The sequence below is a fragment of the Pongo abelii genome, chromosome 16 (genome assembly GCF_028885655.2).
Source record: "Pongo abelii isolate AG06213 chromosome 16, NHGRI_mPonAbe1-v2.0_pri, whole genome shotgun sequence".
NCBI lineage: Eukaryota > Metazoa > Chordata > Mammalia > Primates > Hominidae > Pongo > Pongo abelii.
Window position 1 is genome coordinate 77,057,960 of NC_072001.2, and position 141,214 is coordinate 77,199,173.

The window sequence follows — 141,214 nt, forward strand, 5'->3', positions numbered from 1 at the left end:
AGGACCACTCATGGAACGCTAAGTGAAGAGTCAAAATATTGGACAGTGGTTCCATGCTAAATCATGACATGGAAAGTCACAGAAGGTAGAGCTCAGGTTCCTAGTGGGCCTAAGTGGTCATGGAAGGCTTCCTGCAGGAGAGGCATTCTGAAAGGCAGGCTCTGGGGCTACAGATCTTTGACAGTCTTCAGTGCCATGCTGGGGACATTTTATACTTTTTTTTCTATTCTTTTTTTTTTTTTTTGAGAAGGAGCCACACTCTGTTGCCAGGCTGGAGTGCAGTGACATGATCTCAGCTCACTGCAACTTCTGCCTCCCTGGTTCAAGCGATTCTCCTGCCTCAGCCTCCCAAGTAGTTGGGACTACAGACATGTGCCACCATGCCCGGCTAATTTTTGTATTTTTAGCAGAGACAGGGTTTCACTATGTTTGCCAAGATGGTCCTGATCTCTTGACCTCATGATCCACCCGCCTCAGCCTCCCAAAGTCCTGGGATTACAGGTGTGAGCCACTGCGCCCAGCCTTTTTATACTTTTATAGTTTACTCCATAGGCAGCAAAGAATCATGGAAGAGTAGTGAGCTGGGGAGGGGTATGATCAAATATGGATTTTACAAAAATTACTTTGGGCATAATATAGAGAATGGGGGAGGGAGATGGGGAATGCAAGATAGGATATAGGGGAACAACTTGGGGGTTTTGTCATAGAACTACTGAAAGATTATGACAGCCTCAGCCTCATCCTTCAATTGAGATAACCTGGCTTCCAGTAATAGGGAGGTCATTCCAAACAGATTCTTTCCCTTGGCTCATGGCCAGGTTAAGGTTTCTTGGGGGTTCCAGTCCATTCAACAAATATTTATTGCACTAGGCAGGAATGGAGCTAGACACTGAGGATAGAACTGTGAACAAAACAACAGTGCCTGTCTTCAAGGAACTTCCATTCTAATAGTCATCTCTATGGCTGCAGGTAGCTCCCAGGGAGAGAGGAAAGCTGGTTCAAAGTTGCTTTTCAGGACGGCACAACTGGGAGATACTCTTAGCAGTCAGTCCACACATCTCCCCACCTACAGCCCCATGGCTAATAAGCCATGTGTTTCTTCCATTTTATCCCATTTAATCCCGATCCCCAGCAGAGCCTAATGAGGCAGATGTTGGTGCCCATTATGCAATGATAATGAGTGGGCAAGGACTCCCTGGGATACCACTGACAATGACTTCCCTTAGAGGGTACTGAGGCAGCTGTGGGAAGATGCTTTTGAGGATCAGGTGGCCTAGGCAGGGAGGCCTAGTCTCAGGAAGACAGGGCACTTCCTCAGTGCCTGCGTTGGTCCCTAGGACTCCTGGGGAGGACTGCACCACTCACCAAAGCAACACTGAGAGCCACAGAATGCTAATCAGACTCAGACATCAGGATCTGAGACAATAACTGCGATACTGAAAATACACAAAATAACCAGGCAGCCTTTGTAATTAACTTCCGCTCCTTTCCAGCAGTCATTTGGATTTAATGATTTCTTAACTCAGTGCTCATTTGGTGACTTTAATTTCCAATTAATTTTGCCGATTTTCCTTCGAGGTGCTCATGGTGTGATAGAATTCCTGTATGGTGAAGTCCCCACCACAGGGACCTGGAGTGGGTGGGGAAGGAAGGGGCTGGGGTCAAGCTTCCACCAGAAGACCAGACTCCTGCCTAAGTGTCAGGAATCAGCATCTCCTGGGTTCAAGAGGTCCTTGGGGAGTTCAGGGGTCCATGAGAGACTCCTCCCCTAAGAGGGGGCTGGTGAGAGCTGACGAGGTGGTGCAGGGGTTGAAGGTACCCCTGAATTTTTCTAGCTCTGGAGAGTTTTGAGTCATAGTGGATGGGGCAGGAGAGGAAGCCCAGCTCTCCTGGAAGCACCAGGGAAGGGGTCAGAACCAAGGACAGTGTCCTCCCTTCCATCAAGCAGAGGCATTTAAGAGGTCTTGGTCCAGATCCCCTTTGCTGGGTCAATGCCCTCATTGCCCAGCTGATGCAGGTGTCAGCTGCTTTCAGCTCACAGCCTCCTCCTTCTCTAGAGTTGCCTTTGGCCAATGGGATTCACCTCTTCTGGAAAGTTACATTACCCGTGGCTCGGGACATCCTGTACAAAAGGACTGAGTGGTATAGACAGAAGGCTGCATCCCTTCTCCTCAATCCCCCTCCCTTTTACCTTAAGGCAAGTCTACCACTGTGATGAGCTGGTGTTCCAGAGTGGTGCAGCCAGACCCAGATGAGGCCACATCCTTGCTTAAGTCCTTCCCTCCCTTTCTCCTGCCAGGACTCCCTCAGTAAATCCCATTCACCTGAATCTCTGTCTTGGGCTCAGCTTCTGGGAAACCCAAATGACAACAATAGTTTATATATTAAACTCTTGTCCTCCTCTTGCAGTGTGCCAGATGCTGTTCTAAGCCCTTTACTCAAAGAAATCCATGTCTTCCTCATAGCAACCCTACAAGCTAAGTATTGTTAGTGTCCCTATTTTGAAATAAGAAAACAGACAGCAAAAGATTAAGGAAACTTCCCAGAGGCAGCATAGGCTGCAAGTGCAGAACAGGAACTTGAACCCGGGGACTCTAGTTCCAGACTCTGTGCCCTTAACCATTATGCTGCCCAAGATGGAACCACTGACCTCCAGCAACTTCCCTAAAGGCATAGATGATGTAATTCAAGAGCCTGAGCCACTAAAGTGTGAGGGAGAGCTTTTCTCCAGGTCCTTTTTCAGAAGGATTGAGGAACAGGGGGGTCTGGAATCCTGGAGTTCTGGCCCCATGATGACAGAGCACTCTTTTTTTGAGACAGAGTCTCACTCTGTCGCCCAGGCTGGAATGAAGTGGTGCGATCTCAGCTCACTGCAACCTCCGCCCCCAGGGTTCAAGCAATCCTGCCTCAGCCTCCTGAGTAGTTGGGATTGTAGACGCCTGCCACCATGGCCAGCTAATTTTTGTATTTTTCTTTTTTTAGTAGAGAGGGGGTTTTGCCATGTTGGCCAGGCTGGTCTCAAACTCCTGACTTCAGGTGATCCACTTGCCTCAGCCTCTCACAGTGCTATGATTACAGGCATGAGCCACTGCGCCCGACCTATAGCACTCTTTTAGGCAAACTTTCCCCTCTGGGGATGCTCCTGAAGATCAATAGCATCGTGCAACAGGACAAATGCTGGGGAGTGAAAGTCAGACATCAGATTCTAGTGCTCACTGTGTCTCTGACTCTCTTTGTGACTTGGGATGAGTCATTTTCCACCTGTGGGCCCTCGCTTCTCCAGCTCTACTATGTGAATGAGAGTTAGTGACAAAGTCTTGAAGAGCCCCAGCTATAATGTTTTGGCTTTATGAAGTGGAGACACTTTATGAAGTGGTCCTTCCTAGGGGAACTCCCATTAGAGGATGAGAACAGATGTCCATGGAAGGCAGAGGAGCTACTTTCCATGACCTGTGGGCATCAATGGCTCTGACCCCAAGGGATTGCGGAGGGGATCCACAGGGCTACAGAACAACGTAGGTCGCAGTGACTGCTCAATGACCACATATGGAACATTTATTCATCAGCAAGAACTCATAGGGTGCCTACCTCATGCCAGGGACTCTGCACATGTAACTCATGTCTCCCCAACCTAGGGCACAATGAGGCACAATCACAGCAATTGCCATTAATTCATTGACCCTTTCCCTACTTGCCATTGAAGGACCAACCCCATGTAAAGACACCCCACTTCCACACACACAGTGATTTTTGGAATTTCCATGAGTATCTCCATTGTACTCAGGGGTAAATGTTTTCTGTTATTAAATGGGGGGTGTGCTGTGTCCTTGCTCTCCCTTCCTGAGACCCTCACAGTAATGCTCACTGTCTGTGAAGTCATAGGAGGGGACCCCGCTGCTGAAGCCTTTTATGAGAAAGCCACGTTCCCTCTGCTCCCAAAGCTGTCAGTCCACAAGTGCCATGAATTGTGATGGTTTCTCGGACCTTCATTGCTCCTCAAAGGAAGAGGAGAACCCTGTCAGTCTCCTGAAGCAGGGCTAGGCCAGGGGGATGGCAGTGAGGGAGGGTGAACAGGACTGGTATAAATAATGCGTCTTTTCTTCTCCCCCATCCTGACTTCCTCCTTCTCCAAACCTTACGGATACCATGTCCAGGGGCAGCTTCCTCCCACAGACCAGGGAGGCAGGGAGGTGCAGGGCAGCATTCCATCTGCCTTCTTCCCCTCTGTGAGTCCCACCCACCTCACCTGCCCCCAAATCCCAATCCTCAGAAGTGTCCACAGCACAGCTGCTGTCAGATCAAAACCTCTGCTGGACAGCTCCGCTGAGGCCCTTGTTGGGGAACTGGAGCTGTCATGGCTATGTCTGGCACAGGTCCCAATCCACAGTTGGTAGGAGCTGTGAAGTCCAGCCAGCCAGGACTGGTTTTTTATTTTTCTAATGAAAAATAAAAACAGACACCTTTGCAGGGAAGGAGACCAACCTTAATCTTAGAGCCAGGGCATTATGCCACAAAGTGGCCTTGTGCAACCCCAGCCCTGACGGAAGCTTCCTTGCTACGCTTTCAGCTTACCTCCACTCTTCATCTCACCCAAGCACAGCTATGACCATGCCCCTCTCCTGGTCAAAAGCCTTCAGAGGCCTTCAAACACCTGCTGGGTGAAATCTGAATGGGCTTTTTGGCATCAAAGGGCTGCCATACTCTGGTTCTAAGCCATCTTCACTCCTATCACAGATTATAGCCACACCTAGAAACCCACTCTTTCCCATACTTGCCCCTTGCTGCCAATCCTCAGGACCTTTGCACGACTTTTGTTCTGTGTAGAGCACTCCACACTTCCCCATCTCCACCTGTAGAAACTCATGCTTTCCCTGGGGGACCTGGGATTCAAGGAGGACCATGGCCATGGGGGTCTGACACCGCATCTGCCAATGCTCTCCTCTCTAATTTTCTCTCTCCTCTCTCCCTGTGCCCTCATTCCCTCCACAACTCCTTTGGCTTCATCTTCCTGGATTCCATTAACACAATCGAATTATAGTCGTCAGGTTGGAAGGGACGCGAGAGCTCCATATTCTCTCACTTCCACCTAGATCAGTGATTCTCAAACTTTGGGAGAAATCAAATCAGCTGGATAGCTTGTTGAAACATAGATTGCTGGACCCCACCCTCAGAATTTCTGATTTAAGCGGCCTAGAGTGGAGTCCAAGAATGTGTATTTCTAACAAGCTATCAGGTAATGCCAATGCTGTTGGTCCAAAGACCACACTCTAGGAACTGCTGACCTGGATTTGGGCTCAGAAATTAACCTTGTATCTCTGTTTCCCCCGAAACAAAGGGTCCAATGCCAGCACACTTACTCTCTTGGTTTGGTACCCACTGATGGTTGTTGTGGCTCTTTTATCTATCTGTTTATTTATTTTTTTGACAGAGTCTTGCTTTTCGCCCAGCCTGGAGTGCAGTGGTGCAATCTTGGCTCACTGCAACCTCCGCCTTCTGGGCTCAATTGATCCTCCCATCTCAGCCTGCCTTGTAGCTGGAACCACAGGCTGTGTGCCACCATGCCCGCCTAATTTTTGTATTTTTTGTAGAGACGGGGTTTCTCCATGTTGTCCAGTCTGGTCTCAAACTCCTGACCTCAAGTGATCTGCCCGCCTTGGCCTCCCAAAGTGCTGGGATTACAGGCATGAACCACTGCTCCTGGGTGGATGTGGTTCTTGATAGGAAGGTAGGGCTTCCAGGCACCTGCCACTCAGAGCCCTGGGGAAGGTCTTGGGTTTCATTATTACAATAAATTCACTGACAAGAACACAAAATTCTTTGCGGGGAAAATGATCATAGTGATTCATAAAGAAACATACTGTAACAACATCAAGAGTGGTAATAATAGTAATAACATGATTGTAATATAATGTCGTCTTCCCTAATGTGCTAAATCCAGATTGGTCTGAGCAATATAAAAGAATTACTGACATACACAAATGCTCAGAAAGTCTAGCTTAGACGTATTTGGGGCTATTTAGGTGATGGCAATGGTGATGATGACTGTAATAACAAACCACATTTGTACACAGCTTTAGCGTTTCTAAAGCACTTTTTACCAGTTTTATTTTAGCAGCAACTCTGGAAAGTAAGCAAGGTGGGTAAAGCTTCTTTGGTTGATAGATGAGGCTCCCATTTGTTCCTCCTTTCGGGCCTCGTTCAACAAACACGTGTTGTATGCAGGTTAGGCACAGGACAGAGTCTGGGATAGGATTGTAGACAAAATGCAAAGTAAATATAAATTCAGGGCTGGGTGCAGTCACTCATGCCTATAATCCCAGCATTTTGGGAGGCCAAGCTGGGAGGAGGGTTGGAGTTCAAGATCAGCCTGGGCAACATAGCAAGACCCCCATCTCTATGAAGAGAAATTTTATTTTCATTGATTTTTATTTTTTTCTGGCACTTAGTTCTGCTTCACACAAAGAAATTTTAAAAAACAAATAAACTTAATGCAGATTAAAATATAAATTAAAATGAAATTTGAATTTCAGAGAAACAACAAATCATTTTGTAGTATAACTATGTCACAAATATTGCATGGGACATACTTAAACTAAAATTTTTTGTTGTTTATCTGAAATTCACATTTAAGTGGGTGTGCTGTTTTTATTTGCTAAGCGTGTGGTACCCTACTGGTGAAGGTAGGAGGGGATAAAAAGAATAAGAAAAGTTTCTTGCCCTCAGAACAATCTCACAGTCTGGTTGGACATCACAGAGCTCAAATTATTCCAACCCATGTAGTCAGTGGTCTGGTGGTAGCGTTTCTCAACATGATGTGCACAGTTGGCACCTGGGGATCTTGTGAAACCACATACTCTGATTCTGCAGGTCTGGGGTGGAGCTTGAGAGTCTGAATTTCCTACAAGCACCCAGGTGGGGTTAACGATGCCAGTCCTTGACCACACTCTGAATAGGGGGGATGTAGCAAGGAGCAAAGAGATGTGGGGGCTTAGAGGAGGTGCTCAGCCCACCTTTGGGGGTCAGGGAAAAGCTTCTTGGAGAAGGTGGTAGGTAACTTGTGGGTCTTGGCTGGTAAACACTTGGGGAGGGAGGTGGAGAAGGTGTCCCAGGAGGAGGAAGCACGATTTTTGGAGTCTCAGAGGCATGAGAAACTACTGCAAATCTGGGAAGGGTGGGGGTGAGTGTGGATGGAGGCTAGATTTGGGGTTGCAAGCAGTGCTGGAGTCCGGGCATCAGAAATTCATCAGACAGATGGGGTTCTTGTCATCACAGACCCCAGCAAGCCCATCAAGTGGCAGAGCCAGGGCCATGGATAGACCAGCACCATCCAGTGTGGCCGGGGATGAATTGGAACCAATCACTGGAGTGGGGGATCCCAGCCATGTACTCTGCCTGGGAGTTGGAGAAGGTGTCCTCCTGCACAACAGGGTATTTGGGGACAGGGTCTTGGAGGTGAAGGGGACTTTTTTTTTTCAAGGGCTGAGAGGAAGAGAGGTGAATGTCTCACAAGAGGGGCCAAAATGGAGATGCAAAAAGCTTGCTATGTTTGGGAAGAGTGGCTTCCTTGAGGACAGTAACCATGTCTGAGTCCTTCTTCTCTGGATTCCCGGTGCTCAGCACAGGGCCTTGTCAGTGTGGGGCAGAAGGCTAAACCAGCTGGCAAGGTAGCCCAGAGCCTCTACTCCAAGCCCTCGTTCATTTTGCTTTATCTCTCCACACCATGGTCAGAACATCAGTGGCGGAGGAATTTGTCATACTGGGAGACTTGGATTCATGGCTGGGGTTCTGGAATCTGTAGTAGTTAAATGGTCTTGGAGTACTTCAGGTTAGCAGAGCTGGGGTAGTCACTCTCACAAGGCTTGTTCTCATCTTCTTAGGGTTTATCACAGCACCCAGGACAGATTGCTAGTGTTCTTCTGTGTCCGTTCTCTCCCTCTTCCTTGGATAAATAGATCGCCTGAATTATAGCTGGGTACGTGTCGTCTCAGAACAAAATCTACCTTTCCTAGCTTCCTTCGATGTGGTCGTGGAACCAGGTTCCGGCCAGTAGGGTGTGGTAGATGTCACTAGAGAATCAGTCTGGGTATAGCACAGGAAGCAAATACTATTCTAGGTATTCCAGACAGAAAGGGATTTAATAGAGGGATCTGGTTGCTTACAAATTCCTTGGCAGGGCTGGAAGCATGAAGGTTGTGGGATGTTGTTAAGGTTTCCAGTCACATCACAGGAGCTACAAACGAGAGGTCAGGAAGCTCCGGGAAACTGCTGCCAATGTCATAGCCACCCCCAGCTGCAATGAGGCCAGACAGTGGACTGGAGGATCCCAGGGGCCAGAGGCTGCAGGCCAGGTGCTTCTGCCGCCTAAGACAGAACAGCTTCAGCCTTCTTTCTCCCTTGCAAATAGCATGTGAGTAAAGCTCATTGGCTGGAACTAGTGACATCCAGAATCCTGGTGGCAGGAGTCTGACAAACACAGTACTGAGGCTTCTAGGCTCTGTAATACAGTGAAAGCATAGCAGGCAGGGAGGGGGAGCAGGCTGAATGCTTCCTGGTGATATTCACTATCACTCCTTCCTGCCAGCTGGGATAGGATGCGGTAGCAAGGACAACTTCCTAGGATGGCAGAGAATCATGGTAGCAGTCACAGAAATGCCACCCAGGCTGGACCTCTGCATAGATGAGAAATAAACTTCTACCTTGTTGAAGTCACTGAGGAGCCGAGCCCATGTCCTGACACACCTCTATTAAGTGTAAAATGAGGTCTGAGAAGTGTCACTACTCCAGCATGCGTCGTGTTGATGTTACTGTAGTTTCAATTGAACCTGCCCATCAGGAGCGCAGCAATAAAAACTCATTAGCAGACAAAGCAATATTCAGGGCTGTGCGTGGCTGTTGCCAAATGAGAGCCATTGAGTCTATGCTGAGGGAAGCTGGAGAGAGCTCAGAGGATATAGGGGTGTTGGAAGCCTTCTTGGAGGAGGCATCGCTGGAGATGGAGAGGAGAAAAGCTCTCCAGTGGAGGCCATTTTTCTCTTCCCTCTCCAGAGCTGTATCAGCCAGGGAGCTGCCCCATCCTGCCTCCAACTTTGGCCTCTGCTGGTCAAGGCTGTGAAAGACCAGGAGGAGGGAGGCAGGGTGTCTGCAGTTAACCCCGGGAGCAGACTCCTAAGCTGGGACAGGATAGAGAGCAGAAGGATGGCCTGGGAAATGGGGAGGAAAGGAGGGGTTCAGCATTGCTCCAGAGGGAGAGGCCCGTGACTCTGAGACAGTTCTCAGTTGTATCTACAAGACTCTGAGGACAAAGATGGGGACAGACACATTCAAGGAATGGCCTCAAGGTCATGAAGTGGTGCCTGATTCTGCCTTGTCCCCTCTCTCCTCTGCCTTGCAGCTCCTCCCCAGGAAGAAACACTATTCGCCCTTCACACAGGGAGTCTCCAGTAGGTCTGTGACCTGGGGAACAAGGGCCGTCCTATGAACCCATGACAGGCACAGGGCTTGGGACACATCCAACCAGCTATTCTCTCTTCACCCATTTCTGTGATAAGTATGTGATTAGGATGTGGGGATAGACCCAAACTGGCCAGGGTCAGGGCTGAGTTTCAGTTTATGACCAAGGTTTAGACTGTTCAGGATGAGAGAGTGGTCCAGGGAAGGATCAGAGATAAGACAGCCACAAGGACCAACCTGTGGCCACAGCTTCATCTGTGCCAGAACCATGGCTCAGTTTAGTACTGGAGTCTGTTTTTTTTTTTTTTTTTTTTTTTTTTTGAGACAGTGTTTCACTTTGTCACCCAGGCTGGAGTGCAATAGCATGATCATGACTCACTGCAGCCTCCACTTCCCAAGGTCCAAGCAATCCTCCCTCCTCAGCCTCCTGAGTAGCTGGGATCACAGGCATGTGCTGCCATGCCCAGCTAATTTTTAAAAATTTTTTGTAGTGATGGGTCTCACTATGTGGCCCAGGCTGAAGGATTCACTTTTCATGGGGAAAGAGTGTTTAACACAGTGGATGAATTCAATTTCATTAGTTCCTTTGGTAATAAACCAAAATGAAAGGCTATTATAAGTGTGATTTATTCCCTTATATAATAGTTAACCTTTATTTTACTTCCGGGGGCCCTCTTTACTCTTCCCTGAAACTTGTGGTTTAGACCCTCTGACGCTTTGGTAGAAGAGAATATACAGACACAGAGGAGGAAAACGAGCTGCCTGAATTCTCATGCAACTTCAGAAAGGGCTAGAGCCAGGCGAGAAGCCAGTTGAGCAGGTGCCCAGCACAGGGCAGCCTGGTGGACTCACAGCTTCCTGCAGTGTTTTGGAGACAAGCCCCAGGTCACCCTGAAACCCATGGGCAGGCAGTAGGCAGGCGGGCTGACAGCCGGCTGGAGGAGTTGGCAGCAGGGAAGTCCCGGATCAGAGCCTTGGGCCACAGCCAACGCTGTCTAGTTGGGACAGAGGATGGGGGTGGCGATTTATTCAGCCTGCTCTACAGACAGCCCCAGGGCAGGTGCCAGCAATTTTCCAGTCCTGAGTGATGGAGCTGGGAACCGCTGAGTGGCCTGGAAGGGCAGGGACCCCCCCCCCGCCACCAGGTCCTCGTGGGCATGCTCAGCCACTGAAGGAAATATGAAGTGATGGTAAGTGACAAAATTGAAAATGTAATTAAGACAGATGGAACTAACTGGCGGGGATGATAAAAGCCAGCCCCAGGCTCTGGGATTTAAAGTGAGGTCACAGGATAACCCTGTCCTGGCCACACATCTGGCAAAGAGGAGGCGAGGGAATGAGCTTGAGGACAGGAGCCAAGCTCTGTGGAGGACAGTGAGCAAACTGGGCTTTTGCCGCACTGAAAGAGTTAGGTCAGATACAGGATGAACTTCCTCGAGAGGAGGGTGGTTAAACATTGGCATAAGTGAGACATCTTCTCCTTTTCCCAAGGACATATGTATCCCTCTTGCGCAGACTTGGACACAGGAACCTGGGCAACCTGACCTTGCCAAGATCTGTGGGAATGTGAAATAGCTCCATTACCAAATGAGAAGGCTGCACAGGTGGAGGTGGGTGGCATTTGGGAAGAGAACAAAGGGAAGCGGGCTCAATGTGTAGCAAGCCCCAGACAGCTTCCTGCTGGCCAGAGCTGGGAGAGTAGGAGTCAGCCAGGCACCATGCAGGTGGGTGTCACAGAGGCAGCAGCACTGAAGGAGAAGAAAGGGTCCCTCTGAGACCTCCTCACGAAGAGTTGCACCAGGAGTGAGGGGGCATGGTGGCCACTCCCTGAATCCACAGAAGCAGCGGCCAGGCAGCCTGACCCCAGGTTCTGCAAGGCGCTAATGGAGGGAAACCAAGGGCCCACAGGAGAGCCTGTATAGACCCTCACAGTGGGTAGGATGGCTGGGATCTGTGGCAAGATTCATGCAAGAATCAGGGAGCTCAGCACCGACATCCGGGGCAGCCTTGCTTTGCCAACCACAACGGAGAGAGCCAGTTTAGCTTCACCATGATGGATTGCATTGGCCAGCTTTATCAGCCCCCATTCTTTCAATATCCTGTGCCAGTTCCCCATGACAGGCAATGGGTGGGCCAAGAAAGTGGCCTCTTTATGTTCAGCGAGCTCCCAGATTGGCGGGAAAGAAGAGACGCAGGCTCCCATTCAAGGTGGTCATTTACTCCCCGTTTGTTAAGCACCTGCTCTGTGCTAGGCAATAGCAGGGCAGAGGCTCACTGTGATGCTTAAAGCAATACTTTAAGAAGTTTACAGTTTTTGTGTGAATTAAAATATACGAAGCAGTCAGATATGAAGGAAATACTTAGGTATTCATTCAAGATGATGTATGGCTCACATGGTAAGGGCATAGGAGCTGGGGGAAGGAAGAATTTGGTGCAGGCTGGAGAAGTCAGTGCAGGATTCTTAGAGGAGGCAGGGCTTGAGCCTAGCCTTTGCAGGATGAAGAAGAGTAGCTTAAAAGATTAAAGAGGAGCATGCATCTTGGGTGGGTTTAATGCATAAGTAAATATGTAGAGGTGAGAAAGAGTATTCAGGAAGAATTTTCTGAACTTTAGGATAGAACTAAGGTTGGGGTGGAAAATAGATCCTTGGGTGATCCCAGCAGATCCAAGGCCACTCTGGGATCAAACATTTCTCTGTGAGAAGAGCTTGTGCCCAGGGATGACTTACTGTCCCCAAGTGGACAGAACCATCAGCAGGAGGTCAGTCCCAGATCTGAATGGCCAAGGGCTCAGGGTTCCCCCTGACTCTTGGGTCTGTGGAACAGCTGTCCCAAGCCCCACCTCCCCAAGCCACAGAAAATGAAGCCAGATTGGAATAAAGGATGCCCCTCTGCTATGCTGATGGTGAAGGATCAATGTCATTCTGCACCCTTCCCCCACCATGGCCAAGAGGTGGCAAGACGCGTGCAATGGGCGAGGAGATCTATGCCCCATGTACTGTCCTTCCACCAGGAGCTGGACCATGGGCTCCTCTGGCTCTGAGGCTGATCATGTGGTCCTTCCTTGCCATAGAAAATGCAATGGAGACAGCTTGGTCTTGCCATCTCCAGACCATCTTTCATTACAGGACATGTCCTTGTTATGGATCCTGAGCATAGAACAGGCCAGCATTATCTGAGAGATTGGAGAGATGCTCCATCACTTCAAGCACACTATCCATCCATCCGTCATGGGCCCAGCATTTATGCCTGCAGCCAGGACACTGGAATAGCACATCAGGATTTATGGGGGGCATTAAGTCATAATTTATGTCACTTTCTCTCCCTTTTCAAGACAGTCTTTCTGAAACATCTCTGTCTCCCTGGCTCACCATTCCTAATGACCTAAGACGTGTGTTTCTGCCCGCCTACCTGCAGCCTGCTTTTGGGGGTGCTTTCTCTGTTACCTCATCCAATCCCATGGGTCAGCCTCTTGCCCTGAGGAAGCCCTTGCCCCTGACCTGGGAGAAAGGATCTCCAGAAGTGTAAACTATCTGATAAGGAGGAGACAGGCCCCTATCCTGATTTGCTGCTGGATCCCCTGAGGATATGGGAGTTCCAGAGGAACCCCAAATCCCTCATCCGTGATGGCTGTAGGGGAGCAAACAGCTATTCCAAGTCCCAGCTGTGTAGGCATGGAGAAATCACTTTCTTCACTTGGGTCTTTCACCTTCTCCTCCATAAACAAAAGGGCTCACAGATGACCTCTACAACTTCTCCCCCCTCTAAAATGGAGGAACCACATGTCCTAGACACCTTCGCTCATTCAGAGCTAAGCCTGGCAAAGGGCAGGCATTCTACTGTTCCAGAGAGAAGTCAGAGCCAACTACGGAGGCTGGGCTGTGAAGTGAATGCTCCTAGTCACCCTCACGCTGGAGGGATCCCAGTGGGAGCTGTTCCTTTGCAGGGGGTGCTGGGGTGCCACTGCTGGCTTTACCTCCCACCTGTTCCTTGGCTCTCTTATTTCATTCCTTTCCCTTCCTTCCTCCTTTCCTCATCCTCTCTTTCCCATCTCTCTTCTTTCTCATCTGACTTATGTCTGCCTGGAACTTTGCCACCCTGCTTTACCACCAACTGCTTACTTCAAACCACATTTTGCCGGACCAGAAATAGTGCCAGCATTGACCCCGACCTGAGCCAAGATTTGAATCGAAAGCCCCAGTCCTTGAACTCTGACTGTTATGGGCTGATTTGTGTCCCCTCAAATTCACATGTGAAGCCCTAACCCCCGCTACCTCGAATGTGACTGTATTCGGAGATAGGATCTTTAAAGAGGTCATTAACATGGACTGAGGCTATTAGGGTCGGCCTTAGTCCAGTCTGACTGGTGTCCTTATAAGAGGAAGTTTGGACTCTCAGAGACACAACAGGGCTGAGCACCCACAGAGAAAAGGCCCTGAAAAGAGGCAGCAAGAGGGCAGCCATCTGTGAGCCAAGGAGAGAGACAGAGGAAACCACCCCTGCCATCGCTCTGATCTCAGATTCCAGCCTCCATTTCAGTTGTTTGAGGCCCCAGTGTGTGGTACTTTGTTATGGCAGCCCAGGCAAACTCATCCATTGACATTGAATGACCCTGGAATCTGTCTCAATAAGATATCCCTTTGGGCAGACAGCAATGGTGGAGAAACATTCTTGATCCGGAGCATTGAACATTGAATGTTCTCAGAAACTGAAGCACTTTCACTCCGATTTCCTCAGTCTGCTTGGCACTATTCTGAGATTGTAGCTGGTTCTGTCCGAAGCCATGAGCTGCAGCGGCCCTTTCAGAGGCAGTGGTCCTGTGATAAAATTGTGTGAGGTATGTCTCGACATAGGAAAAAATTGTGTGGCTCCAAACACTGGTGTTAATAAAGCAGTTTACATGGTTGTGACCAAGTAGAGACTCTTTTGATCAGATATATACATCATATATATATATTATATATATCATATATATATACACATATTAGAATTTTTAAAAATCTGAAATATGTTCACATGGTTCAAAAGTAAAAAGTATAAAAGGTATATAGTGAAAAGTTTTCTTTCACTCCTGGCTAAGATTCACCCAGTTCCCACCACCCTCTGACAGAAACTGCTATTAATCTCTTGTGAAGCCTTCTAGAGATTTTTTAAAAATTTATTCTTGAGACAGGGACTCACTCCATTGTCCAGGCTGGAGTGCAGTGACACCATCATGGCTCATTGCAGCCTCGACCTCCCTGGGCTCAAGTGACCCTCTCAACTCAGCCTCCTGAGTAGCTGGGACTACAGGCATGTGCCACCATGCCTGGCTAGTTTTTACTTTTTTAAAGAGATGGGGCTGGGCGCGGTGGCTCATGCCTGTAATCCCAGCACTTTGGGAGGCTGAGGCGGGTGGATCACCTGAGGTCAGGTGTCTGAGACCAGCCTGACCAACATGGTGAAACTCCATCTCTACTAAAAATACAAAATTAGCTGGGCATGGTGGTGCATGCCTGTAATCCCAGCTACTTGGGAGGCTGAGGCAGGAGAATCACTTGAACCTGCGAGGCAGAGGTTCCAGTGAGCTGAGATCACATCATTGCACTCCAGCCTGGGCAACAAGAGTGAGACTCTGTCTCAAAAAAAAAAAAAAAGTAAAGAAAAAAGAGAGATAGGGTCTTGCTATGATGCCCAGGCTGGTCTCAAGCTCCTAGGCTCATGCAATCCTACTGCCTCTACGTCTCAATGTGCTGGGATTATAGGTGTGAGCTACCACATCTGGCCTAGAGTTTCTGTATAACTATATAAGCAAAGCCAAATATTTCTTCATATCTCCCCCTATTTTTCACAAAAGTTAGTATCCTATACACACTATTTTGCTCCTTTCTTTTTTCACCTAATGAAATATCCTGAAGACTTGTTTATTTCTTAATAAGCTCCCTCATTCATTATTCACAGCTGCATAGTATTCCATTGGAGGATTTACCTACAATTCAAAATCCTCCTACCTCCTGTTGCAGAAATGCATAACATAGGAAGTTAGACTCACTCAAGTACCATTGTCCAGAGGAAGCCACTGGTAACAAGATGATGCATTTTTATCTGACTTTTTAGGAATAGTAATTATGGTTTTTTACAGAAAATTTAAAGTAACAGTTTCTAATTCTTTGTAACTTTTTAATGATGGGGTTTAAAAAATGTTCTTATTTAAGGCTCAGGATGTATTTTAAATTTATAATTTATTTCTATATTTAATCCTATCATCAATCATTTATTCTTATAATGGTTTTCAAGTACTATGTGTAGAGGTTTAATATTATCACTTCTATATTTATTTTAACACATATAATTAAACATATAATTAAATGTATATTATATGTAAAAAAAATCTTCCTGCATCCAAATACATTTTGAGGTTAAGGAGAGCACATCTTCACTAGAGGATGTCTGAGATAAATGATCACTATGACTCATTGCAGGGGATCTCAGACTTCGGCTTGCATAAGAATTGACTAGGGATGCATAAGACACCCCCCAGCCCCACCACAGGATTCTGAGCTCAGTAGGTCTGAGATCAGACCAGTCAGCTGCATTGGAGCAAGTTGATTCTGTTGCAGGCATCTACAGCCCTCTCTTTGAGGAACCCTGGTCAATGGGAAAGGAAGCTAAAACTACATCCTGCACTGAAAATATTAAGGTTGTTGCAATTAATCATTAAACTTAGCTCTGAGGTTTCTGGCAGCTCAGACCAAAGTAGAACCAAAAGGATATAGTGTTCTTCTCCCTGCCAGAACAAAAGGCCAGTTCTTCAGGAGACATAAATATTTTCCTGGCATTAAATTCTAAGCAGCATTTATCATGGGGATCATTATTTGAGATACCCTGAGCTACACAATGGGCAGCATCTTCCTCAACAGCCTCTGCAGAAGTCATGGCCCATCCCCAAACCCAGCTCAGGACAAAATTCTGCAGGAAGCTCAGCCAATGTGAGCCAGAGGCGTTGAGAAGACTCGGGCTACCTCAGAGTAAAAGTACAGGCGTCTTGTGACACCATCAAGAAATCTGAATGGGGATGCTCAATGTGACTGAGAGAACACGAAGGCACACCCCATACCTATGGCTTCTGAACTCAAGGGAAGACAGGGTCTCTGTCCCTGACCATGCCCAGTGTGAAGAAGGAGACCTCTCACCTTATCTTAAGAAGCTCCTGGAACAATGTGGCAGGAGGGAAAGGAGGATAGACAGCTGTTTCCCCATTTTCCCACCTAAAGCTTTGAGTATTTGTTGAAACTTCAGCAACTGGGGCCACTTTCTCATTAAGCATACAGTTCAGGGATTGGAACATGGTAAACACTCATGAAGGGAGAGGGGCAGTAACCAGTGTGTTCCCCATCCTGCTGTTCCTAGGATATCTTGAAAACGTCTAGTGTTCTATGGATTCCAAGGGACAGGTGGAAGCACATATGCCTAATATCCTAAACAAGGTCCTCAACCCCAGCCGCTGTGTGCTTAAACTTAGGCAAGCCAAGACATTGTAAATCCCCTTCCTCCACTCTCTCTTTGGCTCTCCCTCATTCCAAACTGGAGACTGACCTTGGACTCCTGATTGCCAACAGGATGTTCAGGAAACTATGTCACTGAGGCTAGAGCTAAGTTGGGATAGATGACTGCATGCCTCCGGGGTGCATTCAGCTGATCAAAAGAGGCCTGTGAGCCAGGACAGATGCAATAAATTATTGTTCCTCTAAGATGGATGAGACCTTGGCAATGATGGTGGAGATTGCTGGTTATACACCACAATCCATCCTCCCCTTCTTCCATAATGATAGAGTTGTAGCTAGCCACGTGGCTGCTCAGCTAGGGACTATGCTTCCCAGCCCCCCTTGCAAATAAGTATGGTCATGGGACCAGGTTCTCTACAATAGAGTGAACACGTTATATGCCATTTCCAGGCCTGGCTCACAAAACCTTGGGAATGTGTTCCACTGTGCTCGCTTCCCATGAGTCCAAACTCAGATAGGCCTGGGCCCCAGCTGCAACCAAGCAGATAAGTGCAATGCCCTAGAGCAGTGGTTCTTCATCTTTAATGTGCATCAGAATCACCTGCAGAAATTCCTAGCTCATGGATGACTGGGCCCCAGCCCAAGAATCTCTGATTCAATATCTCTGTGGGTGAGAGCTAAGAATTTCCATTTCTAGTGTGCTCCAAGGTGATGCTGATGCTGTTGGTCCAGGGACCACACTTTGAGTAGCAAGTCCCTGAGTTACAACAGAGGGATGAGATGAAAATCACCTCCATCCCTGAATGACCACATAGAACACTGCCTTTGTACACCCAGAATGTTCATCTTGGATTGATGTGTCGGACTGTCTTTTTTAAAGCAACTGAATTCTTGCTGGGTCTCTATGGTTCAGAGCTCAACTTTACACTAATGAATACAGCAGTCATCTAGCCCACTTGTTTAAATACAGAAGGGGATGCTGGGGCCCAGGAGGAAAAGGACCTGCCCAAGGGGACAAATGAAAATGAGAACACCAAGCTCCAGCTCCCAGACGGGAGCCTGAGCCCCATGTGTAGATGTGGGAGCACTACAGTCCCTTTTACTCTGTGTGAGAGGTAGAATAATACCCCCCATTCCCTGGCCAAATGTCCGTATTCTAACCCCTGAATCCTGTGAATAGGTTAAATGATGTGGCACGGAGAAAATGAGATTGCAGACTGAATTTAGGTTGCCCATCAGCCAACTTTTTAAAATAGAGAGGTTATAAAGGTTGGCCCAATGTAATCATAAGGGTCCCTAAAGGTGGGAGAAGGAGGCAGAAGAACAGTCCATGTCAGAGTGACACAATGTTAGAAAGACTCAGTTGGCCACTGGAGGCTTTGCCAAGGAATGCAGCAGCCTCTAGAAGCCAGAGGTGTCAAGGAAACAGGTTCTTCCCTGGAGCCTCCTGCAGGGAACACAGTCCCACCAGCACCTTGATTTCAGCTCTGTGAGCCCTCACCAGACTTCTGATGTCAGAACTGTAAGAATATTAATTTGTGTTGTCTTAAACCACCAAATTTGTGGTAATTTGTTATGGCAGCTATAGAAAACTCCTGTGTGAGGAAACTGTTCCCTGTGTGAGGCAGGTCTGACCCTTAGGCTGGAGGCCTTTGCCTCCTCCACCTCCCCCACAGCAACTGGCTCAGGGCTGGGTCCCGAGGGATGGGGGAGAGAGAGGACACACAATAAAGCATGTGAATAGGGACATAGGTCCTTTTCCCCAAAACCAAAGAGAAGGAATGTGCTTGTATCACTCTTTGGGATGCACCCTGATATGATCTGGCTCTGTGTCCCCACCCAAATCTCATCTTGAATTGTAATCTGAATTGTAATCCCCACGTGTTGGGGGAAGGACTTCATGGGAGGTGATTAGATCATGGGGGCAGTCTCCCCATTTTGTTCTCATGATAGTAAGTGAGTTCTTATGAGATCTGATGGTTTTATAAGAGGCTTTTCCCCGCTTTGCTCTGCACTTCTCTGTCCTGCGGCAATGTGAAGAAGGACATGTTTGCGATCCCCTTCTGCCATGATTGTAAGTTTCCTGAGGCCTCTCCAGCCCTGCAGAACTATGAGTTGATTAAACCTCTTTCTTTTATAAATTATCCAGCCTCAGGTATGTCCTTATAGCAGTGTGAGAATGGACCAATACACACCTTAACTCTTATAACTAAAACCTCACTCTGTCCAAGATTGAATCTAATTTAGGGCTCAGCCTGAGCCTTCACTCCACTAAACATTTTGGAAAAATATGTTGACCCCTCAGGGGGAAGCTTAGGGTGTGGGTGGCACAAATTAGCCCTGCTCCCATAGTCCAGCTCATCAGGTCTTATCAAGGCCACTGGGGACTTGGGGAGAGGCAGAGGCTGCTGGTGACAGGACAGGCTCCCAGGCAAGGGGGGAAGTGCGGAATGAGGGTCCTGCGAGAAAGAGGGGAAAGGGTGAGGATGGGATCCAGGCTCCCACTGGAGGCCTCACTCTTTGGAAATCTTCAGAAATGGCAGGCTGTGGGGGCAGCTTGTAGGCCCAGAAAGGGCATTTGGCCTCTGGGATGGAAGCATCATTTGTGACCAGGTCCTCTGTAGGTCTGGAGGACCTAAGAGGTGGTCTGAGGACACTGCTGAGTGAGGGGTTGTGCAGTTGAAGAAGCAAATGTCTACCAGTGTGAGGGACTGATTCGAAATCTTCCCTGGGCCTCCCAGGTCCCCCATCTCTCAAAAGGAGCCCATCACCTCACTGGCACTCCTCTCACAGAGCTGCCCTGATCCCACAGTGAGCTGAGAGCCCTCCCCAGGTGCTTTTACCCAGGAAGGCCTCCCTGACTCCCAGCCTGCCTTGATCTCCATGCTCTGACCCCTTCAGCCCTGCCTTGCTGCATCTCCCTGCTCCCTGGGCCACACTCCTGTCTGTCCACCCTAACAGGAGCATCCTGAGAACAAAGCCCTGTTTCTTTCTGAAAATAGGCACTTACATTCAAGCTGGAAGACCTGGAGGTAAAGGACAGTGGCTGAGGATGCTGCTGCAGGTGGCCATTTGCTGGTAAACTATAAAGGCAAGTTAGGGGCTCGGGAACCCAGAGCCAAGTGCAGGAGCAGAAATTAGGAATCCTGGGGTGTAGACTCAGCCTTGACTCTGACTCCCTGTGTGACCTTCGGCAAGTCTTTTTACCTCACCTGCAGAGCCTTACTTTTCTCATCTATAAAATAAGAATATTCATTCATACAAGTTTAACCATGGGGATGACTTCTGGGGTAGGGCCTTAAAAATGTAAGGAATTCTGATTCAGCTTTCAAATTAGGAATAGACAGAGGGAGCGAAGCCTGCACACCTGGTTGGATTTCCCATCCATTCTGGGCTAGAATGAGGGAAATTATGCCAAATAAGGGAAATGTGAATTAAACCCAATAATCCTACACTAAAGTAAAGTTCTGAGGCTTAAAGAGGCTGGAATGTTGTGGTCAAGAGGAGAGAACATTAGAAATGTGTGACCTATCCATCTGGCCAAACAGCTCTGGAGGGAAGAACTGCATGGAATGGCTCCTGAGAGCAGGCCAGGCATTGTTCAGATCAGAAAGAACCTAGCCTGTCAATCATTTGCAATTTGGTGTGAATTCTGTGGCTGGTTTATCCCTCCCCAAAGACTTACCTACTAGCTGGAACCCTCCAGGCAAATGCAAGATTCCGTCTCCTAGTAAAAGACTCTTGAAACTACCACCTTAACTATGAAACTACCACCTTAACTGCTGTTTCAGCTTGACTCAAACACCTCTGGATTCCAGGATGCTGGAATAGTCCATCATGCCCTTCCAAGCAGAGAATGCCCCCATGCTGGTGAGGCAGTGAGTTCCCCACCCCCTGGGGAGTTCAAGCCTAGGAATAGCCTTCTGGAGCTTGCACTGACAACATGCAGGCTCCCTCACATTTCTGAAAAGCTCAGATTCTAAGATTCTGTGTGAGGGACAAACAGGCAGGGACTGTAAAGCTCTATTCCCCTTTCCCCAAAGATGGGTGTCCCACAGGCCCCCCTGGACTCCCTGACCCCTTTGTATGAGGTGACTTTGTGGGAGAGCACCAGGCTATAGGCCCAGCCCCTGGAGCTTACTCTCCAGGCCCTCTGGAAAAGGAACCCCTGAGCAGCCCCCACCCAGGTTGCTGCTCTACACAGCCCTGCCCCAGCCCTTCCCCAGCCCTGCCCAGCCACAAGCCTGAGAATGAGTTCAGGTGCAGAAGAAGCCTCAGCCTGGGTATGCCTCTGCCCCATGCCAACTCTCAAACTGCTGGTGGCACATTTTTCTTCCTTTGGAACCAGAAGGAACTGGCAGCTTCTCTACCGTTCTGGCACTGTTTGGATGAGGATTCATGCCAGAAAGGGCTGGGGTAGAAGGAAGAAGATGAGAAGGGCAGGAAACTAGGAAGGAATTAACATTTAGAGAGCTCCTCTGTGCTCAGAACTGTGGGGGCAATTTGCAAGCATTTGTTCATTCTTTCAATTACAAATTCATTCACAGATTACTTCTACAGACACATAGTGAACATCCACATGTTAGGCCTGGTCCTTTGAGGACCTGCCTTTGAGGAATCCACAGGATAACAAATGCTATGAAGTTTACTTCATTTACTTATTTTTACAAAATCCGGGAGAGATGTATTATTTTTCCCACATTACAGATGAAGAAAGGGAAGAGCTGAGAGGTTAAGCAACTGACCTAAAGTTACACCATTTTATGTGGCAAAGGTGAGAAGCAGAATTTGGTTTTCAATTCTGTTACTACCATCCCTTCCTACTGAGTGTCTGTCTTTATCTTTAAAATGGGAGTGCAGCTCCTTCTTTGCAAGATGTTGATGAAGATTAGATATAGCGCATTTTAACCGCTGCATGACACGGGTACTCAATAAGTGGTTCATGATGCAGTGTCTCTTGTGGCTCCAATCCCTCTATTTTCTCACTTCCTCACGTGGTTTTTGGAGACATGTTGCTATAGAGTTGGACTTAGGAGTTGGGGAAGGAAGGAAGCAATTAAGGGCTTGAGAAAGCCTGGGTCCTGTGGGAGGCAGTATATTTATCATTCTGCCATCAAGTAATAATTGAGCACCAGCTGTGTATCCTTGGGATCAGAGAATGAGATGGAAGACCCAGAAGATACAACCCCTACCTTGTGGGAATTCTCAGCATGGTAGGGGAGGCAAGATTGACAAATAAAAACAACATAGGAGAGAGGCCCGGCTGTGTGCTCACAGTATAAGTGCTATAGGGACCCAAAGTGGGCATGGACTCTCAGGAAGCTTCCTGGAAAAGGGCAAATTTGAGCTGGGCCTCCACATGTTCTGAATATGTGAAGAACAGGCAGCTGATAAGAGGCTCACAAGCAGGCCACTGGGTTCCCCGTTTTTAATTTTTTTTTAAATTTTGAAATAACTGTAGACTTCAAGAAGTTGCACAAATAGTACAAAGAGTCCTCAAGTACCCATCACCAATCTTCCCCTAGTGACATGTGGGAATGTGGGGATAGCTGCAGCACAATATTAAAACCAGGAAATTGACTTCGCATAATACGATTAACTAATCTATAGATCTTACTTTGCTATTACCAGTTTTTTGCAGGCACTCTTTTTTGTATGTGTATATGCATAGTTCTAGAAGTTTATCACATGTATAAATCCATATTGCCACCACTACAGTCAAGGCAAAGAATGACTGATCACCACATAGGAGTTCCCTCAAGAGCACACTTTTTTGTTTGCTTGTTTTTTGAAACAGGGTCTTGCTCTGCTGCCCAGGCTGGAGTGCAGTAGCACAGTCACAACTTGCTTCAGCCTCAACCTTCCAGGCTCAAGCGATCCTCCCACCTCAGCCTCCCAAGTAGCTGGGACTAGAGACTACCACCATGCCCAGTTAATGTTTGTATTTTTTGTAGAGACAGAGTTTTGCCATATTTCCCAGGCTGGTCTCGAACTCCTGGGCTCAAGCAATCCACCTGCCTCGGCCTCTCAAAGTGCTGGAATTACAGGTATGAGCCACCACCCCACATTAAATTTAAATTGCCCACATTATGCCCTGCACAGGCACTAAGGATGCGTGTCTGCTCATCACTCTAGGAAAGCCTACCTATCCCATCTTGCTCTGTGCAAAGAGGCCTTTCCAGGGAAAGCAAGTTGGGGACTGAGTGTCCATGGAGAGATCTTCTGGAGTTGCCTGAAGCCCCCCGCACAAACCCTCCGTGAAGAGGCTCACCTTATCACGTTCCTGCAGAAGAAGAAACTGAAACCCTGAAGACCTGGTCCTCCCAAGGTGAGTCTTGAACAAGCTCCTTGAGGTTCAGCACCACGGACAGATCCAGGGCACACGTGAAGACAGAGGGTTCATAAAGACAAGAGAGAGGGCTGGGTGCTTCTCTGGGTCACCTCGTAGTCTGGAGATAGAGAAACCCTAAGTGAGTATACGACCCACTGCCCCCCTTCCCCAACAAACAAGGGTGCAGGGCAAGGAAGAGGGGTGCATTTCAGGAGGGAGATCCCTGCTTGCCTGACTCTTCCCCATTATTCAAAGCTTATCCTCAATCTCCTCTGTTCTGAGAACCTCTCTTTGACTTTCTCACCTTGCTGGCTCCCTTCTCTGAATTAATTTACCCCAAAAGCTGGCAGCACCATCCAAGACAGCCGGGAGCACATCATGTGCTTTTCTCTGCCTGCTCCCACATATGAAGCTGCACCCCCAGCCAGAATGTGAATGCCTGGAGGAAAGACCAACTTGTCCTTCACTTGTCTCTTCCATTTTCTCCCTTTTTTCCTCCCACCCAATGTAGTTCCACACAGGGTTAGGAACTCAGGGTCTTTCTGGGGGACGTGTTAGCCAAGGGATGGCTCTGTCCTTATTTGATTCGCCTTCCAGAATCCCTCCTTGGACATCTTTTCTGCCTGGCACTATTGGGGCAGGGAGCAGAGGGAGCATATTCAAACCTCAGTTTGCCTTCCAGAACTTCTCAGCCAAGCTTCCTTCCCCTTTTCCCATAAACTGTAAGACCCTTGCCCCTTGGGAATCCTCATTCATGGTATTTTCCCTGGAATTATCTGTGCATCCTGGAGTTAGCCTCACCAAGCCTGGAGAACACCATCCCTAGCCACCTCCCCACCGGCAGCACTGTCATGGGTGCTGTGCTGCACCATCTGTATGGCCCCTGCAGAATCAAAGAGCTTACTCTCCCAGCTGCCAGGAAGACGATTTTTTGACACTTCTCATTTCTCAGCCCCTCTGGGAATTGTCTCAGCTGAAGAAAGCATCCATGCCTAAGATAACACCCCCTTCCCAGGGAAGTCCACATCCAATGACAGGGTATTAGGGCCCAGCTCCCTCACCCCACTCTGAAGGGTCCTCCCAACCTCAGAGCTCCTATGGAATCATTGGAGGCTCTCATGGGAACTGCATTGCTGCCCAACTTCTCCCTCTGCCCAATCCTGCTTCCTCCCTTCCCCTACAGGCATTGGTCCTGAGACCACTTCCTGATGCTTTCCACATACTAGTTTTCTCAGCGTATGCTTCCAGAGGAATCCAACCTGTGACATCTCTAAAGTCTTGGCCCTGTGGGATGAGGGTTCTACTAGCCACCAGGCTGGCTACTCAGATGAGGCCCAAGAAGGTGGAGTGGAGCTGCCCTATTTATTAATTTCCCACAACTCCTCAGAAAAACTCTGTTCACTCCACATTCTATGACAGTCCTCAGCCTTGCTCTTAGAAGCAGCCCCGCCACCCCGAGTTCCTCTGGGTCTTCTGGCATAGTGAAACAAACTCTGAAGGCAGGCAGATCTAGCCTCCAGTGCCTCCAGGTACTAGGGAGGTGCCCTTGGGCAAGTACCCTAATCTCCCCAAGCCACTGTTCCCAGATCTGGAAGCAGAAATGATAATGAAGACATCATAGAAGTCATACAACACAAGTAAAAATGTTTACAAAGCACAGTTCCTGACGTATAAATATGTGCTCAACAAATATAAATTCCCTTTCCTTCTTTTGAGTCTGAGGGCATTTTGTAACAAATTACCAATTAATATTTTTAATATTGAAATATGATATTTTAATAGTATTGAGTATCACAAGCACAAGTGTAATATAAATCTATAGAAAATGTTGCAAATTTTTCATATGATGGATCAGGGAGGCGGGAAGGTGGTCATTCAACTGAATTCTCCCTGTATACTGGTCTTCTTCTTCACATCATTGGAAAATTCTTGGCATCTAAAGAAGATTCCTCATAGTGTAAAGACTATCAGGTGTTTTCTTTGTATCCTAAAGGGAAATGGAGCGCAAGCAGGCCACCTCTATACCTGGCTGGAGCAGAGAATGTGTCCCCATAAGAAAGCAGAATCAGCCCTTCTTCCTAAGCAATAGGTAAATGGATTGGAGAGGAGGTGGTACCTTAAATTATGGCTGCTTTGGCCACACAACTGGGTGCTAGCATCTGGAAGAGAGGATGTGAGAAGACAATCAGCCTGTTAAGGGAGTTTTATGAAAGTATAAGTTGTCCCTAAAATAACAACGCTAAGTATCCAACTCTGACAATGATCTCTTCCCAAAATGCAATGATCATCCACTCCCTCAAGCATCTTCCCGCTCCCTCAGACTTCCTTCCCCTCTCCCCGGGCAAGCTGGAGAAGCCCTGACCTCCCCAGAACAGGTGCTGCTCCCTCACTGTGGCATCTGTGGCCTGGGTGTGTAGGGTGGGAGCTGGAGGGGGCTTGGGGAGCCCAGGGAGGGAAGCCACACCCCGGGCACACATTTTACTCCAGCTGGGCCTTTTCTGACAACCTTGGACCAGCACACAGCTACACCCACACACAAGCTCTGGGCTCAGAGAGTGCTGAATTCAGCCCCAATTAAAGGGCCATCTCAGGGCAGGCTGCTGGCACCAGCAGCTGCTATTTTGGGACTCGGTGAAGGCAGTATCTTCTCTGTTGCTCTCTCCTCCATCTCGGTTTTATTTTTCTCCTCTCTCTCCCTTCTCCATTTCTGTTATCTCTCTCGGATTTTCTACCTGAGTATGCATTTCTTTTCGTCTCTCAGCTCCTCTGTCTCTCCAGCTGCCCCCAACTCTGTGGCTGGATCTCACTCTAGATCTCTCTTATCAAATCAACTTGACAAATACTTATTCCCCACTCCACTGTACCAGGCCCTGGCTGGGCTCTGGAGAAGAAGCGATCTGCAGGTCCCTGACTTTGAAGAGCCCTGAAGTGTGGTCTACCTTTCTCTGCTTCTCTCTGCCCATTTCTGCATCTTGACCTGCCCCGCTCACCCTGCCCAGGAACCCAAGGATTGCTTCTAAAGGCCAAAGAGAGGATTCACGTTCCAGCCGTCCTATCTGCTGGTCCACTTGCAGTTTCTGTACCCCCAGGTTCTGTGCCCCAGGTTCCCAGTCCTGGCTTTAGAGGCTGGGAACTTCTCCTCTCCTCCTCCAGGCTTCCAGTTTCAGCAGGAAAAGAAGGGCTGGCATTTCCAGGGTGAATCTGTGGCAGCAAAGGCTCTAGAATGCCCCAGAGGCCCACGGCCAGGCCTCCCCTCCAGCCTGGCCCCAAGGAGACCTGGCCCTGTGCCTGCAGCGTAGAACCACTTGGTCTCCCTTGTATGGTCATTTTCACTGTAATTTGGTCTCCAGGTCTGTCTCTTGAGATTGGCCATAAGCCAAGATAGCTACTCTCCAGGAGAGCCCTGATGGGGGGAAAGTTAGGTTTGGGTGTGTGAGACACAAAGAAGAAGTGAAATTAAAATGCAGAAGGACAAGAAATTTATTACTCTCAGGTCCCACATAGGTTAGGGGTGTCAATAGTGTGCAAAAGAAGTCCAAAGGTGACAGGGAGTTCAACTTGGGGCAGGGGGAAGAGAGAGAAAGAGGGGACCTGTGGGACTTTGCCTTTATTAAAGCCTGTAGCGTTATCCTTTGGGCTTTCCCACAGGGGTTGTTGATTGACTGGTTCAGAGAAAAGATACACAAAGGGGGGACTCATTTACATGACTCTGGTGTTGACCATTAGGTTTCATCATGGTCAGAAGCTGTGGGACCAGTGGTATTGGATCAGTGGGATGAGGAACAAGCAGGCTATATTGCAAACGACTACATGAGGAAGGGAAGTGTTTTGGGCTTTAAATAATTTATATTAAGCCTTAAAATGGATGCTGAGACACCAACTACATTAAAACAAATTTATGACACTGGGTCAGACCAGCAGGCCGTGCTCCTTGTCAATCGAGAGATTCAGGATTCATAGACGAAAGCCTCTTCTCTGTCTTCTCCTTCTCATTCCAGAGGAGCCCACTCCACTATCTCCTGCTCCAGCCCCTGCAGCCCTGGTACACTATCCTGTACTCATGGGACCAAGCTCTCCCACCATGGTACCTGCTGGCTGGATTTAACCTGACTATGCTCTTTGACACTAAGTGTGGAGTAGGGGCTGATAATAGGACCTGCCTGCAGACTCTCCGAGGTCCTTCCCCTCAATGGATTCCCTTCTTGGGCTTCCCCATGTACTGGAAATAGGGGGTACATGGTAACTTCTTATGGGTATTATTGAATTAATAAATTTAAAAACTTAGCCAGACACATGAGTATTTTCAGATGTATTATCTTATTCAATTCATAGACCAGTCTTATTAATCTCATTTTAGAGTTGCAAGAACAGAAGCCCAAAGAGGTTACCCAAAGTCAAATCACCAGGGCTAGGGTAGGAAGCCAGGCCCCCTGCTTCCCCAGTCAGAGCTTGCTCCGAAACACAGCTCTTGCCTGTAAATAAAAGAAGGGGAAAAAAACACTTCTACACAGCACAGTTCTTCCTCAGAGAGTTCTTCATCTGAGATCCCAGGGCCTCAATGTCCTTAGCAGCTGCTTGAGAGATAGAACCAGCTCTTCAGGAGAGACAGTACAAGGCACCCACACACTGAGCCAGACTCAACCTGGCTGGGACCTTGGCAAAGCAGAGAAGCCCTGGCTCTGGGCCAGGTGGGCACAGCTGGTGACAAGTTCTCAGTCAATGGGAGCCCAGGGGCGAGAGGAAGCTTTAGGGAGGAAGGAATGTTCTTTGAGCTGGTGTCAGCCAGAGGCTCAGAGGTGAAAACATCAAAAACTCCCAGGTGGCTGGCAGGACTGAGACCCCATCTCCCAGCGGGAAACAGGAGGCTGGCTTGGTGGGGCCACCTTTGAAGCTCCCCAGGGGACGGACATGCCACTCAGGGCCTCCCTGGTGAACAATCGTGCCCCTCAGGCCTATGGCACAAGTGGCCTCTGAAGCTGGCTTTGGGGCTGGGGAAAGTGCAGTTGGGAAGGTGCTTTGATACTGCCTGTCTTTGGTGGCTTTTTCAAGCTCGCCCTGCTCTTTTTCAGTAGTACCACATCAGGGTGTGCCAGATGGAGAGGAAGCAGGTGGTGGAGCCCGGGTGTGCCAGGCTGCCCTGGCCCAGAGCTGCTGTGCAGAGTCAAGGACCCCAAGCCTGTTGGGACCTTGACCTCTAGGGACCCCTGGCTCCGGGCTGGCCTGCCCCACGTCTCCCTGACTTCTAACCAGCAGACTCCCAGAGCCAGCCCTTAGACTCCAGGGGACCCCCAAACCCCGAACCCTGGGCCTTGAGTGCCACATCCTGCAGGTCACCAAGGCCTGAAGAGTTGGAATCCCTTCTCGAATCCACTCTCTCTTCTTCGTTTCCAGCACCACTGCTGGGTTCTGGCCATCCTCATCTCCCCCTGGACTGTTGTTGCCCACGATCTTCTGGCTTCTGTTCTGCCCTAGCCACCCAGAGCCAGCTCTGACATGCAGGTCAGGTCCTGCAGTCTCACATTCTTGCTCTGCTCATCCTTCACCTGACACCCAGGGCTCCATGACTTGGCTCCTGTCAACCTCTCCAGCTTCCTCCCCACCTCTGCCTCCCAGGTGCCCTCCTGAGCTCAGCTGCAGGCAGCCACGGTCGTTCCTCAGACATGTCCACCTGTTCTCACCATTGTACCTGTGCCATGCTGTCCCCAGCTACGACAGAATCCTCCCATTCTTGCCTACAGGCACTGGTCTATCTTAACCTTCTACTCAACTTCTAGACTTCATTCCAGCTTCAACTTCTCAGCAAGCCTTTCCTGGAGGCTGGGCTGGGCCTGTGCCTCCCTTGGGCTGTCTCTGTGCCCCATGTGCCTGATCTCACTATTCGCCATGCTGGACTGTCACTGCTGGCAGGTGTGTCTCCTACAGAAAACTGGGCTTCACAGAGGGCAGGGGTCATTTCCAAGTCACCCATGTGGCTCCACAGCCCAGCATGTAGGGTGATAAATAGGCAACCCTGCACCAGTTCCCACCATCTGGTTGAGGCAGACATACACACACATGCACACACACACACACACACACAAACTACTGAGCTCTCACAGGACTGGGTAGTGTAAGCTAAATTGAGGGCAGAGTCAGCAAGGAGGGTTCCCTTGAGAAGGCAGGATTTGAGCTGGGTTCCTTTGAGCTGGGTTCCAGAGGCATGCTCTGCACCTATCTGGGGATGTGAGTGCAGACAACCGAGCCAAGGCTGGGTGGCCAACGACTGGTGGATTGCATTGCATTGATAGCCCAGTGCTTCCTGCTCCCTGTGTCCTTGCCTTCTGCCGTGTGCCTTTGTATTGTCCTCCCACTATTAACAGAGGTTATGTCACTACCTCATCCCTTGAGTTGACCCAGCCATGTGACCTCCCTTGGCCAATGGGATACTAGCAGATATGCTGCAAATGGAAATTTGAAATGGGCTTTCACATTGGAGCCTGCCTTCTTGTGTCTGTGCTTGTGGCTAGCTTAGGTCAGCCAATAGCCAGCTGACCTCCAGAGTGAGTGACCCCATCTGAGAACTGAAGAATCACCCAGCAGAACCCAGACTAAATTTCTGACCCACAGGATAATAAGTTAAATATATATTATGTTAAGCCACTGAATTTTGGGGACTTTGTTATACAACAACAGTGATTGAGGCCAAGGTGACCAGCCTCTTGAAGGGCAGGCTCATCCACAATGGTGCCTACGATGGGCTGGCCATCTGAACAGGACCATCACTCCTTCAGCATTGCCACTGCCCCCTCTGCCTCAGCCACCTTGGGCTCTACGAGACCTCACACATGTCCTGTGTCTTTGCACAAGCTGTTCCTTCCTCCTGGAAGACCCATCCTCATCTTGTCCTCTGAATCCTGTTCACCCTTTAAGACCAGCTCATACCCTAAAACCTTTGTAGGTTCACAGCCTCTCTACCACCATCAATCTTTTGGGAATGAAGTAAGGTATAAGTGAGTAAAATCCCTCCCCTTCTGTCTCCTGTCTTCCTGTATCCCGCTTTGCTCTGCCGGTAGCTTTATTGCAGCACATCCCCTTTCATAGTTACCAACCCATGCCGTGGCTCCTGAACACTAAGTAGGGAGGAAGGCCCCACTGAGGGAGTGGCTGTCACGTAATCCTGGGTCTCCCCAAGCCTCAGCACTAGCCTGGGTAGCCAAAAGTATCCTGGGAGGGGGCAATGAATAAAGATGTACAAGCTTTCCATCTACTGATTTCAGAACAATGAGACGTGGTACTATGTAAAAAACCCACATTGAAATTCAAAGACCTGTTTTCAGTCCCTACCTTGCCCTGCAACATTTGCCAGGGGCTTGCCCCCCTCCGAGCCTCAGTTTCCCATCTGTATAATGAGGGGCTGTGCTGACTCATTTCCCACCCCTCCAGCCTCCCCTCCGCCCCCACCACTCCCCGCCACCCGGTCAGGGCTGAGCATCTATGGAGTTTGCTCAGGTATCCGGTCCTCTGGCTGCTAGCTCTGGCCTGGTTCCTTACTGGCCTGAGTTGTATGACAAAGCTTCCCACCTGCCAGCAGCCTGGCCAGTCCTTTGGATAGTGGGGACTAATGAGCTGGCCTGGGTTCTTTTGACTGCCAGCATCTTCCAATTTCTGAACCTGCCAGTGGGATAAGGAGGCCTTGGTGTTGGGAGACATCTCTTCTGAAAGCTCTGCTGGTCAAGGCTGGGTCCCTGCCTGTCTGATCGGGGAGGCCTGGCCAGTCTTTGGGAAATTTACACACCCACACACCATCCAAGGCTCTCTCCTGGAAACTTCTGATGGGCCCCTAGGAAGGAATGCTGACTGGCTGTGTCTTCCTCCCTTGGCATCCCCTAGAGTCAGGTAAGAAGAGGAGAGAGAAAGGGAAAATGGGCCAGTGCAAAATTAACCACACAGAGAAAGACTTTTCCACTCCAGCTCACTGAAAACCAGGACGAAAGATCTCAGAAGCCGGAATCCAGCCAGGTTCACACCTAGGGAGCAAAGCTTCCCGGGGTACAGTGCAGAAGGGAGGCTAGATCTGAACTAGAGCTTCTCCTCCAGCCAGTATTATCACTGCTCACTCAAGGAGGTGGGAAAGCTCCAAAGATGCTCACCTCATGCATCTCCCTGGCATACCAGGAAGAAGCCTGGGGCAGAAGTTCATGGGGTCGCTGTGGCCCTAGGGTAGGGCTCTATTGCAGACCTAGGGTAGAGGGCTAGGCCACTGGGGCTTCCAGATTGCACCCATCACAGACAGTGAAGGGCTGAGGCGATGCAGCCTCTCTGGCTCTGCCTCCTCCCTTGTCCACCCCTCTTTCCAGCAGATAAGCTTGAAGGAAGCAGGGAGAGGCTGTTTGTGGATGCAGAGGGGCTGCTCACTCACTGCTCTGTTCTCATGCCATCTCCTTGAACCTCACCACCCCTGTGAATGCTAGAGGCAAAGACTAAGAGGCTGAAAGTCCGGAGCCTCGGGTTCTAGTCTGGGTGTTTTCCCTTGATATCTTTGTGACCTTGGAAGGTACAATCCTTCTTTTGGACCCCTGGATATTTCTTCTGCAGGTAGGAGGTAATAACTCCCACTGTCAAATGGCCGCAGGATGGAAAACTTCTGAAACCATCAAGCTCTTTACACAGATGTTTTTGTTATTGAGTCCAGAGAGGTGGTCCCCAATGTGCTTGAGGCCTCACTGTCCCCTCTTTGCTGGCCTCTTTGCAGCCCAGGCTTTGAAAACATGGCCAGGACCTGGTCTCTGCTCCCCACCTCATGTTCCCCAGCCAGCTGCCCCAGCGGTCCCTGCACAGGTTCAGCACCTGCTCTGAGCCCATCCTGGGGCAGGGCTGTCAGGGACATAGAGAGGGACCTTCCCTCCAGCTCTCTCCCTGGGTACAGAACCACCCAGAGAGGAGTGACACGCTGGAGCAGGACAGAGTGTGAGCAGGAGCTGTTGTGTGGAGTGTAGACGCTCAGAGAAGGGAGAGGGTGGCGTGGGCTGGAGGAAGGGAGGGGCTTGAGCTGGGCCGTAAAGGACTTGATCGCTGTGTGGTGATCATGGGCCTGGCAAATTAAGGTCACACAATTCTAGAGGCAGGAGAACCTTGTTCCAAGGCACATTCTTGCCTGCTCATCCCAGTTCTAAGGAGCAGACCCCATGCATAGAAGTTCACAGTCTGGAAGCCAGCAATAGCTGGGGGCCAGAGGACATTGAGGCAGACATGGGGGTGGTACTAATGGCCCAGGGTCTCCCCTTCTGTTTCTGTCACAGCAGCTTTTGCTCTGAAAGAAGAAATGCCGGACTGATGAATGGGTGGCTAAGAACACAAGCCTGTGAGCTGCTGTCTGCTTCTGCCAGAATGGAGGCAGATTATCTGGACAAGGCGTCCAACTTCCTGTCAGGAAAGAGGACACCAGAGAATCTGGCTCTGTCCACACATCTCCTGGGTCTGTCAGTTACTTACTGTCATCTCCTGGGTCTGTCAGTTACTCTCCACACATCTCCTGGGTCTGTCAGTGACTACTTACTTCCCCCCGGAACTAAGCCCTCCACATCCACACACTGTCTGGTCATGTGAGGCTTGGAGGGGCAGAATGGGAATTGTCACATCAACCTAGGGAGGAGAAACTGAGTCTCAGGAAAGAGAAGGAGCTTGACCTCAGTTCAAGGCCCAGGACTAGAAGCTGGGCCTCCTACTCCTCAGTTAAGTCAGTGTAGCCACGCTACCCGAATAACCTAGGTCAGTGCAGACGAGTTAACTAGGTAAACTGGGGACAAGAGATCCATTTTGGAATTAAACTGTGGAGATGCAAGATGACCACTGTGTATACAAGCCCACCATGTGCTAGGCATGGTGCTGGAGACTTTGCACAGTGTCTCATTCAGTACTCAAATCCAACCTCAGAGTGAGGTATCTTCAAGCTACAGAGGCCTGGAGAATCTGGGCAACTTTTCTAAACCAGCCATGAAGAAGTGGCAGAGCTGGGTCTGAACACCAGTCTCTCTGAGGCCTGAGCTCTGCATCTTTCAGCCACTACCTGGCCACACCAGACAACTGTCTGCATTGTCAAGAATGGCTGGGCCACGGAGGAAGCAGCCATGCAGGCAGGACAGGAGGGAGGGTCCTATTGGTGGGCCCTCGCTTCAGCCTGGCTTTCTCACAGCCTCCTCCAGGGTGAGGATGAGCACCTGGCACCTCTGGGAATTGGCTCAGAGAATAACACCACAAGCAACAGCGATAATTTTTATTTTTTTCTTTTTCTTTTTTTTTTGAGACAGGGTCTCGCTCTGTCACCCAAGCTGGGGTGCAGTGGCTCAATCATGGCTCACTGCATTCTTGACCTCCCGGGCTCAAGCAATCCTTCTCACCTCAGCCTCCACAGTAGCTGAGACTACAGGCACATGCCTCCACACCTGGCTAATTTTTTTAATTTTTTTGTAGAGACAGAGTTTCGCCACGTTCCCCAGCCTGGTCTCAAACTCTTGGGCTCAAGCTATCGGCCTGCCTCATAATAACTTCTTTTACTGGTGCCTACGTCTTTTTTTTTTTTTTTTTTTTTTGAGACGAAGTCTTGCTCTTGTCGCCCAGACTGGAGTGCAATGGCACGATCTCAGCTCACTGCAACCTCTGCCTCCCAGGTTCAAGCAATTCTCCTGCCTCAGCCTCCCGAGTAGCTGGGATTACAGGCGCCCACTACAACGCCCAGCTAATTTTTTTATTTTTAGTAGAGATGGGGTTTCACCACGTTGGCCAGGCTGGTCTTGAACTCCTGACCTTGTGATCCACCCGCCTCGGTCTCCAAAAGTGCTGGGATTACAGGCGTGAGCCACTGTGCCCGGCCTAACTGGTGCCTACTTCTACAGCTTTCTCTGTTAAGCCCTTTATGTACACATACACTTTATGCACACTCCCTCACTTAATCTTCAAAACAAATCTTTGAGACAGGTCCTTTTTATTGCATTTTATAGATAAGGAAACTGAGGCACAGATGAGTAAAGTTCCTCTCCAATCTGTCTCCAAATGCTTCTATCTTCTACAGTCTACACTACCCATGGATTTCAGGTGGAGAGAAAGACATCTTTCTGACAGTGAGAGTTACCTGGGAGTGGTGGAAGGAAGCGCCCTGTCGATGAGGCTTTTTTGCTGAGTGTGTGGGGGCTTGTGCACACAGAAATACTATTTATAGCTACCTTTTAAAATTTAATATGCAATTTATTAAGGATACACATATAAAAACATAGCTTTTTAGAAGGATTAAGCTCCACTTACCAATCTTATTGTTCTATGCATCAATGCAATAAAATAAGAACAAGACCTTCACTTTTTCTTCAATTAAAGTTTGATTAACTCAGGTTGAAAAAACTACTCCTTTAAACGATCAGTGCCATTTACAACTTAATTAAATTTGCTTAAACAATTTCAGCTACATTTGAACATTTAATATATTTGACTTTCCTATGTAACTTAAATATCTAATGGAATAAGCAAAATCTTTTTATCATGTACTTGAAAATCCATTGTAAATATAATAAATTAAATTTATAAAAATACTGCCTGGGTGTGGTGGTTCACGCCTGTAATCCCAGCATTTTGGAGGCCAAGGTGGGCGGATCACTTGAGGTAAGGAGTTCGAGAACAACCTGGTCAACATGGTGAAACCCCGTCTCTACTAAAAATACAAAAATTAGCCAGGTGTGGTGGCATGTGCCTGTAATCCCAGCTACTCGGGAGGCTGAGGCAGGAGAATCACTTGAACCCAGGAGGCAGAGGCTGCAGTGAACTGAGATCATACCATTGCACTCTTGCCTAGGCAACAGAGTGAGACTCCATCTCAAAAAAAATAATAAAAAATAAAATTAAATAAATAAATAAATAAATTTATAAATAGAATAACTTTTACATTCTTTTAAATATTGCAATACTGTTTGCAAAACTTGTTACATTCTCCCATGCCTTTCAACTTAAAATTACATGTCTACAGGCTTCTGATTACAGCCAAGATGGAGTAAGCAAACTTCATCCTCTCTCTCCCACTGCTTACAAATAAAATCCCTGGAATGAATGCATACAACACTGTTTAAGAACTCTGAAAAAAAAATATTAGCAGGCGGATTTGCGGGAAATAAATGCTCAAAGAATGATCAATATGACCGTGAGTTTTCTGGTATTTTCCCTCCAATATCTCCTGACTTGGATGCTAGAGGGCCCAAATGCCGCTGCACAGTGGGCCCAAACAAAAAAAGCTCCGAGGGGAACTTTTGCTTCTAGCCAGAGGACTGGGAACAGGGACCCTGCAGGTCAGAGAGTGACCCCAATTGTTCTCTCTTTTACTCTCCTGGGTATGTCCCAAGGAAAGCCCCAATCATGTAACTATACTCCTGTAATGTTGGTAGTGCAGAATCTAAAACCATGAGGAAAATCCTTCTCTCTGGTCAGAGGAATTGGGAAAGGGAGCCCCTACAAAGGTGTGGGGGAAATCCTGTTGATTTTTCTTTCTTTCTTTGTCTTTTTGCTTCACCCAGGAGGTGGACCCCAGGCAGGGGAAATATGCAACAATTTGGGGAGGGTAAAACTCCAGCGTTGCAGCACAAAGACCAGGAAAAGGGCCTCTAGGCACCTGAGAGTGTAAGGGAAATCACGGAGTGCTAAAGAAAAGACTTCCTTAAATCTGTGGGTGAAGTCCTGGACTCATCCTTGAGCAGGGCATGTGTAGAACTGATCCAAAGCAGGTCAGCACTTGTGGTCTGAACCAGATAGGGTTGATCACATAATATTCAAAATGCCCCAAATTATTCCATACACAAAGAACCAGGAAAATCTCAATTACTTTCAAAGGAAAAGATAATTAACTGATGCTGGCCCTGAGATATTCCAGATGATGGAGTTATCACACAAAAACTTTAAAGCAGATATTATCACTATAGTTCATAAAGTAAGAAAAAATGATCTTGAAATGAATGGAAGGATAGAAGCTGTCAAAAAAGAACCTGAAAACCATTTTAAAAAGAGCAAAATGGACATTTTGTTGCTAGAAAATACAACAACTGAAATTTTAAAAATCACCCCATGGTCTCAATTGCAAAACAAAGACCACAGCAAAAAGAATCAATAAACTTGAAAATAAATCAATAGAAATTATCTAATCTGAACAACAGAGAAAAAAGATTGAAAAGAAAGAATAGAGTTTCAGGGACTTGTGGGACAATATCAAAATGTCTAATATTCATGTCATTGGAGTTCAATAGAAAGAGAAGAAAAGGCTTGCTTGGTGCAGAAAAAAAAACTTGAAGAAATCACGGCTGAAAACATCCCAAATTTGGTAAAAAGACATAAATGTATTGGTTCATGGATCTCAGTATATTCAGAAACCCCCAAAACAATAAATTCAAAGAAAACCTCACCCAAAGACATCTTAAACAGCTGAAAACCAAGGATAAAGAAAAAAATTAAAAGCAGCCAGAGGAAAGCAATACAATACATATAGAGGAAGAACAATTAAATTGACTACAGATTTGTCATCAGAAACCATCAAAGCCAGAAGACAATGGAAAAAATTCTGTAAAATGCTGGAAGAAAAGAGCTGTCAACCCAGAATTCCATATCCAGTTAAAAAACAAAACAAAACAAACAAACAAAACCCAAAACCTTTTTTAAAGGCAAAGTAAAGATATTTTTATATGAAGAAAAACTAAGAAAATTTATTGCTGGCATGCCAGCTACAAAAGAAATGCTACAGGAAAATTTTCAGGAGAAAGAGAAATGATACCAGTATTTGGGAGATTTTTCCAGATGTCTTTCTCATATTCATTTTGAGTTGCTCCTGTAGCCACTGCTGCTGCTACTCCCTTGGAGAAGGCGACACTCCCACTCAAAACTTGGAACTTTAGGAGTAAAGGAAGATGATAAAATTATAAAGCTAGGTAAATATAATAAATTATTTTCTCCTTAAGTACTTTAAAATATGTGTGACAGCTGAAAGCAAAAGTTATAACATTGTATAATGAGGTTTTCAATGTCTATAGATGTATATAATGACCACAGCATGAAGGAGGGAAACGGACCTATATGGCTGCAAGGTTTTTATATTTCACTTGAAGTGGTAAAATATTAACTCTAGATAGACCATGAAGAATTAGATATTTGTATTATAATCCCTAGAATAACCACTTAAAAAATACAAAAAGATATAGTAAAAAAGGCAACAGAGAAAGAAAAATGGAATACTAAAACAATATTCAAATAATCCAAAAGAAGACAGAAAAGGAGAAACAAAGAAATAAAAGATTTGGGACAAACCAAAACCAAACAATAAAATGGTAGACCTAAATCCAACCATATCACCGAATGTATTAAGTGTCAATGGTTTAAACATATCAATTAAAAGACAGAGATTGTCAGATTAGATTTTTTTAAAATAAGACCAACTCTATGCTACATATAAGAAACTCACATTAAATATGATATAGATAGGTCAAAAATTAAATGATTTTTTAAAATACCATGAAACATTTTTTAGAAAGCTGGAATGGCTGAGCCAGGCACAGTGGCTCACACCTGTAATCCCAGCACTTTGGGAGGCCGAGGCGGGCGGATCACAGGTCAAGAGTTCGAGACCATCCTGCCGAACACGGTGAAACCCTGTCTCTACTAAAAATACAAAAAAATTAGCCGGGCATGGTGCTGGGCGCCTGTAGTCCCAGCTAAATGGGAGGCTGAAGCAGGAAAATGGCGTGAACCCAGGAGGTGGAGCTTGCAATGAGCCGAGATCGCACCACTGCACTCCAACCTGGGCGACAGAGCAAGACTCCGTCTCCAAAAAAAAACACAGAAAGCTGGAATGGCTATATTAATTTAAAGCAAACTAGACTTCTAAAGAAGGAAATTTATCAGAGATTAAGAGGAATATTACACAATGAAAAAAGGATTAATTCATCTAAAAGTTGTCACAATCCTCAATGTATATGTATCCGACAATAGAGCTTCAAAATACATGAAGCAAAAAATTGAGAGAAGTAAAAGAAGAAATAAACAAACCCAGTTATACTTGGAGACTTTAACAAAACTCATCTTTCACTAACTGATGGAAAAGTAGACAGAAAATCAGTGAGGACATAGAAGACCTGAACAACACTACCAGTGAACTTGATCTAATTGATATTTGTAGAACACTTCACCACCAATGGCAGAATACACATTCTTTTCAAGTTGCCCCAATATAGACCATATTCCAGGTCATAAAACAAACCTTACCAAACTTAGAAGAATTGAAATCTACAAAGTATGTTCTCTGACTGTAATGAAGTCAAACAAAATGAATAAAAGAGAGATATCTGGAAAATCTCTCAAATACTGGAAATTAAGCAACACATAAAAAATTCATGGGCTAAAGAATGGTGAGGTTGAGGAGCTGGGATGCTGGCCCAGGAAGTTTGCCCATGCTCTTAACCAGTAGGCCACATGGCCTCTCAAGGTTTTTCAGAGCCTTGAATGCCTGGCTAAGGACTTTGAAATTTGCACTTACTCAGTGGATAAGCATTTAAGGATTTTCACATATAAGACAAAGCACTATTTGCAAACAGATGGAGTTGGGTATAGTTTGTGAAGGGGCAGGAGAAGGGGCAAGACAAATCTGTTCTGCCCCACCAGGGAGGCAAAGTGAAATTAAAGATTTGGATTTTTCAAGATTTTTTAAATAAGACATTTTTGAAACACAGCCCATCCCTCCTTTTTCACAGAGGTTATTTCCATAGTCTTTTTGGATTGTACGTATGTTACATGAGCTGGCAGCTCTAGAGGGAGGAGCCTGTCTCTACCATCAGACAGGGGCTTTCAGACAAAGGCCATATAACCCTGCAATAATGGGGATTTCCCAAGAGATAATTAGCTTGTGCTTCTAGATAAGTTACTTAACCTCTCTATGCCTCAGTTTCTCATCTGTACGATGGGGATGATATCAGTTCCCGCTGACTGGGCCCTGGCCTTGGGCTAAGCTGCCTGGAAAAAAGGCTAGAAAGGAATTTGAACTCCTGGCTTCTGGTAGCTGCAGTGGTACCCTAGCTGGAAGGTAGGTGGGAAGGTGTCTCTAGTTTGCAGTAAGGCTTGGAGGAAGGTCTCAGCATGACACCTCCAGGGACCCAGAGTGGGAGCAGGGTAGGGCATTTTAAATATTCTCTGCAGAGACTTTGATCAACAGCCATGACAAGGAGGGTTTCTGTTCTCTTTGAAGCAGCAAAAAGATCAATCCTCCTTCTTATCTCAGCCTCTTTGCACAGTGGCATCACGTGCTCCTGCAGTCACTGAGGTTGCTACTCTCTCAGAGAAGACCGGAACAGAGGAGGCAAAGCCCAACCCAGCCCTGTCTCCTCCCTGCCGTCTCCCTGCCTCCCTGTACCCCTCCATCCCAGGGATGAACAGAATCTGCCACTTTCTGGCCTTCATTTGGCCCAGTCTCAGAAGGAAAGAGGAGGAAAAAAAAAGAATACCTATGCACCAGGAAATAAGACCTTCCAGGGCTCCTTCATCAGACTTTAGCTAACCTGGGCACTCCTCTTTTCCTCAAAGTCTGGCTTTTAAAACATCGCCTTTTGCTGCGATCTAAAGATAACTGGGATAGGAGGCAGGAGACTAGATTCTAGTTACAGGTATGCCTTTGATTTGCTGTGTGACTTTAAGTAAGCTGCTGCCCCTCTCTGGAGCTTAATTTCTCACCTACGAAGCAGAGTTGCTGCAAATGTTTTTCAGGACTCAATTTAAAACTCTGTAGTCAAGACCAGGCTGTGGCCAGGGCCAGATTTCCATGTGTGTTCAGGTTGTAGAATTGTTTTTCTCAGATCCTCTCACAAAGGAATTGCCCCCATAACCTTGACCTCACTGACTCCTTCCTATCTTGGCCAAATGTTTTTCTACACAATCTATTAGTGGAAAGAGCTGCTTGGCTAGTGGAGCAGCATCCTGAGTCTGCAAGCTCTGCCCATGAGGGGCAGGAACGATTCCCATCAGTGCTGCCTCCAGCTTGTTCAAGGACTGAAGACAGCAGAGGAGAGGGTTTGCAGGGTCACTCTGCCTTTGAAAGGCTGGGAGAAGAGAATATGGCACGGGGCAGGATAGGGAGGAGTTGAGGTGGGAATAAGGGGTTGTGGGAGAAATGCCCTGGACCTCCTGCCTCTGGGTGTTGTGTGTTTATGACCATACCAGCCTGGTGAGTTTGGGTAGGGGTCAGGGGTTTACCCCATGCGGGTGTAGCCCCTCCCCATTTCATTGGGTGAATGAAAGTTTCAGACACAGAGGAAGTAAGATCCTCCACCTGTCTCCTGCCCCCTAGAGGAGGTCCCAAAGACAAAGGGCAAAGGCCGCAGGAGTCCTGCTCCTCCAAGCCAACCCAGTGAGCTGATGCTGCTTCCGGGCATCAGGCTTTGGAGAGCTCAGTAATAAGCTTCCTGTATCTGGTCTTCAGGATACTGACAGGTCTACTGTCTGGCCAGATCCAGGACCCAGTCAGAGTCTCCCAGGGTGCAGAGGATGGAATAGCTCCAGAAAAGGAAAAAAATGAGGAATGAAGTGAGAAAGAAGTAATTCCAGTCTCCCTGCTTCTGCCCGACACTGGAACGCACCAGGCCAGATCTGAACCTCTTCTCTGCCTCTAGGACTGAAGGTGTCAGTGTAGATCTCCATCCTCCTGCTTTTCCTCCCCCAGCCCCAGCTTCGTGTGTCCCTTCCATCACTCCAGGCCCCTGGGGTCTCCTGCTTTGCCCTCATGAATCCTGATCCCTAATAAGTCCCCAGGGTCAGCCCTTTGCCCACTGCCCAGCCCCCTTGGTGGCCCCCAGCTTGGGATCTCTCCAGGGAAGGGAATCATCTGTGAATTGCTGCCATGACTGGCAAGGCCCAGGGGTGCCATTCCTGGCATCCTGCCCAGGCATTTGGACCTACAGGGTGGGTGTATTTGTGTGTGTGCACAAATGTTCACACTTCAGAGAGCAAGTTTTGCATAGAAGTGAGGTGCCCAGATTGATTTCATGCTGTTTTGGGGGAAACATGTAAGTGTGGGCACGTTGCAGCATGATATATATGTGTTTGTATGCACATTACATGGGGCTATTTGTGTTTCTGTGGATCTGAGTATGTTGGAGAGTGAATACTGAAGCATGTGGTCCTGCATTTTATGGGGGCTTGTGTACTCCTGAATTTCAGGGGTTTCGTGTATAGTTTGCAGAGTGATATGTGTGCCCATGGGCAATGTGTGCTAGGTACCTGTGAGCTCTTGAGTATCTTTGCCACTTTCCCTTTGCCTGGAGAAACTTCTTGCTGGTTCCTGCCTCCCTGCCTCCTCTACATTGGAGGGAGAGCTGAACCCTTGGCCAAATAGCCTATCTGAGGTCAAGGGTCAGCAGCAAATTTAGTGCCCCTGTGGTCCTTGCTCTCTGACCCATGTAGCAACAGCAGGCAAGTGGGGGTGGGGGATGCTGATTGCAGCTGGAGAATCCCAGGAGCAAGCATCTTGAGGAGTTCAAGGTTAGCCTTCTTGTGCTCTGAAACAAATGATAACACAAACAACTGCTGTTTACTGAATGCTTGAGTATACTAGATACTAGATACTGTGCAAAGCACTCTGCAGACATTATTTAAACCACACAATAATTTTACAAACACTCCCTTTTACAGATAAGGAAAATGAGTCTGGGAAATTAAATGACTTAACCTGGGTCAAATAACAAGTAAGTTATAAGACTAGGATCTGAACCCAAGTCTGTTTGACTCTAAAATTCATGATTCTCTCTCCCTATTCTGGTCTACAGATTATGCTAGAAAGAGGGGAGAGTGGAGGAGCTCCTCTTCTCCAAAACCCACACTGACCAAACAGATCTGTTTTTCCTTGTTAGAGGTGAGCCTTCATTTCACAGAAGGACCTCAACTTTATACCCATAGATTTAAGATCTGGAACTCCCTGATGGAGAGAAGGGAAAGGAGAGGTAGGCGGAGGAAAATAACCAGAGAAGGCCTCCTGGAGCTGTTGGAGAGAAACATCACAAGCTTTGGTGGGGGAGGGAATTGGATTTACAGACCTTGGTCTGCCCCTGGTGTCCTGGAGCCCAGTTGCTTGGTGTGTGAGGTTCCCATGGCTCGCTCCTGTGGCTTCCCTGGGAAGACTGCTGTGTGGTCACCCTCAGGATGAAGACACTGGGGAAGCAACTCATCAAGGTGAGATGGTCAGAGGCACCCCTGCACATGCACAGCTACTCTAGTGCCCACTGGGAGACTCTGCTCATCCCCTTCACTCCCAGATTTAAGTTGCAGGGAAAATGCATTATTTTTTCATTAAAAATTTATTTTGGAATGGATAGCCTTCAGAGATGTAATTAGCCACGTTATTTCTCTCCATTAGCAGTCCCTGGCATTTGCTGGAGTTTCTTGTCCTTTTTCCTCTCCATTTCACTCTTTCCATCATCTTTATAATCTAGGTTGCAATACTTCCCCACCCCCACCTCCAACCAGCACCACATAGTCTGTTTTTAGACTGAATAACTATTTTAAAATCTGGAGAGGGAGTTATAGCAAACTCCCCCCCCCCCACTGGGCTGTAGGATTACAGTCCCCTGAGCCAGCTAGGAGCTCCACGATGCCCACCACTGCCAACAGGACGGGGGAGGCAGCTCCACGTGACTCTGTGACGGCCTGGCTAGTGGCAAAGCTAGGCAGAGCTAGGAAGGTTGTTGGCTCCCCATGTTCTGGCTGGATGATCCCAGGTAAGTTACTTAACCTTTCTGAGCTTCTGTTGGCTTCATAGTGTTCAAGACTGGCACTCACTTAGGTAAAGCACTTCACTGGAGGTATATAGCAAATGCCCAGTAAAAGGCAGCTGTGGTGGGAGGTCCACAGGCAAGAGGGAGACTTGGGGACTAAATGAACAGGAGACACGGGTAGCAGGAAAGGCATAGCCTGGGCTTGGTGGGTCAGAGCTACCAGCTTTGGTGGTGACCCAGGAGCCTGGGCTGGGGGACAGGTGACAGGTAGAACCATGAGGAAGACCCCTTACGGAGCAGGACTGGGTGGAAAGAGTGGTCAGGAGCTCCACCTCAGCTGCCCACGGCTGAGTGTCCCTCTTTTGTCCAGAGTTGTTCCTATGGGTTAGTTCTGGAATGCAAGAGAGCTACCTAGGAGGTTGGCTCCCCAAGACCTTAGAGATGGCCCAAAGTGCAGTAACTCCTTAGCCCTCCAAGTAGGTTAGGGGATTTCTAGGGTGGCTGGGCTGGTTATTGCTCTGGGGAATCCAACTACCTTGGTGCTCAGAAGGGAGCTGTCTCTACCACTCCCCCCTCCCTGCTATCCTCACGCTAGTGACACAGGACGTGCAGCCATCTCCAGCATTGTCAGAAATGCCATGCTCCATGGAATTGAGGGCAGAAAGTCCGAAGCCAAAAATCTAAACTTACCCTGGTCCCCCACAAAGAGAGGTAAAGAGAAAAGTACAGCTTTAGCATGGAAGATCTTTGGCAATTTGCAATGAAATAACACCAGAATGCATGTGATTTATATCAAGATCTAGAGTGCCGCAGACTTAGTCATGGGTAGGTATCCTTTGAAGGGGTTGATACTTGTTAACAGGGATACAGTTGCATGGCGTTTCACAGAGTTGTGTCTTGTTGCATTGGCGTGAAGGGAACTGGAGTGAACCTGCTTTTTAATACTGGCCTTACCTGCTTTTACAGTAATCCTGGTCCCCTAGGTTCCCAGAGACATGTAGAGAAGTGGAAATTGGCTCAGAGGGTCTTTGAACTTGTACATGGATGTCACTACAAGCCTCATGGAAGCAGGCAGCATTTTGACATGAGTCTAGTTCACAGAAGTAAATTTTCATAGTGATTTTTGTGGACAAGTCCTAGGCATTAGTAATAATACTGGTGATGCTAAAGATAATAATAACTACCACGCATTGGGTGCCTCCTGTGCTCCAGGGCCATGCTTCAATTACCCTTCAGTTCTGTAAAGCATTACCATCCTCATGGCACATGTGGAGATGCTGAGACTCGGGCAGGGTAGAGAAGAGTCGCACTGTGTGGAGGACGGCAAACAGCACAACAATGCCTGCCACCAGGAGCAGCAGAACCAGGATGTCAGCCCACTCCATGGTTTATAGGTGTCGCCACGAAAGACACGACTCACACAGGCACTAGATGGAACAACACTTTACTCACACAGAGAAGAGACAGAGTAAGATCAGCTGCAATCATGGGTTCAGTCCCGCATGGCCAGGGGTCTCCTGCTACAGCAGACACAAGGTGATGGTCTGCACGCACCCCTCTTGTGCAGCAGCGGGTGGACCCTGTTTCCTCCCCACCTGGAACAGATAAAACAGTGAGGTTGGCCAGGTGCCTGCCACATGACGCACAAGCTTAAGCAGAACAAAGAGTACACACTGAGTCTGAAACAGGAAAAAGATATTCCCACATAAGGTGATAAGCCCAGCACAAGCTATGAGAGCTCCTTATCTGTTGGTAAGGAAGTGTTTTTGGCTCAAGGCCACTTGTATGGGGCTGAGCAGAGGTTAAAAGACCACACGCATGAGACTGCCTTTCTCAACCAAGGTCATATCATTGGTGTGCATCAGAGCCAGGATTTGAACCGGGTCTTTCTGGCACCAAAGCCTATGAGCTTTGTCACTGATGAGAGGTCTTCCCCAGGCCCCTCCAAGTCTCTTCTCCCTCCCACACCAGCCACATCAGCTAATGGACAGCCACATTCAGCAGAGAAAAATGGACTGAGTGGGTTTCTCCCTCCTTGGACTTCTTTAATGCAAACATCTAAAATAATATTTTCCCTGAAGAATCCTCATGTATAGAAGTTTGAAGCAGAAAGCTGGATTCCCATCAGAGATGAGGAAATGCATAACAGAAAAGCAATATATGGGAATCTAAGGCACTTGGGCAATTATGTAAATAAATGGACGTGGTAAGGATCATTCAGCCCTGGAAAAAAATGGACACATGTAATTACCTTTCAGAATCTGAAAAAAGAAGAAAGAAAGATGGAATAAAAGCCCTTTTTGCTTCAGTTACAGAGTCCTGCAGTTCTGTTTGAATATTAAGCCTCCATGTGGTTGCTATGGGGCTTTTGTAACATGACTAAACCATATTGGCTCATTTGGGAAGGGTTATCACCTACAATTCACAGACAGGATGCCAGAGGTTAAAAGAAGTTCAGTAGTTGATCTATGTTGACCATGTTCATTTTAGAAGCCAGGTTGAATTTAGCCCTCAGATGTTTCCAATTCCCGACCTGATCCTCATCTTCTCAAGGAACAATTGCAGTGAATCCTCAGTTGCCTACGTGGTTAATGTGGAAGAACAGACACATGGATAATCCTAAATGATGTCTGTGTCTCTTGCTCTAAACATTTGCTTTGGAAACTTCTTGCAGGCCTTAGAATGAAGCCACCCTAATGTGCAAGGGGCCCCATCCTTACTCCACACCTTCCCTACTCAACGTTGCCCACCTCCCACTCCATGAAGACCTAGGGGCAGTAGATGAAAGGGTAGAGGCTCTTAACTCTCTCCTAGGTTGGGCTAGGGTAGTGGGTAGTGGAGAGAGGCAGATAATAAGGCATTTTGATTTAAAAGGCCTTCTGCAGTGCCGCAGGCAAGCAGAACAGAAACAGTAAATGAGACAATGAATTGTGTCCATGGAAGACTCCATATGGACGGTGATTCATTATGTTAATAAGGAGGTGAAAGCCAGAGGTTGACTGTATTCTGATTTCATGTCTGGGGAATCTGTAGCTCAGAAGCGGGGAGCATCCAAATTTGAGGTCAGAGTCCATATTCCAACCCCCAGCTCCTGATTCCAATTTGGTTGGTCTAATTACTGTCATCTCCTAATGACTAAGGATGCTTTAGAGCCAGATGGGACCTGAGTAGAAGTGCAAGCAATGCTTAAGGTGGAGAACGGTGATGCTGGAGCCAAGCAGAGCCAACTCCTTGGGTCCATACAACAAATATTGAGCACCTACCAAGTGCCAAGTGATGGCAGAACTGGCATCGGGAGAGGGAACCACAGAGGAATCTGATGTTGACCCTGGCCTAAAGGAACTCAAGGTAGGAGGTGATATGGGGCATGCACAAATCTCTGTCATACATACAGAGAGGGAAGTGAGATGAGGTCTGAGACAGCTTCATTTATTCTCCCATTTAATTAAATCATCAACTCAGCTACTCAGGCACGATCCTAAGTGTTCTGGATAAAAAGCTAAATAAAACTGATCTCCACCCCAGAAGCTACCATTCCAATGCTGAAGCTGAGTCACCCCAGGAGGCATATCAAAACATTCCCCAGCCCCCCAGGCCCCAGCCCTGACATACTGATTCTGAATCTTTGTAACTGGTACCCAAGACATCTGAAGCCTGGTTTCTAGTTATTCTCCAACTTTGGGCACTGGTCTGGTGGAATAGGGAGGGAGTCCAGCTAAGAGAGTCCAGAGGAAGAGTCAGAGATAGAGAGCAAGGCTTCATGGCCCACCTCTCCCTGGAAGCCCTCCTTGACCAGCACAGCCCACACTGATCCGCATGTCCTCTGAATCCAACCTCCACTGCGTGTACTGCAGTTTTGCATTTTTCTGTTTGTTGTTGGTTTTTGTTTTTCTTTTTTTCTTTCTTTCTTTTCTTTTCTTTTCTTTTCATAACTAGCAGGTTTAATCCCTCCTCTCCTGCTTGTGTCTCATCTCTAAAGGTGGGTGCTCCCGTGTTCCGGGTCATTGTGATGAGGGTTCCAGGGGCCTTGTGACACACCGCTGGCCGGCTCTGCTCAAGTGTGGGAGGTCAGGAGCAGCCAGTTCCTTCTGGGAATGCAACCCATCTCCGAAAAGGAAGATCACATTCCTCTGCTGATTAAGCATCACTAGGGCTCCAAGTGAGTTCTGATCAGAGGCTGTCTGGAAGACAGCAGGGAGCATGACCACCCTCTCTCCTGAAAACAGCCTCTCTGCTAGACAGTCAGCCTCCTTCATCCTGGTGCGTGTTCTTCGTCAGATCTGAGTGCCTCCCTCCCCAGCCTCTGGTTGGCACTGGGACCATTTTCCCCTGCTGGGTGGGAAAAGCTAGAACCCTGAGCTAACATAGAAGGTGGAGCAAGGGTGGTTGTACCTTACTCTTACCATCAGCCCAAGGACAGGACTGAGACATCCAAGCCCCGTTTCACCTTCTTTCCAAGCCAGCAAAACCTTCTCCCCATATGTGCTATTCTAACTTTATTGAGTTGTAGGTTTGCCGGTGCGTCCCTGAAGAATGCTGATAGATTTTCATCGGCGCTTTTTGCCAACAATTTTGTTATAGTGCCACCAGGTGGCAGTAATGCTTTTGTTAGTAGATAGTTCTAAACCCAGTTTACAAGATACAGCTATTTGTTACAAGTCGGCTCCAGTTCATTTTCCACACAGTATTTTTTCAAAATCATAACTAATTACAATAACTTTAGCCAATCTCAAGTCTCATTAATCATAGTGATTAAGAGAGTGATACATAAAAATGCAAAATGGACACCCCTCTCCCTGAGTTTTAAATGTTATTACTTTATGGCAAATTATCACCAGGCCTTGCTTTAAATTTTCTTTATATCTTTCTCCTTTCTCTGAGCTTAGAGAAGGCTAATAAAGTAAACTGTCACATAGCATTTATTATGTACGATGAATGTTCTAAATGCTTTATTTATAGTCACTCATTCTCATCACAACTCTATGAAGTGAATAATGCTGTTGTCTTCCTTTTATAAATGAGAACATGGAGCCACAGAGACTTTGTCACTTGCCTACAGTCACACAGCTTGTAAGTGGCAGAAGTTGTATTTAGACCCAGACAGGTGGGATGCAAAAATCAGTATTCTCAAAGTGTGGCATCCAAACCTGCAGCATTAGCACCAACTGGGAACTTGTAAGAATGCAGACTCTTGGGCCCCAGATCTTCTGAACAAGACACTGGAGATGAAGCCCAGAGATCTGTGTTTTTTGTGACTCATCCCTCCAGGGCACTGTGATGCACAATTAGCTTTGTGAACCACTGTTTTAAACCATTTTCTTCATCACGGTGCTGTACTGATGATATACCCTCCACACCTGCGTTTGTAATAATTGCTGAAGTGGGGACCCCCTGTTACGGTTGGGAGTGTATCTTGCCCTCAGGTGAACTGGAGTAGAAAAGAGAACCTTGTCTGGGTGCAGTGGCTCACGCCTCTAATCCCAGCACTTTGGGAGGCCGAAGCGGGCGGATCACCTGAGGACGTGAGTTCAAGACCAGCCTGGCCAATGTGGTGAAACCCTGTCTCTACTAAAAAATACAAAAAATTAGCCAGATGTGGTAGTAAGCCCCTGTAATCCCAGCTACTTAAGAGACTGAGGCAGGAGAATTGCTTGAACCAGGGAGGTGGAGGTTGCAGTGAGCCGAGATTGCGCCACTGCACTCCAGTCTGGGTGACAGAGCGAGACTCCATCAAAAAAAAAAAAAAGAAGAAGAAAGAAGGAAGGAAGGAGGGAAGGAGGGAAGAAGGGAAGGAAGGAAGGAAGGAAGGAAGGAAGGAAGGGAGGGAGGGAGGGAGGGAGGGAGGGAGGGAGGGAGGGAGGGAACTTTAAGCAAAGTCAACGACCTTCCCTGGGCTTTATTGGAGGTTCTGTGTATTCACATTTATAAAAGGAGGCTATGAGTATTCAGAGAAACTTGGCATTAAAACCCTCATAAAAAGTTTTTCTTGTCCTCCAAAGGCTGTCTTATTTTACTGAAAATACGGGAGAAAACCCCTAACCCAGTGATGCAGTGGGGAGAGGAGATTTATGCCTGAAGCCGAGGCCTCTAGCAGTAGGAAACTTTTAGAGGGACTGAGCCACTTAGGGCTCCCACTTCTGGTCCCCTTCCCCAGGGGAAGAATGGCCAAGGCTTCCTCAGGTTTGCTGATGTAGAACTTTAACCTGCCTAGATACACCCTGAAGGTGGGAGATTTCCACAGCTGCTCTATCTAGCAGTACACTTCCCAGGACACTAGGAAAGGCACTGTTGCAGAGCTGGAGGGTATCCAGCCCCTCGCAAACTGCATACTTCCCCTCCCGGATTACCAGGTCATTATACCCAGTGTATGGAAAAGGGTGTTATTAGGTTGGTTGAGCAAAGAACAGAGGAATATGGGAAGATGAAGGTTGATTTGAGAAGCCACTGTGTGTTGACAATCTCTGTCATGTTAAAGGAGCCCAGATACACATTCTCTGATTTCTAGCATAGACAGGTAGGTGGTGTGCATGTAGACAGGGGGCTTCTAAGCGACATTTCCCCCTTCGCCTTCTGCGGGTCAACAGCCTTCTTGTTCTGGTCCTTGGCTTGCTAGCAAGTGTCTGAGATAGTCTTGTGGGTGGCCTATAGTTTGCTGAAGTTTGGAGAGATACAGGGAACTGGTGGGTGTAGAGAAATGGAGTTTCCTAGAAGGAAGAAGCAGCGACATTTTTTGTGTGTTTTTTTTTTTTTTTTTTTTTTTTTTTGAGACAGAGTTTTGCTCTGTCACCCAGGCTGGAGTGCAGTGGCACGATCTCAGCTCACTGCAAGCTCCGCCTCCCAGGTTCATGCCATTCTCCTGCCTCAGCCTCCCGAATAGCTGGGACTACAGGCGCCCGCTACAACACCCGGCTAATTTTTTGTATTTTTTTAGTAGAGAAGGGGTTTCACCATGTTGGCCAGGATGGTCTCGATTTCTTGACCTCGTGATCCACCCACCTTGGCCTCCCAAAGTGCTGGGACTACAGGTGTAAGCCATCGCACCTGGCTGAAGCAGTGACTTTTTATAAACAAATTCAACCATGGCAAAGTAGGCAGATGGCCAATTGTTGCAATTGTTGCAGGTAGAGGTTTAGAAATGCAAATTCTCTGAATACTCAACAGATGTCTTCTTGTGATGTTTCTAATTATTTCTGCCTTATTGCATTGATGCTGTATCTTTTGTTACAGTGTGTGGTACATATTACTTTAATTTCAATATTACCTCTCCATTGTGTTTGACTTTTCTTCATATCTTTGTTCGTCGTTTATTTTTTAATCATTGTAGGGCATTTGATTTTAAGGTATTTCTTTTGTTCACAGCTTGTGTAAGATACATATTTTTTATTTGAGTGGAAAATCCTTGCCTTTTGATTCCTTCCCACTGCCCCTCCCACCCCCAGCATGGCATTAGGGTTAAGCCTCTGACTCTTGCATCAAACAGCTTTGGGTTCAAACTTCAGCTCTGATACTTTCTGTGTGATCTCAGATATGCTAATTAACCCTCCTATGGTTTCAGTTCCCTGATCTGTAAAACAGTACAAGAACTATACCACTTCATAGATACTTGTGAAGATTAAATGGGTTGATATATATAAAGTGCTTAGAACAGTGTCTGGCACATCATCAATTGCTTTTTAATGTTTACAGCTAATAAGAGAATGAAATGCATTTATTTTCATAATTAATTTCTTTGGGTTTCTATCATTTTTATGCTTTATACTTTTATTAACTCCTTGTTGTTTCCTGTATTGCTTGCTTTTATTTTTTAAAGTGATTTGGAAGATGTCCTGTTCCTATAAATTCCTAATTTTTAAAGTCAAAAATAAAGCAATTTCTTTTGACTCCATCCTAATATTTAATAAAGAAATAGAATCTGCAGTTAAAAACTTTCCCACAAAGAAAATTTAGCCCAGATGGCTTCACTGGTTCTACCAAATATTTTAAAAAGAAATAATATCAATTCTATACAAACACTTCCAGAAAACTAAAAAAAAAAAAAAAAAAAAAAAAGAAAGAAACACATCCCTACTCATTCTATGAGGCCAACATTGCCCTGATACCAAAATTAGAGATATTACAAGAAAAGAAACTCACAGGCAAATGATTCTTGCGAACATGGATGCAAAAATTCTAAATAAAATTTTAGCAAATAGAAGCCAACAATGTATAAAAAGCATAGTACATCATCACCAAGTGGGGCTTATCCCAGGAATGTGAGGCTTATTTACCATTCGAAAGTACTCAATATAATTTACCATACTAACAAACTCAAAAAAAGAAAAGCCATATGACCATTTCAACAGATGCAGAACATTATTTGACAAAATCCAATATCCATTCCTAATTAAAAACTCTCGGCATGCTAGAACTGGAAGGGACTGTCTTCAACCTGATAAAAGGCATCTGTAGAAAGCCTAGAGTTCACATCATACTGAACTGTGAAAGCCTGAATGCTGCTCCTCTAAGATGAGGAACAAAGCAAGAATGTCTTCTCTCACCATGTTTATTCAACATTGCACTTGAGTTCTAGCCAGTGCAGTAAAACAAGAAAAAATAAATAAAAGGTATCCATACTTGAAAGGAAGAAGTTAAACTGCCTTTACTCACAGATGAACATGCTCATCTATGTGAGAGTTGGCAAATTTTTTCTGCAAAAGTTACAATAGAATTTTTGACTTTGCGTCCACGCAGTCTCTGTTGCAACTACTCAACTCTGCCATCATAGCATGAAAGCAGCCACAGACAAAAATGAATGAGTGGGTGTGGCTGTATCCTAATAAAACTTTATTTAGAAAAACAGATTGGAGGCCACATTTGACCCATAGATCCCCTGGTCTATGTCAAAAATCCCATGGAATCCACAAGAAAGCCACTAGGACTAATAAGTGAGTTTTACTAGGTTGCAAGAATACAAGATTGATATATAAAAGTACATTGTATTTCTATTAGAAATTTAAATTTTAAAATGATACTTTTTACAGTAGCATCTGAAATATGAAATACTTACAGATAAACTTTACAAAATATATGAATGACCTAGACGCTGAAAACTACAAGATACTGCTGAAAGAAATTTTAAAAGACCTACACAAACGGAGAAATATATTGTGCTCATGGGTCAGAAGACTCGATAGTGTCATCAATTCTCCCAAACCGGCTTACAGATTCAATGCAGTCTCCACCAAAATCACAGCTGCCTTTATTATAGAAATGGACAAATTGACTAAAATCCTTATGGAAATGCATTTCTAAAGTTAAAGCATTTCCTTTTATAGTTAAGGATCCCGGGACACAGCCCAGCTTTGCCTGTTCCCTTCTGCTTCCTGCCACATTGCATGCTGAGTGTTGCAGTTTCTGAATGAGTGTAGGTTGGGAGAACATGATGACAGTCAGAGGGGCAGAAAGCTTGCTCTGATGAGTGGCAGTGTCTATGCAGGTGGGGAACACATCAGGGCAGACCCTGCTTCCCAGGGTTAGGCCCACACCGAGATTTGTATCTTCTTGGCCCATATGTCCTATTTTGGTTCAGATGACAGGGCATGCATGAGTTATTAAAAATGTGTTTCTCAATCCATTTCCATCAAATATACAGTTAGTGGAAATTATCCCAATTTGGAGCCTGTAGGCTCTTATTTTTAGTTAACAATGCTGCTTTGCCTTCATTTATTTATTTATCTATTTATTTGAGAAGGAGCCTTGCTCTGTCACGCAGGCGGGAGTGCAGTGCCATGATCTTGGCTCACTGCAACCTCTGCCTCCCAGGTTCAAGCGATTCTTCTGCTTCAGCCTCCTGAGTAGCTGGGATTACAGGCACCCCGCCACCACACCCGGCTAATTTTTGTATTTTTTTTTTTAGTAGATATGGGGTTTTATCATGTTGGCCAGGCTGGTCTCGAACTCCTGACCTCAAGTGATCTGCCCGCTTGGGCCTTCCAAAATGCTGGGATTACAGGCGTGAGCCACCATGCCTGGCCTGTTTTGCTTTCTAATACTTGACTACTCATGTGGTTTGTGGACTAGCAGCATCACCTGTTACTCAGGAGCTTGTTAGAAATGCATCATCTTGGGCCCCACCCCAAACCCTCTGAATCAAATCTGCACCTGCAGAAGATCCTTAAGTGATTTATATGCAAATTTAATTTTGAGTCACATATTCAGATGTACACTAATGGGAAGTTGGGAGTGTGTATATTTACATGTCTACTCAGCTCTGTCCATCAGCACATCTTTATGTCTGCAATGTGGCATTTCAAGATATTCTTCTCTCCAGTAGAAGAGAATACCCCAGGAAGAAAGGAATCTTCTCTTATTCCAACAGGAACACTCACTCCTAGTTGTTGTTGTTGTTGTATTAGAGACATTATTATTATTATGTGCTCTGTTGCCCAGGCTGGAGTGCAGTGGTGTGATCTCAGCTCACTGCAACCTCTGCCTACCGGGTTCACGTAATTCTCCGGCCTCAGCCTCCCGAGTAGCTGGGATTACAGGCATGCGCCACCATGCCTGGCTAATTTTTGTATTTTTAGTAGACACAGGGTTTCACCATGTTGCCCCAGGCTGGTTTCCAACTGACCTCAAGTGATCCACCTGCCTTGGCCTCCCAAAGTGCTGGAATTACAAGCATGAGCCACTTCGCCTGACCCTAGTTATTATTTTATAAGCATTTTGAATTACTTTGCATGCAGTGCACTCACCTCTCTCCAACACATACACACACACACGTCCACGTACACATAGCACACAGATATATACCATACACACACACACACACCCCCTTATCAAAAGCAGAAACTATCTCTCATAATGAACCATTTTACATTTCCAGGAAAGGAAAAGTGGAGCTCATAACTATGTCTAATTAATGCTTATTTTATATTTTCCTGTGATCAAAGCAGTGTACATTATTATAGAAAATTTTAAAAATACAAGAAAGGCCAGATGCGGTGACTAACACCTGTAGTCCCAGCACTTTGGGAGGGTGAGACAGGTGGATCACCAGAGGCCAAGAGATCAAGACCATCCTGGCCGACATGGTGAAACCCCCTCTCTACTAAAAATACAAAAATTAGTTGGGTGTGGTGGCGCGTGCCTGTAGTCCCAGCTACTTAGGAAGCTGAGGCAGGAGAATCACTTGAACCCGGGAGGTGGAGGTTGCAGTGAGCCGATATCCACCACTGCACTCCAGCCTGGCGACAGAGTGAGACTCTGTCTCAAAAAATAAAAAATACAAGAAAAAGGATAAAAAGTACTTATTTCCTATCACTCAAAGATAATCACTGCTGTTTTTAGTGGGAGGGAGGAACATGTTTGTATTTTCTCAGTCTTTTTCTAAAAACTTTATAGTAGTCAATGCATTATATATTAGAGTTTATGTGGGGTATTATTATAATATATAACGGACACAATACATAGAGAGGTATTACTACGAGTGCCATAGTTGTACTATAGAGTATACATAGAGAAAATACTAGATATACAATTCTGTATTCTGCTTTTTTCTGTTAACATTTGTATTTTTTTCAGATTATTATTCATTCCTTGTAAACAACATTTATATGCTTCAAAATATTCCATTGAGCACATAAACCACAGTTTACTTAACTATCCCCTTATTGCAGAACATTTAGAGTGCTTGCATTTTTCATGTTGGTGAGTAATGTGCATGAAAATTATTATGCATACAGGATTTTTTCTATATATTTTCAGTAATGTCCTCAAGATAGATTTCCAGAAGTAAGTCAGGCTGTGCACTTTGATTCATATTGCAAAGTCCAGAACATATTATTTAAAATCACACTTAAAAGCTGAAGGCTTCTAACATAAGACGGAACTGGTTGCTGCTTTTGCCAGGTGAAGAGAAAACCACCCATTGACAAGACAGAATGGGACAGCTTCTTTGATGAGAATGGCCACTTGGCCAAGTCACGGGACTTCATTTGTGTTAACATCCTGGAAAGGGTGGGTCCCCAAGCTACCCTTGGCCTTGCCTGGGAACGGGAGCATGGATGGGCAGGGGGCAGGTGTGGCGTTGGATGAAGCCCTTTTGGTAGGCATCCATAGAGCCCATGACTCCCACCTCCCACCCCTACCCCAGGGTCTGCACCCCTTCGTGAGGACTGAAGCCTGGAAATTCCTCACGGGCTACTTCTCATGGCAGAGTTCCCAGGATGAGCGGCTCACGGTGGACAGCATGAGGAGGTAGAACACTCCAGACCCTGTTGGGATGGGAGGGGGGCCTGAAGGTGGCAGGTGCCGCCTCCCCAGTCTGCAGACTATCTTCTGCCCCCATGCAACTTCTCATTCCGAGAGGAACCCCATGCCTCCTGACCCAGGCACAGCACACAGGAGGTGCGGCCAGTTTGTGCCAGTGCCTTCTCTCCCCGAGCTCCATTTACCAGCCCATCAACTGCCAGGCATGGGCTTGGTCCCAGCCACTCCTCTTACCCCTGGGCCCCAAGTCCCATCCTTCCCTAGGGCCTATGCATTCTCCCTCTGAGGCAGCCGTTGAACAGAGTCTGCCACCCTCTTCCCTGGGTGCCACCCCAACTCCACCTCCTCCCTGCCCCCCATGGCTGAGCTGCCTCCTGGGTCTAGTCTCCCCACTCCCTGCCTGTGCCCAGTGTTTCCTCCCAGTACTCAGGGGGAAGGTAGAAAACCCAGTATGGGCTGCCTGTGTCCTTAGATGAAACACTCCCAGTGGTGTAACTAGTAACGTTTCAAATAGCATATCTTCTCTTCCAAAAACTTCCTGATCCTAGCTCCACATTGCCCACTATCCCAGAGCCTGACATTCCAGCCACACTGACAGCCTCACTGACTCCTCATTCGCCCACTCCTGCCCCAGCACAGACCACATTTGCACTCCCCTCTGTCCTTGGGTCACCCTTTCTCCTCCCTCCACAATGGCTTTCTATCATCTGCCTATCAGTAGCCCATCCTTCCTTCAAGGCCCAGATTGCACAGTATACCTCCTCCAAGCAGCCCTCCCAGATCTCCCAAGGAAGCCAGGGATGGGGCACTTTGTTTCAGTAGATAACACACCATCTTCGAACTTGGACCGTCTTGGATTTGGAAACCGGGTTCAAATTTCAGACTCTGATTTACAACCTGGGTGAACTTGCCCGTGAACTTCAGTGCTGAAGTCTCAGTCTCCTCTTCTATAAAATGCGGGTAACAATCTGTTTCACAGAGTGGTTGTGGGGGCTGAATCAGATAATACAGGTAAGGCACCTTGCACAGGGGAGGAATCAGTAGCTTTTATGATTTTGGTGGGAATCCTCCCTCCCTGAAGCCGGAGTCCCTTGACTTGCACTTCCATGACCCTGGGCACTTGGTCCCACAGTAGTGAGACTGGAGCCTGTGTCTTCCCTCCCAGGTTGAATGCAAACAAGGGCAGAGGCTGCAGCCAGTTTGCCTTTGTCTTGGGCCCTCTCCTGACCTTGCCTGTCCATGGGAGGGCTCCGTATACACTGGCTGAGTCAGACTGACTCCACTGCTGAATATCTTCCCATCAGAGGAACGGACTCCTTTGGATTGTGGCTGCATGACTGTGTAGCCTGGGCTGGACCCACCTGTCTGGGAGCCTGAAGCAGGGCTCCCAAGGGAGCATCCAGACAGAAAGTGGAAAAGATTCACATGCCAGGGCCAGCCAGAGTGACCCAGGGTGGGACGGGGGTGTGAGGGCTGGGCTAGGGAGCTCAGAGAGGCTCGGGAGCTCTGACAAGAGCTCACCTGTGTTCATTTCCTGAGGCTGCCTTAGCAAGTACCACAAACTGGGTGGCTTCCGACAACAGAAACCTGTCCTCCTGCAGTTCTGGAGCTGGAAGCCCAAAATCAAGGTGTTGGCTCCTTCCAAAGGCTCTAGGGTACAACCCTTCCTTACCTCCAAGCTTCTGGTGGCTCCTGGTGTTCCTCGGCTGGTGGCTGCCTCACTCCGTTGTCCCCATGGTCGTGAGACCTTCTGCTCTCTGTGTGTTATAAGAACACATGTCATTGGATTTGGGGTCCACCTGGAAAGTCTTATGTTAAGGATCTCATCTGGAGATCCTTAACTTAATCACATCTACAAAGACCCTTTTCCCCCATATGGTTACATTCATAGGTCCTAGGGGTTAGGACATGGATATCTCTTTTTGGAGGCCACCAGGCAGCCAGCAATACCAACTAATCATATTCTAATAATGAGGACAAAACACCGCCTCACTCAGCACTTCCAATTCCAAGGCACAGGTGCCAGTATTATGCCCATTCTACAGATGGGGAAACTGAGGCTTAGAGATGGAAAATGATGTCCCCAAGACTTGCTCCCAGTGGCAGACACCCTGTTATTAAGGTGTAGAGCCAGGATTCAGGTGCAGCGTTTGGAGTACAGAGCCCAGGAAGTTAAACTGTCTCTGTTCTGCACTCCAGGTGCATGTTGGAGGACACTTAGGGTGGCACAGGTTGAGATGAGGGAGAGCATCACAGGTAGGGTGCATGCCTGGGTGAGGGTGCTGCCCTGGATCTGCCTGGGGCCTGGTAGCTGCAGCTGCTTGTTCTCCACTTATCAGAAGGGGAAAGCCACTTTGTTCAGCCTCAGTTCTGTTCTCACAGGAAGAACTATAAGGCCTTATGCCAAATGTATGAGAAAATTCAGCCCCTTCTGGAAAACCTGCATCGGAACTTCATAGAGACTCGCAATAACATCGGTGAGCAAAGCAGGGTGGAGAGGGCTGGGCAGAGGGAGGGCTTGAAGCCAACCCTGCCCCCTTCTCAGCCACTTCCAGGGAGGGATGGCTCCAGGATCCTGGGGGTTGCTTTGACTTGTGCCTGGAGTTTCGCCAGCTGAACCTTGTTAATCCACCCCACCAGTCTCTCCTGAGTGGCCCTAGATGCCCCATACCATGTTTCCCCGGGCGCATGATGTTCCTGCTGCCTGGTCTTCCTCTCTCCTTTCTTTGGCTTTGAACGAGGTTGGATTTGAACTGGACAGAGAGGAAGGGTGGGGGAGGACATTCCTGGCCGAGGGTATGGCCTCGTCAAAGGGTTGGAGGTGGGAAGAAACACAGACAGCTCAGGGTGTGGTGAGGAACTGATCCTGGCAGGGGCTGATGTACCTTTCACAGCTCCCTCTCCCTCCAGGATGTCCTAGGGCCTGCCCATTGGGGTAGGGGAAGAAATTCACCCATAGACCTGCTGGATGTGATCTGGTGCCACCCACTTGCCCCTTGCTTCCAACTTAGCACGTGACATTCAGAAACTCTATGACAAAGACCCCCTGGGCAATGTCCTCATCGACAAGAAGAGGCTAGAGAAGATCCTGCTCCTGAGTTATGTCTGCAACACGCAGGCAGGTGAGCCTTAGCTCCTCTTGTCAACGTCCTCCCGGGACCTGGCCCAGCCTAAGCCAAGGGTCCAGGCTCTCCCACCCAGCCCCTCCTCCCCAACCCCCTCTTTGCCACAGAGTACCAGCAGGGCTTCCATGAGATGATGATGCTCTTCCAGCTGATGGTGGAGCACGACCACGAGACTTTCTGGCTTTTCCAGTTCTTCCTGCAGAAAACGGTGAGGGCAAGGCCTGAGCTCAGGGACGCCCCTCCCCAACCCCCCACTACTCCCCAAACAACTCCTTGAGGATTGGCAGGCATTGGCAACCCCAGCCATTCCTTCCAGCCTTGTGGGTCTCAGAGGAGGGTGATGCTAAACCCAGTGGCTCAAAGTAGTGGTGGTGGGGAGGCATTGAAGTGGAGAAGGGGGATGGAGCAAAGCTCTGGGTCCACCTCTCAACAAACCTTGAAAGAGCATGGCTGGCCAGGCCCAGGGAAGGTGACCTCTCCTGGTATTTTCTTCCCCAAGCACGGTTCTCCTCCCTCCTCGCCTCTTCTTCCTCAATGGCTCCCTGTGGCCTCCAGAATAAAATCCAATAACCTTAGCCAGTCATTCAGGGCTGTACCTTTCACATAACGTGAATTCCAGGCACACCAGGGGACTCAGTAGTCCCCAGGGGCTCCCTCACTGTCCAAGTTGAGAGGTTTTGAAGGTGCAGCTCCCTGGAACACCTCCCTGGAAAGCCTTTCCTCATGATCTGCGAGAGCCTGCCCAGAACCCTCCCTCATCCCTCCCTCCACCCCACCATCCCTGCACGTGTGCTTGCTGCCCTTCCCTTGTCCCAGTTGGCTCTGCCCCAACACTATTGTGTGAGGGAAGAACTGGGCAACTGGGCTCACTAGACTGTGAGCCACAGTTGAGAATCTCTACTACACACACACACACACACACACACACACACACACACACTACACAGCCACCCAGAGGTGCACAACATATACAGACAAACTTGCATACACAGATCACAGTCACAGACATAGATATGTATGCACACGCACACACACACACACACACACACACACTCAGACTCGTAGAGACATGGGCCCAGCGCACAGACACACAGAGCCTCCAGAAGTGAAGCCGGGGGAAGCAGAGTTGACTCTTCCGGTGCCTTGAAGCCAAGGAGGACTCGGTCTGTCTCCCACCATCGTGTGCAGGAACACAGCTGTGTCATCAACATTGGCGTGGCCAAGAACCTAGACATGCTCAGCACCCTGATCACCTTCCTGGACCCCGTGTTTGCTGAGCACCTAAGTGAGTGGTTCCCACCTCCTGCCACCTTACCCACCCCCCAGGGTAGGCATGGGACAGGGGCTGGTACCCAACTGTCAGTCCCTAATCATGGGGGGCTGGAGAACAGCAGAGTCATTTGATTGCCTCTCCAGGCCCTAGGAAGAGGGTTATCTGGATGGGGTTGGAGCCTGGACAGTTGAAAGTTGACTCTAAACCATCTCCCAGGGCAGCTGGAAAAGGGGCAGCAGGCTTTTTGTATTTCCCAAGTGTTTTGCAGGCTCCTTAGTTTGGCCTCATCTGCATATGTTTGCTGCATCATATGTGTTTTCCCCTGACCACAGCCTCGCCTTCTCTCCCCACAGAAGGGAAGGGTGCAGGGGCTGTGCAGTCCCTCTTCCCCTGGTTCTGCTTCTGCTTCCAGCGTGCCTTCAAGTCCTTCGATGATGTCTGGAGGCTCTGGGAGGTGAGGTGTCCAGCTAGGGATCATCAGGCTGGGCTCCACCCCTCAGGCAGAGTGGAAGCTGCGAGTCTTCCTTGCCTGCCCCTTTCTTCCTGGCTTGGATGGAGTTCAGTATCTTGAGGTTTTGTTAGGTCAGCAACCCTGCTCCCACCTTGCTGGAGGAAGCTGGAGCATCACTTTGTCTATATGTTCATTTAACACAAAGGCCCCACTGGCTGTGCCTTCTGCGGGCAGTTGACACAGGAGGGCCCTCTGGCCTGTGCGGTGGGAGCCTGGGCCTGCAGCTTCACTTTCTTGCTGCCCTGCCCAGGTGGCCTCCCCATGCTTTCACCTCCCCAGCTGTCCCCCCAACCCGGGCCTTCCCCTTCCCCAGAGTGCTGCCCCTGTGGAACTCTCTCACAGAAGATGGGTCCCCAAGGATACCTGTAGTCCTGTGACCACAATCCTCAGGGCCATCAGCAGATGAACCCCCTGAGGAATGCCACCCCCACCTATCACTGCCCTGCCCATGGCCACCGCTGCCTGCAGTATCCAGCCCAACCATCCTCCTGGCATGTAGGGCCCCACAGATCTATTCCCACCTGCCTGTCCCTCCCTCTTGGCTGGCTGGTCTCCATGCCCAAGTCCATGACCACACCCAGGCCTTTGGTGACATCCTTGGGTCATTTAATTCCCATCAACCCTTGCTTGCCAAAACCCCACTCAAATTCGACAGTTTCCTAGTGTCTTCCCACCCCTCATTGCCTCCCTCCCCTTCCTCTATCTAATGAATTCCCTGAAGCCTCTATCTCTGAATCCCCCAGGAGACAGCACAATGCCTAGAACCAGGAGTACCTGTGAGCACATACATGAGTGAGTGGATGAGTGAGTGAGTGAACGAATGAAGGAATGACTGAGTGATCAAGTCAGCAGCAAGGCCCAGGAATGGCTGACCCCGGGCACGTGGTTGGTGGGTACCTCACCATCCTCAGGGCATCTGCAGTCTCAGGCCACAGGGCCCAGACTGAGATGCCCTGACCCACAGGTTCTGCTGACGGGGAAGCCCTGCAGGAACTTCCAGGTGCTGGTGGCCTACAGCATGCTGCAGATGGTGCGGGAGCAGGTGCTGCAGGAAAGCATGGGCGGGGATGACATCCTCCTGGTGAGAGTACCCTTGGGCAAGCTACCACCCCAGCTTCTGGAGGCCCTGACACCCCACCCCACCCCAGCTGCAAGACCAGGGTTCATGGGGTGCTCGGCACCAGTGCCACCTTTTCCCCCCAGACAGGAAGGGCAATGAGATCTAAGGTACGGATTACTGTGCCAAGGGCTTTTAATAGAGCTCGTTTAAGCCTCACCACAGGCCTGACACAGGGAGGCTATAACCATCATCATCACCCCTAGTTAACACATGAGGAAATGGAGGCCTTGAACACTCCCTAACTATTAAGCTCTACGATCTCGCAGTTAACCCTGTGGCCTGGAATATTGCTGAAGCAGAAGGACCTAGAGTTTTCCACCATTTTAAAAAAGCTACTGAAGACTTTGTTGGAAGAAACAAATCTGAGGTGGCACCCTGATTATAAACCAAGTCCTCCTTCAAAGCCCCTAAGACACTTGGTGGAACCCCAGGACTCCCTAAGAGCCTAACATGAAAGCTAACATTTACCATTGCCCCAAAATATCAAATTTTAGGCATTGAGCCAAGCAGGCTGGGGAGAGGTCAGGTGGTCCCCAGCGACTGCTGTGAGCAGCATCCTTCTTCCCTGGGTGCTGCAGGCAGCTGCCTGTGCCCAAGAGTGCAGGGAGACGTTTGCCTCAGCCCCACCCACAACCACTCCCACACTCCCACACAGGCCTGCAACAACCTCATCGACCTTGATGCTGATGAGTTGATCTCTGCTGCCTGCGTGGTTTATGCTGAGCTCATCCAGAAGGATGTAAGTTGCCCCAATGATGTGTCCTCCTCCTCCTCTTCCTCCTCCTCCTCTTCCTCCTCCTCTTCTTCCTCTTCTTCTTCTTCTTCCTCCTCCTCCTCTTCTTCCTCCCCCTCCTCCTCTTCCTCCCCCTCCTCCTCTTCTTCCTTCTCCTCCTCCTCTTCTTCCTCCTCCTCCTCCCCGTCGGAGCCTATCCTGATCCCCCAAACGCAGCCCATGGCAGGTGCATTCAACTTCGGAGACACAGACTGTGCCACGTTCTCTACCACCAACACATTCATGTTGCTCCTCATGGTCTTCTTGCTGTTTGCACATGTAGCTCCTTCCTCCCTGAGCAGGCTGTGCTACTTGAGAGCACGGCCCTCATCCCCCATTCCCTGTGTCCATCCCAGTGGATCTGGGCACCCAGAGGCTCAGGAGAATGTCGCTGCTTAGAAGAACCGAAGAATGAAAGCGACAGACCAATCTCTGTGCACCTCCCACTTGCCTCCTCCCTAGGTTCCTCAGACATTAAAGGATTTCTTCCTCTGAGGACACCAAAGCCCACAGTGGACCGATGCCCTCGATGGGCAGGATGAAGGTCAGGGGCACTGGAGTGAGGGAGTAGATAAAACAGCGGCAATATAAACAGTCCTCTGGAATAATGGTTTGTGGTGGATGCTATGTCTTTGACCTTAGGGGCTGGGATGCACGTGACGGCTGAGACAGGGTTGTACAATACAAAGAGAGGCTGGCTGGCTGAGAGACATGTTCTGAGGCTAGGGAGGGTGCTTGCTGGAAGAGACTGGGTCAGTGGCTCCTCCTTGATGGAGGGTTTTCCAAGGCTGCGGTGGATCCACATCTGGAAACAAATGGTTAGAGTAGAACCAACTCTGAAAGACTTCCAGATCCCTGTGGAGGACAAAACTGAGCACATTTAATAAGGATTAGTTCATCTGGACTCAGGTCCTGAGAGGAAGGCTGGTCCTGGGGCTCTGCCCCCACACCCACTGCTCCCCTGGGTCCTGTCACATCAATCACACAATTAAGTCATTTTTTTCCAGAGATTCCCTGCTAGTCTGTGGAAGGGGCTGGCCTGGAAGAACTATCTGACAAGCAGGCAATTCCCTTCCTGGTTTCAAAGCCTCCCTCATAATTGTGCCTTCATTTATCAGCCTGCAAATGTGTCCTCAAGCTACATTTTATTTTCCAGTCTTGATCAATCTTTCTTGAGAATGCACTCTTTGCCCTTGGCCAGGCAGTCAGTTGCTCCGTGAGGAAACGGTGCATCACACCTGCTCCCCCGGGCTATGTATGCCACAGCCCTGAGCCCCTGCCCAGCCTGCCCCATGCTCTAGCTGGCCCCTCTGAGGGAAGACATGTAGATGGGCCAGAGAGGCTGAAACTGCAGAAGTGTTGGGGCTGGCTGGGTGCCCCTAGAGCTGCTCAGCAACACACACACACACACACACACACACACACACACAAATGCACACACATACACACTGCCCTGCCCAGTGACTACAAGTTTTCAGGAGAGCTGACATTACACATGGGTGGGAGGGATCCCTTGCTTTTTCTGTGAACTGGTCCTTAGAGGTAAGGCATGACCATCCCTCTCACTCTTTAGCCAACTGTTCCTCCCTCTGCTCCCATCCTGGCACTCTTAGTGACCATCACTCCAAAGCCATTATGTCCCCAATGAGTGCTTGGTCTCCTTCCCCTTAGGCGACAGTCTCCCATCCAGGGCAAGCTCTGAGTCTCTTAGCTGCTGTATCTTTGCTGGAAGGTTGCGGGGGAATGCTGAAGAATGAGGGCTTGTCCCCCCAGCAACATCTTCTCTGCGTGGCTAAAGAGCTCGTGTTTGCTGGGCTGGGAGGCACATGGGTAAATTCATATACTACACTTCTCCTTTGCTTTTATGTTCTGAAGGCAGTTTATTTAAATAAGGGTTCCTGCATGAAAGACAGTTCTCCAAGGATGAAACTGTGTTTGCATTTTGCCAGAGAGGCCGAGAACCAGAGTAAAAGACATCTTGCTGAGCTAGTTTTGGCCTTGGGAAGAGAAGAATCAATAGAAACATCAGATGAACATTTTCTAATGCTTCTTTTAGGCTGGTGACTTTAGATGGCCGATTATTTTTGGTTGGGACCTACATACAATGCCAAACATCTATTTCAAAACAAACATTTAAGAACTCATCTTCTAGGCCACTTGCTGCCAAATCTGTTTTTAAAATCACTGGAGCCCCATTATTACACAGTCCTTCCCAGGAGCCCAGTGGATGAAGTTTGGGTGCAGATCCCAGAGCCCTCTCCCCCCACCATCCCTCTCAAGCCCCCCTCCTTGAACCTCACGTCATTTCCTGTGTTATCTGCAAGGAGCCTCTTGTCTACTAGGGTGCATATTTGAAAACCTGTTAGGTCTTAAGGACGAGGTGGATTCAGTCTTGACACCGAATTGATCCAGATTCAGATAAATCCCAGGTGATGGAGTGATGAAAGTAACAATCTTGGAAGAGTGGAGCTTCTCTCAGCTCATCTGCAGTACTCCCAGCCCAGCAGACTGTAGATTAGGATCTTCCCACCATGCTGCTATGCAGGTCCTTAAAAATAACACTGGGCTGTATAATTCATTCATTTATTCCCGCTTCTCTGGCTCACTTAGTTTATAATTTATACAGCCCAGTGTTGTTTTTCTCTAGTAGGGTCCATTCCGGAGACAGGACTATAGGAAGCATTGAAATCCTAGAGCCTAAGTTTGTGTTATGACAGTCTAGTTTATTTCAGCATGCATTTATTGAGCACTGTCTTAGACCATTTGGACTGCTCTAATGATGGCAGTGGCAGCCCATCTGGAGCAGCCACTGCCAGGATGCCAGCTGCTGTGGGGGAGGCGCAGTGAGGGCTGCACGCTCCATGGAGCCAGTGGGAGCCAGAAACAGGCAGAAGCCCCGCCCTCTTCCTAGTTGGAGGGGTGGGAGCCCCACCCTCCCTGGCACAGCTGCAGCCACCCTGCCATGGCTGTGGACCCAGGCATCTCTGCACTCTTGGGGGCCCTGCAAACCCCCATGCCCTCACAGGCTCAGAACTGCCTGCTCCCACTGCCTGGCCTCTCCCCACTCCTGGTGCCCACTCTGATTTCGGAGCAAAGCTGTGGCTGAGCCCAGGTGCTGTCACAACCCGGCCAGGTGTGTGCGCACCTGGGGCAGCACTGACACACCAGCCCCATGCCTTCTTGGCCCCCCTCTGGACTTTGGGCACTGACAAGCATGGAAGAGAGGCTGAGGGGGTGCTAAGGATGGCTCAGCATGGGCCTTCAGGCACCCCCCATCATGAACAGCCTGGGCACCGTGGATGGCAGTTAATGACAGCAGGAGGCAGGCAGATCCTGGGTGGAAAGGGGAAGATCCTGGTGAAACCCCACCTTCAGGCCAGGGACGGTCTGAGGACTAGGGGCCAGGCTGCCAGCTCCATGGACTGGAGTGACAACCTATGGGGCTTTTTCTGGGTCTGCCCATGGCCGCCCATGGACAAATCAGCATGCACTTCCTCCCCTCTGAAGCCCATAAAAACCCCCAGACTCAGCCAGCCTCAGGCAGACTACCGGATGACCTGCCTGTGGAGAGGAGCTACTCACTGCGGGTCTCCTCTGAGCTGTTCTGTTGCTCAATAAAGCAACCCTTTGCCTTGCTCACCCTCCACTTGTCCACATACCTCATTCTTCCTGGATGTGGGACAAGAACTTGAGACCCACTGAATGGCAGGGTTGAAAGAGTTATAACACAAACAGGGCTGAAACCCACCCCTTGCTTGCCATGTTGCAGGTGACAGGAAGGAGAGAAGAGAGAAGGAGAGAAGAGCTATAGCCTTTTGCGGATCCCAGACCTAGGAGCTCCCCAAGACAGGGCTGTGACACCCTCTTTGGGGCTCTGTGGTTCTTGGCGTCTCCAAGCTTCCATGCACCCCTGCATTCCCTTGTGCCAGCCATGGATGCTGTCTGTGGTACTCCTGGTCCAGCTGCAGCCAGCGCCCATGCCAGCATCTGGAGCTTCCCCTCCCACCACAGCTGGCATGCTTGGCTGGCTGTGTGCAGTGGCCAGACCCCACACTCACTCGTTCACACACCCCTCAACACTCCATGTCTGGCTCTCCCTTGGCAGATGTGGACTCCAGGCCAATAGTGCAAGCTGAATGCAGCCGGCCAGGCTGAATGGGCAAACAAGCCCAGCAGGCCCGAGAAAAACTCAGGCAAAGGCGTCACTGTGCACACAGGTTTCAAGATGGAAAGGAACACCTCAAGGATTCCATGACAATAACACAATAGAGTAATGTCAGTGATGATGGTGGTGATGGTGACGGTGATGTCGGAGACATCAGTGATGGTGGTAGTAATGTCAGTGATGGTGGTGAAGCTAATTATATGGCGGTGTTGGTGGCAGAGGTGTGATGTCATTTATGATGGTGGAGGTGGTAGTGATGGTGACATCAGTGGCAGAGGTGACATAGAATCTGGCAGTGGTAATGATGGCATCACTGGTGGTGGTGACGATAGTGCTGACTTTCATTCTGCCAACAAAAACTGACGGTCTCTAATGATACTCCTTAAGTAGTGCCAGAGGAAAAGATGAGATTCAAGGAAGGGACTGAAGGGGATTGCAGTGAGGAGGGCTCTGATATTGATGATGGCGTTGGTGGTGAGGGCAATCATGGTGGAGATGAAAACAGTGACTAATTCATTCTGAAAAAACTAGTGCCCAGCACACTTCCAATGAGCAAGGCCTAGACATAATATCTTTAAATGAATCACCGTGGCCATGAGCATAGAAATAAAGAAAATGGAAGCAGCCAGGCCCCATCCAAGCTTTCCAAAACTTGGTCCTGAGCCAGATATGAAAGCTTGGATTGGATTGGCTGCATTCCTTCCAAGCTCTCACCCTCACCTCTCTTTCACTCTTCTTCTAAGCCTCTTCCCTGGAGAATTCATTCATTTATTCCTTCTTCTCTGGCTACACTGAATGACCCCCAAGGCCACTTTTTGTTCCTAGAGTTAGGATAATAGCTCTCTACCCACTAACAACTGCACGGAGGCACCGTGGATAAAACTCCAAGTTCTCTGGTCCCCAGGGTCTGTGTTTCCCCCCTCAGAGAGGAAGAAAGAAGGTGGGCTTCTGCACCCACCTTCAGGCTTGCCAGCAGAACCCAGTCCTGGCCTGAAGCCACCAGACCTTTGGTCAGTGGGGAGGAAGGGATACTCCCTCCTTTCAGGAGGAAGAACATAGCTACTAGGAAGGGCCTCCACTGCCCAGGACCCAACCCCAAAGGACAGCTGGTGGGCTGGAGCTTCAGGAGGTCATGAACAAGGGCACGTGACCCCTGCCCTCACAATTATACAGAAGCTGTACTAATTGGGTAATTAACATGTTCCACGCCTTGTGCTAAGCACTCACATGCTTTATCTAACAGAATCAGAATTCTTATTCTGATTTCACCCTCATGACTGAATTCAAATTCAGAAACAGGTGCAGTCATTACCCTCTCATTACCAGCGAGGAACCTGAAGCACTGGGTTACACAGCTAGTGATTTGCAAAGTCCGGATTTGAATGCTGATGGGCGAACCCCAGGGCCCCACCGTTATGCCATGGTATTGGCTCATGGGCAGCTTCCATTTTCACCTCTTTCCCTGCCCACAGCCTCACTTGGCGTCTGCCATCCTCCCGCAGCCCACACTGAGTCTCCTGTCCAGTCCTCTGCAGAGGAGGCCCTCATCTCACAGGCCACCCCGCCCTTGGCGGCTGAAGCCCCACCGATGGGCCAAGATGGTCCATGGCTGGATAACAGGGGGTGGTGTGTGCAGGAGGCTGTGTCCTACTTCCCTCGTCCCTCTCTATGCCTTCGATGACCCCAGTAAGTGTGGGAGGGCCCAGATGCAGCCATGTTTACTGCATCTTGTTTTGAAACAAAGCTCTGAACATTCCTTCTGCATTCCTTCTCCAGGATGGGGAGTGGCCTGGGGATCTGGGGTTGCAGGAAGTCAGTCTGCAGGGGTGAGTGTGGGGACCCAAGATGGGGCTGGCAGGTCCCACATGGAAGCAGCAGCAGCAAAGCCTGTGCAGCTGGGGTGGGCCAAGTGTTGTGAGGAGAGAGCTGCACAGCTCTGGGAGACAGGGTGGAGGAGGGCTGTGCAGGAGTAGCCTCTCTTTCCTATCCCTGCCCCTGCCGACCTTTCTCTGGACCAGCCCCCATGGCAGAGACCCCATGGATGGAACAAGACCAAGGCAGAGAGGAGGGAATTTCCAGTTGGTGCCAAGTGCCATCAGCCACACTGCTCAAGAGGGAAAAGGACTTATTTCTGGGACCTCAAACAAAAGCACTAGCTCCACTGTCCTGCCAGACCCTGGTGCTCGCTGAACAATCCCTTGGAGCTTGTAGTGGGGAAGAGATTCACAACCAGAAATGAGGGAGGCTGGTGGCAGGCGCAGGAGGGCAGAGTCACAAGCAATAGCGTTTAGTCTGGGCGCACATTAGAATCACCAAGAGAGCTTTTTAAAAATAACCAATTCCCAGGGCCCACCAATTAAACCGGCATATCTGGGGGTGGGGCCAGGGCACTGGTCTTTTTCAAAAGCTCCCAGGTGGTTCTAAAGTGCGGTCAGGAATGAGAACACCTGAGTTCAGGACAGGAATTTAACGAAGGGGGATTAGTGATCAGCTGGTTTGACCCCTTCCTTCAACTTAGAGGGAGTTCAAGGAAGTCCTCGCAGTGAGTGATTACGGACCAGAGAGGACAGGAGTGACTGTGCAGGGCACTGTCCGGGAGCAGAGCTTGTCTCCGCAGCCAACTCTCCTGTTACTCTCCTTCCTGGACCACACCAATGGCTGCCCTCCTTCCAGGAGCTCTGGAATAGACCTCCCTACCCTCCCACCTTAGAGGCCTTCAGCTGACTGACTCTAGAATTAAGCATTCCAAGTTCTATTCTCAGCCAGCACATAAAAGAATTTCTTTAGGGAGTTAATAAGAGCCAAAGTCTCAAAGGTCTGGCCCTCACCTGCAGTGATATGCAAATGGTACCCGAACACCGGTAGTGCAGCATTCAGAGGCTGGGAGCAAATAGGATGCAAATGTATGCAATCATTATGCAAACAAGGGCAGCCCAGATTAATGGCCTCAATCTTTCAACTAGACAGCAGCTGTCTCTTTAGGTACGGGCATGGCTGACATGGAGGACTGAATTGTCTCCTGTCAGAAGCATCCTGAGGAAGGGTCAGCTCTCGAGTCAAGAGGAGGGATTGTTCGGACACCTGGCTTGCCGACGCTCTGCTCTGAGAAATCTGGGCAAGGATGTCTGTCAGCCAGGCAGGATATTCTTCTCTGCCCGGGCTCCTCACTCAAGTCCCAGGACCAATGCTAGGCACTGAACTTTGTGGGGAGAGTAGTGGTGATAGGGATGATGGAGGTGGCGGGGTCATGGGAGAGGTAATGGTGGAAGTGATAGAGTTGGAAATAGTTGAGAAGATGGCAGAGGTGGAGGTGAGGGTGATGAAGTTCCTGGTAATGACAGTGACGTGAACAACAGAGATAATGGCGACAACAGAGGTGAAAATGGGCTTGGAGGAGATGAGAGCTGCGGCGGTAGTGAGGGCAAATATAATGGAGATACTTACTGGTAGTGGCGGCAGTGGTGACAGTGATAGTGGAGGTGATACTGGATGTGATTCTGCAGATGAAGTGGAGGTGGCAGAGGTCATGTTAGTGACAGTCATAGTGGAGAGGATGGCAGTGCAGAGGTGAGGGGTGGAAGTCATGGGGAGGAGGAAAATGGTGACGCTGCCATCACAAAGGACAGAAATGATGACAATGGCAGGACGTGCTGGTAATGCTGAAGATCAAGGTGGCGGCTCAAGTGCTAGAGGCCATGGTAGAGTGGTGGGGGCAGTGAAGGTCATTGTAGTGACCAATATGAGATGAGGGTAACAGAGCAGCGGCGGAGAAGATGAAGATGATGGTGGGGGGAGTTGGTGACAATGAGTTCTCAAAACTCCTAACTCAGTAGGAAAGGGGGCTAGAGAACCTGGCAGAACAAAGGGACAAGGAGGGGTGGTAAACTTGAATAAGAGATACAAGGTCTGTTGTGTTGGGGAGAGGAGGCGTGAGGCCCCCAACCACAGGCCTAAAGAAGGCTCGGAGGCACCACCCGACTTCTCTGTCCCTGGCAGACTCGGTATGCACTCCAGTTTAACTCAGTAAGTGGGGTGGGCCTGAGGTCTGCCAGTGATCAGTGGGATGGTCTGAGATTGGGGAAATCCCTAGTCCTCAGTTTCCTCCTCTGTGAAATGGAGGACAGCATGAAGTCCCAGTGTATGCCCCATGGCTGACTAGCAGTGCATGTGTAGTGGAATGGGGCTGCCATATGTGTGTGGGGTGGGGGTGATGTCAAGATGTCAAGAAATAGCCCGTGATAACCGGGCTGGGGAGATATTGACAAACGCCTTCTCAGGGGAACTCAAAGCAATGGCCTCTTGTCACTTCCATCCCATGGCTTGGATCCTCTGCATTTCTCCATCATCCCCACCTCATCTTGGTCGCCGCACTGAAGGTCACCAGAGCTGTTTCCCTGACTGTCCTCACACCTCTCTTTCCCTCCTAGAAGGCCAGACCCTAAGTGGGCCGCAGTGTGAATTGGTTAGTCCTTGGACTCTGGAATCGGGCCCCAGGTAATAGTTGTGTGACCCTGGACAATATACTTAATCTCTTTGAGCCTCTGTTTTCTCACCTAGAAATCAGAAATAACAATACCTGCCTTACAGGTTGTAATATGGCTATGTCTATGATGCATTTAGCCCAGCAAACTTCGACTCAAAGAAATGGTAGCTGTTGGAAAGCCACAGCAGGAGTCAGGTTCAGAATTAACAGTTATTCTGTAACCCAAGAAGCTATAGCCACAGGAGAGAGGACCTCTGCAGGATCTGTGGCTTCCCACAGCCACAAGGTGCAGCCTCCAGGGTGAGCCATCTCCTCTTTCCTGTGGAGCCTGCACTTGTGTGTGCCAGCCTACAGAGGGCGCTCCTCCTCCTCCACAAACCCAGGACTCCATGGGGAGGCCCGGCTGCCCCAGGGACCAGGCACCCTGCCCAGGTTGCCAGAGTCCTGGGCAATCTCTGTGCTCTGGGGCAGAGGTGTTGCTGAGAGGGAGGAAGCCTAACTGGCTGGCCCAGAGCTGCTTTGGGTCTGAAAGAGGGACAGAGAGAACTCTGTTGTTCATGGCTCTCAGAGGCCCTACGCCTTGTACTCTGGCTGCAGATTTTCTGGGGAAGGAGCTTGGGACCAGGGGAGCCTCAGGTTTCCCCGGAAGCATTTCCCAGCAGCCCTAGGACCCTGTGAGCAGGTGCAGTGGGACCCATGCTCCGCCTCTACTCCTCCTTTCCTGGCTGGGAATCCTGCCTGCCCCCCAGCACACACACACATTCTCAGTGTGATTCACTGTGAGTGGTCATCATCATGGCCCTCATCATGGCCTGAGGAGAGCAGGGACCTCAGATGAGTCATCTGCCCGGATGGTAATGAGGGCAGTCTGGAGAGGATCTGTCCTTCAGCCTCCTCCCTGGGCTCTCGGTCTCCATCCCCTCACCATGCACAGGCTCACCCAGGGAGCTGCTGCTTCACCAGCAGGGAACCGCTCTGCCTCACCAGGCCGGTGTGGCACAGGGTGCAGCTGTGCAAGCCACGCCCTCTAGCCACAGGGCAGGTCATTAGGCCAGCACTCATCCCCCGCCACGGTCAGGGCTGTGTGGGGCTGGAATCAGAGGCCTCCTCCGTTTCCTCAACCTGATTCCTAAACATTACCTGTTTCACTGTGAAAAACCATCCACAGACCTCTCCTGTGGTTTTCTACGCCCAAGACCAGCAGTGTTCAGTAGAAACAGAATGTGAGTGAACCACAGTGTATTTTAAAATTTTAATAGCCACATTTAAAAAGAAAAAAAAAACAGGTGAAAAAAATGTGTTTATCCCAATATATTCATAATATATTGTTTAAATATGGGCCAGGCATGGTGGCTCATGTCTGTAATCCCAGCACTTTGGGAGGCCGAGGCGGGCGGATCACTTGAGGTCAGGGGTTCAAGACCAGCCTGGCCAACATGGTGAAACCCTGTCTGTACTAAAAACACAAAAATTAGCCGGGCGTGGTGGCGCATGCCTGTAATTCCAGCCAGTCGGGAGGCTGAGGCAGGAGAATTGCTTGAACCCGGGAGGTGGAAGTTGCAGTGAGCCAAGATTGCACCACTGCCCTCCAGCCTGGGTGACAGAGTGAGATTCCATCTAAAAAAAAAAAAAAAAATATATATATATATATATACACACACACACACACACACATATATACACACATATATATAGTTTCAATATGGACCCAATATAAAATAATTAATAAAAATTTTACTTTTGGCACAATGTCTTCAAAATCTGACATATATTTTACACCTTTAACACATTGTAACTGGGAACAGCAGCATTTCAAATGCTCAGAAGCACGTGTGGCTAGCAGCTCCCATATTAGACTTCACCAGCAATTGTTAGCTCCTGGTACCATCTTTACAGGCAGGTGAGTCACCTAGGAGCCTGAAGCAGCCGTGGCCGAGGGGTCTGATGAGCTTCAATTTCTCTATCTGACAGCCCAGACCTTGAGAAACTCCTGGGAAGCGGGTGAGCCTTGCTCCATGGCCCCTGGCTCACAGCTGGATGCGCCCTCAATTCCTGACCTGAGGGCTCCCACTCACAGGAAGCTGCCATCTGGTGCAGTCCCTCTAGAGGACAGAGGAAGGTTCAGGAGGCGCCCTCCTCAAATCCAGTCCTCCGAGTCATTCAAGGCCCCAGGCTGCACTCCCAGAGCTCCTTGCCCTGGGCCATGCTCCCACCCGATGCCAGGGCTGTGCTTCGGCTCTGCATGAGGGGAACCTGAAAGGAAAGGGGAACCTGAAAGGAAAGGGGAACCTGAAAGGAAAGGGGAACCTGAAAGGAAAGGGGAACCTGAAAGGAAAGGGGAACCTGAGGAAAGGAAAGGGGAACCTGAAAGGAAAGTTAATGTTTAGATAGTGGAAAGGAGAGAGTAAGGAAGGAGATCCAGGAAGGCAACAGTCTGGCCAAGGGTCTGGAGGTGGGAGGTGGCGGGACAGGAGATGACAGGGAGCCCGGGGGGAATCAGGGGAGAGAAGAGAAGAGGAACAGCCGTCGCCCTTGGAGAGGGGTGTGTGTATGAACGCTAAATGCCGAGCCTGGACAGAATGGAGCCATGGAAGTCTCCGAGCCAGGGAAGGAATTCAGTGAGATCAGGATTTGAGGCACATTAGTCTGGGGGCTGTACAGAAAGGACTGGGAAGGGAAAGATGAATGGGAAAGTAAGTGGGGTAATTAAAAACATAGACAGGAACGCAGAGCACTTGGACCTTCTGTGGTTGGCCCCAGGGAGCTCAGCCTGGGATGCGGGCCTCTGTGCCAGAAGTCTGCACCGGGGACTGGGCCAAGGGCTTTGAGGTAAGCAGCCCAGGAGTCCTGGGGCCCCGCCCCCTCTGCCTGTCTCCAGGAGAACCTGGACAGCTCCCACAGAGGGACTTGCAGAATCAGTGGTTTCTGGGGATGTGACTGTGAGTTGGGTGTGGGTTTGCTTCTCCCTCCTACACATCCATCACCACCCGTTCTCTGCCCTGAATGCCAGGGTCTGAGGGCTGAGCTCCAGCCCTGGGCTCCTGCAAAGCCAACATATAATTAAGGGCCACTGAGAACCCAGGCAAGACTTTTGTGAGAATTAAATAAGACAGGCCCCTCTGCGCAGACACAGCCTCTTGGCAGATGGTGCCTTTGTGCTAAGCAAAAAGTGCCCGGCGTGGGCTAGGTTTCAATCCCCACCACACCCTTGGCTGATGCCTGGTACACGAACCATGTAACCATGCACGGCAGTCCTGCATAATTCCCAGTGCTGGGGGAAATGGTATGAAAGGGGTGAGTCATACTTGAAAACCACAAGGCACCAGAGAAGAGACCTTCAGATGAGACCCCCTACCTGTCCTGCTTTCTCCTTCTCCCCTGGACCAGGGGCCCAGAGCTACTGGGGGACTGGGCGAAGGGAGGTACAGCAAGAGCAAACTCGCTGGATCCAGGGAGTCATAGCAGCAGAGTCTCAGGCCCAGGTGCAAAGCCTGCATACATCTCTCTCCTGAAGCCAAGTGAGAACAGTCCTAGGAGAGAGGCAGGACAGAGACTAGAGTCTTGTTTTTTAAAAAAACTGAGGCCAAAAGAAGTTCAGTCATCTATTCAAGATGACGCGGCTAATGAGTAAGGGTGGACAATGAGGCAAAGTCACAGGGCAGCGAAGAGGTATCAGGCGGACCTAGGAAGAATCCCAGCTCTGACTCTGAGCATTCACTGAAGTTCTTCAAGTATCAGTCTGCTCATCTGTAAAATGGGGCTAATAGCTGTGGTTATTTCTAGGATTAAAGACAGCAGTGTATGTAAAACACTTAATGACAGTTATAGAAACTGGGACTCAAAGCCCAATTTCTTGCCCAGGGAGAGATGTGGATGCATTGCAGAACTCCTCAATAGATCAGGAAGTCCAGGATGTTAGAAAGTTGTCAAACTACCAGGCCCATAGAGCAAAGGAACAAGATTCAGAGAGATGCACCTTCCACAGCTCTGGGGATGCATAGCTGTGCCCCTGGGGCCTGCTTCAGGACCAAGGTGAGCATGGCCGAGGGCTCAAAGTTGAGTCCCTCTCCATGAACTGCTCTTGGCCAAAAGGAGCTGCCCCATTTAAGGCCACATCCTCTGCACAGGGAAGCCTCATCCAATGATTGTGTGAGTCCCTGGGCCAGGCTCTCTTGCCTCAATCTGGGGTAACTCCGCAGGCCACCACAGCCCTGGAGCTTCCCAGGGAATCACCTGCAACTGCCCACCTCTGCTCTTCTCTCCTCACAGGTGAGGGGCACGCCCCCAAGAGCACTCCTCAAGCAAATTCCCGTGTGCACATCATCAGAGAGTCTGCTTCCCGGGTGTATTGTTTCCGTAGCTGCTGTAACAAATTACCACAAACTTGTTGGCTTAACATAAACATAATGCACATTCATTCTCTTACAGTTCTGGAGCCCAGGAGTCTGAAGTCAGTTTCACTGGGTTTCAGTCATGGTGTCCTCAGGGCTGGTTCCTTCTGGAGACTCTAGGGGAGGATCTGTTTCCTCACCTTTTCTAGCCTCTGGGTGCTGCCTGCATTCCTGGGCTAGTGGCCGCTTTCTCATGTTACTCCAACCTTGCTTCCATTGTCACATCTCCTACTTCCTCCTCTGACCTTCACCCAAATAATCCAGGATAATCTTCCCATCTCAAGATCCCTTTTTTTTTTTTTGAGGTGGGTCTCACTCTGTCACCCAGTCTGGAGTATAGAGGCACCATCATGGCTCACTGCAGCCTTGACCTCCCAAGCTCAAGCAATTCTCCCACCTCAGCCTCCTGAGTAGCTGGGACCACAGGCACACACCACCTCACCCAGCTAATTGTTTTTATTTTTTTGTAGAGATGGGACCTCACTTTGTTGCACAGGCTGGTCTCGAACTCCTGGCTTCACGCAATCCTCCTGCCTTGGCCTCCCAAAGTTCCAGAAATTACAGACATGAGCCACCGTGCCTGGCCAAGATCCCTAACTTAATTACATCTGCAAAGTACCTTTTGCCATTCACAGGTTCTGGAAATTAGGATGTGGATATTTTGGGGGACTATTATTTAGCCTACCACACCGAAGAACCTAACCAAAGAAAGCAGCTGCCTGCCTGCTGTGGCCCTCCTCATTGCCTACCAAGTATCCTCTTGTTGACACCTCCCCAGCAAGGGCAGTCTGACTCCATCACAGGATGGTAGGAGGGGTCTGGCTATGGAAGGCCTGTCTCTGGAGTCAGTGAGCCCCATCGGCCTGAGGGTGTGTGATACCCAGCTATCAGGAAGGCTTAAGCAAGCTGGAAGCCTTTGAAATCCAGAAATACCTGTCCCCCCTTTTCTCTGCCTCTCAGCCTATGTCACATTTCAAGACTTGGCTGCTGCAAGAAACCTTCCCCAGAGCAGACAGAACAGCTGCCTCTTCTCCAGCCTCCACCATGCTCAATGGTGGCACCACTGGTGCCCACCCCACAGTCCACTGCATGCATCTGTCATTGCATGCCTGCCTCTCCCATCGACTATGCAGTAGGTCTTTCTCATTTTCCCACCCGCTCGATGCTTAGCATGGGGTCTGCTCCCCTGGAGAGCAGGGACCTTGTCTGCTTCCAATCAATCAAATAAATGCTTGCAGAACTGGGTCATGCCGAGCCAATCCACAATTCCCAAGGAGGAAGACAGAAGTGTGAGGTGTCAGCTGAGTGCCCTGGCTGCTCAGTCTGAATCAGTGCAGGCTGGGATGCCCTGGGGAGGCCTCCCTCTACATTTCCATCAATTCGGGTCTGGCAGCTGGTGGGGTGACATGCTGCTGCTCCTGCAGGTCTGCCTGCTTGTCTCCCTGGCTCAGAGCAACTCCATAACCAGACCCAAGCTCGCCTGTTCACCAGTCCCAGCGACCATGCAACAGTTTTCCCATTGTCCATACTTTTCAGAGTAGTCCATAGTCTCTGTGTGTCCTTCTCTCTCATTCTCCCTGTAACTCACTCCCCTTTATCCCACCGAAACTGCCCTCCCCAAAATCACAACCACCTCTGTGTTGCCCAGTCCACAGGACACCACTCAGTACTTACCGTAACAGGCTGCTGCCGCCTCCTGTCCTGACACCCATGCCTCCGGCTTCTGCATCTCTTCATGAGAGAACTATCTGGCCTTGGACCAAACCTGGCCCACATGGAATACCAGGGGGATTCACCCCCAGGAGCAGCCCTTGAAGGAAGGGAGGGGAGCTGGTGGATACACACCCCAGATTCCCCACCCCTCGATGGGACAAGTCTGAGACCTGTTCTGTACACTCAGAAGGTCCACAGGGGGCTGAATCTCAGTGTTCCACAGCAGTAGCTGCTGGGTAACTCTTATCTACCTTTTTCTCTTCCCTGTCTCACTTCCCTACTCCCTCACATGCTGCCTGGGATCATCTTCCAAACAAACAACTACACCCAAATCCTTGTCAAAAGGCCTGTTTAGTGGGGGCAGGGAACCAACCTAAGGCAACATATTCAATCATGTTACTCTCCTCAATGCCAATAAGAAAAGACCAGGCCCCTTCACTCAGTATTCAAGACCTCAGTGATCCTGCCCTCGGTCTGCCTCTTTGATACCATCTCTTACCTTTTCCAGCCTCAAATGTGTACTCTGGGCTGGGCATGGTGGCTCTTGCCTGTAATCCCAGCACTTTGGGAGGCCGAGGGGCTTGAGGTGAGGACTTCGAGACTGGCCTGGCCAACATGGTGAAACCCCTTCTCTACTAAAAATAAAATAAGTTAGCTGGGTGTAGTGGTGTATGCCTGTAGTCCTAGCTACTCAGGAGGCTGAAGCAGGAGAATCACTTGAACCTGGGAGGCGGAGGTTGCAGTGAGCTGAGATCGCACCACTGCACTCCAGCCTGGGCAACAGAGCGAGACTCCATCTCAAAAAAAAAAAAAAAAGTGTACTCTGGCAACACAAAATTTCTCATCTGCTTTGTGACTTAGCCCAGTCACTTCATCTAGGAAGTCTTCCTTCTAAGTCTAGAGGTCAGTGAGTCCTTGGGCTTCCTGCCCCATCCTAAGGTGAGCACTTCTATGAGTCAGCCACAAGGAAGAACCAGGTTGGAGTGGGCTGTTGGCCCAAAGTCGAGCTCTATAAGGCTACAGTGGGCTGCTCTGTAGCCAGCCATGTGAGCACTCTCCCCAGCCCCCGCAGGCATGCAGGAAGCCCCTTCTCCTTGCCTAGTGATGTGCTGAAGTCAGCTTGCACTGGCTCAAAAGAATGAAATTTGTGCATCTCTTCCAATTCTGCATTCAGTGGGTTGTCTGAAATCGGCCATGGTAAGAGTATTTACACCACAGAAATTGGCAAATGCTACAAATCAGGGGTTTCATTTTCTTCAAAGAGTGACCGTGGCCTCCCCTCCCACCATGCGCCATAATCCTGAGTATGTCTGTGGGTTCACAGTACAGGTCCCAGCTCTGAGGCAGGGCAGAATCAGCTTGGGGGAAGGGATGTTGACTGGCAGCATGGTGCCAAGATAGATGTGGAGCCAGGGCTCAGAATGCAGCTGGGTGAAGTGGAAACCGAAGGAGGGAGGAGAGGAGCTCATGGGACTGGGGGACAAAGGCCAGGGATGTGTGTGTGTAGAAAAGAGAGAGACGCCAAAAGAAATGGAGACAGACAGCAAGGAAGAGACATGCAGAGAAGAGAAAGAGAGACATGGAGACACAGACAAAACAAAACACACAGATGGAGGGAGGAAGACAGAGTGAGACAGCAAATAGAGACAGAGGCAGAAACAGAGAGCGAGAGACAGCTTGAGACTGGGAAGAAATGACAGAGTGGAGGAAGCCAAGGGCAGAAATAGAAGAATTTAGTGACAAAAACACAAACTGGAGAGTGACAAACAAAGACCGTAGCGGCAGAGGGGGCCCAGGAGGGTGCAGCCCAGGCCTAGCTGGGGCCCATGGTGCATGAGGCAGCTTGCAATAGAGGCTCAGGGCCCACTTAGGACAAGGCCTCCCATGCCCTCTAGCCCCAGCCATCATGTGAATACCTCCTTAGGTGTCCATCAACTACTTGAAGATGTGAATGTTTGATTGCTTCTCCAATTTAGGCATTAAATCCCTCAGTAATTCAATAATGCATTGTCCAATTAATCACATGACATGCAACTTTAAATTAGGAAAAAATATTTAGACAATTCAATTGCTAAGTGATCTGATTGTTTCTGAAATTCCCTCATAACGCTCCCTTGAGTTATTCTCCCTTCTTAAATCAACCTGAGAAAGGGATGTGCAGACTTAGCAGTCTGTTTCATGGCTCTACCTGGCTGAATTCAGTACAACCTTTAGATTAGAGTCCCCGGATTCAGGCACTTTACCTTGTCCACTGGTGTGCTGAAGTCAGCTTGCTGGAAAAAAAAGAAATTTTCACACCTTTTCTTAATTCTGCATTCAGTGACATCATGTTGATAGCTTGAAATTGGCTGTGGTGGGAGTATTTACACCATGGAAACTGGCAACTGCTACAAACCAGGGCATTTTTTTTCTTTAAAGAGCCACCACTGCCTTTATCCACCTCCCATTCTCCCACCAATGTGGGGCCCCAGGTGGGATAAAACCCTGAGCAGATTTGTGGGTTTACAGCATTTGCTCCAGGGCCCAGCTGGGAGCCTCCCTAAAGGGGCAGAGCAGAATCAGTTGGCTTGGAGGTTCGGGAGAGTCAACTGAGCAGCATAGGACCAAGCTGGGAATTCCAGGGCCCTTCCCTGGCCTCTGTCCCAGGGATCACTGTGCCTCCCCATCAAGACAGCACAGTCTGGAACAAAGAGCTCCTGCCTGAACATTGGGATAACTCAGGTATCACTCGGTGTCGGTCAAGGAAACCCAGGCTCTCAGCAAAGGACTGGCTCCTGGTCATCAGCAGGGTGGATGGGATGGGTATGTCTGCTGGGCTTCAGTTTCATGTCCCGTTTTTCTAAGCTGTTCACACTCAGAGTCCCAGAAAGTTTGTTGTGCTACTTCTAAATAGAGAAAAGTTTTGTCTCCATAAATTTATACTCTCCACTGCCTTCTCAGGAAGCTGAGTCCTGGTCACAGGTGACCCTTTGTGCTGCCATCTTGAAGGATCTGGGTAGGCAAATTAGGGACACGAGGGGCTAGGGAAGTGGGAGACCTATGTGGGAGGAGGTCAGGGAGAGGCTGGAGAGAACTATGGAAGAAGGATTTCATGCGTCTCCGTGGGGTATGAGACCATCTTCTGAATCTTCCCACCCAAATTGTCAGTATACTCAACTTTGCTCCCTGATGTCTTTGAGTGAGTGGAATCTGGAGGGGAGAGGGTGGTGGCAGTTTGGAAAGAAGGATGAGGGACCAGCCCCACTGGTTACATGTGGAGAGGACAAGGTACATGGAGGAGGAAGGCAGGCCTGGCAGAGCTCAGATATCTGTGGCAGGAGGAGGCAGGTTCTTGCCTCTCTCTTCCTCTGGGAAGCAGCTTGTTTGGGAAATCCAAGCCCAAGTTCATCCAGGGCAAGTGCCTTGATTTTCCCTTGTGAGGAAGAAAAGGGCTTTCCTGACCTAGAAGGAGGAGAAGACTGAGGTCAAGTCAATCAAAGGGACAAAGCTAACCCTTATGCCATCAAGAATGTATGTGCAGTGCTGAGTACTATTCTTTGGATCCGAGCTGTGCCGGGTGTTGGTTTACAGAGCTCCGGAACCCCCAAGTGTAGAACGACTCATTCACCAACGTCATGTGTGTAGAGAAGAGATCTGAAAGCCTAGAAGATTCTCCTCTTCAGGCTCTTATTCTCTGTCCCACCAGCCTAGTAATATGGGCAGGTCTTAACTTTATAAAGAGGCCCCGCCAACCACAATTCCATGCAAAGCTTGCTGCAGAGACCCAACTCTGAGGGCAAGGACCCCAGGCCAGACAGCAGACAACTGGGCATCTCTCTTTCTCTCTCTTTCCCTCCTCCTCCTGCTCCTCCTCTTCCTCTTCTTCTTCTTCCTCCTGATCCTCCTCCTCCTCTTTCTTTCCCCCAGTCTGAGCCCTCACTCCCCACCAGCTAACTAGCCCAGAGCAAGCAGCTAAATATAGTTCCTTATTCTTTGACTCATAGAAATCAGCCACAAACTGTCTGTCAACATGAATTTCTCAGCTCAGTCGTTCTAGCCATGAGCAGCTGCTGCTCCCGATACTTCACCAGGCTGCTCTCAAGTTCATCTTTGGTGGGGTCTGCATGGCAGGAAAACACAAATTTGAGAGGGCAGCTTTAGAAAGTGTAAAGCGGGCATAGACTTTGAAATTGGAGAGACAGGAACCAAATCATAGCTTGACCACTTCCTAGCTGTGTGATCCTCTGCTGGCTCAATTATTGAGCTCTTACTTAGATTCTGGGAGATGCTCTAAGATCTTTCCAATAAATCCTCATTTTTGCTCAGGCTAACGAGAGTTGGGCTTCTGTCACTTGCAAGCTGAAGAACAAGAACTTGCTTCTCAACCCCTTGGGTCCTCTGCTGATGGCCTCTTCCATCCATCCTCACTCACATGTTCCATTCCCACATTTTGCAATCTCTTACCCCTAAAAAGTTCCAAAGCTGTTTTCTTTCTCTTCTACTTTTAAGATTTTTTTCAAGTGTAACACACTTACTGTATAGTCTCAATTTGTTGGGGTATAGACGTGAAATTGTTTTCTAACTTCCCTGAGCCTCACTGTCTTCATCTGTACAATGGGACTACTATTGCCTGGCTCACAGGACTGCTAGTACAGTCAACCAGGAACCTAGATGGAAAGCTTCTAGCCCAGGCCTGGCACAGTGGGAGGGCTGGGTAGCTGTCCATTCCTCTCCCTGTGTGGAAAGTTATTCTTTACCTATCACACAGTAGAACAGAGACTAGAATTATAATGCCTGCCCCCAGAAAGTGGCTTATTGAGATGTACAAAATATTCTACATTAATTTTTATTTCATTTTCACATTTATTGAGATGAACAAAATCAGTGTTATAGATTGTTATAGACACAGTATCTGTTCCTGTGCCCTGACCCTGACTGTGGGGCTGTCAAATGTGCATCGTGGGGAACCAGATACACCAGACACACCACACGCACACACACACATACACACACACAGGAACACATGAAGTCAAGCAAATTCAGAGACAATTTGATGAGTGTAACACACACACAGGAGGTTATATGCACATTTGTGAGTGCACTGCAGGCCCATGGCCGGATGAAGCATGGGAAATGGGGGAATCCACAGGGCACGTAGCCCGCCTGTCCTGGCTCTCAGCGCTCTCCTTCTGGGCCAGGCCTGGGCCATGGGTGTGTTGAGAGGCTTTGGTGCCCTCTGCTGACTACAGTCCTGCCTGCAGCCCTCTCCAACCTAGCCAGAGCCGGTGCAGCAGGCCCAGGGAAGCCAGGAGTCTAGGAAGGGGGAAAACCAGAAGGGAAGAGACTGAAAGGAGGTAAAGAACGGAGGGAGAAGAGAACCAGGGCCTATACTGTCCCCAAAGCCACCAGGATGGAGGACCCAGCTATGCAGCCACTCACTGACCACAGCAGCTGCTTACAGACAGGAGCATCACCACCCAGGTGCTCATGAGGACACTCTAGAGACGCTGTGGCAGCACAGCTGGTGGTGTGAAGGGCACAGGCCCCAGAAAGTTCCTCAGGCTCTGGCTGTGATGCCTTGTAAGTCCATGTGGCAGAACCATCCACCAGACCAGTGAACTTTTCCACCTCCTCTGGGAATGCCCAGGGCCAGACCTTCAATCCTGCGGGCTAGGGCGCTTGATGATGGAAAACAGGGAATTGGGAACCAGACTGACCTAGGCAGAGTGCCTGCACTGCCCCTCACTAGCTGTGTGATCTTGGGCTCCTAATCTCTTCCTGTCTCTGCATCCTCATCTGCAAAGTGAGGGGAGTAAGACAGCTGCAGTCAGGATGAAATAAAAATCCATGTAGAGGCCGGGCGCAGTGGCTCACACCTGTAATCCCAGCACTTTGGGAGGCCGAGGCAGGCAGATCACTTGAGGTCAGGAGTTCGAGACTAGCCTGGCCAACACAGTGAAACCCTGTCTCTACTAAAAATACAAAACTTAGCTGGGTGTGGTGGCACGTGCCTGTAGTCCCAGCTACTCCAGAGGCTGAGGCAGGAGAATTGCTTGAACCCGGAGGTGAGGTTGCAGTGAGCCGAGATCATACCACTGCACTCCAGCCTGGGTGACACAGAAAGACTCCGTCTCAAAAAAAAAAATCCATGTATAGTGCAGCCCAGGGCCTGACGCAAAGTGCATAATAAATGCTAGCTACTAGCATTACTGTTGTGGTTGTTGTTGCCCTTGCCACAGGCTTCACAAGAGATGAAGGACATAGTTTCTTCAGGGCCTCTGCAGCTGACATGACTCCTGGGAAGTGGAGGGAAGGTGGGATCATCAGAATCTCATGTTTGCATAAGGCCATGATGTCAGGCTGTTAGATTCCTGTTGGGAACACCTATCCCAATTGTCTGACCTTCTTTCTTCTAGGGTGGCACAGCCCTGTTCCTCTGCAGGACTCATCACAGCCAGGGAGGCCCCTCTTCTGTGTTTTCAGACTCAGGGACACCGAGACTCACTTCTTTCTCATGACATAACCTCCAAGTTATAACACTCAGAAGCTGTCAGTGGTCATATTTTCTGTCTTAGACAAAACCAGTCTTCCGGGAAAAGAACAAATGAGGCTGACCTGCAGCAAGAAGCAAAAACAAGAACCTGGTGGGGCTGCTGTGGCTTGCAAATCCCTGGTCCCAGATATCTCTAAGGCCCACCCACATCCCCGCCCCTCTGCTGGCTCAATTATTGGGCTCTTTCTTAGATTCTGTGAGATGCTCCAAGATCCTCCAATAAATCCTCATTTTTGCTCAGGCTAGTGTGAGTTGGGCTTCTGTCACTTGCAAGCCAGAGAACAAGGACTAGCTTCTCGACCCCCTGGGTCCTCTGCTGAAAGTCTCTTCCATCTATCCTCACTACCCACATGTTCCCATCCCACATTTTTGCAATCCTCTACCCCTAAAAAGTTCCAAAGCTGTTTTCTTTCTCATTTATTTTTAAGAAGGACTTTTTTTTCAAATGTAGCACATTTTTTGTAGGGCCTCAATTTGTTAGGATGTAGACGTGAAATTGTTAATAATCTCCCCCCCAACACACACACACAGTCAACTGTGCTCTATTGAAATCCCTTTCCTGCTGGGTGGTAGGGATCTTAATGACATCGTGGCTGCGTCCCACAACTCTGCTGTCACTTTCATCTACTAGAACTGTCTTATTTCGGTAATCAAGACTTCCGGTTTGTCTCTCCTGCCATTCCCACTTCTGCCCAGATGAGAACGGTGACTGGCCCTCCCACCCCAACAAGGCCACAATGGAGGGGAGCATCCGGCTCCAGATCCGCCTCCCTATCACTTTTCTAGTCTCTCAGTGACTGGGGGGCCAGGAGAGGGACTTGGAAGCAACTCTCACATGTCCTCTCCTACGTGGATTGTCACTGCTTCTCTGGCTACTCCACTCCCTCCTCTCTGCCCTGGTGACTGTCTCGTGGACAGCCTGTGCATTCTCTCAAGCCCTAGAGAGACGCCCTCATGGGTGGGACACCAGCTTGTCCACTTGAGCCCAGCCACCTCACACAGCTCTCTCTCTCCACCCCACCATCTGTCTCGTATTGCCCTCTTCCCCAACTCAGGCAGCTCAGAGGTATACAAGGGGGTTCACAGACTAAGCAGATGCCCCCCGTGGGATGGTATGCTTGTCTCTTCTTATAAGAAATTATCCTATGTTATCAGGGAGGAAAGGCACCCACCCCACCCATCATCTCCCGTGAAGAGGGGAGCAAGCAGCCGACCACATGGCAACCGACCGTTCCATCCCCTGCTCCTCTTCCAGTCACTGTGGGAGGTGGTGGTGGTTGATAAGAGAAGAGCCATCAGCCCTGCGGGAGGGAGACGGTACTAGCTGCTGACCACCCACTGACAACTCTCTGAATGCAGAAGGCAGGGTCCCCAGTGCCTTTTGTACTCAGCTTTGGGTGTTAGCTGCAATTCCAGAACAGGAGGAAGAGTCCCACACAATATCCTGTTATGCTGGTGCAGAACTCTCCTCCCTCCCAGATCCCAGCTGAATTGATCAAAAGACTAGGAAAGAAGAGAACGCCTGTTGGCCTGGACTGAAAGCCAGAGAAGGTACATTCTCGTGCCAGGAAAGCTGGGGATTGCTGTAAAGTGTGCAAGATACAGATTCAAGGAAGACCTCAAGGGCTGATTCACAACTCCAATGCTTGAGAAAGCAAAACTATACTATGAGAAGTAGATGAGGTCCTGGCAGAATGTACTGACCCTAAATTAGGGCAGATGGTGGGACACGGGGCTTGCAGGGCATCTTTGGAAAGCCCTTTCCATACTATCAACTGCCTTGGGAAGGAGCTGACTGGGAGGTGGGCTGGGGTGGGGGTATGTGGTTGCCATGTCAAGTAGGTAACTGAGCTGGGTGGGGTGGGAGGAGTTCCTCCCTCAATCAGTTCTCTCTAATACCATGTTCCTCCTTTCCTGTTTGTGTGGGCAGAAGTCTTATCATAACTATGTTGAATACCTACAGGAACAGCCAGGAAACCCTGGACACTGGGCAAATAGAGCTAGCCCTTGGTGCAGAGGAGGCAAGGTTCCCTGCTGGGCCTGGCCCCAGCCAACTCCCACACAGCTGTCCCAGCTAGATCCCTGAGCTGGTAGTGGCCCTTGGATGCTCTACCTGGAGTGGGGAAAGAACGGGACACTTGCACACAAACACACACACAAACCTGCAGCCAGCTCAACTACTGGCTGGTGCCTCTGGTGACAAGTGAGGAGACATGTCACAGACAGTTTGTGTTCATAGCCAACTGGTGATGTGAAATTGCATTAATCAGTCCTAAAATACGACAGGACAATTGGAACAACATCCAGGAGAAGAGTGACCTAAAGAGAATCCATTTCCTTCTCCTTGTTTGGGGGGAAATAATAAGATTTTATAAAACACTCACTTTTAGCTCGGTGTGGTGGTGCCTGCCTATAAGTCCAGCTGCTTGGGAGGCTGAGGCCAGAGGATCACTTGGGGTCAAGAGTCCGAGGCCAGCCCAGGCAATATAGTGGGACCCAGTCTCTAAATAAATAAATTAAAAAAAATAAAATTTTAAAAAGTTTAAAACACTCATCTTTAAAGTAGGAGTACAGAGAAAAGCAAACACACACCCCCACACACAAACCCACATGCACACACATATACTTGGAAATACACAGAGCTTTTGAAAACACTCTGCATGAGGCAAGGAAGAGAATGTGGCCCTAAAAGGGCAGAGAAAAGTAATTCCTTTGAAAAGATTTATCACATAAACATAAATAACTTGCAGACCACATCTGCTCTGTACTCAATTCATTTAATTAAAGTGCGCACTCTAAGAAATGAGAGTTGAAAAATAAGATGGAAAGAATGAAATGAGAAGGCTGCTGGCTGAGAGGCAGGTGGAAATCAAAAACAAACCAGAGGAGAGAAGGAAAGACTGCAAAGAAACTAAAAATGTAGTATAATTTTAATTTCCATCAAGATGGTAAAGAACAGAATTGGAACTACAGAAAATGGAATCTGTAAATGTGAAGGGCAGATAGGAGAAGTTCTCTGAGACTGCAGAGGAAAAGCACATCAGGATAAAAAACAAAGAGAGAACATGATAGGTATCCAGGCTTACAGAAGACACTAAACAAATGAAATAAAAGCAAGAATCACAGGAGAATGATGTTCCTGAGCTGATGAGAAGCCTGAGCTTATACATTTAAAAGATTCCTCCTTAAGTCAAATTAATAAAAATAAATGAACACTTAGAAATGCCATGTAGAATTTTCAAATTGCAAGGGTAAAGAAAGAATTCTATCAGCACCCATGCAGAAAGAAATATGGAGAAACATCTGCAACATTTATTTTTGTTGTTGTTGTTGTTGCTGAGATAGGGTCTCACTTTGTTGCCCAGGCTGGAGTGCAGTGGTGTGATCACAGCTCACTGCAGCCTCAACCTCCTGGGCTCAAGCGTTCCTCCCGCCTCAGCCTCCCAAGTAGCTTGGGACTACAGCCATGTATCACCATGCCCAGGTAATTTTTCTGATTTTTGTAGATATGGGGGTCTCACTATGTTGCCTAGGCTGGTCTTGAAATCCTGGGCTCAGGTGATCCTCACACCTTGGTCTCCCAAAGTACTGGGGTTACAGGTGTGAGCCACGACACCCAGCCCAACATTTCTTAAAGTGTATAATTGGAAGAGAGTCTATGGAATTTTGTTAACTATTTATACTGGGGAAAAAAGTTTCTGTCATAAAATAAGCTTGGGAAATGCTGAATTAAACAAAACAAGATAAAACCCTATGCTGAGGCTTTCTCAGGGCTTTTAACGTGTTCATGCATGTTGTTAAACTGGCAATGTTAGCAAGCGCAGTTTTCCAAACTTATTTGGCTATGAAATCCTTTGCCATAGACTATGTGGTAAGACTGCTGTTCAATAGAACACACTTTGGGAACCACTCTTCTATAGAATTTTGAGAGATCAGTTGTGACCTTACATTTTAACAATTTGCCTGGTGCATTCATGCATGAAGACAACAGAAAAAGACTTTCCTACATGCCAGAACTGAGGACACATGCCACGTATGGCTCTACTTTTCATGGGGAAAAAGGTACTCAGAGATGCACTCTTTCCAAGCCAGCAAGAGTCAAAATAAGTAAAATAATAGTAAGTGAAAAAGCAGGTCCTGGGCTGCAATTCTCAACCTTGGCTCAAATAAACTCTCTAAATTAAAAAAAAAAAAAAAATCGAGGCTGGGCAACATGGCAAAATCCCATCTCTACAAAAACTAAAAAATAAAATATTAGCCAGGCATGGTGGCATAAGCCTGTAGTCCCAGCTACTCAGGAGGTGGGCAGATTGATTAAGCCAGGGAGGTCAAGGCTGCAGTGAGCTGTGATCATGTCACTGCACTCTAGCCTGGGCAACAGAGTAAGACCCTGTCTCAAAAAAAAAAAAAAAAAAAATCAACACAGAGAAATTGTATAAAAGCTCTGGAAGTGAATATTAAAAACATGTTAAACACATGGTTATGCATATATCAGTCAGGAAGCAGAAATCACACCAGAGCCACTTCCTTCCCTGCCCAGCTCTGAGCCCCACAAACTGCATTCATCACCCAGGCTCCCTTGTCCTCCAGCTCCTTGCTGAGTCTGACAATGGAGGGTACGGGCAGGAGTGTGGAAGGCAGGAGGTGAGAAGAGCTGGTGTATCTCATCTGTGCCCTGCCTCTTTTCGTGCCCTCTCTCTGGGTGGGACTTTGTTCCTCCACAAGCTCAGCTCTTGCCTGCACCTCTTCTCCAAGGTTCCAGCTCTCCCTGGGCTCCGGTCACACTGGTTCCTCCCACTGTCCCTGAAGTCCTGAGGACAGTAACACTCACCATAATGTCTAGTCTCTGGGTACCTCACCATGCCTTTTTTGTTCCCTTAACCTTATGCACATTTCCTTTTTTTTTTTTTTTGAGACAGAGTCTAACTCTGCCACCCAGGCTGGAGTGCAGCGGCACAATCTTGGCTCACTGCAACCTCCGCCTCTTGGGTTCAAGTGATTTTCCTGCCTCAGCCTCCCGAGTAGCCGGGACTACAGGCATGTGCCACCACACCTGGCTAATTTTTGTATCTTTAGTAGAGACAGGGTTTCTCCATGTTGGCCAGATGGTCTCGAACCCCTGACCTCAAGTTTTCCACCCACCTCGGCCTCCCAAAGTGCTGGAATTACAGGCGTGAGCCACCGCACCCAGTCCCCTTATCCACATTTCTATAAGAAGTCCCTTCATTAAAGTCTCTTTAGTTAAACCATCTTGGGTGAGTGTTTCTTGCCAGGACCTTAACTCAAACCCTTCTCAATTCTTTTTGTAAAGCCAGAATAACCCTGATACTAAAACCTGACAAGTGGCACAAAGAGAGACAGAATGAATGAGTCATACACCTGCCTCATTTATACAAATGTAAAGTCCTAATGAAAATTTAATCAGCTAAGTCCAATGTATGTCAACAATGTATGAAAAGAATACACCATGAGCTAACATTCCTGGAATGCATGAATAATTCTATATTAGAATGGCAGTGAACTGATTTATTTACCACAGCAACAGGTCAAAGGAGAAAAAGATCATTTTACATACTGAATAGATGTTTGGTAAATTGCGACATCCATTCCTGATTTTCTTTTTGAAAGCTCAAGTAAACGGGAAATCAAAGTATACTTATCTCACATGATAAAAAATAATAAATCTCAAACCAACAGCCAAAATCAAAAGCGTAAAATACAAGTAGCATTCCACCAAATCTGAGAACAAGACAAAGAGTTCTAATATCTTGTTATTTAACATTATTCTAAAGATCCTAGCTAATGCAATTAGATAGAAAAAATAAGACGGAAACAAATTATAATTATTTGCAAATATGATCGTCTTCCCATAAAAAACTGAGAGAATACAAAATTATCAAAACAGAAGAATTTAGTAAAGTGGCTAGTTATAAAATAACTTCTTCTTTTCTTTTCTTTTTTTGAGACAAGCTCTTGCTCTGTCACCCAGGCTGGAGTGCAATGGGGGTGATCTTGGCTCACTACAATCTCTGCCTCCTGGGCTCAAGCGATCCTTGCACCTCAGCCTCCCAAGTAGCTAGGACTACAGGTGCTCACACCACCATGCCCAGCTAATTTTTGTATTTTTAGTAGAGACAGGGTTTTGCCACGTTGCCCAGGCTGTTCTTGAACTCCTGAGCTCAGGTGATCCACCCACCTCGGCCTTCCAAAGTGCTGGGATTACAGGTGTGAGCCACTGCACCCAGCCTAAAATAAATTTTCATTTCCTAATAAACTGTTAGAAAACATGATGCAAAAAAGGGGGGCTATATTAGTTATCTCTGCTATGTAACAAATTACCCCAAAACTGAGTGACTTAAAACAACACATTTATTATCTCAAGTTTCTGTGGGTCAGGAATCCAGGTGTGGTTTAGCCAAGTCTTCTGGCTCAAAGTCTCTTACAAGGGTAAAATTAAGGGGTCAGCCAAGGCTCTGGTGTCATCTGAAGGCTCAACTGGGGAAAGATTTGCTTCTAAGTTCCCTCACATGGCTACTGGCAGCATGTGGTTCCTCACCAGTTGTTGGACTGTGGGCCTCAGCTCCTGGCTCGCTGTTGGCCAGCCACCATCCTCGGTTCTCTGCCACATGGGTTTTCCATAAGATGGCTCACAACACAGCAGCTGGTTTCATGAGCACAGGAAAGCAAGAGGGTTAGAGAGACAAAATTACAGCAAAACAGAAATTCGCCCCTTATAACCTAATCTCAGAAGTAACAACCCATCATTTTTTGCCATATTCTATTTATGAGAAGCAAGTCACTAGATCCAGCCCACACACAAAGGAAAGGGATTCTACAAGGGGGTGACTACCAGAAGGTAAGGATCACTGGGAGCCATTTCAGAAGCTGCTTGCCACAGATGTCATTGCTTTATTTTATGAAAATAAGCACCAAACACACTACATTCATCTATAAAATAAAGCTTCCCTAAAGACCTATAATAAAAAAGACCTTAATAATAGAAAGATATGCCACGTTCCTGGACAGAAGCACTCAATGGTGCAAAGAAGTTGATTATCACTAAATTAATCTACAAAACTAATCCACTTGCAATGTCCAGTGGGATTTGTTTGCTGGTTTATCTTGGCAGAAAAAAAAAAGTTTAGACTTTGTCTTAAAGAATATATGAATGACCACAAAGAACACCTCAGAAGAAAAAAATGGGCCGGGTGTGATGAGTCACACCTGTAATCCCAGCAGTTTGGGAGGCTGAGGCAGGTGAATCACTTGAGGCCAGGAGTTCAAGACCAGCCTGGCCAACGTGGTGAAACCCTGTCTTTACTAAAAATACAAGAATTAGCTGGGTGTGGTGGCACGCATCTGTACTCCCAGCTACTCAGGAGGTTGAGGTGGGAGAATCACTTGAACCAGAGAGGCAGAGGTTGCAATGAGCCGAGATAGTGCTACTATACTCCAGCCTGGGTGACAGAGTGAGACCCTGTCTCAAAAAAATAATAATAAAAATAATAAAAAAAAACAATGGGACTTGTATTCTCAGTCATTAACCCTTATTAAAAAGTTACAATCATTAAAATAGGGCAACAAATACCAATGTAAGAATGATGTGACAGGCCAACAGAACAGAATGGTAAACCCAGTCAAACACACAAAAATATTTAATGTATGATAAAATGGCCTTTCAGATCATTGGAAAATGATTAATTTGTTTATAATTCATTTGGGGATAGTTGGTTAATTTGCTTTAAAGTTATGTTCTTACCTCTCACCACACATGAAGATAAAATAAAGTGTTTAATATAAAAAGTGAAATGAAATCATAATCTCAGAAGAACATTTAATTGAAAATTTATATGTTCCTGGTGAAGGCAGCGGTTATGCAACAATAAAGTCCAAGGCCATAAAGAAAAGATTAATAATCTGACAGCTTAAAAATGAAGCATCAAGAATTTTAAAAATTGATGGAAATGACAAATTAGTTGTATAATATGTGACAAAGAGTGATATATGAAAAGGTGCTAAATATACATCTTATAAACCAATACTAAAAAGATGAACATTACAGTAGAAAATAGTCAAAGAATATGAACAGAAAATTTACAATTCATTCACTCAACAAATATTTATCGAGCACCTCTTCTGTGCCAGACAAGTTTACACATGGGACACAGCAGTGAACAAGACAAAGGACAAAGGTCCCTTCCCCAAGGAGCTTACATTCTATTGGAGAGAGGCAAACAATAAACAATTATGAAGTATTTTAGACGGTGATAAGTACTATTGGCAAAAAAGAAAAAGAAGAGTTAAGTAAGGCGATCAGGAGTGAGGCATGGGGAGCTCAGGGGCTGGGGAGGTCTCATCAGGAAGGAGACATCTGAGCAAAGCTTTGAACAGATTCAGGTAGTTGACCACACAGAGCAGGGGAAATTGCCATGGTGCGGCGGAGGGGCAGGAGAAGGCCAAGTTGGCTAGAACAGAAAGAGCAAGGGACCAAGTGGTGAGGACCCTGGAGGCCTTGAACAGGACTTTGGCTTTTAACCTGAGAACCATTGCAGAGCTTTAAGCCGAAGAGTGAAATTTTGACTTATGTCTCAAAAAGGATCATTCTGGCTACTGTCTTGAGAGCAGACTTTTGGGGTACAAAGGTAGGAGCAAATAGACCATTTAGGAGGTCAGCAAACACAAGGCAACATGTTCACTCTCACGGGTAACCAAAAATATGCAACTAAAAAAATGTATTCACTTGTTTTTAACCTATCCAACTTTTAATGTTCTTTTAGAAAACAGTACCCAGTATCAGTAAGGGTGAAGGCACTTCGGGCAGGTAAATGGGAACCACCTTTCTGGGACCAGCTGGGTATTCTGTGCCAAAGCCTTAAAAACACTCAAAACCTTTCACCAGAAATCCAACTTCTAATAAATTAATCTAAAGGTCTAATAATCACCAATACTTATTGAGTGCTTGTACACACCGGGCTCTGAACTAAACGTGCTCCATATTACCCCCATTTAAATTCTTACCATTATTCCCGTCTTACAGAAAGAAAAAAGGCATGGTGAGTCACACAGTTCACAAATGAGGGCTAGAACCAAACCCAGGCACTGTGACCTGCTACACAGCAGAGGCAGACATGAATATTTCTTCAAGGGTGCTTATTACAGCATCATTTATAATAGCAAATAAAGTACCCAAAAAATCAACAAAGGAGGTGATTCATTCAGTTATTATTTGTCCACATAAGTCAGTCATTAAAAATCTGGTTAAAGAAAACTCGTTTCCGATCCAGCCAGGTGCTGAGACAGGCAGAAGTTTCCGGAGCTTCTCCTTGGAAGCTGCCAGCTGCTGTGATGTCCTATTTCTTGATCCAGGTGGTAATCCAGAGGTGTGCTCACATTGGGATCATTCATCAAGTGGTACACTTAGGATCTGTGGACTTTTGTGTGTGTGTATGCTATACTCATGTTTTTAAAAGTTATTTTTGGCCGGGCACGGTGGCTCATGCCTGTAATCCCAGCACTTTGGGAGGCCGAGGTGGGCAGATCACGAGGTCAGGAGATTGAGACCATCCTGGCTAACATGGTGAAATCCCGTCTCACCTAAAAAAAATACAAAAAAATTAGCCATGCATGATGGCGGGTGCCTGTAGTCCCAGCTACTTGGGAGGCTGAGGCAGGAGAATGGCATGAACCCGGGAGGCGGAGCTTGCAGTGAGCTGAGATCGCACCACTGCACTCTAGCCTGGGAGACAGAGCAAGACTCTGTCTCAAAAAAACCAAAAAAAGTTATTTTTAAAAATTTAAGTTGCCAGGTGTTTCTCCTCCTACAGGGACACAAGAAGGCTGGGGAGCAGGATTCTTGGGTCAGGGATGAGGCCCTAGTTATGTAGACCCAAGGCTGGTAGCCACCACTTGCTCCACGTGGAAATGGCTCTCAAGATTCTGTGGTCTGAGAAAGCCTGGTCCTTCCCATCCTGCAGGAAGGAAATGCTATGCAGGAAGTGGCTGGCCTCCTGGGCAGATAGAAATGAAGGTACTCCCCGACCCCACACCCCACCTTCCCATTCCAACCAGTGGGTTGACATTACCACCTCTAAGTGAGACTGGCAATCTGACTGCAGGCCCAGGATCCAGGTCCAGTCCTGAGGGAGACAAGGTCCTAACAGGGGAGGGACCCACCGCTCTGGAACAGAGGGGGTATCTTGGGGAGTGGGGGACAAAGTCTTGACCTCCTCTTCATCTAGGCAGGCAGGAGCTCCTGTGATCAACATGAACATTGAAACAGCAGTTACCTTGATACAAGGAAATGTTCATCAACAGTTATTACACAAACAAAGCAGCTTGTAAAATGACATAGGCACTATGATCCTAATTGTTTTTTTAAATGAGGGGGGGGGTGGAGCCTAAAACAATGGTTTTTCTCCAGGTTACAGAATGAATTACTTTTTCTCTTTTACTCTGTATTCTAAATTTCCTATAATTGACCTATTTCTTTTGTAATCTGAGATTAAAAATTGTATTACAAAAAAACTTAAGGGAGAGATTGCTGATATCTCATCTTTCATCACCCTGTGGCCCTTTCCTTTCTAGACCCCAGCTGGGCAAAACTAGTCTCCACTGGCCCCAAGGGCCTGCTCCTTCTGTTACAGGAAAGGGGTTCCGATCCAGGCCCCAAGAGAGGCTTCTTAGATCTCACACAAGAAAGATTATGGGGCAAGTCCACAGAGTAAAGTGAAAGCAAGTTTATTAAGAAAGTGAAGGAATAAATGAATGGTGACTCCATAAGCAGAACAGCCCCGATGGCTGCTGGTTAGCAGTCATCTATGATTATCTTTTGATTGTCTATTAAAGAAGGGGTAGATTATTCATGAGTTTTCTGGGCAAAAGGTAGGGAGTTCCCAGAACTGAGTGTTCCCCTTCCTTTTAGCTCATATAGGGTAACTTCCGGATGTTCCCATGGCATTTGTAAACTGTCATGCATTGACGGGAGTGTCTTTTAGCATGCTAATGTGATATAGTAGCGTACAATGGGGAGTGAGGACAACCAGAGGTCATGATCATCACCATCTTAGCATGGGCTGCCTTTTTATTTTTTATTTTTTTGAGACAAGAGTTTCGCTCTTGTTGCCCAGGCTGGAGTGCAATGATGCGATCTCGGCTCACTGCAACCTCTGCCTCCTGGGTTCAAGTGATTCTCCTGCCTCAGCCTCCCAAGTAGCTGGGATTATAGGTGTGCACCACCACGCCTGGCTAATTTTTTAATTTCTAGTAGAGACAGAGTTTTACCATGGCCAGGCTGGTCTTGAACTCCTGAACTCAGGTGATCTGCCCGTCTCGGCCTCCCACAGTGCTGGGATTACAGGTATGAGCCACTGTGCCCGGCCAGCTGGCTTTTTTTTTTTTAAATTGCATTCTGTTTTATCAGTGGAGTGCTTGTGACCTGTATCTTGGGCCTCCTGTCTCATCCTGTAACTACCAAGGCCTAGCCTCCTGGGAATGCAGCCCAGCAAGTCTCAGGCTCATTTTACCCAGGCCCCATTCAAGATGGAGCCCCTCTGGTTGGAATACCTCTGTCACTTCCATCACCACAGCCACTCTCACCCCACACCACCTCCCCTTCTCCAGCTCCACTACCAAACCCTACCAGGGGGAAATGAGTAAACTCTGAGAAAGCACAAAAAAAGCCACCTCATGAAGGTGAACCAAGGACTGAGTCACTGACAGACAGAGATGGATGGGTAAATGGGCAGACAGAGAGACAGACATGGAGACTGAAATAGAAATGCCTCCCAAAGGTCACAGAGAGTCAGTGCCATGTCTTCACCTCCACCCAGGACTATCACTTATACACTCCCACCAGCCTGGGCACCCACTGGAGACTTGGCAGGTCTGGCTGCTCTCTGTGATGACTCCAGTCAGCACAGGGCCTGGTATTCCACAGATACCCAGGGAACATGCTGAGTGAGTGAGTGAGTGGATGAATGAAGGAATCGTTCACTGGGAGAAGCATCAGCAGATAGAGATGACGGGAGGGAGTGTGAAAGAGAGTTGAGGAAGAACAGAAACAGATGGAGACAGATGGAGGCTGCAAATCACAGACTTGGCCACAGACAGAAAATGAACGAATAAGATGGAGGGAGGTTACTGCAGAAAATTTAAAAGCTATAGAAAGCCGGTCATGGTCGTGTGCACCTGTGGTCCCAGACGCTGAGGCAGGAGGATGGCTTGAGCCCAGGAGTTCAAGGCTGCTGTGAATCCACTGCACTCCAGCTGGGGGAACAAAGCAAGACTATGCTTTTTTTAAAAAAACAAAAACAAACAAAGAAAAAGCTAGAGAAACCCAGAGAGATCCCCGTGAAAGTTAAATATACAGACAAAAAGAAAAGGAGAGAGAGAGAGAGCGCAAGCCCTCCCTTAACCTTGTCAGGATGTTAGTAGAGAGAACCAGGGGTTCCTGCCTTAGTTTCCTTCCTAGATTTGCAGGTCTCTGCTGGACTGTGTCCCAAGGGCCTGGCGCCCTGCTTGGTTTTGCCAGTTCTCTCCCTGGGGCAGGGGACAGTTGCCCTCTTACCCCCACGGCATGCCAGCTCAGGGCCCTCCCACCCAGAAGTCCCCAGACAACTATGCAGAATCCCCCCCGCCAAGGCAGGTCCCTGGGAGAAGATCTCTCTCCCCAGCTGGTCCTAGAGCCCCTGTCCCCACTGACTCTGGGCTCAGGTCCCCCGGGTTGGATAGGGGTTGGGGCTGGAGGTGGAGGTAGAGACAGGAGCCTGCTTGCCCCAGACTCTGGGGAGGGGTGAAAGTCAGAGAGGGGAGAAGCTCTAAGGGGCCGAGGGGGCTTCCCGCTTCCACAGAGCCCAACCTGAATGCCCAGAGTACTGTATCAGCTTGGTTATTTCCAAATCCCCTGGGAGCCGTGGGGGAGGGGACCCAGAGAGCTGGGAGGAAAAACGACTGGGAAGTAGCCAGAGCCACGGAATTCCCCTGGGTCCTAGAGAAGGGTGGGTTCCTTCCACCCCCAACCCCATTAGTCCCTCGAAAAGGCTCTGACCTCACCTCCCCCACTTCCAGAGTGGAGTTCCAGCCCTGAAGAAACACTTCCAAACCCACGGCTCTGGCCCCCTCCTCAGGCCCCCTCCTCGGCTACCTCGGCCCTGGGGACTGGGTCCCCCGCCCCACCATTGCGCCAGATGTGGCTGCGGGGGAGGGGGAGGCACGGGGCCCAGCTGGCAGTGGTCAGTCGGTGGTCCTCTCCCTGCAGAGTCAGCGCTTTCTGTGCCAGCTCGCCCAGCCTCCTCACTCAGCACTTCCTCCAGCCCGCTTTCCAGAGGCAGCAGCTGCCTGGGTTGGGTCTTGGATTCCCAGTGCTGCCCCAAACCCATCTACAGCGCAGCCTGGAAGATGGAGGGTTTGGGTGCTCTGGGGCCTTCCCTCATGACATCCCCACTATCACAGAAAATTCCGACCCACCATGGGCCTCCTAGTACTTCCCTCTGCAAAGCAAGTGAGGAATCCCACAGCTCCTGACCCCTCTCTGCTCCCCAGACCCGCTGCTGGTCAGGCCTGCTGCTTCCTGGTTCCCCCATGGACTTTCCAGAATCCAGCCTTCCACGACAGGGTCACAGGACCCTGGCTGCTCCGCGGGAGCCCCAGCAACACAGAGCTGAGCACGCGGCAGGGGCTTACTAAAGTCATGCGCAATCAACAGGCTCTTTCATCCTTCTATCGCCACCCCTCCGAGGGTCCCCTGACACCGGTTCCTAGTGCCAGGAACTGGCAACAAGCCTCAAGCACATGCCTGGGTCTTAAAAATGTGGGTGTGAATCCCAGCCTGTAGGGACAGGCGGAGAGAGAAGCTGCCCTTCCCCCCAGACAGCTCTGGCTCAGCTCAGCCTTGGAGTCCACGCCCTCATTTGACCCCAGCTCTGCACCCTCCATAGCCTGCCCAGGTCTCTTTTAGGACCCCACCCTGCAGGTTTCAACCTAAGGATGCCAGGACACCTCCAGCCACCGAGGCAAGGCCTTGCCCAGCATGAGGAGAGGTGATGGTAGGCAGGCTCCCCTGGGCTCACAGAGCTGCTGGGCCTGTCAGCCACTGCAGGAGACCTAACCCCAAGCAGAATGAGGTCAGAAGGAGGGAGTAGAGAGGAAGGGAGAGGACAGCTCTGGTGGAGGGGCCATCTCTGGCCCCCCTGCACAAGGTTCACCCTGGGCAAGGAAAGATGCTGAAGACAGATAAAAACAGGAAACACAGAGGAAGTAGGGGTGGGGGTCAACCCCAAGAGATAAACCCCTCCCTTCTCTCACAAGTCAAGAGGAAAGAAGGAAAATAGTGGCCACATGTCTGGCTCTGTGCTGGGGACTTTTCATAATCCTCTCATTCCATCCTCTCAAATATGCCACAAGAAAGGTATGATTACCCCCAGGTCACAGACAGGACTCTGAAGCTCTGAGAGCTTAAAAAGCTTCCCTGGGGAGTGGCTGGACCAGGCCAGGTCCCCAGCTCAAGTCATGGTGTGGACCCCCGGGTCTCCATCTCCGCAGGGATGGCTGGCAGGAGCGCAGTCCTGGCCAGGGGAGTCTGTGCAGAGGCCCAAGCTATGTTCAGAGCAGAGTTTATTCAAATAGAGCCTAACAGGAAACTTGGCTCCTCTGACTCACTCTGATTCGACCTTATTAAGAAAAAAAGAGAAAGGAGCAGGAGCCAGCATCGGGTAAGGTTTCACGCCAAGAGCTGGCTCTGAGGCCCGCTGAGTGGAATGGCCTGTGCCCTGATCCCCCCACACCCAAAGCCTTGAGGCAGCCCCTGCCCTGCTGTCTGAGTCAAGGCGAGGGGTCCTGCCTTCACTTTAGGGCAACTGAGTTCCCTTCCTCACAGCCATCCTCTGTCCTCCCTCCACTCCTCTTCCCTTCCCTCCCTGCCTAGGGGTACCCTGAGGCCTGTTTCCACTTCTCCCCCTCCTCTGCTGCTGCAGCTGCCCATCTGGCTGGCGGGAGGGCCCTACAGGACCCCAGGGATTCCAAGCAGCTGAGGCCAACACTGCAGGGGGCAAGCAGGAGGGAGGGAAGGCTTAACTCTCCAGGTCCCGGCCCTCAGTAAGCCCTGCCTCAGCATCTTGCTTGGTGTCAGTCACACCAGTGGCTCTTCGGAGGAATCTTGTCTGGAGTCTGAGATGGAAACCCCGTGCTGGGGAGCTGAGGTGTCAGCGTTGACAAGTTGCTTGCCAGGAGGTATTGGAAGCCTCCTACCTCTGGGCTGGATTCCGGGCATTTAAAGGGTAGAGACATGCCGGAGTCCAAGCCTCAGTCCTGAAGAACAGTGCAATGGGTAAACAAATGCTGCCTGGCAAGGATGGGGTTGGGAGGTCTACAGTTCCCAAAGAATGTCCACTCTAGTTGCCTCCTCTCTAGGTGGGCTCCAGGCATTTCCAAAATAAGAAGAAATATACAGGGGCCAAATTAAGGACAGGTCCTTCATACCTTGTTTATAAGTCCAAGAGGGCAATTTCTGCCCTTCGGTTCCCAGGAACACAGTTGGAGAAGGCAGCCCAGGGGAGGCCAGAAGAGCAGTATTTGGAGTGTGATTTCTTGGATGCCAAAGTGTTCAAACTTCTGGGACCCCCTCCTATCCCTGCCATTCCCAGAAGGAACAGAGAATCTCCCAAAGCACTCTCAGGAGCCATCTGGCCTAATCTTCCATTGGTAAGCTGTGGCAACTGGATCAGATAGAGTAAGGGACCGAGCCACACAGCAACAGGACCAGGCCAGTTCTCCGGAACCCTCTTCTGTTGTTCAATGCTTACAGGCTTCTCTGCCTCCCAGTGACCCCTGTCCCATGTCAAAGACAGCCCCCAGTTTCATTTTATCCATGTGTACACTCAAGTTATTCCCAGGCTATGCACAGCCAAGAGATGTAGGACAGAAACCATACCTGATGTCTGGGAAGTTGATCTCTCCCAGGATCTCACAAGTGCTATTCAGCTCAGGGATACACCCCACTCTTCAGACTGGGAAAGTAAGCTCCTGAGGTGTGCCACGAGGGAAAAGCTGCAGCTCCAGTGCCTCTCTACGCAGGCCCAAGAGCTGCAGTGCACCTGGGGCCTGGAATTAGAGAGTGGTCCCTGTTCAGCATCTCCCCGAGGAGGCCCACCAACAAAGAGGGTGTGTCTTTTTTTTTTCTTCCTATTGATGGTGTGGGATAATGGTGGAAGGAACATACAAAGAGGGTGTGTCTTCATTAGCACTGGCTTTAGGGAACAAGGAAAAGGGAGAACCCGGGAGTACGGGAAGGAGGCTGGGGCAGACAGAAGTCAGAGGCCCATTCCAGCCCAAACGAGAAGCCAGTGAGCAAGGTGGAGACCAGGGATGCTGTGACCAAAGCAGAGAGGAATGGGCGGGGTGGTGCTGACACCCCAGCCCCGTTCTGCCTGCCAGAGCCCCACTTACCAGGCCCGAGTCCCCAGAGGTCCCCTCCTACTCCCTTCTCGATTCCCTTCCTTAGAGGCAGGTCTGTGGCTTGGCTGGGAACTCCAGGGACTGAGGGAGCACTGCAACTGTGGGACCGGCGCATAGCTAAAAGCCGGCGGGCCATAGGGCCCCGCGGAGGAGGCCCCAGCAGGCGGACCAGGAGGCCGAAGCCTCCCGACGCTCCCAGCCTGTTGCTTATTCATTCAGAGTGGGAAAGCGCCAGCCGAGCGGCCAGCCAGTGAGGGGCTGGCCATGTAAGGCCCACAGGCGGTCCTGCCCGCCCGGTGCCCTGCGGAGAGCCTCGTGCAGCCCTGGGCACCGCCCCTGCCCTGCCCTGACCCCTTGGCCTCGAAATGCTGTCATCGGAGGAGCCGTCCCGCTCGGGACAAGGCCAGCATGGACGAAGCTAGAGCTGGGGCAAGCAAGGAGCCTTCCTGTCCTCGAGGCCGTGGGAAGAGAAGCACGCCCAGGGGGCCACTCCTGAGAGCCTCTCTGTCCACCAGGCCTCTGCAGAGGGGTCACCATGGCTCTGGCCCGAGGCAGCCGGCAGCTGGGGGCCCTGGTGTGGGGCGCCTGCCTGTGCGTGCTAGTGCACGGGCAGCAGGCGCAGCCCGGGCAGGGCTCGGACCCCGCCCGCTGGCGGCAGCTGATCCAGTGGGAGAACAACGGGCAGGTGTACAGCTTGCTCAACTCGGGCTCAGAGTACGTGCCGGCCGGGTCTCAGCGCTCCGAGGGTAGCTCCCGGGTGCTGCTGGCCGGCGCGCCCCAGGCCCAGCAGCGGCGCGGTCACGGGAACCCCCGGCGTCGGCAGGCGCCGTCCCTGCCCCTGCCAGGGCGCGTGGGCTCGGACACCGTGCGCGGCCAGGCGCGGCACCCATTCGGCTTTGGCCAGGTGCCCGACAACTGGCGCGAGGTGGCCGTCGGGGACAGCACAGGCATAGCCCGGGCCCGCACCTCCGTCTCCCAGCAACGGCACGGGGGCTCCGCCTCCTCGGTCTCGGCTTCGGCCTTCGCCAGCACCTACCGCCAGCAGCCCTCCTACCCGCAGCAGTTCCCCTACCCGCAGGCGCCCTTCGTCAGCCAGTACGAGAACTACGACCCCGCGTCGCGGACCTACGACCAGGGTTTCGTGTACTACCGGCCCGCGGGCGGCGGCATGGGCGCGGGGGCGGCGGCCGTGGCCTCGGCGGGGGTCATCTACCCCTACCAGCCCCGGGCGCGCTACGAGGAGTACGGCGGCGGCGAAGAGCTGCCCGAGTACCCGCCGCAGGGCTTCTACCCCGCACCCGAGAGGCCCTACGCGCCGCCGCCGCCGCCGCCGCCGCCCCCCGACGGCCTGGACCGCCGCTACTCGCACAGCCTGTACAGCGAGGGCACCCCCGGCTTCGAGCAGGCCTACCATGACCCCGGCCCCGAGGCGGCGCAGGCCTACGGCGGAGACCCACGCCTGAGCTGGTACCCGCCCTACGCCAACCCGCCGCCCGAGGCGTACGGGCCGCCGCGCGCGCTGGAGCCGCCCTACCTGCCCGTGCGCAGCTCCGACACGCCCCCGCCGGGTGGGGAACGGAACGGCGCGCAGCAGGGCCGCCTCAGCGTGGGCAGCGTGTACCGGCCCAACCAGAACGGCCGCGGTGAGTACCGCCCCCGACGCCCCTCCGGCCGCGCGTGCCCCTGGCCACTGGAAACTGCTCCGGGCCCCGGGCCCCTCCTCAGAACTTCCCGGAGGCCTCCCCTGAGCTGCTAAGCACCGAGCAGCGCCCCCTCCCGACTTCCCCCGACCCAGCCAACAGCACCCCACTGGCATCTCACCTCCCAGCTTAACCTGCACCCAGGCATCATCAGTGCCAGGGGTTGGCCAGGCAGGTATGGGCTCTGATCCTGGCTTTGGTGGAGGGACTAGCCGAGCTTTGGGAGGAGGCGCGCCTTCTGCACTTGGCTTGGGTCATCTGAGGACAAAAGGAAGGAGCCCCTCATCCACCTTCTCCCTCATTTCAATGAGGGCATCTTCTTCCCCCCTTAGAGATGTTCTATGCCAGCTCACAGGGTGAGGCAAGGAGCATCAGAAACCTGAGTCTTCAGGACCAGAAAGGCCTTAAGGGATGCCCCTGGAGGTGTGGCAGGTTGCCCATTACTGGGCATGTGTGAGCTTGGCCTGAGTGCGCAGGAGGTTAGAGGGGAGCGTGTGCTCCAGGCAGGAGTCCAGACTTCCTCGGGGGAGTCTGCAAGGCTGGGGCAAGAAAGACCAGCCAGGCACTGGCCTGGGTGCAGAATTTCAGGGGCTACCAAAAAACCCAGTAGTTGAGATGAGTAATATTGAGATGTATTTTTTTAAAGTCAAAATTAATGCAAAAAAAAACCCTGTGATAAAGGAAATATCCAAATTTTAAATAGAGTCAGTAAGAGTGGTATGCCGAGCCATATTGGAGCCTGAGGCTAACTGAAAAATCAGCAACACGGATCCTGTCTTTATTTGAAATTTGGATATTTTGTTCGTTACAATAGTTTTGCATTAATTTTTATTTTAAAAACTATTGTGTTAAATATTACTTATCTCTGTTACTGAGTTTTTTTGGCACCCCCTAAAATTTTGCACCCCGAGCAAAAAAACAAAAAACAAACAAAAAAACACCTCACTGGCCTCATTCCCCTCACCCTAGTCCTGGCCCTGGCGGAGAGCCCCAGCTGTGGACAGGACTCCCTCTGGCTTTTCAGGGGGTGAACATACGTCCTCCTCTTGGGAAGGCCCAAGCCCTCTGCACATGAGGACACAGTAGAGAGGCAGCTTCCACACATGCTGTTAGCAGACAGGGCTGCTGTGACAAGTGCTGACTGGTGGGTCTGGCCAGTGCTAGACGGCCATCAGCCATTCTCTGCTGTCCTAGAATCCCCCTCCCTGCTACCGTCTCCATACGGGCAGCTTTTGGGCCAAGGTTTTCTACTCAGTCCCCGATACTTATGCAGTCCAACCCTGCCTTGCCTCTTTCAAGCTGTCGTCAGTTTCCTCTACCCATAATTCTCTGCTCCCCATTGAGGTTGCTGTGCCTGGCCCACCAAGTAAGGGCTGACTGAGCCCTCCAGTGCCTCAGAGTATAGGTGCTAGCGCCCCAGCCTCCTCCTCAGCCTCTGTCAGCAGAGGGATGATGCCTTGTCTCCAGCCAAGCAGACCTCAGTGAGGGGCTGCTGCTCATGGGGTGCCTGTCTCCCTGGGTACTGCTGGAGGCCAAGACTAGGGAATAGGAGTGTCTCCACTGGGAACACCCACTCTATCACATCCAAGGTGTCGCTTTTGAGTTGTGTGCTGAATCCCACTTTAAGAACCTACAGGAGCTCAGGAAAAATCAGATGGCAGGTTCTTCTGTGGTGTGATGAAGGATGCATCCACCTGCTCTGGTCCTTACCAGGTACTTGCAGCATCCCTGCAGAAGAGCACGTTATAGCCATCCATCAGCTGCTCTAGGGCCCCTTGGGGGATAGGATGTTTTACCTAGAGGGTGCTAAACTTTTGCAGTGGCTTTTCTTAGAATGCAAGACCTCAGCATGAGGCTCAGCCTGATGGGCCCCACCTCTGGGCAGAGAAAACTGAGTCCTCAAATGCCACAGTACTGGCAGAGGCATGCCTGGGACTTGGCATCTGGGCACCAAGTCAGTGGGTTTTCTAGGGCCTGTCTTTGGGCTGTTAGTTCTTAAGGAAGCCAGTTGGTTGAGAGGGGAATGGGAGAGGGCAAGGCCATGTCTGAAGTGGGGGTGCTTGGTGCTTAGCAGACCTCTGGCCACTACCCCTGAGCCCCACAGTTCATTTTGGGTCAAAAACATTTCTCCCCTGAAGGTAGCATCCTAGGTGCCAAGCTGAGTGTGCTCACATGCATCAAGTCCAGGCCCTTCCCTGGGGCAGTCTACCAGGAGGGGCATCTCAGTGCTGTGATTAGGCAAGCATTGGTGGGGCCAGGGGCTTTGTGAGCCCAGAGGAAGGCCCTCCCAGTCAGGGGCTAGGGCTCAGGGAGACTTCCAGAGGAAGCAGTGTCTAAGCATTGCTGCAAGAGATGGTCATCAGCACCATCCAGGTGCCCCTTCCCCTGATCATTGAGGGTGTGGGGTGGGAGTGTGTTTTTTGCTGGGGAGGGGGTTGCAGGCTAGTTTAGGGCTCACAAAGAGGCCAGAGAGGGAGCAGTAGTCTCTCCCATCATTTATTCCTCCCTCCCCACCCTGCTAGGCCAGACCGTGGAAAATCCCAGCCCAGGGAAGGCCAAGCCTTGTGCTTGAGATCAGACCCCCAGGCCTGGTGTGGGAGCCCAAGGCGGATTCTCCGAGACTGACTTCATTCCTCCTGGCCACACACCCAGGGGTCTGAGGCTGGGCGCTGGCAGCCTGCGCATGTGTGTGGGCGTGGACGTGTCCTCACAACACCAAGCACATGTGAGCACCACCCACCTCCCTCCATGGGTGGGTGGTTTCCAAGCGCCTGTCCTGAGCCCAGTTTCTTCCTCGGGTACCTGTGCCCTCTTCCTTCCCACGCTGGGCACTGAGACTGCCCAAGGCTTCCTGCAGTACCAGTCTCTCCAACTCTGAAACATGAAACTGAAGAAACTAGAGGAAACAGAGGCCCGGAGAGGGTCACATACTTTGCCTGGCTCTCATAGCAAATCCTTGAAGAGAGGCCTGGAGGGTGGCCAGCCACTTCCCAGGCCCAGCTAGGTCTCCTGCACTGTGTCGGCTCCCTCGATGTGACCTCTCCCTCTACCATCAACCAGGCCCTCCTCTCCTGGGATCCTTGCCTCAGCTCCTGCCTCCCTGGAGTTTCAGCTTGTCTGAGCTGGGGGTCTTAGTGCCACTTAAGAAGCCCAACAACCCCAGAAGACCAAAGCTCCCCTCCCAAGGCCTTACCCTCCCACTCCCCGCCTGACTCACCGGCTCTGGCAATTCTGTGAAAGGAACATGGAACAGGCAGCCCTGGGCATCCTCCCAGGGCATCTCGGATGGCTGTGCTAGCCTTGCCTGGCATGTGTCCTCTACCCCTGACCTCACATGGCCAATCAGAGGCCAGGAGAGAACTGCAGCTGCCTCCTCCCTGGTCCCTTGCTCCCAGTCTCTCCCTCTTCAGTCTGTCCTACACGTGGGGCAGATAAACCCCTGCAGTCTGACCAGGTTACTCCTCTGCTCAAGAAGATTCTGTAGCTCCTCAGGGCCTTTAGGACAAAATCTAGTGTCTCAGCCTAGCACTCCAGAGCTAGAGGCACCTCCTTCCTGTCCTTTCTTCCTCCTTTTCTCAAGCCTCCACAGCCCCTATGGGACCATGCTCTCGTGGGCCTAGATGTTACACCTCCCTAGACACATGCAAGGGTGTTTCTGTACCCCCTTCTCTGTCCAGCCTCCTGCACCCAAGAGGCCAGACCTGTCTGGACCCTCAGTCCCTGAGAGCAGCCCTGGCTGCCTGCTACAGCCTCTCCTGCCTGAGCCCCTAGCTCACCTGGGCCTGCTCCACCCCACCTCCACAGGCTGCCTGCCCACCTCTGCCCTCCAGGTCACTCACCTTCCCCTGCAGAATTTGGAGTAGATGCAGGGAAGGACCAAAGCAGGCTTCACCCAACAAGCTTCCAGAGTTAGAGCCCAGAGGCAGGGATAATAATACCAACTTGGCCATTTGCTGAAGACCACTTCCTGGGCTTAGTGACTTCAGTGTGCAGTTTCATTCATCCTCACAACCTCCTAATGAGGTGCAGATTATGGTCCTCCTGGTGTAGATGAGAAAACTGAGGCCTAGGGAGGTGGCACAGAAGGGTACAGCCGAGCTTGAATTCAAACTGAACCTGTGCTCTCTGCATCACAGTGAGATGACCCAGGAGGATGCCACCATGTTCAGCCTGCGGGCGGGGTGGGGCAGGGCGTGAGCATGGACCCCTCTGCCAGCTTTGCCTCTGTGGTCCTCACCTCCCCCATCTTCATCCAGAGGAAGAATTATGCTTGCATTTGCTGAGTGCATTATACATCATCTCCTTTAATTCCCAGGTCCTAGCCAGGTACTGTTATTTGTCCCATGTTGCAGATATGGTGACAAGCTCACTTGCTGACTTTTAGTAGTGGAACCAGGATTTGAGTCTGTGTGACTCTATCCTGAGTTCTTAACAACCATGCATTTAAAAAAAAATTTACGTATTATTGCTTATCTCGTACACCTCATTTATTCACTCATTCATTTGGTCATTCATTCATTCAACAGATATTTGACTGCTAGATTCTGGGCACTGGTTGTGACAGGGTGAGATGGGACAGTGAGTGTGAAAGACTTTGGAAGCAGAGTCTCTCCCCAGTGCGGGGTTAGGGTGTAGCCTGGTCATGGTCATTGCAGATTCCAGAACGTTTGTGTAACAAACACTCATATGGTGCATACTAAGTGCCAGACACTGTTCTTGGAGCTTTGCAGTTAGAATCACTTAATCCCTGTGACAACCCTGGGATTGTTATCCCCATTTTGCAGATGAGGAAACTGAGGCCCTGAGAAGTTAAGTGACTTGCCCTGGAGGCAGAATCACAGATCAGCATCCCTCCTTCCTTCCCTGAAGTTGTCTCAGATTGTTCCTTCAGAAAGAAAAAGAGTCTTCAGGCTTAGAAAGCTATGTCGGATCAGACAAGCTGTGGAAACGGAGGATTCTGGGCCCTCCTCCTGCCTCCCTGTTTCTCCTTTGAGAGTCATCAGTGTCTGAACAAACAAGTGGAGTCCTAAGCAGCCTCATTCCAGGCAGACTTCCTGTCTCCTCTCTTATCAGCCACTCGCAAGGCACCTTCTCTCTCCCCTGCTCTCAAACTGGACCATCCCTGCAAGAAGAGACAGCTCCTGTTTTCAATAATAAGAATAAGAATATCTGATATTTATTGAACAGACACTATGCTAAGCATTTTATTTTTCTCATTTAATTCCCACAACAGCCTTGTGAGATAAATAGTATTATCATCTCCATTTTATAGATGAGGAAACTTAGGCTCGGAGAAATTAAATAACTCACCCAAGGTCTCAGGGTTAATGAGTAGCCAAGCTTAGACCTAGGCTGCCTGTCCAATCCAGTGGGCCCTGGCCTCATTCTGCTCTGTCTCTTAGGGATGGGTGTTTTATATTCTGTGTCACCTGTCTCTGTGTTCACTGTTCCCCTGAGGTGTAAACACCTGAAAAAAACAAAATTTGGGTTTTTGCCTCAAGTTTGCAGGCCCCACAGAGTTGCTGGGGATGGTGGCAGAGCAGGGTTGGGAGCCATTAGTGCCTTTGTGGGCACCAGGTTACTGCTAGACTTGACCTGTGAGCTCTGGCTTTTTGTCCTCTCTCCTTCCTAACCTCAGCGGTCCCCACTGCAGCGTCCTCTGGTCTCAGAAGGGGTACCCCTCTCCAGTAGCTCCCTAGTAGCTCCTGAGTCAATTCTACCTCCTTTCTAAGCTGGGAACACATGGAAGACTTCCCAGGACAGTGGCTGACATGGGCAGGAGAGGAAAGGGACAGGGAGGGAGCTGGGGTCCACCCAGGCGGCCCACACCTGCTTCCAATTGCTGTGCCCCGCATTCCTGCAGAAGAGCAGTCAGGGTTGGGATGCTGGAAAGAGAGGTTTGGACTTGCCCCTCCCCTGGCCCTGACCTAGCCGCCTCATTTCCACAGGCAGCTGGACCAAGGGCCTTCTTTTTGTCGGGACTTATGATCACAGGGCGAGGGTTGGGTGTGGGTCCCTCTCCCTCTTGCTGATGGGCACCCAGAAACTGGGCATTGCGGTACCACTTGGAAATGGGGAGGGGGTGTCAGAATGCCAAAGCAGGAAGAGACACAGGATGGGAAAGCGAAGCCCCAGAGGCCTTTGCCATCCAAACCTCAGGAGACAACCCATCCTTCCCCCTGCTTGTGGACCAGCTGGAACCACAGGTTTTCCAAACCCAAAGCAAATCCTCTTGCAAAAGAAAGGACTTTGGGAATCAATTCCAGACCCTGCTTGACAATGAAGTCTGTGCTCACACAGGCAGTGCCACCAGACCTTTTATGGAGTGTGGACATTGGCTTACACACTTGCCAAGGGCATACAGGTGCTAGGCCCTGAGCTGGGCATGGAGAATTTCAGGGGCATCCCAGACCCCTCCCTGGCCTCACTGACGTCTCAGCCTGGCAGTGAGAAAACAGACACCTGGGGTGCAGAGTGGCCCAAGTCCACGTCTGTCTTTACCAGCTCTCAGCACCTGCTGTGCACCTGGGAGATGTGCGCCAGAAGCTGAGTACAGGCAAAAGACAATACCACTCACCCCTGCCCTCATGGGCTCTTGCCTGGCTGTGGAAGGCAGATCTCATCTCATGAGGAAATAGGGCAGATATCATCTCGTGAGGAAATAGTCATTTAACAGATATTTATTGAGCAACTTACTGTATGCTTGGCACCATTCTAGAGCTGGGTATTCGTTCATGAAAAGAAAGAGACAAAATTCTTGCCCTTGTGGATCTTCTATTTTCATGTATAAACATAATAAATATGTAAAAAAATAGAAGGTACTAAGTGCTGTGGAAAAATAGAGATAGGTAAGGAAGATCGGGAGTGTAGGAGAGGGGCAGGTTGCAAAGGTGGTCACGCCTCATGAAGATGACATTTGAGCAAAGACTTGACGCATATGAGTGAGCCGTGCAGCTGTCTGCAGGAAAAGCATTCCAGATAGGAAGACAGCCAGTGCAAGGCCCTGAGGCAGGAGTTCCCTGGGGTTTTCAGGTGTGCTCCAGTGTGGTTAGAACAGAGTGGCGTGGAAATGGGGGTATAACAGGGGACAGGTCAGAGAGGAAATGGGGTCTGGGTCATGGGGAGCTTGTCGGCCATTGTGAGGGGTTTGCCTTTTATTTTCTGTGCATCCCTTTTACTCATAGTTTGAACTGAGCAGAAACATGGATCCCTGACTGCTAAACAGGGCCCCTGACTGCTGTGCCAGGAGTGGACAGTGGAGAGTCAGCCAGGGAAACCGAGAGGAGGCTGTTCCAGAGACTAGGAAGAGTGTGGAGGAAGCCAGCTTTAGGGTATGTTCTTGAGATAGAGCTGAGGGGATTTTCTGCTGGGTTGGATATGGGGTATGAAAGAAAGAGAGGTGTCAGGGATCACACAGTGGTTTATGGCTGGTGTGGCTGGAAGGATGCAATTGCCTTGAGCTGAGATGGGAAGGCTGTGGGCAGAGTAAGTTTTGTAAGAAATATGAAAATTTCAGGTCACTGTGCAGGGCCTGAAAGGGCAAGGAGGGAACCCCTGGAGTGACTGAAGCATCAGGGGAAGCTTCTAGAGGTGGGGTAGGGGGCACCAGGCAGGGCCTGCAAGGGCAGAGAGGGCTCAGGGGCAGGGGTTGGGTTCACGCTGAGAAGAAATGGGCATTAGGTGTGCAGAGAGGCAGCAGAGGCTTGGCCTCTGAGCAGGGAGCTGACCTCCCCATTGGTTAGCCTCCTCTGCCTTCGCCTCAGCCCAACCTGCCTCCCAGGCAGCTGGTGCAATCAAGCACAACTTACAAATCCCCTTCTGTGAGTCAAGCCCTTCTGCTGCTAACTGTCTCTCCCCATTGGTGGGGTGGACAGGTGAGTGCTGTAAAAGGGTGCGGGGTGGTGGTGGAGGGGTGGTCAGGACTGACAGGGTAGGCTTTGGAGCTAAAGACTGTGTGCCCCTGCATTGGTAGAGCTGGTGTGTGTGTGTGTGTGTGTGCACCTGCACGCTCATGCACATGCATAGCTGGGAATTCCAGGAAAAGGGCACCATGGGGTCAGGGGTAGAAAAGGTTGGGGTGTGCTGCTAGAGACCTGCCTACTGATCCTTAGGATTAAGAGTTCTGGAAGGCTATGTAAGGTCAAACCACAGACGGCTTTAGCTGCCACTCTGAGACTTCTGGGCTTGATTCTGTGGGCAATGGGGAGCCATTGAAGACTCTGGGCCTGGCTTGATGGCTGTCCTAGCTCTCAGGCTTGAGCTGGATTACTCCTTCATTATGGGGCAAAGTGGAATCTGCAGCCACCTTGCCTGCCTGCTCACCAAACAGGTGTGGCACCGCCAGGCCAGTGCTGACAAGTTAATTTCCTGATTATGAGATAATCATTTCCTAGGGAATTGGGCAGCCAGCTCCCGCCCTGGAGGCCTCTCTGGCTCATCTTTATTCAAGGCCCTGCTCTGCAGAGCTTTCTGCTTCTCCGCCACCTAGGGGTTCCTCTGGAGTCTGGCTGTGCTAGCCAAAACATCCCGCTCAGCACATATTTCACAAACAACTGACCAGTTCCTGCTGGACTTTGTTTATCCTCCAGCCCTGGGCTCAAGATATTAGGGCTCTTTTGCATTCCACTTTCCATCATTTGCCCCTCATGAGAAGGAGGCTTGGAGAGGAAAGATTTCAGAGACAAGGTTTACTGAACCCACAAAAAAGGGGAAGCCAAGAGGGAAACAGGTGAGGTGTGGACGAGCAATGGGAAGGCAGCCACAGGGCCCTCGGTGCCAAGCAGCCTCCAGGAACCACTGGGCAGGAGGGAACAGATTTCGAATGAAGCAGGAAGGATTTAGGTCAGATGGTGGGAGAATTTCCTGACTGCTAAAGTATCATCTGTAGGGGTTGTGAGAGGGCTCCGACTCTTGCCCAAGGCTGGGGAATGAACTGAACAGCTCCTAAAAAGTATTTTAATCTCCAAGTGTTTATCGATCTATCCAACCTGTGTTCAGGGGCCAGCTAGTTCAGTCTCCCTCATCATCCGGATGGGGAAAGTGAGCCTCAGAAAGGGGACTGGGGAGACTGGACAATACAGTGAACTCACCTCTGGAGCCTCCCCACTGAGAAGGCCCCAGCTGCATCCCACCAGGGAAGGGGCAGATGGTCTTTGTCCTCCGGTTCCCGAGGGCAGGCACGGGAGCCGTCAGCAGCTCCAGACCCAGCGTTGAGCAGGAGGACAGGGTGGGCTTGTCCCGAGCACACAGGCCCCAAGAGTCAGTGTGACAGGTTCCTCCTACTGTGCCCCTGCACACTCCCACAGAGGAAGCTCCAGGGGCAGAGCCAGGATATAGAACATTGGTTCTGTCTTCTCGGCTCTGTGTCTTCACTGTCCTGGAGGTTTGAAGGGGCTGCTGTAGCTAAAAGGCTTACCCCACACCAGTGGCTGGCTGTCTCCCTGTGGAACGAATGGCCCTGGGACCCTATTCCCTCGCACCCAGCTCCTCCCCAGCCAAGCATCCTGGCTTTGGCCATCTCAAGGGTCTTCGCCGCCCCGTGACTCAGCATCCCTGCCATCCTGGCCCTGGCTCTGTGTAGCCTGCATCTGAGGAAGAATGCCCACAGAGGCCGGCACAGGGCCTCAGGCCCCGAGTCAGGTGGAGGACAATTAGAAGTGGAAGAATGGAGACCATGAAGCCTGAAGTGGGGCTGGGTCAACCCAAGGCCACACAGAAGGCCTATGACACAGTAGGGCAAGACCCCAGGCTCCTGTCTCCCTCCTGGGAGCAAGAAATTGATGGCGGCCAGGGTTTCCCTGGGTAATCTGAGCAAGCCCATCCGCCCAGTCTTTGGGTGGTGAGACCTGCCCCAGCCTACCCCCCACCAGTGGTGCTGGGGGCTTGGGAGAAGACTGAGTGGGGCTGTAGGTGACCCAGGGAGCTGGCTGTGTATCTTCACCAGGCCCAGGAGGGACACGTACAGCTGTTCACTGTAGCATGTTTGTGGAGCAGGGAGTTAGAGGCGACCTGGGGGTCTAAAACAGGAGGCTGGCTGGGCGCAGTCATTCACACCTGTAATCCCAGCACTTTGGGAGGCCAAGGCGGGTGGAACACTTGAGGTCAGGAGTTCGAGACCAGCCTGGCCAACGTGGTGAAACCCCATCTCCACTAAAAATACAAAATTTAGCCAGGCATGGTGGCACACACCTGTAATCCCAGCTACTCGGGAGTCTGAGGCAGGAGAATTGCTCGAACCCGGTAGGTGGAAGTTGCAGTGAGCTAAGATGGCACCATTGCACTCCAGCCTGGGCAACAGAGCTAGACTCTGTATCTATCTATCTATCTATCTATCTATCTATCTATCTGTCTATCTAGGTAGATAGATAGAACAGGAGGCCAGCTAGAAGGGACATAGAGGATGCACATCGTGGAATCCTATGTAGCAGTGACAGGCAGTGAACTAGATAGACCTTAAAAGTTTACATGGACTGGGCGCAGTGGCTCACGCCATAACCTCAGCACTTTGGGAGGCTGAGGTAGGCAGATCACCTAAGGTCAGGAATTCGAGACCAGCCTGGCCAACACGGTGAAACCCTGTCTCTACTGAAAATACAAAAATTAGCCAGGTATGGTGGCATGTGCCTGTGGTCCTAGCTACTTGGGAAGCTGAGATGGAAGGATCGCTCGAACCCGGGAAGCGGATGTTGCAGTGAGCCGAGATCACACCACTGCCCTCCAGCCTGGGCTGATGGTTTCCCCTGTATTTGGAGTAAGCAAAAAGACCTCACTTGGCCGGGTGCGGTGGTTCATGCCTGCAATCCCAGGACTTTGGGAGGCGGAGGCAGGAGGATCACTTGAGCCCAGGAGATCAAGACTGCAGTTAGCCATGTTCACGCCACTGCATTCCAGCCTGGACAACAGAGCAAGACCCTGTCTCAAAGAAAAAAGAAAACGTGGAAGTGGCATGGGGAGCTGGATATGTACCTTCACCAGGTCCAGGATCTTCCTTTAAAATGCATACTTTTTGAGGTGAGGGCTGATCACACAGTCTGATAGTAACTGGACTTCACCCAACATTGGCCACTCTGCTTGGGGGGCCTGTTGTACCCTACAAGCCAAAAATTGCAGACTAGCCTCCCTACTACACTGATCGTGTCCACCAGCCCCCAACTCAATCAACCCTTCTTTATCCCCTTCCAACATCACATTATCCCCCAGCCCCAAGCCCTGCAGAGGGGCCAAGAGCCCAAGCCTGCAGGCCTGGCTGCTGACGAAATGTCCCCTGGGAGAGCTGCCCAGAGAAGGAGCCATTGTTCCTTCCTAGAAAAACATACCAGCTGTGGGAGGGGGTCTGCTATTCCCTGGGACCTCGGCAAGGATCCTGAGGGTGAGGCGGGGGGGCCCGGCCTGAACTCCTGAGGCTGCTCCTTTCCAGCAGCTTCCCCGAGCTGCCGCCTCTTGTGTCACCCCCACGGCCAAGAGGGTGTGACAGAGGTGGAGCACAGAGAGGGGGCCGTTGGGGGAGTCACAGGAGGCCCCGGTGATGGTTAGAGATGTAGAACAAAGAAAATTACAAAATAATGGTAAGAGTGATTCCATTTAAGTTCTAGAAAAGGCATAACTAATCTACAATGATTAGAAGCAGAGCAGTGGCTGCCTGGGGTGGCGGAGGCGGGGAGTGGACTTACAGGGAAGGGGCCAGAGGGTGACGGAAACAATCCACAGCTTGATTGTGGTGGAAGCCACACGGCTTTATACATTTGTTGGAAACAATCCACAGCTTGATTGTGGTGGAAGCCACACGGCTTTATACATTTGTTAGAACTTATCAAACTGTACACCTAAAATCTGTGCATTTCACTGTGTATAGATTATAGCTGAAAAAGTTTATTTTTATAAAAAGAGTGACAAGAGGAGTCCTGGGAGGGCAAGGAGACCTAGGATCTCCTCCTGGGGTACCCCAGCTCCCTGTGTGACCCTGCGCAGATTTATGGGCCTGAGCCTCAGTTTCCTCCGGTGCTTCCAAAGACATTATGTGCATTGGTGTCTTGGGGGCAGGACATGGAAAACACTTTGGGTTGCCTAGAACAGTTATTAAAGAGGCTCTCCTGACAGAGCCTGAGGGGCTTTGGACCAGTCACCCCCAAAACAAAAGTTGCTCCACTGAGGGCGAGTAGGACTCAGGGCCTGCCCATAGAATGCCGTCTGGAGCGGAGGAGACACACACAGGTTAGTATGGTGAAATCTAAGTGTAGATCAATACAGATGGGGTAGTGAGAGAGGAGAATTGTGTGCAGTCTGAGATATCATTGCAATCAGGGGAGACTTCCCGCAACAAGAGGCCCCTGCCTGAGCCTGAGATTCCTCAACAGTAAGAGGAAGAAGATGATCATCTGTGGCGCGGGTCAAGGCTCAGATTGTGACCAGCAGCCCCAAGCTGTTTGTCCTTAGTCTCTCTTCCAATTCTCCACATGCAGTACTCTACAAATGCCCCTCCTCCATAACTCTGGCACTTATAACCCTACCCCACTCAGTTTTAATCAGAAAGGCTGGATGATATCACAGCAATTCCTTTTTTTTTTTTTTCTTTAGCTGAAGAGCTTTAGTCCATCATCAGGGGACAAACAGAAATGAGACTGAGATTCAGAATTGCTGATAGGCATCAGACCTCGGTCTGTGACCAGGATCAGAGCTCGGTGTGTGACCAGCGTCGGGACTCAGACTGTGATCAGGGTCAAGGCTCAGGGTGTGCCCAGGGCCAGGGTTCAGTGTGTGACCAAGGTCAGCGCTTAATGTGACCAGGGTCAGAGGTCAGTCTGTGACCAAGGTCAGGGCACAGACTGATCAGGCACAGGGCTCAGTGTGTGTACATAGTCAGGGCTGGGACAGGCCAGGAACAGCACTGGCCCTCACTGGCCCCACCTGGCCTCTTCCTCCCTGCTCCTCCAACTTCCCTGGGTTGCATAGCCAGCTCATGAAATAGCCTAGATAGGAAGGGTCAGGCCAGAAAAGCTTTACGGAGCCATCTGTGCAGTATTTCTTGAAACTGGGCCTGGGGTGGGGGCAGCAAGCTGTCTGATGTCAAATGCTGGGTCTCCTGAGTCTTAAGGCCCAGCTACCCCACCCTATACGCAGCTGAGGGAAAGGCACTGGGTGATGGGGAAGGGGCCCATCCCTCTCGTCCTCACCCCTCCCCCAGAGGCTTCCAGGGTCCAGAGAGTGAGAACCAGCTCCCAGCTGGCTTGAGGGCCTATGGGTCCCTTGGGAAATGACTGCAAACATTCCTAGGGGCTCAAGTAACAGGGCCTAGGCTGGCCAAGGAGTCCCCCACCAGCCAGGAGCCACCTCATCCTCACCCACCCTTGCACTCCAAGCTTCCTCATCATTCCAAGTAGGTGAGATCAGCCTGGCTGCCTGGACCAGGCTCCCCCATGAGGCCCAGGCCCCAGGGAGAGCAAAGCTAGGGTCTGGGAACTCAGGGTGGTGTGGGGTGGGGGACATGGAGGCAGACACTTCTGCCGATGGCTTAGAAGCCAGCCTTCCCCTCCTTGGCCTCATCTTCCAGACCTAAAAGCTGATGAGAGGGTCTTGGCAGCAGGAAAGAGGTGGGAAATCCCTCCATGGGACTCAAGTCCTCCCACGTTGCCTGCTCTCACCCTTCCTGAATCCCTCAAGAGCAGAGCACTTCAAAGAAACTAAGAGGAGCTTACAGCCTCATCTTATCACTTACCTGACAGAATCCCTAGGGCCAGAGAGGAGACGGAATTAGAGGCCCCAGGACCACTCCCCTTTAAGTCAGTGGCTGGGCTGGGATAGAGCCCAGGGCCCTGGAGTCCCACCTGCCCACACCTACCCCTGCCTGCACCCACCCCAGCTCACACCCCGTCACTCCAACATTAAGATATTCCTCCTTCATTCCAATGCGGGATGGAGTCTGGACACCTAAGTTTGGTTTCTGCTTATTCCTAGTAACTCCTGTTCAGACTAATGCATGCCCAGGGAGGAAGGTGGAGGGGCAGGAACAGGATGGACAGGCCCCGGGCTCTGGCACATCCTGGGGAACAAGGGACCACAAGGACGGGGGCAGCCTCCAGACTTCCCCTGGGCGCTTGACCCCAGGCCTTGCAGGGGAGGGAGCCAGGGCCTCCCTCAGGTTGGTGGCCAGAGGTTGCAGACAGAGGAGGGTGTGGTTAAGTCTAGGAGGCTGATGGCAGGAAGTGGTGGCAGGTGATGGGGGACGGGGGTACGGGGAGGACCCCGTACCTTTCTGCACCAGGCAGAAAGGAATCCTGAGAAGGTCGGGCTGGGTGCCCAGGCTGAGAATCCTGCCCTGTCAGCAGCCTGCTCTGGGGAAGTGTTTTCCTTCTAGCCCATCCCTTCCCGCCCACCCTGACTCCTGCCAGCCTGCATCCACCTGGCTCTGCCCGTGAACCTTCAGGGACGCACTCCAGGCCAGAAGCCCAGGGCTCTCTTGGTGGTTCACAAAGAATGCTGACTGCAGGGATGAGAAGAACGGAGGGTGTCTGGGGGCTGCTGTCCAGAGGCCTGGGGAGTAAGGACTCGAGGGAGTGCCTCTGTCAGGAAATTACGTGGTTCACTCATTCCTGCCTCCAGGCCTTTGTTCGTGCTGTTCCCCCTGCCAAGGACACCCTTTCCTGCTCTCTGGTTCTCTAAATCCTGCCCCATCTCCCAGATCTTGTTCATGTCCAAGCTTTTCCAGGAAGTCTTAGCAGCTCCCACACCTCAGAGCTCGAGATGTAAGCTCTTGCTGCCTGACTTCCCTGACCCCACACCTGGGCCCAGGACCCAACGCCCAAGGAAAATGGCAAAGGGTTTTGGGGTATGAGAGGATGTTTGGGGTGTGAGGAGGTCTCTGGGCATTAGCAGTGGCCAACCTGACGCTCTCAATGTCATGCTCTTCCTCCCTCCCCGCTTCTCTCCCACTGCCCACTCCAGGTCTCCCTGACTTGGTCCCAGACCCCAACTATGTGCAAGCATCCACTTATGTGCAGAGAGCCCACCTGTACTCCCTGCGCTGTGCTGCGGAGGAGAAGTGTCTGGCCAGGTAAGGAGCTGAGGCAGAAGTGTAGAGTGTTGGGATAGTCCCCAGGAGTCACCCAGAACCCGGCCTAGCTGTGGCTGCCAGCTAGGCTGTCTGCAAGCTGATGACCCTGGCCAAGTGCCCCAGCCTCCCAGGACCCTGACCTTTTCATCAGTGAGCCTTGTCTGCCCCAAGGGAGTCAGGAGGGGAGGGGAGCAAGTGGGGGTCCAGCATTTCTGTATACTGTACCTCACTACACAAGGAACTTCACTTTTACTGTGGCACTTCATCTTTATACGAGCCCTAAAGGCATGGGTTGCCCGCTCAGGAAACTGAGGAGCAATGAAAGGAACTCAAACATTTTGGATCTGAGCTATTTAATGAGAAGGTTCCTTTTGGGAGCCCAGGCTTCCAGTGGTCATACAGGGACCCAGGGAAGTCCTATTGGGTGGATGTACCTGCAGGACAGAGCCCAGGACTATGGAGCCATGTCCACAGAGGACAGTTGTGGCTTTGGCTGGCCCAGGCTGCCTCTGCCTAGTCACAGCAGGGGCAGTGAGCCCGGGGGACAAAGAAGCTTCAGTTATATGTTGCACTGGAAAGAGGGGAAGGAGACCAGTTTCCATGAACCCAGAAGGTGAGCACAGCTGGCTCGCCATTATTCATGGGTGATCCTCTTGCAGTGTTTGCTTCTAATTTATAAGCAGTTCATATTTTGCTGGAATATAGGTGCTTTGGGGATACCTCCCTGGGCTAAAATAATTAGTTAAGATGTTATCTGCTTCTTTTGGTAATATCCCTCTATGTTGAAAGCACCTATTTTTCTTAATTACCTGCTTCTTGGACATTTGAACTCTCTGTTTAGTTTGACTTTTTACTATCTAGGAAACTCTTTAGAATCTCAACATTTTCTCATTTCTAGAACTTCTAGTTCATTGCCACTATAAGTAGCTGATCATAAACCCTTATCTGTCTGTAACAAGATAAAGAGCTTGAACCAGAATGTAACTCAACTCACTCCTTCATTGAGAAAGTCTTGCTTTAAAAAAAGAAAAAGCGTCTGCTGAACTAAGCACAGTGATTAGTAATGTTGTCGATGTACATTCTGGTGCAAGTTCCCGATCCCATCCCAGACTGGCAGCAGTGTGGGAACTGCCCCTGGTCCAGGGACCGCAGGCTGAGTACCACTCAGCCAGCCTGTCTGGGCAGTTCTTGTCTTGTTTCAGTTGTCCTGGGGAAGAGAGCATAATGGTCCTGCTGGAATTCCTCCAGCAATGAGGAACTTACAGCCTCCATGACAGCCCTTCCAGTCTTAAGAGAATTAGTCAAAGTCAAACTATTAATATCACTGCCTCTTCATGAAGGATCCTGAGTGCCCGGACCTGCGCTCCCAGCTGGGGAGAGGAGGCAGCCTGTCCTCTGTCCTGGAGGGTCTCCTGGTACAGCTGGAGAGAACAGCCCTCACCCGTACCCCAGTGACAGAACCAAGACACGAGTGGGACAAGAGCCAGAAGGACTGGTTCACAGGCCAGGGCTGCTGGAGGTCAGAGGAGGGAGGGGTCAGCAAGGGCTGAGGCCTCAGAGGAGGTGGGTGTGGGAGTTCAGACCTGGAGAATCCTGCAAAACTGGAGCCCTGGGGCAGGAGGGCCCTCTGAGATCATTTCAAGTATGGGCCGCAGGCTGGTGCCAGTTCACATGCTGCAGGCAGAACCCAGAGAAGAAAAGGGACCCGTTCCAAGTCTCACCGCCAGTTTGTGGCCAAGCTGGGCCTAGAACCTAGACCCTTATGGTTTCCCACGGTGTGCTGAGCCGAACAGAAGGGCAGGATTTAACTGAACAGAGGGAAGGAGGATGTTTTGTTTCAACCCAGACATAGACAGATTCCAAGCCTCCCCCAGACAAGGCTGAGGGCCTTTCATCCTGGCAGACAGTCTGAGCCGCCTGTTGTCCAGACATTCTCTCAAAGAGAGTGCTAATCCCTACGACTGGCCACCGCTCCCCTCTGGCCTTAGGACCGGACCTTAATGAGTGCCAGGGAAGAGCCCCTGAGGCCAACAGAGTTAGCTGTCAGCCGTCAGCTGAAGAGGGGAGGGGCCTTCAGCCACCCCTTCCTGTTCCTACCACACATGTGTGTGCATGTGTGTGTATGTGTGCATGTGTGTGTGTCTCCCCTCCCTGCAGCCCCTCGTTCCTCTTTCCACCCTTTTCCTTTTGTCACAAGGCCTGCCTCAGTTGGAAATCTGGAGTCAGCAGGTGAATTGCGAGCAGGCAATTCATACCAGACCCACGTTCCCTGAATGGAAAAGGGCAGGTTGCCAGCCTGAAGCCATGCAATCAGGGAGAGGTGGTCTGGACCCAGTGCAAGATGTAGGTGGTATCGGGTTGTGCCGCAGTCAGTGCTGTTAGAGCTCACAGGCAATCCGGATCCTCTGTGTAGAGCAATCAGGGCAGACTTCCTGGAGGAGGGGACTTTTGAGTTGACTCTAGGAGACTGGGTGAGTTTTGGAATTCTGGGTCAAGCAAACAGCATGGGCAAAAGTATGGGTCAGGGAAAAAGTTCAGCCTGTTTGGAAAATAGGCTTTGAAGCAGGAACCCAGGGTGTGTGGGGGAGTGGAAGGGCAGATGGGACTAGAAAAGTGAAGAGGCTTTGACCAGAGGACTTCAAGTCTGTTTTTCAGGCCCACACCCAAGACATGGCATACTTTGGTCAACAATTAGGGCTCTGTCTTGTTATCAGAGACTTATCAGAATCTCCTGGATAGGACTTTTTCTTTTCTTTTTTTTAGAAAGGGGGTCTCACTCTGTTGCCCAGACTGGAGTGCAGCAGCACAATTATAGCTCATTGCAGCCTCAAACTCCTGGGCTCAAGGGATCAGTCTTCAAGTAGCTGGGACTACAGGCATAAGCCACCTTACCTGGCTAATTTTTTAATTTTTTAAAAATTTCTTTAATTAAATTAATTTTTTAAATTTTAATTTCTCACTATGTTGCCCAGACTGGTCTCAAACTATTGGCCTCAAGTGATCTTCCTGCCTCGACCTCCCAAAGCTCTGTAATTACAGGCCTGAGCCAAAGTGCCTGGCCCCCGCAATAGGGCTGTTTTTCAGTGGCCCTTCAGAGATTGCTATGTGCTCCTATACCTAGGAGCTGACCCCAGCTGAGTCACCTGCAGGTATCAGGGACACTGCCATACCTGGTACCACTTTAGAAAGATGCTGTTGGCAGCTGGTGGCCACATGGTGGAGGCCAGAAAGGAGGGGACAGCCAGGATTTCACAGGGTCAGAAGACAGAGGAAGAGGCCTGAGCCTCTGCCACATTTCAAGGAGACAGAGGAGAAGATCTTCAGGGACAAGGAGTGGGGCTGCAGAACCAGTGGCCAAGGGCTGGGGGTGGGGCTGAGGGGGCCCATGCTGGGTTCTGGTGTCACCGTGCCCCAACCACCCCCATCTCCCCCGCTGTCCCTGCAGCACAGCCTATGCCCCTGAGGCCACCGACTACGACGTGCGGGTGCTGCTGCGCTTCCCCCAGCGCGTGAAGAACCAGGGCACAGCGGACTTCCTCCCCAACCGGCCACGGCACACCTGGGAGTGGCACAGCTGCCACCAGTGAGTGGGGAGGAGCTGGGCCCGTCCTCTTCCACTTCTCCTCTGGGCCAGGGACCTTGGTGCCTGAGCTCCCCTCCCACCACGAGCACTCTGGGAGACACAGATACTGGATTAGAGGGCCCGGGGAGGTGTTATCTGCCAACTCTTTTCACCGGGGCAAGTGTTTCTCAGAGAAGCCTTAGCCAAAGCTAGGCTGGAAGATGGATATAGAAGGATTGGTCTCAGTAAGGAATGGAAATGTCTGGAATACAGGGCATTGCCCAGTGAGGCCATTACAGGTGGGAGCCCAAAAAGGAAGTGAGGGGTCTAGAGCATGTGCTGTCCTGGAGCAACCCAGCTAGGTGGGGAGCACAGGGGGGCCACCCCACAGTACTCAGGGGACAGGAGAGCCTAGACCGGCCAGGAGGCTGCGCCACAGCAGGGTCACCTGAGCCCATCTCAGGATGGGGACAGGATGGTAGGCCCAGGGAAGACTAGGCCCTCTTCTTTCTCCTTCTCTCCTCTGCCCCTAGACATTACCACAGCATGGACGAGTTCAGCCACTACGACCTACTGGATGCCGCCACAGGCAAGAAGGTGGCCGAGGGCCACAAGGCCAGTTTCTGCCTGGAGGACAGCACCTGTGACTTCGGCAACCTCAAGCGCTATGCATGCACCTCTCATACCCAGGTTGGGCTGGAGAGATGGGGTTTGGGGCATGGGAGGATGAGGAGTTGGGGAGGCAAAGAGCGAGGCCCACTGAAGCCGGCTGAGGCCCGGCTAGTGCCAAGGCTTCTGGCCACTCAGCTCTGCTCACAGTGAAGGTCTTCTCACCAGTCCTCAGGCTGCCACACTGCCCTGCAGGGACTGTTCCCTCCCTGCTCAAGCCCCTTTTCCATGCTATTCCAGGTGATCTGCTCATGGAGAGAAGGAAACATTGCAACAGTCTGCAGAGCAACACGTCTTATTGGGCTGTTCACCCACCCATATCCCTCTTTCCATCAGCCAACCTAAATATCCACAAACTGACCATCTGTCCTGTCTCTTTTTATCCATTCTGCCATCCATCTCGTCCCTCCCACCTGGCTATTAGATATCTCTGTCTTTCCTCTGGTCCATCTAGCCAGTGGCTTTAGGAAGGGGTGGACCCACCCTGAGCAGTTGCCCTGGGCCGGGGTCAGGGGAGAAACCCAGGGGAAGGTAGGCCCGAAACTCCTGAAAGTGGGCGTTGGGTGGCTCTGGGAAACAAGCAGCATCACAGCCGCTCCTCTTGTCCCTTTCCCAGGGCCTGAGCCCAGGCTGCTATGACACCTACAATGCGGACATTGACTGCCAGTGGATCGACATAACCGACGTGCAGCCTGGGAACTACATCCTCAAGGTGGGCCTGTGGGTCTGGGGCTTTCCCTCCAACCTGATGTTCATGTCCAGTGTCCCCCTGTTCCTGAAAGAAGCTTCAGCCTCTGGGCCTGTTCCCTTCTCCCCAGCTGCCGAGCAGAGGCAGCATCTGAGGCATCACTTGAGGTTTAGGCTTCCCAGCCGAAGGTTTAGGTCTCAGGCTGACATAGCCTCTCTTTCCATAAAGAACCCAGGAAACCTTTGCCCCAGCTGTGGTAATGCTAGAGGCAGTGGTGACACTGTCTCCCTAAGTGACAGAGGACCAGAGAGAGCAAGGAAGACTTGGAGAGCCATGTGGTCTATCTTCCTGTCTTTGGACAGGGCAGACTTTGTATCATTTGGGAGACAGATGAGAGGCCCTCAGCTCTTTATAGGAACCCCTGCAAAGCCAAGGGCTCCTGTGACTAAGACCCTTTTAGCCTGAACCCCTCCTGCTCTAATGGACACTCACTCCATCACCTCTTCCCTTGGTTGAGGGAAAAGTAGAAAAGCATATTAACAACACACATCCAGACTTGGTACATCTGTGTAGGCCAGGTTGTCATGGGCCCACCTGGGGAAGCCATGTCTCAGCCTCCTCCACACAGGTATGAAATGAGTAGGGATCATTCCACCAGTTCATCTGGACCCACTCAGAAGCAGAAAAGCAGCTCAGTTAAGGCAGAGCTGTGAAGCCAGGTTTGCAGGCGGAGGCCTTCCCTGCAGAAAGTCAGCAGGTGGAGAGATGCATCCAGCAGCGGTTCTCTGTGGTTCCCTCCTGAGTGCTCCTCAGCAGGCTCCAAGCTTGCTCCTCCAGGGCCTGGGGTTGTCCAGTATATTTTTTCTTTTCCTCATTCATCCACTCAATCAACATGTAGGAAGTCGCCTCTGAGTTCTAGGCACTAGACACACAAACCACATAAGCAATGCAGTTCACAGTCCTTGCCCTTTGGGAATATACCAGGATTTGAAAGTTGCATCCCTGCATCTGTTCTTAGATGTTCTGCAAATAAAGCTGGCCCTACCCTAGTTAATCCAACATTTAAAAGTGTTGTATCCCAACAGCTCCTTTTCAGACAAAAAGCATAGATCATACTCGGGCCATCATCTCAGTGAATGTTGGGCACATGGGGCTCCAGAGCAGGGGATCAGACAGGCCCTCGATCAGTCACCTAGACAGGGATGCATAGGGAATGACTTTGAGCCTTGGAGTTGGGGAGACCAGGTGTTGAATCCCGGCTCAGCTCCTCATTACTGCATTCCCTTGGGCAGGATCCAACCTCTCTGACCCCAAATGCCCCATGCAGGGCCCACCTGGCATAGGCTCTAGCTCTAGGGAAACATCCAATCTTCTGATAACGGGGATCAGATGATGTTTTCTTGGATTACCAGCTGCCTCTTCTTTCCCCTCTGTGTCTCTCTAGCAGTGTGTCTCTGTTCTCCCTCTCTCTGTCACCTCTCTGTCTGTCTGTCTGCCTCTTTACCACCTTCTCTGGTGAGCAGTTGAGGTGCAGCCCCCCTGACTAGACTCTCTTTCTCCCTGTTTCTCTTCTTCCTCAGGTGCACGTGAACCCAAAGTATATTGTTTTGGAGTCTGACTTCACCAACAACGTGGTGAGATGCAACATTCACTACACAGGTCGCTACGTTTCTACAACAAACTGCAAAATTGTCCAGTAAGAGTTTGCCCACCACCCTTCCTGGCCCCGTCCCTTTCCTGCCTGGGGAGCAGGCAAGGCCACCTGAGATACCTAAGATACCTGCACTTTAGGTCACCTTGATGGCCGAATGCAGCTGCAGCGGGGCCCATCAAAAAGAGCCTTGTCCATGCCAACCCCAAGCTGAGTGTTTATGGTGGGGCTCAGGCTGTAGGGTGTTGATCTGAGGCTGCATCCTGTGGCTCCCTGAGATGTCCCAAGTGAAAACCAGCAGAAGGCAGAGTCATTTGATGCAAGGCCATGAGCTCTGCAGTCGCAGTTCCACAGCTTCCTCACTCTGTGACATTGGGTCACTTCCCTGAGCTACTTTCCTCAACTATAAAATAGGTATTTCCACATAGGCTGGGGATGAGGATCCATAGGCCTGAGGTCTGCATGTTCAACAGCCCAGCACACAGTGGCACACAGTGAACAGCAGCTGTGATCGTTAGTGTCCTTATCAAGTAGACTGGATTAAACAGTCACAGATAGAAGTGATTTTGGTTAAAAGGAGCCATCTTCAGTCCCTAGGCCCCCATTGTAGAAGAAGTCCCTAAAATCTGGACTTGGGATTTTGGCACATGCTGCTGGGTAGGGTCCTGAGTCTTTCTCCTGATTCCCCATGTGAAGTACTTTGCAGAGGGACCCCTTGCTTACAAGCTCACAAGGAAACCCCACCACACTCCAGATCAAAGCAACCCTTTTCCATTAAGAAAAAAAAAAAATTAGTCCTAGAGCTTTCAGCTTTAGTTCATCAACTGGGAGAAAGGTGGTAGAGATCTCAAGGCCCAGACAGGTATCTTTCCCTAAAAGTGTATACTTATTCATGGATGGCAGGTATGAGAGATTAAGCCTATGACTATGGGCAGGGTGTGGTGTCTGGCCAGGGCCAGGGCTCAGTCTGTGACAAGGGATAGGGGTCAGTGTGTGACCAGGATCAAGGCTCAGTGTGTGACCAGGATCAGGGCTCAGTGTGTACCCAGGGTCAGGGCCCAGTGTGTGACCAGGGTCAGGGCTCAGTCTGTGACCAGAGTCAGGGCCCAGTGTGTAGCCAGGCTCAGGGCTCAATCTGTGACCAGGGTCAGGGCTCTGTGTGTGACCAGGATCAGGGCTCAGTGTGTGACCAGGATCAGGGTTCAGTGTGTGGCCAGGGTCAGGGCTCAATCTGTGACCAGAGCCAGGCTCATTTAGAGACAGCCCTCTCACACTTGGTTGCTACCATCAACCTAACTGTTCACAGCATGCTGCCACCACATCACAAATATTAAAAATGGGAACAGAAGCCTCTAGTTCAGTGCAGAGATTAGGTTCCTCATAAGTACAATGAGATCAGAATTCCTCAGGGCACACAGCATGTTTGAAAGGACGAACTCGTGTCCCATCACTGGCAATTTGGTTCTTTAGCAGGCCTGGGTTTCCAGCACATTCCTGCTCCTCAGGGCCTGTCTTAGCCATTGAAGACCCAGGGGTCACCAAAGTGGTAGAAGCCATTCTAGGGAAGGAGGAGGAAGGAAGGATGGGGTACCCAGGAAACAAAGGAGGCTGCTGGGGGCTCGGGGAGGCAGGGAGTCCCGCCTGCTGCTGGGAAAGGGGAATGGGAACAGAAACAGCATCCCATGTCCCAGGAGCCTGGAGCAGCCAGGAGAGCTCTCAGCAGGGCAGATGGAGAAGCAGCCTGCGGGGCCCTCCCAGCTCCCCGGGGGCCTGTGGGCAGCAGGGGGAGCCAAAGCCCTTCCTTCCAAGAGCTCTTTACATAAGTGCTTGGAAAGGCCGGGCCTTGTTAGAGTGTCTCAGTCTCTGTGACCCTGACCGCAGGCGGCTGGGCCAGCGTGCACAGGAAGCTGGACAGAGCGTTCCCAGAAAGGCCACGGGACTGACGCCTGTGGGTTTCCATCGTATTTCTGGAGGAAAAAGGAGGCTTAAAAAAAAAAGTACTGAGTTAGAAAAAACAAGAAAGTATTTCCAGACAGTAGCAGCTCTGCTAATGGCCTAGAAAACAATCTGGGACTAGGGCATGGGGAGGGGAATGTGCTGAGACTGTGCCCTGGGTGGGTGGGAGTCCATCAAACCCCTCCTTTTGGAGCTGGGCTGAGGGGGTCGGCACTTTCTCTTGAGGGAAATGTAGGCCCATGCCTGCCCTGCCACGAGGGATCTGGGCTGTGGGAGGAAAGCCCTGGCTGACGAGGCCACAGGGGCCCTACTTTGCAGCCCCTCATTGACCCACTGTCTTTCCTTCCTCAGATCCTGATTTCTGGGAGGGACAGATGGCCAATCTCTCCCCCTCCAAAGCAGGTCCTGCTCCCCGGGCAGCCTCCCGCCGAGGGGCCCAGCCCCCAACCCACAGGCAGGGGCATCCCTCCCTGCCGGCCTCAGGGAGCAAACGTGGATGAAAACCACAGGGATTCCGGATGCCAGACCCCATTTTATACTTCACTTTTCTCTACAGTGTTGTTTTGTTGTTGGTGGTTTTTATTTTTTATACTTTGGCCATACCACAGAGCTAGATTGCCCAGGTCTGGGCTGAATAAAACAAGGTTTTTCTACTCTGGCTCTGCATGCGGCCTGCTGGCTGGCCGGCCAGCCACAGCTAGTTTGGGCCTAGGGGATGTCCTTAGGCATCATCCTTCCCCTCGCCAAATGTGGAAAGGGCAGCCACCACCCGGTCAGGACCACAGTGACCATGAGGGCGCTGAGCCCATCGTGGAAGCCTGTGGGGTTGAGCCCTTGGCCAAGCCTGTCGCATGGGAATGGGACCACATTCAACTAGGGGAGGGCCCTGCAGTGGGGTGGGTGGCGCCAGCCTGCTCTCCCTGCTCAGCCCCTGCTCCTATCTGGGCTCGTGTGCCCGCTGCTGCCCCTTCTCAGCCTTCAGCCTCACACTCCCACCGGTCCCCCTCCTGGCCCTCTCACTCTCACACCGTTCACTCTCCACCAGCCACCCACTCCCTTACAATTGCAGGCTCCCGAACTCAGTCTCCTGAAGGCCAGGTGCTGCGCTAGGGCACACACAGGAGCATCGTAGCTTCTGCCCTCAGGGAGCGCATAACCACAGGGAACGGGGAGCACACAGTGCCCAGTGAGGCAGAACCTAGGGGTGCTGGGGAGCCTTCACATAGGAGAGGGCCTCGTTCCAGGCAGGGAGGGGAGAAGAGGACTCTTGGCAGAGAGACAGCCTTGAACACAGATCGTGAGGTGGGGCTGCAGGCCGACAGGGTGTGAGTGGGAGATGGAGGGAGGCCCCGAGGCCCTGCAGCCCCCGTCCTCTGCCCTGGCTGTGGCATCCCAGAGGTCCTGGACACTGGGATGGACCAGGAAGAAGCGAGAGGGTGGTGCCTCTCCTCCTCTGACCAACGAGCCCTCGGGATGCCTCCAGACCCACCTGCTTCCCTGTGGGGGCAACACCAGTGAGAAAGGGAAACAGACTTTGTCCAAGTACCAGGGCTTTGGGTTTCAGGGCCAATCCTGCTCACTGCTGTGTGACTGTGGGCAAGTCAGACTTCACCTCTGGGCCTCAGTTTCCTCATGAGTAAGATGGGAATGCCCTCCTGCCTGGCTCCCACACTGACATGGAGAGTTGATGAGGTACTGCTGCAGGGGAGCTGCCGGGGGAGGTACAGGGTGTCGGCACCCACCCCTCCAGATCTTGGTGGGCCCCAGCCCATCTGCAGAGGTCCTCCAAGGAGGTGTCCCCTGCTTTTGGCTCTGATGTGATCCTTGCCTCAGGGTCCCTGGTAGCAAGGAGGTTTTCTGGTGCAGTAGAGAGGGAGGGCTTCTTGGAGCCATGCTATGCATCCAGGAGAGTCCTGGCCCAGTCCCTGGAGCCCTTGGGCCACTCACCAGCCCAGGCAGCAGGGTAGAGTGGGTGTGGCTGCAGCCCTCTCTCGGCCCTCCCTCTGCAGGTCTGGCTGGGATTTAACCCTGCTGACAGGGTAGGTGCCGCAGCTCTGTCGCTGTCCCTCTGGAGCTGGACCAGGACGGGTGAGAGGAGTACACACATTCCTGTCATCCAGGGCTGCCATTCTGCTGCATCCCCTGCCGGTGTGTGCCTCCCAAGATGCTGTCCTTATTGCAGCCCCACCCCTTCTCCATCCTAGATACTCCCAGGAGTGAGCTTGGGAGGGGGTCAGACAAGGTCAACCAATTCCAGACTGTCAGGAGGCCCCTATGAGGTAGAGACAAAAGCCCCCATTTCTCAGGTCAGAAAACTGAAGCCTGTCTGAGACCACAGGCAAGTTCAAGGCAGACACAGTGCTGGAGCTCACGTCTCTAAGCCCTAGGCCAGGGCCAAATGCCGGGTGTGTGCAGTTTTCTGGGGAGATCTGTACCCTCAGCAGATGAGCTATGGCCCTGAACACACAATTGGATGGAAGGAGAGAGTAAGGGTGGCTTTTCCAAAAAGCCCACACATCACAAAGTGTGGGGAGGTGGGGAGGACACAAGGAGACTCCCAGACACACTGCTCCCACGTGCACATGAACCTTTGGCCTGAAGTTCAGATTCTAGGGGGACTGGTGGATGTCCCCAAGCCTGCCCTCAGAGTGAGGACACCTGGGCCAGTCCTCACATGCTGGGAGGACTCTGAGATTAGATCTCTGGGGAAGGGCTTCAGATACCCCTTTGCCCCCCAAAAAGCAGAGGAGGCTGTCATCCAAAGGAGAAGAGAGAAGAGAGAGAGAGAAGACAGAAGACAGCCATGACGCGCAGGGACCAGGGCAGCCCTCACCACAGGTCCTGGCTGACCTGTCAGGGCCCTATCAGTGCAGCTTCACGGCACTGCCCAGCAGTGACTGCCCCTTGGGAAAGGAGATGCAGCTGCTCCCACCTCAGGGGGCAGGGTCTCCTCAGGTATTTTGACTCCATGTAGAATGGCAGAGTCTCCCTGGAAGCGGGGAGAGAAAAACTGTCAGGACGGCAGGGGCCTGCCTGGCAGGCGCTGAGCTGAGGAGGGCGGCTGGGAGAGGAGTGCTCTCCCAGCTCGGCCTCGGCCTCTTGAGGTCTGTCTGGCTGTCACTGCATGGAGGAACAACCTGCTTGTTCCTTGTTCTTGCTGTCACCTGGCTCGGGCCCCTCGCTAGATAGAGCTCACCTGGTGGGCTCACCCCACCAAGCCAGGCCCAGGGAGGGGGGTGTGAGGCCCACAGGACTACAGGTCACATGATGCAGGGACTCAGGCCCACTGGTCCCCTCACCCTTCCGTTTGCCCCTTCAAGGCCAGCTGAAACCCCGATTTCTTGAAGCCTTCCTTAACCATCCCCTCTCCCCTTCAACTGGGGTGCACTGTGTGGCCTCACTCAGGACTCTCCCACCTCCATCCTGCCATGGACACACATGGGCATGGGAGAAGGCACCCAGGCCTTGCATGCTGGACAAAGGTTACCTAGGTGCCATCTCAGCCAGGTGCAGTGGCTCACGCCTGTAATTCCAGCACTGTGGGAGGTCGAGGCGGGCAGATCACTTGGGGTCAGGAGTTCGAGACCAGCTGGCCAACATGGCAAAACCCCGTCTCTGCTAAAAATACAAAAATTAGCCAGGCATGGTGGCACGTGCCTGTAATCCCAGCTATTCAGGAGGCTGAGGCAGGAGAATCGCTTGAACCCAGGAGGTGAAGGTTGCAGTGAGCCAAGATTGTGCCACTGCACTCCAGCCTGGGCGATAGAGTGAGACTCTATCTCAAAAACAAAACAAAGCAAAACAAAAAACCATAGATGCCATCTTCACTCCTGACCCAGCACCTCTTTCTGGGCTGTACGTACCAAGAGGGTCTCTGCTGGTACGCTGGGCACTAGTGTGCAGGAATCCACCTGGGCTGTAAGGGCCTCGAGTCACCTGCCCAGCATCCCTCCCTGTCCTCTTCTTGCTCAGCCCCAGTGCTGGGGAGCTCACTGCTTCTCGAGACATTTGCTGTTAGAAACACCTTGAGGCAAAACAGACCCCCACCCCTTGCCGCGCAGCCTTCTCTTGGGCTGGTCCTCAGGGTCGGCTAAGTAAACGACTCTGGTGGATGTGACTGGACAGCAGGAAGGACAGAGACAGCAGAGGTGACAGCTGGCAGGGGGCACAGCTGTGGCCCTGACTCTGTCCTTCAGTAGGCCTCAGTCTCCCTATCTGTCCTGGGGGTGCTGAGTGTCTTGCTAGTCCTTACCTGGCAGAGAAGAGGAGGCAGGGGAAGGGAAGAGAGGGAGGGAGGAAACGGGAGGTAGAAGGAGGCTGGGTAGGGAGTGGTAGGCAAAGTCCAGCCTGGGGGAAGGTGGGCAAGCAGCAGGGGGACTGCCTCAAAAGGGGAGCAGGGAGCCAGCAGAGGCACTGCTGGGGCTGCAGCCTGGTGAGGGCTGGGGCGTTATCTGGCTTGGAGGATGCCACAGACAGAGGCCTGAAGTGGGGGTACTGGACCTCAAACCAGAGCTGGCCTGAAACCCTTGGAAAGGCCTGCTGATAGAGACAGAGGTGCCCTGGGCTCTTGGCAGGGCGGGGTGGGCTCTGAAAGCCAGCCCAGACCTGACCCCTCTGCGGCCTACCATCCTGGCCACAGCCTTGACCTTCTCCCTCCCCCTGCACCTCAGATGCCCACAAACCCTGTGCACTATGCTGTGCCCTCCCACCCAGGGCAGCAGCCCCCTGCAGGGAGGGCCCAGGCTAAAATCCCACCCATTCTGTTTCCTCTCCTTCCACTAGAATCCCACCTGTTTTGAGAAGTTAGCAGGGCCTGTGTTAGGGAAGCAGCTGATAACCAAGGTGAGAGTGGTGGCGCTGGTCCCATGTCCTGTCTCACTTTTAGATGAAGAGCTTCTTCATCCTCAAAAAAAATGACTCAGAAGAGAGCCTTTTAATAGACTGCTCAGCTAGGGGTGGAGGGCTCGTAAGGACATTTACAGATCCTTGAAAACAGAGCTTCCAGCATTTAACTCTGGAGAAAGCGGGAGCCCGGGCCCCAACTCCTTACCCCACCCGAGCCTCCTCTCTGCACTGGAGGCCTCTGAGCCTGACTTGGCGCACCCTACGCTGGCCCACAAGCCATGGCTCCTTCTGATGCCCCCTGAGGCCGCTGGCATTGGCCAGGGCTCCCTCAGCACCTCCTTGGGGTGGGGGGTGGTTACCGCTTTCCCTACTTACTCCAGCCTTGGTTGGGGGCCCACTTCCCAGCTCTTGCCAGGCCTCTCCACCCATTTGCGGTCAAAGCAAGAGAGATCACGCCCCCTTGGATGTCCAGGCACTGAGTCCCTGCCGGCTACTCATAGAGATGGGCCCTCCCCAGCCGCTCCTCACCACGACTGCGTCCGGGTCCACACCACAACCACAGCATTGTTGGAAAGCAACTGCACACCCCCCTGCAACTTCCCCTCGCATCCCCCAGACTGAGTCATGCAGGCGGTGCCCGTGGGCAGGCCTGGCCAGGGTTGGCACCAGCTGGCCAGAGAGAATGAGAGGCACTGACCACACCCAGGAACCTCGCCAAAGCCCATGCATAAGGGTCAGGAGAGCAGCCAGATGCTGGGACCCAAGGGTGCCTGTGACACACACCACCCTGAAAGTTGCAGCTGAGCTTTTCTGAGAAGGATGGCAAAGTCCCGGAAAAGCTTTAACGACAAAACTCAACATATGGAAGGCAGAGGAAGCAGGTATGGATTCTGGTCTCCTTTTATGTGAAATAGCTTTAAAAAAAAAACTTTTTCAAAATCACATTTAATATGCGTTGAGCCCCCTGGCTACCAGGTGGGAAAGTCAAAGTCCTGAATCATTTACTCCCACCCTAGATGCCTTGAACTTCAGAACTTCAGAGAGGAGTCCTGTGGTATTTAGTCCTGCCAGTCACCGCTCCCTGGCTCATTCACTCTCCTCCAGGGGTGTGTCTCCACTTCCTGCAAAGCCTGGGCACATGGGCAGCCATGTCCCTCGAGGTTCGCCACCTCCCCAGGGCACTGCCAGGAGGCACTGTCCTCGCTACTAGCAAATCCAGAGCCACCACCACGACCATAGCCACCACCTCCCCAGCCTGGGGAACTCTCCCAGCCTCTTCCCTCAGCCTGTCTTCACTCCCTCCTAACTACTCACTCTTTTCCTCTTCCTCTCTGGGGCAACCTTCCATCATCCCTGCCATGTGCCTTGGTTCATGGAATCAGCTTTGGATTCTGGCCCTTGAGATGAGGAGTCACAAGTACCTCCTAGGAATGAGAAAGAGGAAAAGACCTAGCAGGGGAATGCCAATAATATTAGTGATACTCACTAACTTCTTCAACACTTAGCCATGGGCCAGGCCCTGGTCTAAATGCTCTACAAAGGTTAAGGCCATTTAATCCTCACAAGAACTCTATGAGGGAGACACTGTCATTCCCATTTTGCAGATGGACAAGCTGAGGCACAGAGAAGTCATGTGACTTGCCCCAGTTCCATCAGCTAGTGAATGGGAGAGCGAGAATTCCAACAGAGGCACATTTCTGGAGACAGGGCATGGGTTCCTCCAGATCCTCAAAGCCATCTGGGACCAGCAAAGAAGCCATAGGTCTGTGCTCTGAAACATAGCCAGAGCACTGTTCAAACCATCCCGTCATCTCCTTCCTCCATGAGCCCTCTAGAATCATGCGTGGCTCCTGGAAACCGCAGCTTGAAAAGGATTGGTGAGAAGCCTAATTCCTCCTAGAAGTAGTGTGGTAGTGTAATTCAGACTTAGATTGTTCTTTATGGGTGTGAGAGAGGGCAAATTACAATAGATTAACCGGCTGGGTGCCGTGGCTCATGCCTGTAATCTCAGCACTTTGGGAGCCTGAGGTGGGTGGATCATTTGAGCCCAGGAGTCTGAGATCAGCCTGGGAAACATGGTGAAACCCTGTCTCTACAAAATATACAAAAATTAGCGGGGCGTGGTGGTGCATGCCTATAGTCTCAGCTATCTGGGAGGCTGAGGTGGGAGGATTGCTTGAGCTCAGGAGGTGGAGGTTGCAGTGAGTTGAGATGGTGCTGCCGTACTCCAGCCTGGGCAACAGAGTGAATCCGTGTCTCAAAAATAAATAAATCATCAGCTAGTCAACAAAATATTAATAGAAAAATATGGGATTAGAAGGGATAAGAACACAGCCATGGAGATGACTTTTCAAATTGAAGAAACTAGTGCATGCTTATAAATTGGAGTGTCCCAACATTAAATAATAATTTTCTAGTATTCCTAAATTGCCAAAATTGACTCGAGGGAAAAGCACAAAAAGACCAATTACCACAGAAGAAAATTTAAAAATTATCATCTCTAAGAAAGACACCAGCCCTAGAGAGTTTTAGCATGAGTTATTTCAAACTGGAAGAACAGTGAATTTCTATGTTATTTAAACTCTTCCAGAGCATATGGGGAAAATGCTGAATTGATTTTATGCTTCTGAATTGATTTTATGCTTCTGAATTGATTTTATGAAGCTAATCCTAACACCAAACTCTGATAAAGATTGCTATCCTGTGCCACCCACCCTCACGCTGATAACCACAGACCAATTTTACTCCTGGCTGTGAATACAGAAGTCCTGGATAAAATGCCACCAGTGGAATCCTGTACCATTGTAATACCAGATGCAGCCCGTGTTTGGCATGCTTTCCCCTCCGCCAGATGTGTGCTAGGGCAAAACTGGAACCTGATATCTGAGTCCAGGCAATTTGGACACAACATTCACTTCTGTGGTCCTAACTGCCCCCTCTCAGGAAGCAAAGAGTAAAATGAAGCAGGTGTCCAAAGCTTGCAAATATGCAGAAAGGCTACAGCTTGGATTACTGCTGTTGACTGGCAACATAGTTAACCACAATATCCTGTTAGAGTGATCATTCATCATTTCTTTCTTTTTTTTTTTTTTTGAGACGGAGTCTCGTTCTGTCGCCAGGCTGGAGTGCAGTGGCGCTATCTCGACTCACTGCAACCTCCACCTCCTGGGTTCAAGCAATTCTCCTGCCTCAGCCTCCTGAGTAGCTGGGACTACAGGTGCCTGCTGCCATGCTCAGCTAATTTTTTTATTTTTAGTAGAGACGGGGCTTCACCATGTTGGCCAGGCTGGTCTCGAACTCCTGACCTCAAATGATCCACCCGCCTCGGCCTCCCAAGGTGCTGGGATTATAGGTGTGGACCATCATGCCCGGCTGTTATTTCTTTTCCTTGCTGAGAAGTTCTTAAGTATTTTTTGTGCTTTTTTTTCTTTTTTTGGTAGGTGGCTACCTTCTCTACCTTTTCCCTGCACGGTTTGATAACATGATTGAATAAGCAAGTCCTAATAAATGCCCTCTTTGCTGTATCAACATGCATACCCCCGAAAACTTGGGAAACAGTGCCTGTGGTGCCCTGGGAAACCGAATCCTGGGCCCAAGGGACATGATCCAGCTGGTAGGGCCCCTGTGCCAGGTGAGAAAAAGAGACCTTGCCCTCTGCTGGAGTTGCAGCAGCCTGGGAGCTTCTCAACCAGGGAACAGATCGTCGCTGCAGCTGGAGGACACCCTATTTCAGATATGTGACATCAGAGGCCATCTCATTTCTAATTCACAGCCATTGCCCCTTCCACTTCTTCACTAAAATTCAAGTATATTAAGAAATATATATTTTTTTGAGACGAGGTCTCACTCTGTCACCCAGGCTGGAGTGCAGATCATGGCTCACTGCAGCCTCGACCTCCCTGGGCTCAGGCAATCCTCCCACCTCAGCCTCCCAAGTGGCTGGAACTAGAGGCACGTGTCACCATGCCTGGCTAATTTTATTTATTTATTTTTTGTATTTTTTTGTGGAGACAGGGTTTCGCCATGTCACCCAGTCTGGTCTCAAACTTCTGAGCTCAAGTAATCCTCCTGCCTCTGCCTCCCAAAATGCTGGGATTACAGGCATGAGCCACAGTGTCTGGCCAAGAAATAATCTGCATACAGCAAAATTTACCCTTTTTAGGTGAACAGTTTGATGAGTTTTGACAAATATATGCAGTAATATAAATACCCCCACAATGAAGGTGTAATACCTCAATCACTCAGGACTTTCCTCATGCCTCTTTGTGGTCCGTTTTCTACCTCCCACCCCCAGCCCTTGGCAACCACTAAGCTGTCTTCTGTTTCTGTAGTTTTGTCTTTTCCAGAATCTCAAATTTGTGGAATCATATGGTATGTGGCCTTCTGTATCTGGCTTGCTTCACTTAACATAATGCTTTTTTTAATTTAAATTTTATTTTTATTTATTTATTTTTGAGACGGAGTCTCGCTTTGTCGCCCAGGCTGGAGTGCAGTGGCGTGATCTTGGCTCACTGCAACCTCCGCCTGCCAGGTTCAAGCAATTCTCCTGTCTCAGCCTCCCAAGTAGCTGGGATTACAGGCACACACCACCATGCCCGGCTAATTTTTTATATTTTTAGTAGAGACGGGGTTTCACCATGCTGGCCAGTCTGGTCTTGAACTCTTGACCTCGTGATCTGCCTGCCTTGGCCTCTCAAAGTGCTAGGATTACAGGCAGGAGCCACCGTGCCAGGACTATTTTTCATTTTTGAGACAGTCTCACCCTGTTGCCCAGGCTGAAGTGCAGTGGTGCAATCTTAGCTCACTGCAAACTCTGTCTCCCAGGTTCAAAAAATTCTCCTGCCTCAGCCTCCTGAGTAGCTGAGATTACAGGTGCCCACCACCACGCCTGGCTAATTTCTGTATTTTTAGTAGAGATGGGTTTTCTCCATGTTTGCCAGGCTGGTCTCTCAAGTGATAGGCCCGCCTCAGCCTCCAAAGTACTAGGATTACAGGCATGGGCCTCTGCACCTGGCCTAATCTTATTTTTAATTGTAAACTGACAAATAACAGCTGTATCTATGGAGTATGAAGTGATGTTATGATGTATTAATATGATGTTGAATAATCAAATTGAGCTAATTAACATATCCATCACCTCAAATACTGTTCTTATTTTTTGTAGTAAGAACATTTGGAATTTATTCTGTTGATAATTTTGAAATGTACATTATTTAAGATATTTGACCAGGGGTGGTGGCACATGCCTGTAATCCCAACACTTTGGGAAGCCAAGGCAGGCAGATCACTTGAGCCCAGGAGTTCAAGACCAGCCTAGGCAACCTAGTGAAACACTGTCTCTACAAAAAACACAATAATTAGCCAGGGATGGTGGTGGGCACTTGTAGTCCCAGCTGCTCAGAAGGCAGGGATGGGAGGATCACCTGAGCCCAGGAGTTTGAGACTGCAGTGATTTATGGTCCAGCCACTGCACTCCAACTTGGGTGACAGAGGGAGATCTTGTCTCAAAAAAAAAAACAAAAACAAAGTGGCTACATGCTCACCTCACCAGACACATTATATCCTCTTTTTTTTTTTTTTTTTTTGAGATGGAGTCTCGCTCTGTCGCCAGGCTAGAGTACAGTGGTGCGATCTTGGCTCAGTGCAACTTCTGCCCCCTGGGTTCAAGCGATTCTCCTGCCTCAGCCTCCCAAGTAGCTGGGACTATAGACACGTGTCACCACACCTGGCTAGTTTTTGTAGTTTTAGTAGAGACAGGGTTTCACCATGTTGGCCAGGATTGTCTCAATCTCTTGACCTTATGATCCGCCTGCCTCAATCTCCCAAAATGCTGGGATTACAGGCATGAGCCACTGTGCCTGGCCTGTATCCTCTTTTTTAAAGCCATTTTTAGTAGGTACCCAGTGGCAGTCATCTTTCCATATTCCTGGGGACTGATTCCAGGACTCCTGAATATAGGAAAGTCCGGGGATGCTCAAGTCCCTGATATAAAATAGTGTAGCATTTGCATATAACCCATGCACATCCCCTGCTCTACTTTATCTCTAGATTACTTATGATCCCTAATATAATTTAAATGCTATGTAAATCGTTGTTATGCTGTGTTGTTTTTATTGTTGTATTGTTATTTTTTTCAATATCTTTTATCTGTGTGTTCACTGTGCAGTTGGTTGAATCCATGGACGTGGAACCGGTAGATACTGAGGGCTGACTGTATTTCATTCTGGTTTAAATTTTCATTTCCCTAGTGACTAATAATGTTGAGCATGTGTTCATGTGGTTGTTTGCCAGGATATCTCTTTGATGAAGTTTCTGTTCAGATCCTTTGCCTATTTTTAATTGGCTTGTTTGTCTTATTATTGAGTTGGAAGAATTCTTTATTTATTGTGGATACAAGTTCTTCATCAGTTATATGTTTTGCAAATATTTTTTCCCAATCTGTAGTTTGTCTTTTCATTTTTTACTAGTACCTTCTAAAGAGCAGAAGTTTTTAATTTTGATAAGAGCCAATTTATCAGTTTTTTTTTCCTTTTATGGGCTGTGTTTTTTGTCCTATCTAAATCTTAACTTAAACAATGTCACAAAGATTTTCTGTAAGCACTGCAATAAATGGTATCCCATGAGTTTTTAGGACTAAGTTCTAATTTTTTATTTTGCCCAAATTTCTATCTAAGGGGTCTAGGGAGTCATGCCCTACAAATCATATATTCTAATCAGATGGGTTTTATTTATATATTGTGACTTACTTTTCAATCTGACTCTGGTATAACATTATGAGACAAGGAAAAAATATTTAACCCCAAAATATATTTCCTTGCCATACCTTGAAATTGCCCTGCAAGTCTCTTGTGGGAAAAATCCACATTCTACAGAGAATCCCCTTCCCCTTTGTTTTTCTTCCTTCCTTTCCAGATCCAGGAGATAATCAACTAAGAGCCAGGCACCCTTTTAGGTCTAATAAGAAACATTTTACAACCTGTTCTCTCTCTCTTTCTCTGAAGTCTGCTATCTGAGAGATTCCTCTGCACAATAAAACTTGGTTTCCACAATCCTTTATTTTAACCTGAACATTTCCTTTCTATTGATCCCAGATCTTCAGACAAACTCAACCAATTGTCAACCAGAAAATGTTTAAATTTACCTATAGCCTGGAAGTCCCCGCTTTGAGTTGTCCCTCCTTTCTGAACCAAACCAATGTATTTCTTAAATGTATTTGATTGATGTCTCATGCCTTCCTAAAATACATAAAACTAAGCTGCACCCTGACCATCTTGGGCACATGTTTTCAGGATCTCTGGAGGGCTGTGTCACGGGCCATGGTCACTCATATTTGGCTCAGAATAAATCTCCTAAAATATTTTACAGAGTTTAACTCTTTTCGTCGACACTTTTGATATGTTGTATTTTTATTTCCATTACAACATTTCTAATTATCCTCATGGTTTCTTATTGGAACCATAAGTTGTCTAAAAGTGTGTTGTTTGATTTCCAAACATTTGGGGACTTTCCAGATATCTTTCTGTTACTGATTTATAGTTTAATTTCATTATGGTGAGAGAACATACTTTGTATGATTTCAATTATTTTTAATTTGTTAAGATTTGCTTTATGGCCCAGAATATGGTCTGTCTTGCTAAAGTTCCATGGGCACTCAAAAAGAATGTGTATTCTGCTGTTGTTGTGCGGAATGTCCTATAAATGTCAATCAGATTAAGTTGGTTATTAGTGTTATTCAAGTTACCCATACCCAGCCTGATTTTCTGTGTACTCGCTCTACCAAATACTGAGAGAAGAGTGGATTTGTCTATTTCTCCTTTCAGCTCTAACGGTCTCGATTGCATATATCCTGACTGTGTTCTCCAGTGCACATGCACGGACAGTTATGATGTCCTCTTGATGAATCAACCCCTTTATATACAGTCCTTCTTTATTCCTGGAAATATTCTCTGTTTCTACTTCATCTGACATTAATATAGACACTTGAGCTTTCTTTGGATTAGTGTTTACATGGCATGTCTTTTTTCCATTCCTTTTGTTAGGCTATCTACGTCTTTATTATTATTTTTTATTTCTTTTGAGACAGTCTCACTCTGTTGCCCAGGCTGGAGTGCAATGGCGTGATCTCAGCTCACTGCAACCTCCACCTCCCGAGTTCAAACGATTCTCGTGCCTCGGCCTCCCAAGTAGTTGGGATTACAGGCACGTGCCACCACAACCGACTAATTTTTGTATTTTTAGTAGAGATGGGATTTCACAATGTTGGCCAGGCTGGTCTCGAACTCCTGACCTCAGGCGATCAGCCCGTCTCAGCCTCCCAAAGTGCTGGGATTACAGGTGTGAGCCACAGCCCCAGCCCTAGGTCTCTATATTTAAAGTGTGTTTCTCACAGACAGCCTGGGGGTCCCGGAAATTTTCTCGAAGTTGCGGCTCCACCCTCAGCTCTCAGCAGCCCCTGCTCACCTGCACCACCTAGGGGATGTGTGGTCTTGCCCGCCTCCTGGTGGTAAATGCCTCTGTGTGCTCTTGCCCGCCCTCTGGTGGTAAATGCCGTTGCTGCTACTCTTGGTTGGGCTGGTAGTGGAGGCAGTTTGTGGATGTGTGTTAAAGGGTTTCCGGGCGGTGGGATGTTGCTCCATTCTCCCGGCCCAGCCTCCGCAGAGCCTGTGTACTAGGATCTTAGAAGGTGGAGTCTTCGAAGTGCTCCTGTCCCTCCTCTCGTGCCTTCTATCTCCTGTGGGTTTAACACAGGAGAGTGCGTCCTGCCCCTCCCACAGGGGCAAGTGCTGTTTACTTTGATCCTGTCCCAGATGCAGTGGATCTTCGTTTCTGCCTCTCCCGCAGCAGCCCTAGAGCCAGAGAGTGCAGCCTCCCACGTGGCTTTGCCCAGAGAGAATTGTCCTGGGGAAGCAGGTGGGGGTCGCTGCACAGCAGCCAATCACTGCTTGCGTGCTTGTGCCACCAGCAAGAGAGGAGGGGTCTCTGCCGGCTCCCCCTCTGCCTCCAGTCTTTTTCCTGCGGTGAAGGCCTGTGCAAAAAGCTCAGAAGGCAGGGCAGACCCCTTCCTGCCCACCACATGCTCTGCACAAGACAGTTGGTCCTGCCTTTCCTTGGAGGGGCTTGTCACTCTTTGGAATTCAGTTCTCTTGGTTGCCTGCCACCTCAGCTCTCTGACTGGTTTAAGAAATTATGGTTTTGCAAATTATCTGGTGTTTTGTTATTGTTAGAGTCGGGGGCCGGGGTGGTTTATTCCTGTACTCCCAGCACTTTCGGGGGCTGAGGTGGGTGGACCCTTTGAGCCCTGGAGTTCAAGACCAGCCAGCCTGAGCAACATGGCGAAACCCTGTCTCTACCAAAAAAAAAAAAATTAGCCAGACATGGTGACAGGAGCCTGTAGTCCCAGCTACTCAGGAGGCTGAGGTGGGAGGATCACTGGAGCCCCCCGAAAAAAGAATGGGAATAATGTTCCCTTGTGATTTTCTACATCCTAAGAGGAAATAAAACACTCTTCTCTTTCACTTTTAACATATGCAAATGAGTGACTCTAAATGCCTTCTAGGGCAATGTCTCATTGCTTATAGTACCTCGTGATTTTTCTCCTTTCTTTCATGATTGCAGTTGTATTTGCTACCACTTGTGCAGCTGACATTTACCAAGCCCTTACTGTGTTCCAGCACAGTTTCATTTAGAACCATCCCTGACTCCTCTTTTCTCTCAAACCCACGTTCAATTTGTCAGATAATCCTGTTGGCCCTATGTTCAAAATATAACCAGTTCCTTTCAAAAATAAAAATGGACTTATCATAGAACCCTGCAATTGCACTCTCATGCATTTTTCCCAGAGAAATGAAAACTTATTTTCATGGTGGAACTTGTACACAAATGTTCATAGAAGCTTTATTTATAATAGCCCTAAACCAGAAAATACTCACAACTATGGTATATTGATACCACAGGATACTATTTTGCTGTAGAAGGAATGAACTATTGATACAAGCAGCAACTTGGATGAACTTTTGCTGAGTGAACAACTTGGATGAACTTTTGCTGAGTGAAAAAGCCAGCCTCAAAAGGATACATCACTGCATGATTCTATTTACATAGCAAATATTATAATTAGAGAGGGAATAGACTAGTGGTTGTCAGGAGTTAGGAATGTGTATTAGTCCGTTCTCCTCTTGCTATAAAGAAATACCTGAGACTGGGTAATTTATAAGGACAAAAGGTTTAATTGGCTCATGGTTCTGCAGGCTGTACAGGAAGCATGGTGGCTTCAGCTTCTGGAGAGGCCTCAGGGAACTTACAATCATGGAGAGGGCAAAGGAGGAGGCAGGCACCACTTACATGGCCAGAGCAGGAGGAAGAGAGACGGGAGGTGCCACACACTTTTGAACAACCAGATCTCATGGTGCTAATCCATTCATGAGAACTCCGCCGGGTTTGGTGGGGACACAGATTAGTACCATATCAGAATGGGAGGGGAGGGTGTGGCTGTAAAGGGGTAACACGAGAGGCTTTGTGGTGATGGTACAGTTGAGCACCTCGATCATTCCAGTGGCTACTCCAGGCTACACATGGGGCAAATTTACATAGAGTTACTTTGTGGTTGGCTGGGCACGATGGCGCATGTCTGTAATCCCAGCACTTTGGGAGGCTGAGGTGGGAGGGTCATGAGGTCAGGAGGTCGAGACCATCCTGGCCAACACGGTGAAACCCCGTCTCTATTAAAAATACAAAATTTAGCTGGGTGTGGCAGTGTGTGCCTGTAATCCCAGCTACTCAGGAGGCTGAGGCAGGAGAATTGCTTTAACCTGGCAGGAGGCGGTTGCAGTGAGCCAAGATTGCACCACTGCACTCCAGCCTGGCAACAGAGTGAGACTCCGTCTCAAAAAAAGAAAAAAAAAAAAAACTTTTTTGTGGTCTTTGTGCTGATATCAGATAAGTATAAGTGGTATCATTTCCAACACCAATCCATTTTCTGATTCTGTGATACCAATTGGGTGTTCAATAATTCAATTCTATTCCGATACTAACTACGTGGGGTTAGTGTCAGACTCCATAGGCTGAAGGGCTCAGTCCCATAAGACTATCCCCATTTCTGCCAGGTGCGGTGGCTCACACCTGTAATCCCAGCACTTTGGGAGGCCAAGGCGGGCGGATCACCTGAGGTCAGGAGTTTGAGACCAGCCTGGCCAACATGGTGAAACCCTGTCTCTACTAAAAATACAAAAATTAGCCAGGCCTGGTGGCAGGCACCTGTAATCCCAGCTACTCGGGAGGCTGAGGCAGAAGAATTGCTTGAACC

General features: G+C 49.9%; 2 protein-coding genes and 4 long non-coding RNA genes across 17 annotated transcripts in view; 2 read left to right on the forward strand and 4 right to left on the reverse strand.

Annotated features, from left to right (window-relative positions):
- Nucleotides 1-44,439: 44,439 nt before the first annotated feature.
- Nucleotides 44,440-47,021, reverse strand: LOC129050500 (uncharacterized). Its single transcript, XR_008514173.2, has 3 exons — nt 46,782-47,021; nt 45,432-45,592; nt 44,440-44,607 (listed from the first exon to the last, which is right to left on the reverse strand). It is a non-coding gene; the product is annotated as an uncharacterized LOC129050500 (long non-coding RNA).
- On the forward strand, nt 46,293-76,342 carry TBC1D21 (TBC1 domain family member 21). Of its 2 annotated transcripts, XM_002825651.4 has the most exons (13): nt 46,293-46,360; nt 46,992-47,272; nt 54,902-55,009; nt 55,146-55,249; nt 57,644-57,738; nt 58,273-58,383; nt 58,494-58,594; nt 59,575-59,671; nt 60,013-60,113; nt 61,135-61,251; nt 61,946-62,029; nt 62,525-62,606; nt 65,832-65,848. In XM_002825651.4, exons 2-12 carry the CDS (start codon nt 47,213-47,215, stop codon nt 62,555-62,557), a joined length of 1,011 nt encoding a protein of 336 aa, XP_002825697.3. In that variant the 5' UTR covers nt 46,293-46,360; nt 46,992-47,212; the 3' UTR covers nt 62,558-62,606; nt 65,832-65,848. The 2 variants fall into 2 exon arrangements, with proteins under 2 accessions (XP_002825697.3, XP_054388839.2); XM_054532864.2 differs by lacking the exons at nt 46,293-46,360; nt 46,992-47,272; nt 62,525-62,606; nt 65,832-65,848 and adding exons at nt 48,316-48,534; nt 75,572-76,342.
- LOC129050501 (uncharacterized) lies at nt 54,797-70,801 on the reverse strand. 3 transcript variants are annotated; one of them, XR_008514174.2, is made up of 7 exons: nt 69,672-70,801; nt 64,363-64,610; nt 58,822-58,935; nt 58,499-58,582; nt 57,933-58,064; nt 56,934-57,018; nt 55,916-56,229 (listed from the first exon to the last, which is right to left on the reverse strand). It is a non-coding gene; the product is annotated as an uncharacterized LOC129050501 (long non-coding RNA). The 3 variants fall into 3 exon arrangements; XR_008514176.2 differs by lacking the exon at nt 57,933-58,064 and having other exon boundaries at nt 54,797-56,229; XR_008514175.2 differs by lacking the exon at nt 57,933-58,064 and having other exon boundaries at nt 55,923-56,254.
- A 13,890-nt stretch (nt 76,343-90,232) lies between the features above and the next one.
- Nucleotides 90,233-101,438, reverse strand: LOC129050502 (uncharacterized). 8 transcript variants are annotated; one of them, XR_008514177.2, is made up of 5 exons: nt 101,330-101,437; nt 99,272-99,441; nt 95,533-95,610; nt 93,432-93,598; nt 90,233-92,940 (listed from the first exon to the last, which is right to left on the reverse strand). It is a non-coding gene; the product is annotated as an uncharacterized LOC129050502 (long non-coding RNA). The 8 variants fall into 8 exon arrangements; XR_008514183.2 differs by having other exon boundaries at nt 93,429-93,598; XR_010137183.1 differs by lacking the exon at nt 101,330-101,437 and adding an exon at nt 99,787-99,898.
- Nucleotides 99,802-125,720, forward strand: LOXL1 (lysyl oxidase like 1). The gene is made up of 7 exons (XM_009250012.4): nt 99,802-101,438; nt 116,433-116,541; nt 119,987-120,124; nt 120,637-120,793; nt 121,389-121,484; nt 123,041-123,156; nt 125,419-125,720. The coding sequence occupies exons 1-7, from the start codon at nt 100,331-100,333 to the stop codon at nt 125,423-125,425; spliced, it is 1,731 nt and encodes a 576-aa protein (XP_009248287.4). The 5' UTR covers nt 99,802-100,330; the 3' UTR covers nt 125,426-125,720.
- The window catches only part of LOC129050503 (uncharacterized), a 23,483-nt gene continuing 4,323 nt past the window's right edge, over nt 122,055-141,214 (reverse strand). The window contains exons 2-3 of one of the 2 annotated variants that reach the window (XR_008514186.2): nt 131,227-131,336; nt 122,055-122,382 (exon numbers count right to left, since the gene is read on the reverse strand). This is a non-coding gene — a long non-coding RNA (uncharacterized LOC129050503). Of the gene's footprint in view, nt 122,383-130,879; nt 131,043-131,226; nt 131,337-141,214 lie in introns of those variants that run through there. The other variant, XR_008514187.2, reaches the window with a different exon arrangement.

What these genes read in the sequence shown, in the direction of transcription:
- TBC1D21 (XM_002825651.4), top strand. Translation starts at nt 47,213, where the DNA reads ATGACCACCCTCTCTCCTGAAAACAGCCTCTCTGCTAGACAGTCAGCC. An exon ending in CGTGTTTGCTGAGCACCTAA is followed by an intron (nt 59,672 to 60,012) that starts GTGAGTGGTTCC and finishes CTCTCCCCACAG; the next exon opens with AAGGGAAGGGTGCAGGGGCT. An exon ending in CTGAGCTCATCCAGAAGGAT is followed by an intron (nt 62,030 to 62,524) that starts GTAAGTTGCCCC and finishes CCTCCTCCCTAG; the next exon opens with GTTCCTCAGACATTAAAGGA.
- LOXL1 (XM_009250012.4), top strand. Translation starts at nt 100,331, where the DNA reads ATGGCTCTGGCCCGAGGCAGCCGGCAGCTGGGGGCCCTGGTGTGGGGC. An exon ending in GCCCAACCAGAACGGCCGCG is followed by an intron (nt 101,439 to 116,432) that starts GTGAGTACCGCC and finishes TGCCCACTCCAG; the next exon opens with GTCTCCCTGACTTGGTCCCA. An exon ending in GAGGAGAAGTGTCTGGCCAG is followed by an intron (nt 116,542 to 119,986) that starts GTAAGGAGCTGA and finishes CTGTCCCTGCAG; the next exon opens with CACAGCCTATGCCCCTGAGG.